This window comes from Podarcis raffonei, chromosome 15 (assembly GCF_027172205.1).
Source record: "Podarcis raffonei isolate rPodRaf1 chromosome 15, rPodRaf1.pri, whole genome shotgun sequence".
Classification (NCBI taxonomy): Eukaryota; Metazoa; Chordata; class Lepidosauria; order Squamata; family Lacertidae; genus Podarcis; species Podarcis raffonei.
The window spans coordinates 36,106,608-36,250,786 of NC_070616.1; the positions used below are offsets into that span (position 1 = coordinate 36,106,608).

Here is a 144,179-nt window from a genome sequence, read left to right on the forward strand (position 1 = left end):
CGCCGCTGCACAATTTCTGTTCTCATCCTGAAGCAACGTTCTTAACCTGAGGTAATATTTCTGGGTTAGCGGAGTCTGTAACCTGAAGTGTATGTAACCTGAAGCGTATGTAACCTGAGGTACTACTGTATTATGGAATGGTCTTCCCATTGCTGTACATGAAGCAGCAACCATCAGTTGTTTCAGATGTCTTGTAAAAGAATCCTCTTTGAGTAGGCTTTCTCTGACCCATAGGATTGGAGCACAGTTTTAATTTGTTTGAATTCTCCAAATTCTTGTTTTTATATGCTTTAATACTATTGTTTTACTGATTTTGAGCTGTAGTTTAGTATTAATGTTATTTACTGGTTTTTGTGTTGTACACTCTTAAAATATTTTTAAAATAAAGAAAGATCCAAGCTTGCACAAAAAGCTTCAGAATTTGAAACTGGTTCTTAAGATTTTGAATGATTTCAAACCCCTCTTCTGAAATTTGACAAATGTCCATATTTCTGTGTTTTATGCTTAAGTCTTGTGACATCCCACAGTGTGGAACGTTCAGCCCCTTGGGCATTCTCTCGGGAAACTTCATAGCAATTTCCCACTTCATCTGGGATAATATTTTGGGTTTTCCAATGGTTGTATCAAATTTGGCACAGATATCAATGCTAAAACACCTTTCTGCATTTCTTATAATGAAAAGAGGAATGTAAAACAGAATCAAGACATAACCCTAAAAAGAAAGGAAAAAGCTGATTTCCCTTTCCCTGCAAGCAGGTGGGTTGTTTGCTGTTGAAAGAAAATTCTAGCACCTTTGAAGAGTTCCCATCACAGGGCGGTTGTAGCTCATGGTATTTCCACAGGAGAGAGACTTCCGTGTAAACAGGGAGACACAACCCCTCCCTAATTACATAATAGCTGTGCCAGATGCAAGCTCCCAGGTGGAGTCTTGCTTGAGACAGGTGAGAAGAGAGTGATGACAGAAATGAGATGTAAAGGTATTTTTGAAGAGGTGCCCAACCATAGCAGATCTCATCCCTCATCAGAGGAAAGGAACCCAAAATCATCTGTCACTCAGGGATTAGAACTTCTTTTGGGGGATTTCCAGTCTTTCATTCTGACAGTGTGGGTGGCTTTGACTGTTCGCTTGTCAAGGTAGGTTTCTCCCCCTCCCTTTTCTTCCCTGGGGAGTGTTTGGCTTGTTATATACAGCAGTTTCAAGGCCTGGAGAGACGTCCTCTTCTAGGCTTGTCATTTCCAATCATAGTGCAAAGAGATGTTGCTGATCCACGGAGGTAGTGTCAGAAAACACATTGCTAATCATCATGAGGTTGCTGTGTACTACAAGCCTAATTGGAGACAATGAAGCTTAATGTTAAGAACAGACCCAAGAGCTCCAGACTATGGGGAGCCCAGAAAAATTAATAATTACAATTTGGTCTTTTTTATTTCTTATTTTTGTTTTTAATCATGATGTGGACATGTTGATTGGCTGTTTTTATTGGAAAATCAATAAAAATGATTTATTTATTTATTTTTTTAAAAAGAGAACAGCCCCCAGAGTTTTACATCGCAGGGATGTTTGAACGACGTGGCCCAGGGAGAGAGGGAAAAATAGTGGAAGTGAACAACTGGCTTCGCAAATGGTGTAAACAGGAATGGTTGGGATTCTTAGATCACGGACTGCAGTTTCTTGAAGATGGACTTCTGGCAAGCGATGGGCTGCACCTCACAACGGTTGGGAGGAATGTTTTTGCAAAAAATCTCAGAAACCTCATCAGGAGGGCTTTAAACTGACTAATGTGGGGGAGGGAGACAGTGCTCCTGAAGGTAGGAGTCTATCAATCGATGAAGATGATCATCCAAATGTCAAAGACCGAATGGAGCAAACAGCACGCAGACCTAGTGGTGGGAGGAAAAAATCCTTAAATAAGAGACACGGGGAATGATTAATGGACTTCAATGTCTGTACACTAATGTGCAAAGCATGGGAAATAAACAAGATGAGCTTGAGCTCTTGGTACAGAAAACTAAATATGACATAATAGGCATCACTGAAACCTGGTGGGATAAGTCCCACGATTGGAAGTAATAATGGAGGGATACAATCTATTTCAGAGAAACAGACCAGACAAAAAAGGAGGAGGAGTGGCGTTATATGTCAGGGATGTGTATACCTGTGAAGAGATCCAAGATTTAGAACCTCAAAGCCAAAGTGAGTGCATTTGGGTTAAAATTAAGGGAGAGAAGAATAACAGTGACCTCATTGTGGGAGTTTACTATAGATCCCCAAGCCAAACGGAGGACATAGATGATGCCTTCCTGGAACAGATGGCCAAGCATGCAAAAGGAAGGGAGATAGTAGTAATGGGGGACTTCAATTACCCGGATATTTGTTGGATGTCAAACTCAGCCAAGAGCATAAGGTCAAACAGATTCCTCACTGGCCTTGCAGACAACTTCATTGTTCAGAAAGTGGGAGAAGCAACAAGAGGAACAGCCATTTTAGATCTGGTCCTAACCAATGTTGATGACCTGGTTAGTGGGGTAGAAGTGGAAGGATCATTAGGCGCGAGTGATCATGCTCTTCTGAAGTTTACTATACAGCGGAAAGGAGCAGCCAAGCATACTAGGACTCAATTTCTTGACTTTAAGAAAGCCGACTTCATAAAACTTAGGGAAGTGCTGGGTGAGATCCCATGGAGAGTAATACTAAAAGGAAAGGGAGTTCATGATGGCTGGGAGTTTGTTAAGAGGGAGATGGTAAAAGCACAACTTCAGGCAATACCAATGAGACGGAAACATGGAAGGTGCCTAAAGAAGCCAGGGTGGCTATCTAAAGAACTTTTAACTGAGTTAAGATTAAAAAAGGATGTGTACAAAAAATGGAAAAGGGGGGAAACCACCAAAGAGGAATTCAAACAAATAGCCAGCACATGTAGACACAAAGTCAGAAAAGCTAAAGCACAGAATGAACTCAGGCTTGCTAGAGAGGTTAAAAGCAACAAAAAAGGCTTTTATGGGTATGTTCGTAGCAAAAGGAAGAACAAAGAAACAGTGGGGTCACTCAGAGGAGAAGATGGTGAAATGCAAACAGGGGACACAGAAAGGGCTGAACTCCTCAATGCCTTCTTTGCCTCAGTCTTCTCTGATAAAGAAAACAATGCCCGACCTGAAGAATTTGGAGCAAATGATTCAGCAGAGGAAACACAGCCCACAATAACTAAGGAGATAGTACAAGAATACTTGGCTAGTTTAGATGTATTCAAGTCTCCAGGGCCAGATGAACTGCATCCAAGAGTATTAAAAGAAGTGGCAGATGTGATCTCAAAACCACTGGCAGTCATCTTTGAGAATTCCTGGAGAACAGGTGAAGTTCCGGCAGACTGGAGGAGGGCAAATGTTGTCCCTATTTTCAAAAAGGGGAAAAGAGAGGACCCAAATAATTACCGCCCAGTCAGTCTGACATCAATACCAGGGAAGATTCTGGAGCAGATCATTAAGCAAACAGTCTGTGAGCACCTAGAAAGGAATGCTGTGATCACCAATAGTCAGCATGGATTTCTGAAAAATAAGTCATGTCAGACTAACCTGATCTCGTTTTTTGACAGAATTACAAGCCTGGTAGATGAAGGGAACGCAGTGGATGTAGCCTACCTTGTTAGCCACTGTTAGCCTATATTGTTAGCCACTGTGGACACCTTCATTTTAGGAGGGGGGGGATTGGGTGACTGTGTGTATTATTAACCCTTTCTCAGCTTGTCAATCTCCAGCAGCTTTTCCTCAGACATACTTGTTCTCACTAACATGTGCATAATTAATTGGGAGAGGAGGCTCATTCACAGAGCACATGGTTTGCATGCAGAAGGTACTATCCCTATAATTTTCATTTAAGAAGATCAGTGAGCAAGTGATTAGAAAGTCATTTGTCGGCTTTGCGGAGGTGTGGAAATGGCGTCTGTTCTTTATGTGATATGGCTCTTGGAGAGTGTAAAATCCACACAGGATATGTTTGTTTTCAACCCGCTTGTGAAGATTTTTAGAGATCACAAAGAAAGGAATATATGATAACAACAAGAAGACGAGGAAAATAACAAGGAGACTATCTGGACAGAATTGGACAGAACTGTGTAATAAATGCAGCAGCAAGAGTGATGTTTGGATCCCTTTCGGAGCTCGATGTATGGGTACCCCCAACAAAATTTTAAAAATTTGGCTGTATAATTTGGAACTAATGTGATTTGGAATTAATGTGATTTGATTGGCCTGTTAATAAAAATTATTAAAAAGAAAGAAAGAAAGTCATTTGTCGGAACCACTACTAGTCAATTGCAAACAATTGCCCTCTTGGATCAAACTCAATACCTAAGTTGCATGAAGCTGCCCAGGTGAAAGTAAGATGAATAATGTGGTTTTTGGTGGAAGACAAACTGCAGGCGAATAGGAACAGTGTTGCATGCAATGAATACAGGGTGTAATGGAAAAGGATACCATCTTGCATCCCTAAAACCAGAGAATATGGTCACTGCTTCACTCCCCTGCATGGCCTAATTCCAGCTGGTCTTGACATTCTGTCCTTCACTCTTTGCTAGCATTAGAAGTTAATAATAAAGTCATATACTGCTTATTCTTCTCTGAGTCTCCTTTATGTGCAAAGGTGTTTCTGCTTTGCAAGAGATAGAAAATGTGGAAACACAGCTTAAGAAAGGTAAAAGCATTATTTGGTCAAGGGCTTTTTTGCATAATACTATTATCACCCAGAGGACTTGGAAATAATCGTGTTATGCGTGTGTGGTGGAGCATCGAAGTGAATGGTCTCATCTTACTTTTTGATGTTGGGAGGATTTAGGTTCTTCGCAGGAACAAGGTACTTCAGACAGCTGATGGAGTCAGAATGTGCTTGATGGAGCAAAGCATAGGCTGAATAAATGAGATAATTAAAAGTTGTGTGCGATCAAAAACATGGAAAAGATGAGAAGGCTGTTTTTGCAGGACCCCAAAAAATAAAAATGGTCTGTGCAGTGAAGGAGAGTTGGAGTGTGGTGGTGCACAGTTTGTTAGTCTTTGTTAGTCCAGCATAATTAAAAGATTAAGGAGCTACATATACATGAACTGCAATGCAGTTTTATTCATTACAAAACTAGTACTCCTTTCTTCCTTGGAATTCAGAGTAGCCTCCATGGGTTCTCCAAGTGATCTCCCATCTTAAACCCGCTGGTTGCATCGTTTGTCTTCACATCATGCCATGTCGACAGTGGAACTGCCCCCAAAGGGATTGTAAGAGCCACGCAACCACTGTCTAAACAAAATTCACAATAGCAACCAAAGTATAGGCTAGGCTAACATGGTGAGGTCTGAGGAATTGTACTTTATCAGCACCTACATAACAAATTTCTGTTTGAACCCTGGGGAAAAGGTGATTTCCTTGCAAAATAAGTGCTGATTTGAGGAAAGAGCTCTCAATCACCTGTAAATGGCGAATGACAGCTGTAAAGTAGCAGTGAGGTTCCTCCGGCCTTCCACTTGTTGGACTGCCATAATCCCTCACCACAGGTCATGGTGGCTGGGACTGATGGGAGTTGTAGTCCATCAACATCTGGGGGGGGGCCAAAGGTTTTTCCAGTCCCGATTTAAAGGATCCCATTGACCAAAACAATAATGATTGTACATTGTTAATGCTAAAAATATTTGGTGAGGCTCTCTATCTACCTTGTTGCCATTTTCAAATGCTTGTGCATACACCATTAAAAAAGAAAAAAAGACTGCAGCACGCAACAGCCGACTAATCCATCAATCATAATCCTGGAGCTGCCAGAAGTCATGTAACTGCTTAAAGAATTTAGCAGCCCTCTGGCACTTATAGGGGGAGGAGGAAAGCCCCATCTAATTAATCACAGGTGAAACAGCTTGGCCTTACTCCAAAAAGCCTTGGAATATCTGCCAAGCTTTGATGGTAATTTTCTTTCTAAATAACCCCCTCAAGAAATTTACGATTAAGTAATTAAAGTGATGAATAAAGAGATACTTAGTAAATGGAAGGTGGTTTTGGGGGGAGAGAATAAAGTTCCAATCCATCTTCTCCCCTCCAGAATGAAATCCATTCCTTCTTTTTACATCTTCATTATGTATAGTATAGTATAGTATAGTATAGTATAGTATAGTAATCAGATCCTAATTCCCATAAATGTGTACACTCTAACACTTCCTGTTTACCTTACCTTACCTTAATTTTTTGTTTTCTGGTGATGCCAAAATTGGTGCTTGAACAAACATTATTGTCAGGATGCTATCAGCGGCTCCCAGCTGGTTGCCCAGGAAAGTATAAAAACAAGGAAATGTTTCTTACTGTCCTCTGTTTATTCAGTATTTACAGAGAGAGGCTACAGAACCCAGCCTCTTGGGTAATGACATTGTCCCTAGTGAATCTCCACCCTCCGTCTCTCCCACTTCCTCATTTGTCACTTATACAGGTGCTGCTACATACCCTCTGAGCTCTTTGCTCTCCTACTTTTAAGGCTCGCTGGGTTCTGGGAGATGGCGGGTCTGGAATGCTTTCTAAAAACACCGTGCCAGCCAGCTGCCATTCCAGTCCTGCCTCCTCCTTTCCCATTATTTCCCAACTTTTCCCCTCATCTGCCTCTGAGCTGTGACCTCCCTCAAACCCCTGTTGTAAATCTATACTGTCTTCCTCTTCCTCCTCCCTTGGAAGGGTCAGGATGGGGAGGCGGTCACCACCATTCCTCCTCTGCCCAGTCGCTGACAATTATCTGTCTTGGAAAGAAAGGCCTTGGAATGTAATGTGAAAATAGCCCTCTTCATGCATCCCTCCACATATATGCTAAATGCATGGAAAAGAGGGGCTGCTCCCTTCGGGCCCCATGCCAGCTCTGCCCCGACACCCACATAGGCTGAGCAAAAAGTTTGTGGGTAAAGTATCAGCATGTGTTGCAAATCACACTTCAAAACGACCTTGACAGATTGGAGAACTGGGCCAAAACAAACAAGATGAATTTTAACAGGGAAAAATGTAAAGTATTGCACTTGGGCAAAAAAAATGAGAGGCACAAATACAAGATGGGTGACACCTGGCTTGAGAGCAGTACATGTGAAAAGGATCTAGGAGTCTTGGTTGACCACAAACTTGACATGAGCCAACAGTGTGACGCGGCAGCTAAAAAAGCCAATGCAATTCTGGGCTGCATCAATAGGAGTATAGCATCTAGATCAAGGGAAGTAATAGTGCCACTGTATTCTGCTCTGGTCAGACCTCACCTGGAGTACTGTGTCCAGTTCTGGGCGCCACAGTTCAAGAAGGACACTGACAAACTGGAACGTGTCCAGAGGAGGGCAACCAAAATGGTCAAAGGCCTGGAAACGATGCCTTATGAGGAACGGCTAAGGGAGCTGGGCATGTTTAGCCTGGAGAAAAGGAGGTTAAGGGGTGATATGATAGCCATGTTCAAATATATAAAAGGATGTCACATAGAGGAGGGAGAAAGGTTGTTTTCTGCTGCTCCAGAGAAGCGGACACAGAGCAATGGATCCAAACTGCAGGAAAGAAGACAGTAAGAGCTGTTCGACAGTGGAATTTGCTGCCAAGGAGTGTGGTGGAGTCTCCTTCTTTGGAGGTCTTTAAGCAGAGGCTTGACAACCATATGTCAGGAGTGCTCTGATGGTGTTTCCTGCTTGGCAGGGGGTTGGACTCGATGGCCCTTGTGGTCTCTTCCAACTCTATGATTCTATGATTCTATGAAACCCTGTATGATCTATAATCTCAGCTCAGGATGAAGGAGAAATTCAATTCAGTTTGCACTTAAATGTGAATCTATCTGATTTGCACTTTGCAAGTTGTCTTCTTGGAGCTATGCAAAGCCCAAGGAGTCCAGACTTACTGTCCAGACTTACTGTACATACGTGTCTTACTAAGGCACCCTCCGTACTGCCCCATGGGCTCCTTTTCATTGTCAGGTCAGGGAAATGAGACCATTTCCTAAAGAGGGGAATTTGTGCTTCGAGCCTCAAAACCCATCCGCCATGGAGATAAAGACACAGTGGAGACAGAATTTAGTTTAAAGGTTAATAGGCAAATTTTGGCCACAACTTTATTAAAGTACACAAATGTGACTGGTATTGGCCTAGGCATTGGTATCAAACTATATCTGGCTCCTGCCCCACCCAGCAGGAAACCTGTAAGGGTAAACAACCAGCAGGGGGATCTCTGTCAGTGTATATTGACTGGTGCTCACCCCTGGGGTTCCCCTGGGGTCCTGGCATGACCCTAGCCCCTCTCTGGGCTTCGGACGAGATCCAGACCCCCAGATTCCTTTAACGGAATACCCTACTCATTGGAGGTGCAGGTGATGGCCACACCTCCCCTCCCCACATTCCCCTAAACCAATGCCTAACCGCCAAACCTTACAAAGTTGTGATGATTGCTAAGAGGTAGGCAAAAACCAAGTGGCCACAGCCAATCTGCCACATTGGAAAAAATTCCTACCTGGCCCCCATTCCAAAACAGGCGACCAACCGAAGTCCAAAGCAAGGCCAAACACAACCTAATTAATGGGTGGGTGGGCGAGTGTTTCATGCTGCCAAATAGATACCCCCAACCCCCAACCTTGCCATGCTACTGATTGGCTAAAGGCCATTGGCATAACTGTGGCACCACTGGCTTGGAGTGGGGCAAGCCCCACCCAGAAGCCAGTTAGGGAAGAGTTTCAGAGTTAGGAGGATCTAAGTTGCCAATCACTGCTGAGCTTTTTTAAACAACAACACCACAAACTATGTCAGTTGCACTAAGTTGCCAATGAAATCAATGGGATAAATTCCAGGAAGGGATTATTTCCTCCAATCATGGGTTGAGTAAGTTCCAGATGCTCAGTCTCCTCCCTTGACTTGGAGGACAACATCAAGGAAGACCAAGATTGAGGGCAGGAAATCCATCTGAATAATCCAGTCACCATCCAGACAATTTTGTTCCTGATACCAGACTTGTATATCATTTTTGCAGCGTGATTTTGTTTTTTTTAAAAAAGAAGAAACTTGCTTTGATAGCTTTTCAGGACTGTAATGTGGAATAAAAAGTATTCTTTTAAAAGAAGTCATGACTTAAGTCTCATTGATTTCACTGGGCACTCAGCATAACTAATTGATGATGGCATGAGGTTTTTATTTTGTCAAGAAGATATGAAGGAGATCTGGTGCATGTGTGTATATTTCTGGCAACAGCAAAATAACCACTCACATCAACTTCACACAAGGCAGTGCACATTTTATTTGTAGGCTTTTTTTGTTTTGTTTTGCTTTTGCTACATGGAAATGATTTTCATGGGGAGAAAAAATGTTGCATGTGAAGCAGACAAAAGGTTGAAAGAGGGAGCGACTCTGGGACCCAATGGGATATTTTTTGAATGACATGGTACAAAGCTGAAATAACTTTGGGGATCATCTAGCCATCGCTTCCCTTCCAAATGAAATGAAGCCTGAGGATACTTTGTTCACCTTCCCTACCCCAACAGAATCCCTGAGGTGAAAAGCTCTCAAAGACATTACGATGACTGTCACTCGTGCTTAATTAGAGATGAGTGATGATCGGGGATGTTTTCCCTTCACATATTCAGAATGGCTGTGGAAAAGATATGGATGATTAGGATCATGGACAAAGGGCATAGCAAAGAGGTGACCTTGATCTCTTGGGCCTGAATTAAACAGGAATCCAGGTAACAAAAACCCAATGGCTGTGTTGGAAAATTTAAAGGCTTAATTATCTTACACAGGAAAAGTGAATTATTTGGAAATGGAAGTTAACAGTAACAGACTTTACCAATCAGGTGTCTTCCAGATGTTTTGGACTAGGGTGCCCTGAGGTCCTTGGAGGAAAACCAGGGGGAGATGCCATTAATAAAGGAGGAAGGCTGTCACAGGAAGGGTTGTGTCCCCTACTCTTGAGATTTTGTTGGCATCCATCTGTCTCGGAAGACTATGGAAAAGTGCACCCATGAAGCTGAAGTCAAACCACTGGAGAGTTACAGGGCCTGCTGTGGCTCGAGAAACTGATATGGGAGAGACATGTTTTGTTGCAGCTGAGGCAGATGAAGGCACCCAGTTTTGCTGCTACAGGTGCACCAGGGCACTTCTGCTCTTTGCATTCCTCCTCTGGTCACTACTGTGGATTCACAACCTGTCTGTCTTGAGATTTAGTCTCAATATTTTCTTTGAAAAGGGGTCCATTTGCAAAGCAGGGGGGGACCTTGGCCTGAAATCCTGGAAAGACGAGGTTATGACCTATTGCTTGTCCATTAGATGTGTGAGTTGGGATGGGGGAGAATTTTGATTCAATCTGTTAATTCACTGTAATTTTCAAAACCATACAAGAACCGAAACACAACTGTGCTTCAAAATTGGCACATGCCTGAATTCTGCAACACAGTTCTCCAGTCAACGGATGAGCAAAAAAATCTGTATACTGGTAGAAAAATGTGCATAAAATGCGTAAATAAATGAAAATAACATAAAAAATGCATTTTTGGATAAATTGCATTGCAAAGCATGCATATTGGACTAAATTGTGTACAGACAGGTGTATCTGGAGAAATTCTCACTAAAATGCTGGTGAATTTATAATGACTCACCCCCATAATTCTCAAACTGATGTGAAAGTGTGGAGAACTAAACTGAAGATTAGAAAAATGAGAAACGGAGAGAAATAGAAATTGACATGTTTAGCCATCCCTGAAAAATAAGGCCTCTTCTTACACTCTCCAGTTTAGTCTCTGCTATGTCCAATATCTCTGTGAAATTCCACAGTGAAAGTCATGCTATTTATTTGAAACAAAGTCTAGTGCTTCCCCTTTTAAAGAGAAAGCAGCGCAGACCTTTGTCTCCAGCCTCAGGGATCACTTAATTGGCTCCCCCGTAAAAATGCAGTGAGCTCAGTTGCCTGATAATGATTATAAATGACAGAGACTATCAGATTTACCTTGGGACATCTCCAGGGAGTTTGCAGTTAGTTTAGTCTGAACTCTGCGTCAGCTGTTCCAGCTTCTTTCTTCTCAGTATGTGGTGGCTGGACTCAAGCTGCAGTCTTTCAAACCTAATTAGTGTTAAGGGAAGGAGGGGAACCCACAAACCCTCCTTTTCCTCTCCCCCCCCCCCAATCGGTTTTGCAGAACAAGGCCAGAGATTTATTCAAGGTACAAGTAACTTACATATTTGGAGGGATCTTGATATTACATAATAAAGGACTTCATCCGCGCTTGCAGATTTGAGACTTTAGAAGGGCAGCTAACATTCTTGGTGGGCCTGAAGACTAAAAACACTCTGCTGGCAACAGGATAAGCAGGGACTGGGAGATGGCATCACTCTTCAGCTTATGGGGATGCAAATCCCCCCTTCCTGACTCATCAGATGATCAACAGGAGAAACAGTGAGGAGGTGATGTGCTTCCAGGCCAGGGGTTAACCAACCCTTCACAGACCTTGTGCACTGGTGCACCAGAAAACACACACAAACTCCTAATGTCCTTGTTGTTCCGTTCTGGCCTTGCAGAGAAGGGAGCATCTGGAGCAAGCAATTTGACCCAACAAAGGCTAGAGGTAGACTGAGGCCCTTTGAACCTCAGTGTCCAGTCCAACTCTCTGGCCTGTAGAGGGGCCTCCTGCCTGGTTCACTCCCTATTGCATGGGACCAGCAAAGTCGAGTGGGGGGTATTTGGTTCCTTCGGTCCATGGAAAGCGTCCCAGCTGTGGCTCTATGGGCTCTGGTGCAGTGATTGACAGAGAGCTCATTGTTCTCTTCAGGAGAAGTGCCTGGGAGCAGCAGAATGTAAGGAGAATGCAAGCAGACTCCAATCACACTCCCTTCATGAAATGTGAGGTCTCCCCAGAAGCCCCTGGAACAATCACATGGGTTTGTCTAAACTATACTTGGTGAGAATTTTGGATTTGGATCCTGGAATGCTTAACCTTAAATCATACCGCAAGGTAAAGGATGGAAGTGGGGAGAAATGGTTGCAGACACTTCATAAAGAACAAAGTATTTATTTGAAGGGAGATGCTGGCATATTTCATGATAAAAACACTTGGTCTGGTGTCAGCAAAGCACCCTTTCGTCTGACTGTTCGAATGGACTTTACCACAGCTGTCAGGTCATTTACTAAAGTGTTGAATGGGACAAGGCAAAAGAACTGATCAGAGGCGTAGATCTCAAAATTGGTAGGTGGCCGAGCAATCACAAATCTGTTTTTAGAAAAAAAGAGTCAGCAATATCACAATTTGAAAAACTACACACTCAAAGGAGCAATTGTTTTTTGGACATATATATTAAGGGGTTTTGAATGTGTTTTTAAAAACTTGCATAATGGTGCAAAAGATCTGCGTAAAATGGGAAGGGGTTAATGGGAAAGAGAAAATTTAATTCTTACTTGTGTAATAATACCCTAAAATGTATCATACATACATGATACAATCTTTTAATGCAGTAGTACAGTATTCTCATTTTGCATTTTTATGTTGTGAACCGCCCTGTGATCTTTGGATGAAGGGCAGTATACAATTAATAATAATAATAATAATAATAATAATAATAATAATAATATTTGGACCAATACTGATCCATGCAAATGTGAACTATTTTCTTATTTGTTTTGAAACTGACACACTCAAACGGAGCTGCATCTGTACGTTTCAATTTGCAATATACTTTCCTATTTTCAATCAGACTGGTCTCATCTTTCTGACGGTATAGGCCAAAGCAAAGGATTCCAAGCAACTCAAGTGCTAGATTGTAGATATCCCCAAAGAAGAGCTGTGAAGAGGGGGAAAGTGACAATATTGTTTTAATGCCATATCAACATTCCTTGATAAGATTAATTTAATTGATAAGTCTGTTTGTACCTTCCTGGGCGGGTGGCTTTGGGGGCGGGCCCTGGGCTTTCCCTGTGAACTGGCCTATTGCAGTCCACTTTGCAGTCCAATGGCAGCAGGAATGGAGAGGGTGTTCCCCCTGGGCACGGTGCCAACTGACCAGTAGTGGCGCTTGGCACTGCGCCCATGGCAAGGATAAATGCCTGGCCTGCAGGGCCTTTCAGCCTCTCCCTTGCTGTGTATGTCCCATAAACTACTGGTTGAAGGCCCTGGTTTAAAATAGTAGTTTCCAAATTTATTACTCTCCTTGGCAGGGTAGGAAGCTAGAGCTAACTCTGAAACTCTCCTCATCCACTCTCCTTCCTCATTTATAAAGCACCCATCTCCCTCACCCCAAAAATGTGGAACACATAGATTAGGAATCATTTGTTATTCTGGTTTAAAATAAAATAAAATTCTTAATTTTGTATGAATTCATATGCATGTGCATTTTTACCACAGGTTCCAGTCAGGATTGTGGTGGCCTCACATATAATGCATTGGTCAATGGGGTCAGGTAGCTGTCGAGTTCACCGGTGCCTCCACTGGCAAAGTTGGATCCAGACGCACACCTGAACTATGCAGCCTTTCTCAACCTGTGGGTCCCCAGATGTTGTTGAACTACAACTCCCATCACCCCTAGCTAGGAAGGCCAGAGCTCAGGGATGATGGGAGTTGTAGTCCAACAACATCTGGGGACCCACAGGTTGAGAACTGCTGCTTTAGAGGGAGTGAACCTTGTAGAGAACAAGTGACCTGCCAAAGTCCTGAATCCAGGAACCACCCACTCTTAGGATGTCAGGATTCAATCCCAGTATATTGGCCCTCTTCCACCCCACAACTGCTTCCAAGCCCTGGCCTAGGTCCTACACAGACTCCCCCTGCTTAAATGATGCACAGAAATAGAGCTGAGTACAGTAGCAGAAAGAGGGACGCGGGTGGCGCTGTGGGTTAAACCACAGAGCCTAGGGCTTGCCGATCAGAAGGTTGGTGGTTCAAATCCCCACGATGGGGTGAGCTCCCATTGCTCGGTCCCTGCTCCTGCCAATCTAGCAGTTCGAAAGCATGAAGTTCAAGTAGATAAATAGGTACCGCTCCAGCAGGAAGGTAAACAGCGTTTCTGTGCTCTGCTCTGGTTCTCCAGAAGAAGCTTAATCATGCTGGACACATGACCCGGAAGCTATACGCTGGCTCCCTCGGCCAATAAAGCGAGATGAGCGTCGCAACCCCAGAGTCATCTGCGACTGGACCTAATGGTCAGGGGTCCCTTTACCTTTACCTTTACAGTAGCAGAGCTGGCTGCATGGGCACACAGGGTGGCGGCCATGCTGTGCACTCGGGGGGGGGGTATCTGCCGTGTGGGGGCGGGGCAATCTGCTGCGCAGGGGCGGGGTGATCCTCTGCGCATGGTGGCGGGGCGATCCTCCGTGCGTGGCGGCGGCACAATCCTTCGCGCTTGGCTGCAGAGGTGAGATCCCTCGGGGGCGATGGGGCAAGTCGGGGGGTGCCTTTTTGTCACCCCATTCAGAGATGGCACCTGGGGTGGGGTGCACCCCCCACATCCCCCTTCTTATGCCCCTGGCTGAGTGTCACATTATCTACAAAGTAGTAATATCTAGCACCAGATCCCCTAATGACCACTTCCCCAGGCTTCATACAGATCACGCCTTTCCAAACTGAGCTTCATTTGGATGAAACAAAATAATAAAAATTCCTTCCAGTAGCACCTTAGAGACCAACTAAGTTTGTCACTGGCATGAGCTTTTGTGTGCATGCACACTTCTTCAGATACCTTCATTTGGGTGGTACACAGCATGTTTTTGAAGAATGGCAGATGTAGTGGCTGCACTTGAAAAGTGAGTCCGGTGGGCACAACAGAAACATCCACTGCATTAAAAATTCATATTGATTTGTAATTGTGCTTTTAATGCTTTTATTTCTTATATAGTACAATAAAATTTGATACTTAAGAAATAAAAGAAGCAATAAAAATACAATTAAGAATCACACAACAACTAGCAGTGCATTACAATTGCTACCACTAGCAGAAAAATCATTAGGGGGTCCACCAGCATTTTTTTTTTAAAAAAAGGAACCAAAGATATAGATGTTAAAAGGCATTGGCACCAACATGGTAAGGATGGATGGATCAGACCAATTCTTATTCCATCCAATTTCACACCTTCTCAGCATGTTCTAAACTGAGGTTCATCTGCCTTTGTCCCATTGTCTTCACTGACTTAAGCACTTCTCAAGTGGACCTTTTTAAATGAGGTTATTGATATGAATGCTGATACAAAGCTCATGCATGTGATTCAAAACAGTCTATGGATTGCAAATCCAAGAAAACAGTAAATACAGCTTCCTATCTTCCTAATTCACTTGCTCATGATGGCTTGAAGCACATCAATGAGATTTAAAAGAGGTACCGTAGCTTGAAGGAAATGAGCTAAATACAACTCACCAGTCGTCCGTCTGCTACACTTGGAGAATCTGTCAGTGCTAAAAGTGCCAGTTTACACCTGTTCCTCGATCCAAAGTGCACCACATTGCTAGTACTGCCACTCAGTGAAGCCTCCTCTGCCAGATATTCTTCCAGTTCTGGACTGGTCCCCCCAGTCACCAGTGACTGCAGTAAAGCCAACACATGGTGATTATGGTAGGTCTGCAATGAAAATGTACAGAAGACAAACATTCATTTCTACCAGATGATACAAAAGACAGCAAATGTCTATCCAATTAGACTTGATAGGGCCTTCTTGTAGGTATTCTAGAACAATGGTTTTCGAATTTCCTATAATCAAGCAATGCTAATTCACATTAATTTGCCTGCCACCAAGAAGCTTGAACATTTTCTGTGGAGTCCATGTGCATTTTCAGAAGGATCCAGCCTGCCTTTTCAAATATTAACATCGTTACGGTACTGCTCAGGGTTCTCAGGCCTCATTTTCACACAACACAATTTGAGTGCACTCACAATGCATTTTCCAGCAGGAATGAATATCAGGGAAGGTTGTGGTGGACAGCCTCTCTGCCAGGTAATATATATGGCAGGATTAGGACTGCAGGATTAGGACCTCTGAACAATTTTGAGGGAATCTTGGAAAATTTCATCAAGCAAAGTTTGATTGCTACTCTAACTGATATCTCTTGAGTGTGCAGGGCATGCTGTATTGGCCATCAGCTTAATGTATATGAGGAATCTGAATCCTCACTGGTCTGACACTGGAAATGTCCATATTATTGTGGAGATGTATGAGCAAGAAAATAGAGGATCAGCATGGAGATCAGTATAGGGCCACAAACTATTAAATTCAGATGACTGGGTGACTATGATTATTTCCGAAAAATAAGGGGACACCAAATCTCTCATGACAGCCTTAAGCAGGGCCTTAAGCCGGCTTCCTCAACCTCAGTCCTCCAGATGTTTTGACACTACAATTCCCATTATCCCTGACCACTGGACCTGCTAGCTAGGGATCATGGGAATTGTAGGCCAAAAACATCTGGAGGACTGAGGTTGAGGAAACCTGGCCTTAAGATTAGAAAATCAAGAACCAGCAAAGTACTCCAACCTCTTAAAGGTATTTAGGGAATCTGAAGGGATGGTTCATATGACATGTAGATGGTAGCATTATTTATGAGTGTTATTTATTTGTTTCAGAGAGGATGTACATGTTGGTGAAGTTCTTTCCTTTCAACCTGGCTTAGGTAAAGGTAAAAATAGAGGACCCCTGGATGGTTAAGTCCAGTCAAAGGCGACTATGGGGTTGCGGCGCTCATCTCGCTTTCAGGCTGAGGGAGCCGGCATTTGTCCACAGACAGCTTTCTGGGTCATGTGGGCAGCAGGACGAAACCACTTCTGGTGCAACGGAACACCGTGATGGAAACTAGAGTGCACAGAAATGCCGTTTGTCTTCCTGCCACAGCGGTACCTATTTATCTACTTGTGCTGATATGCTTTCGAGCTGCTAGGTTCCAGGGTAACAACAACAAAATCAGTCTTGATGTAATTGTATGCATGATTACATCAATATTATTTTGGTGGTGTTTTACCCATGCTCAAGAAGTGCATATGCACAACTGTAAAAACTGTGCACACACCAATGTTCAAGATTAGTTTTGGGCAGTCTTTGGGCCCTGAAATTTGCACATGCTCTAATTCCAGCATGAACTTTAGAAATTCCTCCACTTAACACCACAATTCAGGAGTAGAATGCATGACAGAGGCAAGTTATGAAACAGCAAAGCAATGGAATGGGTGAGATCTACTCAAACCTGGCTTTAAGATTTTTAATAATATGGATAATTGGTTACATATTCACACAACTTTGTTATCTAGTGCTAACTATCATTAGTACAACATTGGCCTATCTCTAAAGTCAAATTAGGGTGGATTTGTATAGTATTCTGAGTGAGTGAATTTGCATTTCTTATTGCGTCCAACTCCGTTCCAAAGTCCATTCCAGGAATCTAGAGATGTCACCAGGTTGTGCTTGCATCCTCTAGGACCTTTCGGGAACCAAAGAAAGCTATCCTACACCATGTGAAAATCTTATAGCCACACAAGTAAAGACATAACATTATACAGAGGCTCCCTGAGCTGCTCTAGACTTCAATGTACACGTCCAGAGGTTTTGTCTACTGCAGAAGAAGCTGTCCATTGCTGAACATGGTAGAGGTCTGGCCTTATATACTTACAGGAATACACTGCACCCTGGGCCCATTCTAGAAATAGTTCTGCCAAAATAAACCCTGCTCCTATAAACCCTAGTTATACATTCCACCAAATTTCAGAAAAGTAATTCCTGGCTTTAATGCGAAATAAATGCATGTTTTAGGTTAGAAGTGCATAATACACTTTGTAAACAAAGCAGACATGGACAGCAAGTCAAACTGCATTTCTGCCCATAGTAGAACTTTTCTGGAAGAGGTTAACAATTCAGTGGAGAATCATGCTTAACCATTTCTACCCAGCAGTCTTCTAGAGATGGGTGATTTAATATGAGACTCAAGTTGGAAGGTCTAGAAGGGACTTACAGTGCACATTACAGCGTCCAAAAAGCTGTCAGAAAATACTGTTCCTCTGGATATCTGTTGCATTCCATAAACAGATTCATTTGTGTTGCTCTGTTCAAAGAATTGTGCATTGGAGGCAATCTCTGAAAGAGGACAAAGCAATAGCAGAAGCTCAACCGCTTGCAAACACCAAGGTTGTATATAATCAATAGAAATTATCATAATTAAACTCAACAATTTCCTGTGCTGTAAAATAATGGAAATAATGTGAGAGAAAGGAAGGAGTGGTTGCTTTAATGGACTTGTATGACCAAATTATTTACTGAGGCCAGGAGTTGAGATCAATCAAGAAATGAGCTCTTGTGACAATAAATAATGGTGGTGATTATCAGTAAGCAAGCAAGCTAGATGCGTTTATAACTTGGTGGCACTTGATTAATTATATTATGATAGATCAGATGTCTTTTAGGCTTTGTGACAAGGCTGAGTACTAAGACTCACCTGGTTTGTGAAAACAAACAAGTCAACATTTAATTACATTTCCCCTACCACTCATGCCCATATTTACCATATTTTTTGCTCTATAAGACTCACTTTTTCTTTCCTAGAAAGTAAGGGGAAATGTGTGTGCATCTTATGGAGCGAATGCAGGCTGCGCAGCTATCCCAGAAGCCAGAACAGCAAGAGGGATCGCTGCTTTCGTGGCGCAGCAATCCCTCTTGCTGTTCTGGCTTCTGGGATTCAGAATATTTTTTTTCTTGTTTTCCTCCTCCAAAAACTAGGTGTGTCTTATGGTCTGGTGCATCTTATAGAGCAAAAAATACGGTATATTAATACAGTGGAAGATGCAGGCCAAAAATATTTGGAAAGCAATATTTGGAAAGTAAGTAAAGTTACTTAAGTAAAATAGTTAAAATAAGAAAGATGTTCTCAGTTGAGATAATCATTACTGTGGCAGAAAAGCCACCATAAAGTGACTTTTTAAACCTGCATTTTTCATATAAGAACATTGTGAATGTTTCTGATATCTCAGGAGACCTTGACTATTCGAAATCCCTCACTGCCAGGCCTCCACTGCCCCCAGCCTTCCCAGAAACCAAATACCTCAATTATTGCATTTCATCCCTTTCTTTTCCCCAAAGGCAATCTTCCTTGAGCAGCAACTGAATGTGGAGAGTGAAGGGCTGCTCCCCAGGTCTTGAATGGACCCCTACACCTTCACAGCCCAAAGGTATCTTGAGGACCCAGTTGCTGCTGGGGAAAGTAACTATTTGGGGAAAGGATGGAGGAATATTTCAACAGGTTGAGCTTCTGTATACGCCCAACCCAAACACAAAGTGGTTTTGGCTTGGAACATAAAAAGTTTGTTATTTCCAAAGTGGAGGTGCTGTTTTCAACCACCTCCAATTCTGAAATCCAGCCACATCAGTAGTTTTAATCATTACAAACTGTCAAAAGATCCAAGAACGGTGACTGAAAGGAATAGATGCTCACCAAAACTTAAAAGCACTTCTAAATCCTCCAGAAACATCCATGTGGATGTTGCAGGGATGAAAAAAAAAGTTTTGCTTTAGTTTCATGCTGAGTCTTTGTAACACTTTGTTACATATATTCTCCTTATAAGCTATTGAGACTTCTTCAAAGCCTGTGAATTAACATTTAAGTCAAATCTTTTTTATGTTCCTTGGACACGGCATGCTGTCATTTTCTGTCTTTGAATTCTAAAGAGGTTTCAGGAGTAAATAAATAATGCATCAGGCATAACACTGGTGAAATTTATTCCCAAAGAAGAACTTACTCAGCTCAGTGATGATGGGAGTCCGTTTGGAAAGGATGGGCACTGATGGACTATCAATTGTTCCCTGACTGATTTCCATTCGAGTAACTTTCAGTAACAATGCAGGAAAAAGAAAGAAGAAGAGAAAGTCAGGGATCAAAGAGCTAAATTTTGAGACTGCCCAAAAGTGCTTATTGTATATTACTGTAACTATAAAAGACACTTCTGTTTTTTGCATGCTGTTCTCCCAAGCTTCATTGTCTTGAAAGATTTGAGATATCTACTTGAAAGCTCTTCCTGGAGCTGTTTATTGCATGGACAGGCGGAGTCCCCAGATCCCGCGCGGTCCCCCCCCCGTCATGTGGAATAACGACTCATGACAACGTGCTATGGGATTAAATTGGCCACAACTTTATTAAATTTCAAATGTGGGTAGACCTTGGCTCAGGCATTGGGCGTTCTCCCTCCCCAGTCCCCAGCCGGGGACCTAGGGAGCATCAGGGTTATCCAATGTGTGTGGGGGGGGATGGGCTGGCTCTGGAGAACATATGTTCAAGCAGAGATAGCCTCCCCTGTTACGCCGCCGCCGCAGGGGAGAGCAATGACGACCTTTCGGCGTACGGTCAAAGCCTCCCTTCAGAAACCCCTTTAACGGGGAACCCTGGTATCGCCGCCGCAAAGAGGAAGATGGATTAAAGGATTCCGCCCAAGGCCTGATACCGCCAAAGTTGTGACGTTTTGCTACGGGAAAGGCGAAACCTGCCAATGCAGGGAAATTCCTTTCTGGCCCTTTAACAGCAACCTTAACGTAGCAGCGCCCACATACCTGTGAAGAAAAGTTAACCTGAAAAATAAGACATTAACTGAGGGTGGGTAAGGTGGGAGAAGCTCTGGAGCCAAGTGAGGATTCCTAGGTAAGATCCTCCCTCTATTGTGTGGGCAGGTAATCCCTCCCCTACCTGGCCTGGTCGCCTTGGCAATGCTTCCCCCAGGTGGGATTGGACAACTGACTGAGGTAGGCGGAGACCTCCAGGTATCCCACCTGAGGGAAGGCAAAACAAGCCTATGCTGTTGGAGCCGCTCCAAATCTAGGGGCTGCGTGCGTCCATGCAAAGGGCGCCCCCCGTTTTAAGCGGGGAGCGGTCATTGTCATCAGATATCAGTCAGTCAAACCAGTGGTCCTGAAGCTGTAAATGAAGTCAATCCTAAATTCTGTAATTCCTCTTCTCTACTAGCCTTCCAGAGAGGGTACAAAGTAATAAGATCCCTGCTGGATCAGACCAAAGCCCATCTAGTCCCACATTGGTTGTATCCAACTATGTTCTACTCACAGTACATCTAGTGAAATTAATGAACCAAAGTTTGTCATATCAATTAGCTTCAATGGAGTAGGACTAGTGTTGGATACAACCAAGAGTGGTCAACTGGATTCCTACAGGAAGCCCCCAAGTAAGACCTGGGTGCAACAACAATTTTCCCATGCATAATTTCCTAGTGACTGCTATGTAGAGGTATAATGACTCCAACAGTGGCGGCATCTTTTTTATATGGGTTGCAGCTCAGCCGATGAGTTGCTTCAGTGCTGCTTAGATCCAGTATGCTTTGCAATTTTTCTCCTAACTGTTTTAGTTATCCCTCCGTGTTGCCTTGAGCATATGGGAAAGCTGCTCAACAAATAGATTTAGCAAGACATCAGTTGAATTTATCTTAGTTATATTAATTGTTCAATGAAGACCAAAGCCAGTCTGCAAGAGACATCTTTCAGTGTGCATGTGTGTGTACGTACGTCAGTATGCTTGTGTGTATTGTCAGCACCCATCTATCTCAAGAGACAATGGAGTGTGCCTCAGTCCAAAGCTGTAGCCATTTAAGGGTTGTGAGTCATCCCAGAGCCATCCCCACCACCCTGCCTGTAAAAAAGTGACTTTTTCTCATGCAGGCCGGCAGTATTCTTCCCAATTGCTCACTTAGACCTCCATCTGCACTTTACATTTTAGGGTGCTAAAAGTTTTAAGAGGAAACCCCTATTCCCCTCACAAAGCTATGATACAAAAAGGGATTTAATATCAATCTCTTTTCCCAGGGAACTCTGGGAATTGTGGCTCTCTGAGCATAACAGGGGTTTCTTAACAACTCTCAGCACTATTAACAAACTACACTTCCCATGATTTTTTGGCATAATATTTATTTATATGCACTGTGAACACAAGACTTTAGACATGAACTTGCTGGCTCCCATTTCCTATGTTTCTGGTCAGTGACTGCAAATTAGAATAACCTGTGGGAACTAGGGGTGTTGGTGTTCATTTCAAATTACATACACACACCTGAAAAAAGACCCCATTTATGATATAAGAACAGTTTCAGTTTAAAGGATTGGTACAATCTGATTGCAGATTGTGACATAAAAAATACACAGTCCTGTTTATTTGCTTGCAGACAAAGTAAAATAAAGCAAGAATTAACCCCCACCATTTCTCGATTTAAACCCAGGAAAGCATTTGGTGTATTTTCTTCTCTCTCCCATATGCTAATGAAGAAAACAAGGTCACACTACCAAGGTGGAAATAAATTGGATTAAAAATGGAATTGGCTGTATAAGCAGGAATTTGGGTGGTATTAAACTTGTTGGTGGGATATTTTTGTCACGAGATAAAGGAATTATAAAATAGATTTCGGAGTGCACATAGACGAATACAATCCTACAAGATTCAAGGGGGGCACACCTTTGTGCAGCAGTTAATCCAATTTCAAAGTCAGTGAGGCCTATAGTAGTCACTCAGCAAGTTGTTAAAAAAAACAGACCGGGAAGATGAAAATGTTTTCAAAGTGCTATAAGAGGCGTCTGTCTAAGACAATGAAATCTTCAGTGTCTTAGAGAGCAGATCCACCCTGTTGAATATTATCAATTAAGTATCATATACCTTATCTGTAGGTACTTTACTGTAGGTATTTTACTGACTTCATTTCAGTTATTTGAGAATATCTAGGTAACAGACCAATGTCACACTCTGGTGCAATGATGGGACGAAACATCACTGCTAATACAAATAGGCCGAACGACTGAAACTGGAAAGTTTTGGGGGCAGTATAATTAATTTGCCATATTGCTAAAGGAAGGTTTGTGCAACTGAGTTGTTCTATATCTTTTTTGAGGTTTCACTCAAAATGGCCACTGCCCTGTATTCCAGCCACAGCCTTCAAACCATCTTCAAGGGCAGACCCCAATGCTAGGTAGCAGCCAGGTTCTGCTGCCTATGAAGGTATGTGAGCTTGGCAGGACGCTCACAGAGTCCTGTAGGCAGATTTGCAAGACCTGGCAGAAGCCATATGCTGCCTTTGCCAACTAAGGGCATGGCGCAAGCTGGACAAGGCAGTCCCACAACAGAGGGCCAGGCGGCAAAATGTAATAAAAGAGTGCATAACATTCATATAACATGTACGTGACCAGAGCATGGATTACTATGTCCAAGCTATCTTTAACTAGGGAATGGCTAACCAAAACTGGAAACAGTCACTCTAGACCAGTACTGGTAGCAGCTCTCCAGGGTCTTGCACTTTCTCTGCCACCGGATTATTTTAACCTGCTGTGCCAGAAATTGAACTTGGGACATTCCGCATGTGAAGCATATGGTAAACCGCAGTTCCTCCCATAGGAGGGGGCAGATAGAAAAGGCCTGAAAGAAGGGGCAAAATGCAGCAAGTGAAAGAAGGATAGAGAAAGAAGTTGTTACATGAGGAAGACAACGTAGTAGGGGCCAAGATGGGGCAAAGTCACCTGGAATCGGGGAAGAGAAGCTGAGGTTCTTGCCCACTTTGTCACCTACAGTCTATCTTCTTGGCTGCTACCATCTCCACTATTTGATGGACAACTCTCTGATTTCTAGATTAATGGTCCATTCTTCTCACACAGCATAAAGGTAATGGAGGGAGAGAGAAAATCACAAGGCATTCTTTTGACTGAATGTGGCTCTGTTGATAAGGAAAACTGTGTATTAAGATTTCAGTTACATGGTTAAAGTGGTTATGGTGGGGGAGGACATGTGACTGTGTGTGTGTGTGTGTGTGTGTGTGTGTGTGTGTGTGTCTGTCTGTGTGTGTGTGTGACACTCCATTGCTCATGCTTTTATGAAAGGTATTTCTAAAAAAATATTTCTAAAATATATACGTTTTAAAGGGGAGGAGGTGAAGGAGGGTTCTGTAATGCCCTATTGAGGTTATTGGAGGGCATCGGTGGAGCTGGATCTGACTTCTGGCCTTGGCCCCTTTTACCCCAAATTTGGGAGAGTGTTTTGCACAAAAGCCAGAGAAGAAGAAGAAGAAGAAGAAGAAGAAGAAGAAGAAGAAGAAGAAGAAGAAGACAACGATGAAGACAGAATGGTGATGCATCACATTTCAGAAACAAGGCCAGGTAACTGAGACAGGTAACTATCCATGGTGGAAAACATGCCTTGAAAACATGCAAAAGGCCTCAGGATTGATCCTTGGCATCCCCAGCTGATTCTCAGGGGATGGAAAAGACCCTTTTCTGTCTGAGACCCTGGAGAGCTTCTGCCAGGTTGATGAGACAATCATCTGACCAGATTTTAGGAAGCTCCACATTACAAAGAAGCTCCTTTAATAAGGAAACTCCATACAACTCCAAAAACTGGTGGAGAAAATCAAATGAGAATTCCAGCAGTGCACCTATTCAGATGAGACAGTTTGATTTTAACATGAAGGTAGCCATGCCCTGGCTACAGTTTCCTTATGTCAATATTTTTGCTCCCCAGGAGTACACAGCCCTATACCTGAAATCTCTCATCTTGGCAGGCTGCTATTACAAAAGATTACTTAATTGCACATTTCTACTGTATGTTTGGATTGTGGCAGCATATTAAGCTGTCAGGCTTAATTATTGTTGTATGTTTAGATTATGCCACAGATTATTTAGTTCAGTACCTAGGTTTGCCAACCTGTTTGTGATGGAACATGACAGGATACTAATTACAGCAATGCTGAGAAATCTATTTTTTTTCCTCCTATGGGAAACAATGTCATGTTTCCACCCCTATTAGGAGAGTTCCATACCCCTGTATTTAGATAACAGAAGGTTATCAGCTAACTGAGCCATATAAGATCTCCCATGAATGAAATGTGTCTGCCTGAGCTCATTGTGAGTTCTGAAAGGTTTTTATGCCAATGAAAAATCTTTAAAGAAAAAGATTTTATAAAGAACTTCAAAACATCAAACAATATTTGCACAACAAGAAAAGATGGTATGAAAGCACAGAACATTTAACAAAAATCTCAGTGTAGCAGCTGAAATAAGTACAAGCACATTTTGAAAGCTTACTATGAATTCCTAAGGAAGTGGAGTTAGTCTTTCATTAGACATCCTAGTCATATGTTCCCTCTGAGCTTTCCCAATGAGGAAGAGAAGAAGCCTCAATGAAGTGAGGGACTAAGGCAGGTTGTGGGGAAGCTGTGGCTCTTCAGATGTTGCTGAACTACAACTCCCATCATCCCTGGCCATTGGAGTTGTAGATCGGTAACACCTGGAGGTTCCCCACCCCCCGCCCCAAAGGTGCCCCACACCTGGGCTAGACTGTCATTGAGTTTCTCTGAACTGGGATCTAATATTTTTCAACTTAGGTATGATTAGCAAAGCTCATGGTTTTGAGCTTTGCTAATCATACCTAAGTTGAAAAATATATTTGACATGCATTTTTTAACAACTGAGTTATTTGTGTTACAAGCTATGACAAGAAGATGAATATAAGCTTCATTTGTATAGGTAAAGGACCCCTGGATGGTTAAGTCCAGTCCAAGGCGACTATGGGGTTGCAGCACTTGTCTCACTTTGAGGCCTAGGGAGCCGGCTTTTGTCCACAGACAGCTTTCTGGGTCATGTGGGCAGCATGATTAAACTGCTTCTGGCACAACAGAACACCGTGACAGAAACCAGAGCACATGGAAACACCGTTTATCTTCCTGCTGCAGCGGTACCTATTTATCTACTCGTGTGCTTTTGAACTGCTAGGTTGGCAGGGACTGGGACAGAGCAATGGGAGCTCACTCTGTCGGTGGGATTCGAACCGCTGACCTTCTGACTGGCAAGCCCAAGAGGCTCAGTGGTTTTGACCACACGTCCCTGATTCTATTACCCTGTTTGTTTGAACTTTCAAAATATCCTTATTCCAATTTTTGTCTTTTGAAGTTACCACTGAACAACAAACTGTGTGAAGCTCAGTTTATCACTAAACAATTTATTGGCTTTAGGTAAGGTCTGTGCCCTACCTGTGATTCTCTCAATATATCTTTTTAAGCTCCAAAGTTATTTCCACTGTACCTTCATTGTATCCTGTAAGCAAGCGACATTAATAATACTAGCTGAGACCTAACTAGTTCAGGACCAGGTTATCTCCAAGACCACATTTCCCTGAATAATCTTCCCAGTCCATTCCTTTCTGTTGGAGGAGAAAACTGTTAAAGATAAAAGTTTAATGTACATAAAATGTTATGATTGTATGCACTGAAGAGGGTAGAGTTTTCAGTTTGAGTATTTAGGCTAACTGATGACTCATCCCTGGAAACCCAATCAGCAATCTCTCTCAGCAGAAGATAAAACCAGAGACAACCAACCACTCAGCTGAGCGTTCTTGAACAAGCAAGTTCCATGCATAGGATATCTTTCTGGCGCCAGAGAGAGGAAAGTTTTTGAACTGTATTAAGAACTTAAAGAAAGCTGGATCATGTTACCAAATAGTTTGTTTAAGAGCAATGTGTTACTTTGTATTTGCAACATTTATTATGTGACTAGTTTATAACAGTTGGCAGTAAAACTTTTTCTTGCGGTGGAGAGCTCATTCATTTCTACTCTGCACAAGGTTCAGATCAGGGATTCCACTTTCAACAACCCTAACAAAAACTGTGTGTGCCACACAACCTGCCCTGCACCTCATAAGCTAGCCTACTGACCCTACTCCAATGCAGAAGAGTCGACTTCCAGTCAGGTTGGCCTCTGCATTGTGAAATGGAGGGAAATAGCATTTTGTCCTTCATCTTAGGCAACAAAATGCCTTTGGCCAGCCCTGGAGACAGAATGCTGGGATAGGTGGGTGGACTTTTGATTTGGACCTATTCCTCTTATTCTCTGTACCGTACTCCCTTTCTGTTCCATTTTCCTCCCAGCCAGCATGGAGCCTAGCAGGTGGGAAAATGTCTTTGACATTTTTAAAAATCACATCTTCTGCTAATGTAGAAATGGTTAAGGCATGCCCTCATTTGAAGGCACAAGTCTAGCACCACCACTGGTTGTTTTTGGCCCCAGAGACATCCAGATTGTAAGTGTGAAGATGTTTCTTGAACATCTGAGCTTCCTCTTCAATGCAACACAGTCTGAACCCCTTAAAAACCCCATTCCTGCTTAGTTATTACCATCTTTTTAAAAAAAATGCAGACCCATCATTTCCTGATTACACACACACACACACACACACACGACTTATTCAAGGGAGTTACATTATGAGTCTACATCACATTCATGACAAAAAAATGCATTTTTGGCAAAGTTTTTGATGTGAAACAAAGAGACTTTATCTACTGTTGCAAAGTTTAAAATAACAACTGAATGGGAACAGCAGGGTGGCAGTATGTCAAAACAACTCAGAAACTGGTCTGTCAGCAGCTGAGAAGAATTGTGTTTAAAAGGCAAGTTTTTAATTGTCTTTATTTTTTATTTTTTATTTTTAAAAAAACAGATGAGAATCTTCTCAGCCTTACTAAAAAGCACATTAACAGTACAATCCTATGCATATTTATTCTTTTGAATGGGGAAATATCCACTGAAGTCTGCAATACCATACCCATTTTTCTTGGAGTAATCCCCATTTAACTAAATAGGATTTACTTCAGAGTAGACATGCATAGGAGTGCACCACTGATCTAATTTCCAGTTCCTGGAACTTTGCGGGATTCAACACTCAAGAATTGAGTCTGCTGCATTTATTCCCCATCATCTATCACAGTTAACCTTCTCTGTGGGAGACTTTATGGAATATTTTTTTGACAGGAAAATGTCACCTCATGACAATTTTTCTCTGTCATTGCACAGTTAAAGCTTTCTTATGAAGGTGCCCGCACACACTGTCAGTCTTATCGCCCGACTTACAGTACAAAGTGACTTCAAAACTGTGGTAAATTATCCACATGATCATGTGACAATGCCTTCAGAAACAAGTTTCTTCCTTTACCTAGGAAAATAACTACTACTTCCAAGTTATTGGGCTCCCTATTAGATAATATTCCTCCAGAAGTGGAGCTGATTTCTGCTTGCGCAATAGAGTGTTCAGTTCTTTGCCTTCACCCATGCACACCCTAAATATATTCCGTGCCAAATTTACGTAAAGCTAAACAAGCTATAATATATAAAGGGACGCGGGTGGTGCTGTGGGTAAAAGCCTCAGCGCCTAGGGCTTGCCGATCAAAAGGTCGGCGGTTTGAATCCCCGCGGCGGGGTGCGCTCCCGTTGCTCGGTCCCAGCACCTGCCAACCTAGCAGTTCGAAAGCACCCCCAGGTGCAAGTAGATAAATAGGGACCGCTTACTAGCGGGAAGGTAAACGGCGTTCCGTGTGCTGCGCTGGCTCGCCAGATGCAGCTTGTCTCGCTGGCCACGTGACCCGGAAGTGTCTGCGGACAGCGCTGGCTCCCGGCCTATAGAGTGAGATGAGCGCACAACCCTAGAGTCTGTCAAGACTGGCCCGTACGGGCAGGGGTACCTTTACCTTTACCTTTAAACAAGCTATAGGGGTGCGGGTGGCGCTGTGTGTTAAACCACAGAGTCTAGGACTTGCAGATCAGAAGGTCGGCGGTTCGAATCCCCGCGATGGGGTGAGCTCCCATTGCTCGGTCCCTGCTCCTTCCAACCTAGCAGTTTGAAAGCACGTCAAAGTGCAAGTAGATAAATAGGTACTGCTCCAGCGGGAAGGTAAACGGCATTTCCATGCGCTGCTCTGGTTCGCCAGAAGCGGCTTAGTCATGCTGGCCACATGACCCGGAAGCTGTATGCCGGCTCCCTCGGCCAATAAAGCGAGATGAGCGCCGCAACCCCAGAGTCGGTCATGACTGGACCTAATGGTCAGGGGTCCCTTTACCTTTAAACAAGCTATAGCTTAGGGCTCCACTCTCTTGGAGGCCCCACAAAAAATTAAAGGGAAAAACACCTGGATGTACATTTCCAAAATATAAGATAAAAACAAATAAAACAAAACCTACATACAGCATCAGTGTTTTGTGTTGTATAGGCTCCTATGATGTAAGTAATGGGCCTCACCTGCTAGCCTGCTCCCTAAAATATCACTGGTTTGCTCATTTCTGTATATAGGGTGCCTACATTCTGCATGTGCAAATGGCTTTAGATATCTATTAGGTCCATAAATTACCATACAGCATATATTCAACACAAAAAACAGCGACAATTCGTTGTTGACAAAGGACAGCTGGACATATAAAGGGCCCCATTACCTTCAGTAGCTTAGGACCTCATGAAACCTAAATCTGCCCCTGAATATATTCTAGGGGGTCTCCCCTAACCCTCTGGAGATGATGCGGAGAGAAGTCCATGTATCCTCTTTCCCTTTCTTACCTAATGATGAATTTGCTTTAAAATGTAAGGAACGGATGTTCAGAGTAGCCAGGATAGATTTTGTATCCACCAGGATTTGATCACCAGGACCTCTCGCATGGGCTGAGAGAATCGCACACATGCTACAAAACTGGATGTTGGCTGCTTTAAGATCAGCACAGGAAAGTGCACTGCCCTGGTAAAGAAAAAAGAAAAGGAGTGGAAGTCATGAGGGTCAAAGGACTGGCAAGACTTAAAAATCCAAGCTTCAGCTGAAACATCATCATCACTTGAATTTATATACCACACCCTATACCAGAGGGTCTCAGGGCAGTTCACATAATAAAATCAAAATATAAAACCACAACATACCTAATAAAGATAAAAACAACAGCCCAATACCCCCCCAAAGAAACACATTTTAAAAGGGCATAGGATATAAATTGGATCAACCAAAGGCCTGGTTAAAAAGGAATGTTTTTGCCTGGCACCTAAAGGTGTATAACGAAGGAGCCAGGCAAACATGTATTCAGAAGCTTTGGTGTTTGTTCAAGAGAAACTTGAATCCCATAAAGGCAGGTAAGTCCCATTTCAGGGACACTGACTAAAATACATCCCTTATTTTCTGTTGAATATATGAAAAAAAAGGTGATGCTCCAGAACAAGGGGCAGATTTCAGATTAAGGAGGCTCTAGTAGGAGGCCATCAGAACCTGAACAGGAAAGCAAAAAGTAGAGAGCGTCTGCACAGAAACAGGACATTAATAGTAAAAAGAATTTCATGAGGTGTGCTCCACTGATACTCTCAAGAGGAAGTCAAATGATGTTTCTCTTGGAGCCAAATGCACTGGATTCGGAATGAAAACCCAAGTTCCAAAGGAATGTTTATATTTTGATGATCCAGTATCATTAGAGTTGCTCTGAGGAAGTTTTGAGCTCCATGATTTTAACATAAATGCATTTTTAAGATGAGAATATTGGGGAGGGGTACGATATGTAAAGAATATGTATACCCTCAGTAAGAATAGTTTGGGGAAATTTTGGATGAATTCCCATTCTCTGTGGAGATAGTCAAGTGATCCAACAAAGACAATATCCTTCAGCTCACTGAGTGTGAAGTTACTGGCTCGCAGAGGCATCACAAAGTTCCGCAGTCCAATCAGCGCAGAGGTAGCATCTCCAAAAACACAGACTACAATGTGCTCACGCATGTCATTGGATTGCCCCTTGCGTCGCTTCTAAACAGGACAAAACAGAACTATATGAAGAAATGAAACATTATTTTAGAAAAATAGTTAAAGGAAAAGGGGGCGGTTCTCATGTTGGGAAAGGGATCCTTGATATAATGTCATATGTGCTGCTTTCAGATTTTGGTGGGCCCTTCAATATTATGCTTGCTCACTTCTGTCACAGCGACACCTACCCATTCATTGTGACTGCAATTAATCCAGAATGCGGCAGCTAGACTGGTGACTGGGAGTGGCCGCCAAGACCATATAACACCGGTCCTGAAAGATCTTCATTGGCTCCCAGTACGTTTCTGAGCACAATTCAAAGTGTTGGTGCTGACCTTTAAAGCCCTAAATACCCTCGGTCCTGTATACCCGAAGGAGCGTCTCCACCCCCATCGTTCAGCCCAGACACTGAGGTCCAGCGCCGAGGGCCTTCTGGCAGTTCCCTCACTCTGAGAAGTGAGGTTACAGGGAACCAGGCAGAGGGCCTTCTTCATAGTGGCGCCTGCCCTGTGGAACGCCCCCCCCCAGCAGATGTCAAGGCAATAAGCAACTACTTTACTTTTAAAAGACAACTGAAGGCGGCCCTGTTTAGTGAAGTTTTTAATGTCTGACACTGTATTGTTTTTAATATTTGGTTGGAAGTCGCCCAGAGTGGCTGGGGAAACCCAGCCAGATGGGCAGGGTATAAATTATAAATAATTATATATTATATTATTATATTATTTACCTTCTCCCCTTGGACTCAGTTCATACCATTATCGAGAGGGAGAGGAGCAAAGGGAGTGACTATCAAGAGTCTTTGGTTCCTTCTCCTTCCACCTAGTCCTACCAGTTTTCTTGGAAAGGGCAGGCAAAAGGATAGTGACAGCAAGGGAAAGCAACAGAGGTCAGGTCAAAGACTGGTGGTTGAAACAAACTGAGAAGGGAGGATACCAATTTAATTTCCCTGCCCAAATCTGAAATTCAGAATGTATCACACTATCTCAAAATGTATTTTTTCGCTTATGGAGGGGAACCTCCTCCCCCTCCCAAGATCAGAATTTCAAGTGTGATATTCTAGGATTTCAACTTCTGTGGTTTGGAAGGTGGATTTCAGTTTAAATTACACACAAATGTTGGCACTTCTCTTCTTTAAAAGACCAGTGATTCATAGGAAATCAAATTCATTCAACTGATCAGACACCCATAAGCAATTATCTGGGCAATGTACATTTAAAAAACCAACAACGAAGAAACAAAAACCTATTCAAAATCAGTGTTATGATAAAACAAGTTAAGAAGCAGCAAATAAGGCAATTTTGAAATCAAAATAAATCACTTTAATGCAGAGATCAAGAAATTAAAACATTGAAGTACCAATTTGAACAGAAAGCTGAAATAATTAAAATATCACAGAGCTAAATAGCCATATGTTGCCTTTTAAAAACTAAATGTTAACATTTTAAAAGTCCTGTGGGCAGTGTGTGTGTGTGTGTGTGTGTGTGTGTGTGTGTCTGTCCTTGGTACTGAAAAGCCATTAAAGTAGGCAACAGTTAAGCCTCTCTGGGAAGGACATTTCACAACTGAGGGGCCACTGCTGGAAAGGCCCTTTCTGTTGTTGCCATTTTCTGTATCTTAGTGGCTGGATATTCTAGAAGAAAGACATCACTTGATGATCTGAAGGCTTGGACAGGCAGTCTTTCAGATACAGGCAGAGCAATCCTATCAAAAGCTGACCAAATTTATGTCAGTTGAAATTAAACTGGAATAATTTACACCTATTCCAGACATTGTTCAGGTGCTGGGCAACTGCCATGTGAACTGGCCTGAGTCTGGCACCCTTTTTGCTGGCATGGCGTCCACCAGATTGCCAGGTCATGTGATTGAACTGAAAGAGGCTGTGAACAGGTGTCAGTCTTTCCTTGTCCCATCACACCCTTCCATACCACTTTCTGGAGACTTACACGAGCATATGTTCTGCCAGCTGAGCCCTGGCTAAACTGGGATGAGAGTTACACTGGCTCAACTGGGACAGTTGGATATCTGCCTATTCTAAATTCACTCATTGTGGTGGATCTTGGGTTTGTGTGGGACTTTTAGGTCCCATACCAAGAAGAACTTCAACGATGGGGGTGGCACTTTGTGTCTGGTGCAGAAATATATGTTATGCCTATCACTGGTCTAGCACACACACGCACTTTCACAATTCCTCCCCTTTTTTCAGTGACAGCTCCGACCTGGTGGAATGCTCTGTCCCACAAGACTAGGGCCCTGCGGGACTTGATCTCCTTCCACAGGGCCTGTAAGACAGAGCTATTCCACCTGGCCTTCAATTTGTATTAGCCTGATCCTCTATTCCATTTCCCCCTTCCTTTTCTATGAAGAAACCCTTTCTGGGACCCCACATTTAAATTCTTCCCTGGTCTCCTTTCTGGCCCTAGTAGGACCAACTTGGCCACTTAGCCCTGGTGATCATTTGATGTCTATGACTGGGTTGTTATTTTTCTTTCCCCAAAATGACTCCTGAATTTTTGAATTTTATTGATATTGATGCTGCATTTTATGTTGTATGTTATGCTGTTTCATGCTAGCAGGCTTCAGGGTACCTTGTGCTTTTCAAAGGGCATTGCCACTGGGATGTTGATGGTATTCAGTTAAGTGAAGTTTTTAATGTCTGACGCTGTATTGTTTTTAATATTCGGTTGGAATATTTTAATCAATGTCTTATATTTGCTATTCGCCACCCTGAGCCCAGTTTTTAAACCAGGAAGGGTGGGGTATTAATAATAATAATAATAATAATAATAATAATAATAATAATAATAATAGGAATTTTCAGTGAGAGATGTCCAGCAACATTTCTCAACAGCCCACGAAGCATGCCAATGAGAATAATGTTATGTCATGCAACTCAGCAGTATTCCTGGGGCAGGTTGCTCCAAAAGGAAGGACGCTATGACATGAGATAGTGTCATTTCTATGGGGCATTCATTCCACGAACAACAACAAACTACTTAGGGAAGCCAAACTGCCACCTCTTATGGTAACAAGGCTTTTTGGGGTAGGTGGGATGCATAGGTCTGATTCAACCTGTGGAATCAGTGCAACCGGAAATCAGCACAGGACGCCTTGTGACTGGCAGCTGCCACTGGGCAAAACTCTTAGGTGAATGAGCATTCAGCCATGGCCATGTTCTTCACTGGTCATGAATGTATTCTGGAGATTAAGGACTTCACTGACACTAAGATCAATGAGTTTCACACTTAACTGAATACCATCAACATCCCAGTGGCAATGCCCTTTGAAAAGCACAAGGTACCCTGAAGCCTGCTAGCATATTTAAGCAATTCATAGGCTAACCAACAAAAATTGGTGTTCCTGCTTTGAGATCTGATGTACTTCTTGATTTCAGTGCATTACTGCATCATACAACACAGCTCATTTTGGGATGTTTTCTGTGTATCAACTGATGGAATCTTTCCATGATTGGTATACATAGTATATGCTAGGGATGTGCATCAGATCTGTGGAAATCTAGCTGGTGAGAGTCTTTTCTTTCTTTCTTTCTTTCTTTCTTTCTTTCTTTCTTTCTTTCTTTCTTTCTTTCTTAAAAAAACAACAACCACGGAGGTTCTTTTTTTAAAAGGTAAAATGCTCTGCTTTAACAAAAAGGAACCAGAACTCTTCTAAACTCTACTGCTACCTCTTGGAGGTCTGCAAGGCCTATATTGAAGGCCACAAGCAACACCAGAAGGGAAAGGTCAGTGCGAAGTAGCAAAGTTTTTATTTTTTAAAAAAACAAAATATGCTGTACATGCAAGGCTACACACCACTTGGCTATCTCTTGGTTATATTATGGTAGAAAGTGAATTACTTTTGCTTCTTGCACAAACACACCCACACACAAACAACATGTTAGTCTGCAATTTGGCAGGCTTCATTCACTTTGGAGGGGTTCCTGTCCCTGTAAATTTCATCCACTTTGGCCAAAAGGGTAAAAGGTTATAGCTTTTTTTATATTCTCTGTCATAGTGAATGGGGGCACATTCATTTTATATGGAGCAGCTCAGAACCCAAAATACAGATCTCAGTGGAGAGAGCACTGGGTGACTCAGAAACAGATTGGTGTTTTTTTAAAAATAAAAATGCACAGATACAGATACAAGCCAAATCACGGAGACTATGCAAACCCCAAGTATATGTGCACATTCCCAGTCAAGAGCTGCTGAACTATTACATTCATAAAACACTGTCTTCACAATGGTTTTTTTCTTTTCTTCAGAGGGCAATAAAAGACTCATGTCATGGGAACTTTGCTGATGAGTGATTAGAATCATAGCCAAATTAAATGATCATCTTAACTAATTGGATTAGTCTAAATTGAATAATGAAACCTCAAGCTGTATTTAGTGGAACGTGCCTTAAATCCAATTATTAGTCTGTCAAGTGGTGCTAAACAATGGAAATGATCCATTCTATAGACCTTTTAATAGGAACTATTGAACAACAACCTAGCCAGACTAGGATATGAGGAGATGGTGAGGGGAAAGGCAGTTGGCGTCCGGGGGAGGGGAAGAGAAGCACACATTGTAAGTGTGGTAGAAATCATTTGAACAGACAGTTTCTGACCTGAACTAAGGATTCCTCTTCTTTTTTTAATTTATTTTTTATTAAAAGATTTTCATGAATAACAAAGGTACCTATAACGTCTCTGTTTTCAATTCATAGACTCGTTTCTACATGTCAGCTACATTCGGTGTGAGACATTGTTATCATAGGCATTGTGAGGTTGGGGTGGGGGGAAAAGATGTGGGGGGAGAGGAGGGACACAGAAGAAGGGCTAAGGATGCTTCTAAAAAACAAAAAAAAAATCCCACTTTAGTTCATTTCCAAAATTGACTAGTTTTGTTTCTGAAATGAAACCAGTGATTTAGGAATTCTCACATGTTCTTCTTTAAATTTCAAAATTTGTACAGAGTACTGTGCATGGGTAGTTTGATGGTGCTTCCACTTCCTTCCTGATCCCTCCCCTTTATTGGATGTCCTCTGTGTTAACAACAGGCATTTGTGCCTTGAGAAAACTGGTTGTACTCAAGATTACCTTTTGTGTTGTATTTCATTAATCTGGAGAAGACTGAAGTATTACCCAAAGCAACACATAAAACAAATCTTCATATACCTCCCATCTCCAGTGGGCCCATGAATATGTGTTAGGAACTGATGCTATCTTTGCAGACATTGCAACATGCTTGGGAAGATGTGCAACTTAGTACAGGGGTACCTTGGTTTACAACCATAATCCATTCAGGAGGTCCGGTTGTAAACCTAAAGCACGCTTTCGCCAATGAGGCCTCCCCCCCAAAATTGGTTGTAATATAGAAAAAATGGGTTGTAATCCAAAAAAAAAGGGACACACACTTCCAGGTTTGACATGGTTGTAATCCAAAGCAGTTGTAATCCAAAGCAGTTGTAAACCAAAGTACCACTGTGCTTGATGATATGACTGCATGGTCTTTCCAATTTCTCTGAGTTTTTTAAATGATAACTATTGTCATGCTGCTGGATTCTGACTGTCAGTTGGTTAAAAAAATTCTCTTGTTTTTAAAATCATGGAGAAGAAATGAATAGGCAGGCACCTTTGCTATGTTGTTTCCAGTACCTGCTAAGCCAGGCATGTAATTTTAACATGCAATCTTATTTTTATTGTGCTTTTAAAAAAACTGACCTTAATTACATTTTGCTAAATTTTAGGTCAGCTTATTGAAGGTTTGATTTTCTCAGTATTCTTTAATAAATATTTTATATTCTTTTATGTAAACCTCTTAGATGTTTTTGGTGATTAAGCGGAATACAAATCCTGATAGTTAATAAATAAATAGGTAGATCCAGCCCAGTGTGCTGAATGATACCTGACAGCTAGGTGTAAGTGCTATTTTAATTTCCAACAATACCCAAGATGTAAAGTCGTTTAGGAGCATTGTTGGAAATTTAAATGTTGGCTTAATCTAGCTCAGCGGTTCTCAACCTGTGGGTCCCCAGATGTTGTTGGACTACAACTCCCATCATCCCTGAGCTCTGGCCTTGCTAGCTAGGGGTGATGGGAGTTGTAGTTCAACAACATCCGGGGACCCACAGGTTGAGAAAGGCTGATCTAGCTCCCCAGCTAGATATTGGAGAAGGGGCCTGGCTCAGTGGTAGAACACCTGCTTTGCATGCAAAAGGTTCAATCCTTTGCATTTCCAGATAGGGTTGGAAGAGAGCATTTTTTAAAAAAATGCTGGAGAGCCACTGCAAATCAGTGTAGACAACACTGAGCTACATGGACCAATGATCTGATGTGGTAATAAGGTAGCTTCCCCTGTTCCTATGCACTCAGAGTATGGCTGAGGGTGCTACCAATGCTTATTGCTGCCTGCCCGCCAGAGTCCAACAAGTCCAACAATGAGGAGGTGTTTTCCCCAGGCAACCCCATCACACTTGGGGCTCAACATGGTGCCTTAGGAACTGCATTAATAACTCTTATTTGGCAAGCAAAGCTTTTCCCCAACATGAGGCTGCCTCCAGCTTCCCTTTCCAAATCTGTGCATGCCATGCAGGTGTTACTGGCACAGGCAGCTGGCTAGAAACAAGTTAATAAGCTAACACCCACCCTACATATCGTGCACCTACCAAGAGGGCCTTGTCAAAAGGAACAGCTTTACACCAATGGAACATTCCTGAAGAGTCTAGAGTGGTTTTTTCGTGTTCATCATCCAAGATTTCTGAAGGTCTGGATGAATAAAAAGGGACAAAATAACAGATGATGTAATAATATTAGCAATAGCAACATCAGCAACATGGCACCATCTACTGTATGTACATGACACTGTGCAAAGAATGTGAAGGCTCCGTTCTTTCCACCCAAAGGGCTTACTATCTGGAAATGGGCAAAAGGGGAGAAAGAGGGAGGAGAAGGTAAAGGAGGAAGGGCTCAACAGGATCCTACTGGCACAATGGGGCTTTCCCCTTTCTCCCCATGTGTTGCCCTGGGCATGCCTCCCCCAAATCTGCTGGAGAACCCCAGAACAGCATCTAGAGAAAGGAAAGCAGGATAATTTCATCTAGAAATGTTTGCTGCAAGAACCATCAGAAGAGCATGTTGTTGCATCCCTCCAACAATTATGGTTAAAGTGTTGACATGCTGTCTGACAGACACGGTGTTGCTTGTCTGTGGTCCCTGATTTATTTTTGAGCCTTCCACTCATCCAAGAAAGCAGCTGCAGGTTTCAAAATGACCAAAAACATGTACACATTATGTGCATATCGGTGTTTACTTTTGCAAGTAGGCAGCAGGGTGCAAGGCAATGGGTCCAGCAAATCATATTGATGCCACTAAGGGTGATGCTCTAGGAAAGAAATGTGATCTGGCTAACATCACATTGACCTCATCCATAAGGACTTCTCCAGAAAAGCAGCTTCATTGATAAATGGGATAATCACAACTCAGAGCTGTTCTAGGGAAATAACATGTTGGATTGTATCTTGTATTTTCCTCCATCTTACTCGCTTCCTTGGAAAACAGATGTAGTGGCTGAACTGGTAAAAAAGGTAAAAGGGTAAAGGACCCCTGGACGGATTAAGTCCAGTCAAAGGTGACTATGGGGTGTGGCGCTCATATCGCTTTCAGGCTGAGGGAGCCAGTGTTTGTCCACAGACAGCTTTCCGGGTCATGTGGGCAGCAGGACTAAACCGCTTCTGGCAGAACGGGACACCATGACGAGTTGCAGAAAGCATGGAAACATTCCGACCACAGTGGTACCTATTTAGAAACTTGCACTGGTGTGCTTTCAAACTGCTAGGTTGGCAGAAGCTGGGACAAAGCAATGGGAGCTCACCCCATCATGTAAATTCGAACCGCTGACCCAAAGATCAGCAAGCCCAAGAGGCTCAGTGGTTTAGACTGGATCCCATTCCAGTATCTCAGTGTTTGACCAAGCTATTGCATGACAAACCAGCATAAGTACAGACTGGTCCAACTATCTTAGTAGCAGCAGCTCTCCAGGGTCTGAGTTCCCCACTAAGTTCTGCTATCTGAGAACCTTCAGAAATAAACCAATGGGATGCCAATTGCTTGGGTGAAACAAAAGGCTTCTCTTTGCTTTGTCAATGAAGTGGCAAACAGGGTGTTGTGCAAAACAAGGGAAATTTTTTCTATACTTCAAATGTCATGCAGGAGAGGGACTGAACATGTGGCAAGCGCCACTTGGGTGGAGTGGCTGAAGCAAATATGAGGCAGAACTGGGAGAAATAATGCCCCTCCAGTAATATTTAGTAATGGACCACTGCCCAAAAGGGCACTGTTTCAATCCCAATCACCTCCAGTTTAAAAGGATCAGGTAGCAGTAGGGATACAGGAGGCATTTAGTTCAGTTCACACTGCAAGGCAAACCTATCTACTTTGCACTTTCTGATGAAATATGGGAACCAAAATGTAGCTTATCTGTTGAAATTTGCAGCTCTCTATATTTCATGATGGAATTTTCTAATCAATTAATGTGTACTGAAATACAGTCCCTAACACCTTGGATCCCTAACACCTTGTGAGTCAAACATTTTGGCTCCTGAACACCGCAAACCCGGAAGTGAGTGCTCTGGTTTGCAAACGTTCTTTGGAACCCAAATGTCTGACGCGGCTTCCAATTGGCTGCAGGAAACTCCACTGTACATATATTTGGAAATCAGAAGCTGCACTTTGGTTTCCAGACGTTTTGGAAGTCGAATGGACTTCCGGAACAGATTCTGTTCGACTTCCAAGATACCACTGTATATATATTATGGGAAAGTGAGCATCAAAATGAATATATCTGTGAAAATAGCATGCAAAAAAATGCATTATGATGGGGGAAACTAAGCGCAAAAAGTGTGTATTGGACAAAACAGCATACCAAAATTTGCACATTACGGGGAATGCACTCTGAAATGTTGATGAATTTTCATGAGGGCTCTTTTAAAAAAATAAATGGGTTGAAACTGATGTGGATATGTGGATAACAGAATTTACAATGGGAAATACAAGAAACTGGGAGAAACTGTAATTGACGGATTTGTCCATCCTTTGGTAGCAGGTTCCTTGAAACCCCTCTGCCAAAGAACTTGAGAACTGCTTTCAGTCCAAGAAGAAAGTGCTGGGCTAGATGGACAAATATCATGACCTAATATTTCCTAAGAGCTATAATTCAAGCATTCAAAAGAACAAACAAAGGGCTTAAACCTGGAAGGAGAAATGGGCCCATGCATGTCAGCCACGCCCCAAATATTCCCGAGCGTGTCCGCTGCACCTTTCCCAGAAGGTCTGATGGGAGTGTGTAAACACATTTGGCTAAACACACTTACAAGTTTCCTTGTGGTCAAGAACCCTGGTTTCCTGATCACAGGAAGGAGTGTAAGCACTTACAAGACCCATTCAGACCTTTCTACTCAAAGTACAAATATTGGAGGGGGGGTTAAACCAGTACACTCAGCACATGTGCCCCCTCTCCCCAGTTTCAGTCCAAATGTGTTTATTTGAAAGCCTGAATGGGGTTATGGTTGCAATCCTATCCATGTTTAGCTGAAAGTAAACATTTCAGGTAATCATTTCATTTATCATTGTGAAGCTCCGTTCTAAATAAATATGCATAGGGCTGAGGCTGCATGTTTCATTTCTAGAAGAGGGCATGCAGATACACAGAGTGCCTTGTTGCCTTAAATGATTTCCAGGGTTTACAAATGCCCTTTCATCGTGAAACCAGCTCAGAGTTATACAAGCTGAGCCCTTAACGGCACCAGAAATTAATGACAGCTCTTTGCCAAATACCCTTCCAGCCATTAATGAATAGCTGGTGCTAGAATGTGTGTCTGGGTTCAAGTTTACAAAGCAAAAAGCAAAACACAGTAGAGGGGCATGTTCTTTGTCATTTCAAATAAGCTTCTTTAAAGGGAAACACATACAAAGCTGCCTTATGTTGAGTCAGACCATTGTTTACACTGATGGGTAGCAGCTCTCCAGGGTTTCAGGCAAGGGACATCCTAGACCTATCTGGAGGTGTGGAGGATTGAAACTGGGAATTTCTACACACAAAGCAGGTGCCCTACAACTGAACGATGGCCCTTGTCCATCGCTCAGTAGTAGATTGTATTGTACCCATAGCTGACAGGATGCTCAGATGGCCACTCCAAATTTCCCAACTCATTTTCAGCTTGAGAAACGTGAGGGCTGCTGCCAACCAGAACAGGAAATGCGAGGCTAGGTGAACAGTCTGCATGTAGAGCAGAGACTCTACAACTGAGCTACAGCCCTTCCCTGAATATCAGATACTAGTGGATAATATGGGAGAATATGTTAGCAGTGTATCTCAGCCCTTCCATGCCAAGAATAGACATTTCTGTCCATTAGTCATATGGCACCTCCCCAGCATTTGAAACCTCCTCCCTCCTGCCTGGATGATGGATCGGTCAGGTGGTGATTAAATTGTGTTTTGGCAAGAGGGAAGATATCTTGTTGCAAGCTCTTTTAACTCAGCCCAGCTCAGCAAATCAATCAGTGCACACTTTTCCATCATCATAAAACCATGATCTATGTACACAAGCTGTCACAGATGATATCTCCCTTCACTCAAAATGTTATAGGAAGCATCTATGCCCCGAAGGAAACACCTGTCAGAGCCCTGGGTAGGGAAATAAAAAGGCAAGACTGCTTGAAGCACACTTCATCAAAAAGGCATCCTTCTCCAGATATCATTGCGGGGGGCGGGGAGGGGGAGAATGCTCATCTATCTCTCTGTGTCTTAACTAATGTTCCCTTCTGCCATATTCTCAGCAAATGATGTGAGATTTTCAGGAATCTACTTTTCTTGGGAGAGCAGTGAATCATTCTGGTGATTCCCCAGTATCTGCACTGAGGATCTCCAGGAAAATGAAGCAGGAAGAAGGTAGGCTTAGCAGAATACAGGGCACAAGGGGATAACTGATGGCCTGGTCTTCCAAGGAAATTTCACAAGCCTGGATCTGGTTTTGTTAAAGCCTAAGATTGTCTTTGAAATCTAGCTCTTAAAATAGGAAGCTGGGAAACTGCCTTCTACCAAGCAGTGCCAGCTCCAGGTTTAAGGGGTCCTTGGGCAAGGCGTGACCATTCACTTTCTTCCTCTCTTGGGACAAAATCCACACAGTTGCCCACAAAGTTATGGCAAAGCTAGTGCAGGAGACTCCTCCATTTCCCTGACTCTTGACTAGGGATTGGCAAATCTGTTGATTTCAGTTTTTCTTATTTTCTCATTATTCTGCTCCTAAGATCAGTTTTTTTTTTGTAGTTTCCCATCAGTTTGTGATTCCCATCCCCCTAAAAAAAAATCCTGTCAGAATTTTAACATGCATTTCTCCTTAAACTGATAGTTTTTCCAGACATTTTCACTAATTTACTCTCTTTCTGCTTGTTATTTTCAAGAATGGATCCATTTTTAGGCACCTCCTCTGGATTTTTATTTACATTAGCTATTTGGAGAACCACATTGCAAAATTCAGAGAAGTGCGAAATTCAAAAGATGGTTATGTTTCAGTTCACATACTGTTTCACTGTGTGAAACATTAGCTTTACATTAAAATACTGAATTTATTGCTCATCCCTGCTCTTAACACTGCTCAGAAGGAGCAAGTGAAAAGGCAGAAACATCAAGGAGCAGCAGCACCGGCAAGCCCAGCTGCACCTCTGGACAGGAATAGCCAAATTTTCGTTGTGTATGTTCTGATAAACTCTAGGTTATACTACTGTCTTATATGTGAGGCTGTTTCTGAAGATGGTTCAGAAACTTCAGCTTGTGCAGAATTCAGCAGCCTGCTTGCTCACCAGGGCAAGATGATTTGAGCATATAATGCCAATGGTGGCCCAACTTCACAGGCTGCCAAATAGTTTCTGAGCCAAATTCAAAGTGCTGGGTTTGACCAGCTCAGGACAGGACCACAATACCTCAAGGACACTAGGCAAAAACTTTCAGGCCTTTGACCTTTAACAATCTGTTTCCTTTCAGAAGCGGGTGAGAAGTTTTTAATGTAGTTCTCTTTCCTCTTGGTTTCAATGTGTCTATGTGGGGATTCTTGTATGTTTGTTTGGTTGTTATTCGCTTTGGATTGCCGTGGGCAAGATAAAGTGACTGGCAAATTGAACAAATAATAAAATAAATAGAAATAACGGAACAACAGAGATCTATAAACATTACTGCATGTTGTACAGAGGATGGTGAACTTTGGGGAGGAGCAGTAGGGTGAAAAACCATCACAAAACCCTCTCTTCTACAATGATGAATGGTTCAGAGGGCCCACTCCTTGTTTGCATTTGGTGGCTCTCTGATGCCCTGTTATTTATCATAAACTTTTGCTTACAGGAGGTCAGGGTTGAATATTACCATCTCTCCTTATTCTATCTATACAAGGATACTGTAGGACAGGTTAGGCTGAGGAAGACTAACTGTTCCACCAATGAACTTCACAACAAAACAGGAGTTTGAACATGGGTATCCCAGTTCTGCCCAACATATATGTTATATGGGCTCTCAATCCCACCTCATCACTACTTTTCAGAACAGCATGTAGGGGAAGTGAATGTGTGGAAATCCTCTTTACCTAAGGCTAAAGAAGTTTCCCTTGTCACTTCAGTACTAGGGTTTGTTTGTGGTTTTTTAAAAAATCCATTGCCTTTGCTGCCGCTTCTCACCATTGCCACAAATTAATGCCACTTGATTTAGAACAACTCAGCAAAGTGTTTTGCTACCCACTGTGCGAAACTTAATAAATTAGCACATATATAAAGGCGCTGTTTGTAATTGAAAAAGGATAATTATTTAGAGCATTCCAACCCCTAATCAGCAAAAAGCCTCTGTGGACAGGTAAAATCAATCACAAAACCAGCTGCAATAATCTACTAGTGATTATAACCACCAAATCAACACTGCCTCTTTGTAGCAAGACTGAATCCTAGTGAAGACCATATGCTTCTATCTGCCTTGGGTGAGCTACAGCAACAGCCCCTTAAGCTTATCATGACTTCCTTTCTCTTTCACACTAAAGACAACCAAGACATTCCCTCTTGCAGTGTTCGTGATGACATGGGAGCTCAAAGGAAGGGATTGATATCAGTAGTCTTGGGGCTATTCTCTACCGTTTATTGGTGGGTTGCGTACCTTCCTTCCTTCTGGATGTTGCAGAATTTCAACCCCATCAGCCCCAACAACTGGAGCCAGGAGCAGCTCACCAGAGCCATGGAGCCACGACAAAGCTCTCTTGCCAGCAGTGTCGCTACCACATACTGGGAGAGGTATGACAAAACAAGTTTGGGGCTGCAAGGGTGCACTTGCAGAACCAATCTAACACTCCTACCAGAACCACCACAGGGCTCCAACCTCCATTACCTTGTCTCCCTCCCTTCTGTTATGTGGCAGCGATGCCACAGATGGGAAGCTCTTGCTGCCCCTCTGACCCACCAGGGAATCCGCTCTTATCTGGTTGGCTATAGGTTCCCCATCCCTGATTTGCAAAAACTAGGTGCAGGTTGTGTATTATTTTTATAGGGGCAAAGACTGTGACACTGTGATGTAGCACAGAAACTATGCAAGCTAATTGGGATTAATACTGAAAAGGAGGAAAAGAAAGAGAGAGAGAGAGGGTGGAGTTGGTAGAAAATTTCTGTTGCTCTAATAAGAGATGAGAAGGGTGCAAGGGATGTGGCAGACTGTGCAATAAACACTATGGGCCTGAATCCATCCTGGCTTGAGTCTTGCAAGACCTGCTCCCTGCCTTGCTGCTCTTTCTCCACCCGGCCTTGACTGACTCCAGCTACAAAATTGAGGCTGCTGAAAAGACTCTTGGGCCAAAGCATTGTTTAGGGGTGTTTCTTGTGTGGGGAAGAGTGTTGCTGTTTTTGACATTATTTCTATAATTATTTTAGTTTGATTTGGTTGTGTACTTTCTATGTTTTATTTATTGTTGATGATTACTTTTGTTATGAGTGTAATTATGTATTTTATTCATGCTGTAAGCTGCTTTGAGCATGATTTTAACTATGGGAAGGTGGAATACAAATAAAATTATGTATGTATTATGTATGTAATTGGAATACAAATGATAGCCAGGGACAATGTGAGTGGGTGGGGAGCCTGGGCACAAGAAGAAAAGGCAGACAATGAAGAGGGAAGCAGCAATGTTGCAGTGTGGATATTTATGGGGCTGACATACATCTGGAATTTCCTGGGCATATCCAGAATACAGCAGTTGGAAACAGTGTCCGGCAAAAAAATCGCTGAAATGTCCGGATTTTCACTTTTTAAAATATGGCAACACTAATAGGGCTACCGTGCATCTAGATTTTCCCAGACATTACCAGGATTTCAAAGGCAGAATTGAGGTCCAAGAGGAATTACCAAAAGGCGGCGCTTTGTCCTGGATTTTAGGGAAGTCAAATTGTGGGGTTTTTGGCGGGTTTGTAAAGAAAAGCTCAACAACTTTGGCGGCTTCCTTAAAAAAGCTCGATGACTTCTGGGGTTGTCTTCGTTTTTACTTTTTGAAATATGGCAACCCTAAACCCTAGATATTTACCTATTTCAGAAAGGAGAGAGGGTGACATCAAGTCATCTCTACTGACAGCATGTCATTTATGAGACATTTCTGACAGCTTCTCTATGTATTTGCACGGCTAGTTAGTAGGTTAATTTAATTAAAAATTTGCTTGTCAACAGGGTGGTGGATAGTGCTCATTACAGGGGTTGGGTGGTTGGGGGGGCAGCTTGGAGAAGCTGTTCTCAGTGGAACCTCCCCCTCCCCCTGTCCTCTCCCTCCTCAGATTTGTTGCAGTTCCCTATTCACTGGCCTCTTCCTCTAGGCTCAGATGGCTCCAGTTCAGAGAGAACGAGAAGGAGAGAGAGAGAGATCCATGTCCACACTTTTCTTCCCAGGCATTGGACAAGCAGACGTGTGGTTGAGCCCAGAGATTGAGAGATAAATAGAGAGGGTGGGGGGAACAAGGGGAACTCATTTATCTTACTGATTTTGCCCCTGGAGAGGTCAAATGACAAAGGAGGGAGGAATGGGGCTCCCGGCACTTGTGGTAGAGTCCCTATTGAAAGGTGCCCAACTATGTCAGTCACATATGTGAGCACCTGAATGCGACAGCAGCCTTTTACCTTTTACCACTTTTCATTGAACTATTAATGTAATAAGGAGGCTAAAGCCCCTTTCTACATGTGGGAGGATAAGACTCTGTGCTTTAAAAGAGGAATAAAATTGAGAGTTGTGCAATTGTCCAGACTAAACTGCTAATCTTGAACTAAAGGGTTCAAAATTTGGTCCTACCTAAAGGCTTTATGTTTTGTTCTCCCAATCTAAATCGAGAATGCAGCCAGCTGCAATCCTTGGAGCCTGGATCTCCTTATTAATCCCCTTCATACCTGTTTAACTCGAGTTCCCAGTCCAGCAATTAAATAAGGATCATTATGATGTGATTTATGGTATATGTGTAAATGTTAGAAATTAGTGTGGGTAATTAAAATATAAAGTGTGCACTGCCAGGAGGTTGAGCCATTCTCCATGTCCTTAGCACAGAATAAGGAGCTGGCCAGATTATAAATAGACAGGTTTGCACAGGTTCACAGGGCAAAACCAATTAGCCAACTCATCTTTATGCACTTGGAGGAGGCAGGGTGGGTTCAGATAACCAGTTTATCCACAGCACGTGATTACTTGTTGGAGAGATCCTACCTAGATATTTAGTTGTTGAGCTCCCCTATATTGCTATATATGGGCTTTGAAGTTACATGTGAGCCTCTTGCATGCCCTACATCACATCACATTCCTTTCCCCACCCCATTGCTTTGTTTTCTAAACTTCTCATTGTATGCTAAGGCAGAACATAGAAATAGAAGGTGTTCCCATGTACATATATAACCCTACAGGCTGAAAGTCATGGAAATCCATACAATTGTCGGAATCAACATGCAATGGATTCTGTGGTCTTAATTTGGGGGGGCGGGGCAGGGGTGTTAAACCACGTTTGCCAAATCCATGGTATAATCCAGAGGCCATCAGTGCAACTTTCAACATAATTTGAACAGGCTTTGGGTTGTATCAAATGCTAGTCTTACTTAGGGTACACCCAGCGAAGTTAAGGGACATGACTATTTAAGGTCCATAAATTCCAGTGTGTCTGCTCTAAGCAGAACTTAGTTGGACACAACCATCCTTTGAAACCAGCACTTCTCTGAATTTTGCAGTGCCGTACGCTAGCCATATAATGTGTACAAAAATGCATTTACCTTGGGTGAAGTGTGCAGGTATCATCCAGGATAACATTAAAAAGGCATTATAAATGCATTAAACATTAAAATGCATTATAAGATTGCTTTGTAAAAATGTGTTTATTAGGCAAAAGTGCACATAAAACCATGTGCCTATTAGGAGAAATGTTGATAAACGCAGGGACTTTAAAAAAAATAAATCCAAACTGATGTTGAAATGTGGATGACTGAATTTAAGATTGGGAGGGGGGGGGGACAAGAACCTGAGAGAAACCAAAATTGACAGATTTTGCCCATTCCTAGTGGCTGCAGAGAGACATATAAATGGCAGAAGAAGCAGAGGTTAAGAGGAAGGAGTCCTGCGGCTCTTTCTGACTGAAGCAAAGCAAGGCAAGGCAAGGCAAACAACAGCAATGGAAAAAGGCTAAGCAAAAAAGCACAGCTAACTGAGCTAAGGCTAAGTCTACTGCATGGCTGAAGGAGCCTGAGGCTTGTGCTACTCCTCTCCTTACACAAAACAAATTATGGAAGAAGGGGCACCATTAGCACCCTTCCTACATGCATCAGAGAAAAGAGCCAGTGGCACATTTGATCATATCGGCTGCACTACAAATGGCAGTCATGATTTGGCAGACAGATTCCGTCCCAGAAAGAAAGAGGGGTGGGGAAGTGGCAAACCCCAGTTTCTGATGTGCCAGGTGTTGCCTTCTGGCCTGTTTTGCTTGCAATGAAGATTTTCCTCCAGCAAAAAAAGCAGGCAGCTTGGATTTCCCAAGAAGCTCTGCTGTGGAGGAAAAGCCAGGTGAGGTCAGAAGTTAAAACCACCCTGTCCCAGCTGACGGGGGGGGGGGAGAGGCGGAGGGGAAGCTTTCTTTAATGTAACAACACATTCACCCACCCCTGCCTGTCTCCCTTTCCTGGAGAACAGAGTTTTACACTTGTCCTTCACACAAATAACCCGAGGGTGGGAATTATTCAGAAAGCTCATGTTTGACACCCCATCTGTTCATTTCTGACAGCGATATATAATGTAAAGCTATAAAAACTTGAAAAATAATGCAACATAAAAAGGGATTGACTCGGCTCCAAGAGGCCATAAACGGTAACAAATACCACTGTGTGATTTATTTTGTGCTGTAATCTTTACAGTAAGTCATCTTTCAGACATTTCCTTGTGACAGGTTTTAATAATATTAATGCCCAGAGCAATCCAAATCATCGCCAATAGACATATTTATCAAGCTGCCAATCCAAGTAAATGAAATTCTATAAGCAATAATGTAACATGTTAAAAGGGAGCTAATAAAACAAGTCAGCGGAGAAATATTACTTCAAAGAATTCTCCCTTCTCTCTCTCTAATCCGTCCCTGAATGTTATACAGCCAAAATGCAAATCTTTCCCCCCCTTTCGTGATTTATCGCTCCAAAAATATCAGTGACCTTTCTGCAGACTCCTGCACAGCCTCTCCTACGCATTCATAAAGAGTGCAATGCATTCTCCCAGATTAAGTGAATGCAGGAGTGCGTAGTATTATTACTTTCTCTCTCTCTCCCCACCCTTCCACCGACACCCCCTGCCTTGCCTTTGGACCAGGATTTGATGGGTAGCATCAAAGGGTGAGATCTGAGGTCCTGGAAATTTATTAGAGACTGACATGCTATAACTGTACCTTGGCAACTCAACAGGTATTTATGAGCAATTATCCAGGTGTTAGATAAGTTTCAATTAAGATGGAACACAAGTGTACTTTTTCTAACCTAGGTGTGGTTTTTTCCCATTTAAAAACAAAACAGTTTGGTTTGGTTAAAAGATTTTGGGTTTTTAAAAACTCAAGATAGAAATCAGTGTGTGCGGCTGTAGCCAGCTTTGTATGATTACTATTTTATGCAGCCTCCCCCAATCTGGTGGCTTCTGGAAGTTTTGGGCTATGGCTCTCATCAGCCTTACCAGCATGGTCATAGTCCAAGACATCTGTAGGGCACCAGGTTGGCAAAAGCTGATCTTAATTAGCAAATGACCCCTCCTCTGCCCAGATTGTAAATGTAACCAAAATGAAATTTGAGACTTGATGGCTTCACCAAAAGGAGAGTAACCAAACATCTGGGGGGAAAAGGTGCCAGCACAGCGGACCCTGGAGTACCCCCCCCCGGGGGGGGGAGGAACAGTGGTTAAAAGTGTGGCACTTACTGGAACAACTTCATGGCAAGTACTGGCACCTTTTTCCTAGAAGAAAAACTTCCTATAACCAAATAAGATTTTGTCCTAGCAGTGCAAGAAACAGCTTGAAGATACACAAGGGGTAATAGTCAACTAAGTTTTACTCAACATAGACCTGTTGAAATTAATGGACCCAACTTTGTCGTGCTGGTGCGTATACTCTGAATAAGGCTTAGTTAAATGCCACCTGTGGAATTTGAGTGGAGGAATTCATCCCAGGGTTAAGTTTCCTGAAAGCCATTAAAAGATTATCCCACAACATTATAATTATCCCTGGAACAAAGAGAAAGTGTTTAATGGTTCAGAGATCAAAAACATATTAGCATTTAATGAATGCTTGTGGTGGGGGATAATTAGAGGTAGTTTGGTAGGCACTGGTAGGGGGGATGTCACATGACATGACATGATTTTGTCCATTGTATTTTCGGAAAGGATTTGTAATTATTAATTGGTGGTAATCCTTTGGGTTGTTTTTGTTTTATTGCTTTCTGATATTTTCTAGATATTACCTGTATATAAATGAATTCCTGAATTTTATTAATTCTTTAGGGTGTTTTAAAAATTGTTATAGAATGGCAATGTGATTTTTGTTGTATGTTTAGGCACTTCTATGGGCTGTAAACCGCCTTGAGTATAGTCCTGTAGAAAGTGAGGTATGGGAAATGAAATCACCCTATTACTATTTCCGCTCCTTTTTCCAAGTAGCAGCCAACGAATGGAGGTGATGGCGGAGGGTGGTGTAGAGATACACTTACACAAAGGCGTTGTTTTTTATTACATGTTATGGGTTGGAGTGGGGAAGAGAGACTCTGGCTGCAGTGCTGAAACATCTCCCAATAGCATGTCCAAAATGTAATCTCATGTGCAGGGCAATTCTATATAAATTAACTCTGAATCAAATCCTAGTGAGGTCAGTAGAGCAGGGATGGAGGAACCTGAGAATGTGCAGTTGTTGCGGAACTACAACTCCCATTATCCCTGATCATTGGTCATGCTGGTTGAGGCTAATGGGAGTCAGAATCCAAAAGAACCAGGTGGGTCACAGGTTCCCCAGCCCTACAGCCGAGCTTATGACAGCACAGGCAGAGTTAATGGTAGAAGCTTCTCTTCCAACTTATAGGAGAAGCAGAGAAAATTGTGCAGAAACAAGCAAATAATAATAATCTTTATAATTGCTGAAGATCTCAACAAGAAAGAGATGTTGTTAGTAAGCAACAGTCATTCTCACAAGATGTTAATGGAAACAAACTATAAATCATGAGATACGAAACAACTCAGGTGTTGGACATCAACTCCCATCATCTTGGACCATTGACCATGTTGGCTGGGCTGATGGGCACTGAACTCCAAGAACATCTGGCATGTGCTTGGCTGGCTACCCTTGAACAAAGATTTCTCTCATTCTATTTACATTCTTATTTCCAACTGACTCTGTCCAGTAGACTCCCTAACTCTCCCTAACTCTTTTGGAATACCGTCAAATGCAGTAACACGCAGTTTCTCACTAACATTCCAGTGGGTGAAGGCATTACACCCAGGGAAGTAATTGTGTATAGAATTGCAGCCTAAGGGAGGTTTCAAAAAGGAGAAGCTGGAAGTTGACCATATCTGGATTTAATGGAAGAGAGGTGTAGCCTTTGATGATTGCTACGGGATCATAATCAGGTTGAAATTATAACTTTTAAGATTGATGACACTGACCTAAGAGAGAAAGGCTTCTCCTGTATGCACACACCTGTACCTAACGAGTGGGGGACCTCAGGCCTGGGGGGCCAAATGCATCCCTCTAGTCCCAACTATTGGGCTCTCTGGACGTGCAACAAGACATGGTTCCGTCTCAGGCAACACTCCTCACAGCTCTTGGTCAGCACCTTTCTCAAGTGCTTCTGCATGGCAGGAATGTGTTCTTGAACTGGGATCTTGCCTGTTGCTTGCCTAGATGAAGGCTAGAGCCATGTGTGCATGTCAGAAACACTTGATTTTTGTATGTTGTTGTTTTCATCCATCTATCTTGGGAGACAACGGAAGAGTTCGCCTTCGGAGGTAAAGTCACAGCGCCTGCTGTGTCTGTAGAGACAGATATGGCAGAGACCTGTTTTGTTGCAGCTGGGGGCAGATGGTGTCCAGTTGTGCTGGGGCAGATGCTCTGCATCCCTCCCTGCATTCCTCCTTCCTCTGTTCACTGCTGTAGATAGAAGACCTGTCTGTCTGCAAGCATTGCAATCGTCTGCAAGGGATTCCCATATGACGGGGTTAAAGTCAGCCTTCATGTCACATTTGCAGACATCTTCATAACACAGAGTTGGTCTGCCAACAGTCCTAGAGCCTGAAACCTGCTTCCCATTGAGTATGTCCTTGGGGATCTTGCCATCTTCCATTCTGTGTACATGACCAAGCCAGCATAGACATTGCTGAGACAGGAGTGTGAACATGCTGGGAATGTGGCTTGGGAGAGCACATATTTGCTTGAGACTTTGTCCTGCCATGTGATGCCCAAAATCTTCCTGGTGGCATATGGAAGGCATTGAGGTGTCACTCCTGGAGTCTGTAAGTTGCCCACGACTCACTTCCCATAACGCAGCTTGCTCAACATGCAAGACTGGTAGACCTTCATCTTGGTATTGGTCATTAGCATCACGTCCTCCCGTACCCTTTTGGAGAGGCCAGCCATTGCTGTAACTGTCTTGCCAATGTGCTTGTCCAGCTCAGTGTCAATGAAAAGCTTGCTGGATATGGTGGAGCCCAGGTAGACAAAAGTGTCTACCTTCCGGATAAAAATAAGAGTAACATCTTTTGCACTTGTATGACTCTGATCCCCAGCAATCCCTGATATGTTGTCCTCTGTGGAACAGGGCCTTGGGGCTGAAAAGGCTCCCCATCCTCTCTGTTCCTTGTGGTTATCTGCTGATGTCTTTTTCTCAGAGCCCCCGATTCTGAAATTCAGAGACTAGCTATGAAAGAGGGTTCCTGTTCGGTGCCCAAACAAGCCATGGAATTATCTCTCCAGTGAAGTTCACGAGGGATCCACACTGTTGTCCTTTCAGTGCCACGCTAAGACTTCCTTGTTTTCCCCAGGCATTTTAGAATCTAATTATTTCAGTTCTTCTGGTATGGCTTGTAGATTCAGCTCCTATATTTCCTGTTTGTCTTTTAGCTGCTGTGATTCAAGTTGTTTTATTGCATCAGTCTTTCTGTATTTCAGTTTTAAGTGAGGTTACATCACTTAGAGTAATGGGTTTTCTGTTGTATTATTTTGATTGATTTTGGACAACGCCTTGTTTTATGAGCAGGTTTCACATATATTAAATAGTAAACAAATACCTTTGCATAGCTACTGGGTCATTGAGTTTTGCTCCAGGAATTTAGCAAACTAAATAATAATAATAATAATAATAATAGTGACATTTCAGCTGAAACCCTGAAGCAAAATGAAAGGCCAAACAATTTGGGGGGAAATCTGAGGACATACAGTTTTGACCTGGAGGGACCTTTATGGGAGTTGTAGTTCAACAACCTCTCGGGAGCCAAATGTTCACCACACCAGCTCTGATTTCGTCTTTACACAATAACATAAAAAGGTAAAGGACCCCTGACAGTTAAGTCCAGTTGCGAACGACTCTAGGGTTGCAGCACTCATCTCGCTTTATAGGCCGAGGGAGCCGACGTTTGTCCGCAGACAGTTTTTCCGGGTCATGTGGCCAGCATGACTAAGCCGCTTCTGGCGAAACCAAAGCAGCGCACGGAAATGCCGTTTACCTTCCCGCCGGAGCGGTACCTATTTATCTACTTGCACTTTGATGTGCTTTTGAACTGCTAGGTTGGCAGGAGCTGGAACTGAACAACGGGAGCTCACCCCTTCGCAGGGATTCGAACTGTCGACCTTCCGATTGGCAAGCCCAGAGGCTCAGTGGTTTACACCACAGTGCCACCCACATCCTCAATTATAACATAGGAAGCTGCTTTTTACTCACTACTGTCAACATGAAGTGGCAGAGGCTTCCCAGGGTTTCAGGCAGGAATTGTTGTCCTAGTCCACCATCTACAAAATCTTGATTGTCAGCGCACATAAGCACACTATGTAAAGCTGGATGTTATCCAGTGTCCAAAAATGAGCCAGATTAAATGATACCTGTCCCTTAATTTCAGTGCTGCTGCAGTGCTTCTGGAACATCTTATTAGGTTCCTTCTTTGATTTCTTTTAGACAGAGGTTTAAACTCCCCCCCCCCGTGCCGGGTGGGTTTGATATATACTTTTGGTGCTGTTTTAGCCCATCTTTCCACTGCTGCTTTTAAACTGGTGCTGTGCTTTTCATTGATTAGTTTAATGTTCAAATCTTCTTGTGTATTTTTGTGCTGTAAGACTACAGCACTCTAGGTACTGTATGAGCAAAAGAGCAGGCACAACAGCAGTACTGCAAATACTAATACTACTGCAATTAATAGTACTGCAATTAATACTACTGCAATTTTTAGTAGTAATAGGGAAAGGAAATGCTCTTCATCACTAGTCAATCCTAGATTTAGGCTGTAATCTAAACCCATTTTGCACTGAGCTGGAATCAGGGTTTGGATAGGGCGGGTGCGTCCCTCTTCCTAGCCCTAGTCACCTCTGACAGCTTCCACCCATGGAGTGATGCTTGCACCACTCCTCCAGTATGGCGCACTGGCTTCTTCACTCCAGATCCACAGGTGGAAGTACCACTAGTGGAATCTCTGCTGATAGCAGCCCACAAAAATTCTTTGGAAGAAGCCACATGCTTTCAATGTATGGTCTAGATGTGACCACATCCTCTGAATGAACAGTGCCAGTGTGCAAATGCACCCACTGCATTCTGTCCAAAACAAAATAGCTAGCTATATATAAATATTTATTGAACTCTAGTACTAAGGAAACCAGTTCCCTATGTTTGGGACAGGCACTCACTGTACAGAACTCTGGCTATGGGATATATGATATCACAAGCCTCTTCTTCTTCAGATAAACTTGCAAGTGCTGTTTTCAGATATTTTAAAAGAGCAAGTTGCATGCCTGAACCATGGTGAGAGGGAGAGGTGCACATATAAAGAAGGCAAGTCAGTCAACAAACACTATCTTAATTAATGAATAAAGCTGCCAAGGGCATTGCAATGGTGCTGGTGGGGAGAAAACACCAGACTCATTCTGCAAAGTAAAATAAAAAATCCAGCGAATTACCTTCTAAAGCGATTGAGAGGCATTGCAGTGTACAGGCTACAGTGGTGAACTTGGACTGAAAGGACTCCATTTGAGCCACAAAGCTCACTGAGGGACCTTCAACTGCTCACCATCTCTCAACTGATCCTACTTCACAAGGTTATTGTAAAGATAAAATGTGGGGGAGGGACCATATACACAGCTTGCCACCTTAAATAAGGCTTACAGCCAGCTAAACAGCCCACAGAACTTAACCCTAAATATAGTAAATGAATATTGGCATGTTCTGTAATATATGATGCATAAAATATGGTTGCTTAGTGCTGATCTTTTGATGTTAATTGCAATGCTGTCCATATATTTCCAAACGTCTCTGCCTATGATCACAAGGACTACCAACTTGATGTTTTTCAAAAACTGAAACTATGGAGATTCTCTGGATTGTGGGGGAAATCAGAATTTAGTTAGACTTCCTTGCCCTCCACTACACACTACTATTCCCCCATTTTTCTGTTCTTTTAAAATTGCTTATTTCTATAGCAGCCTACTGACACAGATCGAAATAACACAAGGAAATCAGATCTTGTTACGTGTTGCAATCAATCTATGTTTTATTGCTGATATGTTTTTTCTGTACTTGATTTGATTTTCTTTCATGCATATAGTATACATTGTGCAATTTGTGGGTTGTTGTTTTTCTTCTTAAGATAACCGAGATCAGAGCTGGGATGAAACATAACCAGCTGAGTGGAGCACTTTATAGAATCATAGAAATGCAGAGCTGGAATGCACCCAAATAGTCATCTAGCTAAAGAATCCCTGACACATGGTCTTCCAACCTCTGTTTAGCAAAGAATTGAAAGAAACAAGATTTACCAACTATCGAAGAATGGCTGATGAAGATGATGGACTATATGGAACTTGCCGAACTGACTGGGAGACTCTGAGACCAGAGAGAAGAGACAGTGGAAGAAGACTGGAAGAAGTTTAAAGAATATTTGAAAAAATATATTAATATTATATCTTAGAATAGCTTTGGAAGTGGATATAGGCTGTAGGGTTTTGTTGTTGTTGCTGTTTAGTTGTTTAGTCATGTCCGACTCTTCGTGACCCCATGGACCAGAGCATGCCAGGCACTCCTGTCTTCCACTGCCTCCCACAGCTTGGTCAAACTTATGTTCGTAGCTTTGAGAACACTGTCCAACCATCTCGTCCTTTGTCGTTCCCTTCTCCTTGTGCCCTCAATCTTTCCCAACATCAGGGTCTTTTCCAGGGAGTCTTCTCTTCTCATTAGATGGCCAAAGTATTGGAGCCTCAGCTTCATGATCTGTCCTTCCAGTGAGCACTCAGGGCTGATTTCCTTAAGAATGGATGCGTTTGATCTTCTTGCAGTCCATGGGACTCTCAAAAGTCTCCTCAAGCACCATAATTCAAAAGCATCAATTCTTCGGTGATCAGCCTTCTTTATGGTCCAGCTCTCACTTCCATACATCACTACTGGGAAAACCATAGTTTTAACTATACGGACCTTTGTTGGCAAGGTGATGTCTCTGCTTTTTAAGATGCTGTGTAGGGTAGGGTTAGAAGTAGAATATAGTGTATTTTAAAATATTATTTGTAAGGAATAAAATGTGAAGATTTTTATGGTAAAAGTAAGTGTGATAAAAAATGGTTAAAAATTATGATATATGTAAACTGCTAAAGAGGAGCTAAAATGAAAATCAGATAGTGAGGACTTGGGGAATCTCACCTAACAATGTTTAGAAAAATACGACAAGAATTTGTTTGTATTGTTTGCTTTTCTGTTTATGTTGTTCATTTGTGTTATAAAATGAATATTTTTTTTGGAAAAAATAAAATAAAAACCTCCCGTGAAGGAGAATCCACCACCTTCCATGGGAGTCCATTCCACTGTTGAACAGCTCTGTCAGAAAGTTGTTCCTGGTGAATCTCCTTGCTTGTAACTTGAAGCCATTGGTTTGGGTCCTACCCTCTGGAGCAGCAGAAAACAAGCTTGCTCCATGTGACAGCCCTTCAGATATTTGAAGATGGCTACCATATCACCTCTCAGTCTCCTCTTTAGTAATGTTTGTATTTTGAGTTACATACCAGTGGGGGCAGGGGAGAACTGTGATCTTTTTGGTGTTTAGGGCCTCTAAAGGTCTTAATCTGGCCCTGTACGGGGCAAACCTTTGCTGCGGTAATCTCCTCCTCTGCTGTTTGATGGCAGGAGTTAGTTTCAAGGGCCGCGGGAACAATGGCTTTCCTTCAGTGCTTGCCCTCCTCTTGCGAGGGCTATAGAAAACATCTGACAGTGAAAATCCTCTCCTCTTTTAAGTTAAACAGCTGCAAAGATTTCAGCAATCTCTGTAATCCCCAAGGTGTAATCCCACAGTAAGGAAACTCGCTTCTCTTAAATACCTCCCTCTGGCATAATTGACTTTTCATGCACATTTTAATAATGATATTTCAGCAGGTTGAGAGAGTCTCTCTCTCCCCACCTTCTTCAAATTATGCTGTGGACACAGGGGGCGGAGAGAGACTGTATTGTAAACTTAATGACGAATTCCTCTCCTCCTGAACAAATTGGTAGAACGCCCTTGTGCATGTCTGTCTGTGTACACACATACATATAGGAGGGGGCATTTAAGGTGCTCCCCTCCAATATTTTACCACTTACTTAACTCATTAAAGGAAGATACTAAAACAGTGTCTAAATCAATAAATGAAAATGTCTTTTTTGCCATTCACTGGGGGAAACGAAACCCTCCTGTGAAATCAGGTAGACAGTGTGGTGTAGTGGTTAGAGTGTTGGACTAGAAGCTGGGAAACCAGGATTCAAAGCCCCACTCACTTATTAAACTCACTGGGGGACCTTAGACCAGTGACTGCCTCTCAGCCCAACCTACCTTACATCTGTGAGAATTAAATGAGGGGGCTAACATTGAGCTCCTTGCGGTATAAATGAAAGCAACCACTTGGTCATGAAGGTAGGGAAGAATAGTCTCCAATTTTTTCAGGAGTGGGTTGCTTCCTTTACTTACCTTTTGATGTGGCCAAGGGCTTTTCTTCTTCTTTATATGGCTTTATAATAACTATTTTAAAAAGTAACATCTACATCATTGTGATAAAGGTTCTCCCAGTAGCTCGCCACTGTTTTTACTTCTGGAAATGCCTTTGGATAGATATCCTGCTATAGTCCATTGTGTCCTATCCAAGGCATTTGAGGAACGGTTGCTTGTGGAAAGGGACAAAAGGTTCTTCCCACAGGAACTTAAGTGGGACCTAGTAAGACGGGTGTTTGGGAATACTGAACTACAGCTCCCATTAACCCAAGAAAGAATGGGCAATGGCCACCAGGGGTGGAGGTTGAAGTTCAGCAGCATTTGAAATATCAAAGGTTCCTCACACCTACAGGCATAGCTGTCAAGTGTCCCTTATTTGAAGGGACAGTCCCTTATTCCAGCGCCATGTCCCACTGCTGTCCTTTATTGATGGATGTCCCTTAAATGTCCCTTAAATGATGTCCCTTAAATTTCAAAGGAAGCAGCTCCTCTCCCTCCCTCCCTGCCGGCCAGGGAGGAGGGAGGCTCCAACTGTGTTGCTTGGCTGTGTTGCTCACCCAATAAGAACTAAGAACGACTGGGGGGTGGAGCTTGCATGTCCTGTGTGTGGCTAGTTAATGCAAGCTGAGGGGTTTTTTGAATGCTGGACGCCATTTTGTTGCACATGCTGCTGCAAACTTTGCAGTACAAAGCCAGACCGGGGAGCCATCTTAAGTTGAGGCTGCATAGGCCTTGTGGTGCATGTGATTCAGATTCTATTCAGTTGAACCTCTGGTTACAAAGTTGGTTGGACAGTGTTCTCGAAGCTACCAGCATGAGTTTGACCAGATTGCAGGAGGACAGGAAGACTGGAGTGCCTGGAACAGGTGAGGCTGCAGGTCCCTTATTTTGGCTGCTGGTCCCTTATTTGCAAGGCTGCTGGTCCCTTATTTTCAAATCTGTAAGTTGACAGCTATGCCTACAGGATGTGCCAAATCCCTTCTGGATTTTTTTTGAGAATTCTCCCCCTAAAAAGCAATAAGAAAATATCCCCATGGGGGGGGGGGTCAGCCTATCATTAGTGAGCCTGACCTTTGCTTCAGAAAGAGGTAGACCTGGCAGAGAGATGTAACCAATGGCAGTTGGGTGAGAACCCCACTTCAAACCAGGCCTGAATTCAGATTGATCTGGGTTCAGCTCATAATGCAGCACAGAATCCCCAAATTTCAAAATGCCCACCATAAATAGTGACAAACTTCAGCCAGTCAGATCCAGCTGCCCCCCGCATTAGATGTAAAGTGCAAAGAAGGCTTAGACATCATAACTTTAAAAGAAGCATAACCTCCTTTCTCCCATCTCATGCTCACACAAATTCACAAGGAATTCAGACCGGGAAATGGTGCACACATGGTGCACACATAGATCTCCCCAATGTCTTACCTGTCCTCACTGTCAGTCTGAAAGGGGAAATTCAAGAAAGGGAAAAATCCAAGGGAGCGTGAAACTACTAGACTGCTCGAATCCTGCGCTGGTTTCAACTTATCTGAAATAAAAAGCATTAAGAGGCCATTTCTTCTCTGGCTAGTCTTAATTGTTTTTCAATAGCCTAGGTTCAATCAAAGTCATTTTGATAGTGGCAAATAAGTGCATGTAGAAGCATCTCATTACCATTTTCAGGTTCATGGTAGCCCCTAAGCCAGGCTTACTCAACCTCGGCCCTCCAGATGTTTTGGCCTACAACCCCCATGATCCCTATCTAGCAGGACCAGTGGTCAGGGATGATGGGAATTGTAATCTCAAAACATCTGGAGGGCCGAGGTTGAGGAAGCCTGCTGTAAGCCAAGTGAAATGGTAATGTTCAACCAATTAGATCATCCCAAGTTGGTGTCAACATCAACATGGTTGGGCACTTGCTAAGACCCATGTTCCAGGAAGTGGACGTACTGGCAAGAGCTCCCTGTACCTTCTCACAGTTCCCCCCACCTGCTTGTTCACCTTGTCCTTTCTGGACCAGAGCTGGTGAGCATGCCATTTATGGTACTATGAAGACAAGGAACAGTAGCTACCAATGTCCAGCGGCAAAGGAAGCAGCTCGGGGGCCTGGGGCGATGAGCCCAGGGGCGGGACGAGCTACCCATAGGGGCAGGGTGAGGGTGGGGTGAGCTGAACATAGGGGCGGGGTGCACTGGGGGGCCTCCAGACTCTGCCTCCTCCCACTCAGCCGCCCTACAGCTGGGGGGAGGCAGCAGATGGACCGTTTGGGCAGCGCAGAGCCTGTGCGCGCCCCAGCCACCATGTCTCTCCCAGGAGGGACATGTGGCTCGGGCGCACTGCAGGCCCTGTGGCGAGTGCCACCTGGCATTTTGTCACCCCCTCAGTGGTGAGACCCGGGGCAGCCCACCCCCACCCACCCCCGTTCCTCCGTCCCTGTCAATGTCTGGTGCCTTGATGGTTCTCTGTCTGGCAAGCAGGGGCACCAGCTATAGAGGGCAGAAGGGGCTTCAGCCCCCTCAATATTTCTAGGCAGGGAGCTGTGCCCCCCCCCCAGTATTGAGGGGACTGCCATCTTCTGCCGCCTCCAACAAGCACTGGGTGGGGGCAGGAGGCATGGAGGGTGATTTTCACCCTCCCTGCTCCCCGCCATGATCTCCAGAGCATCTTCTGGGAAGACCCCCGCCCCATGTTGGCTCCCAATTTGTAAGCCTGCTGGCAGGCAAGGAGGTGATAGCAGTGCTGAGCTTTAGCAGGAACAGCTAGTGATACTGGCCTTTAGAAAGAGGTAGACACTCTTTGAGAGGGGGCTTCATGGAGATATTCACACTGTTATCACACACCAGATAACAGTGTTGGGTGAAACTTTAGTGATTATAAAGCAGGTAAGAGGGGTTGGCATGGTAGTAGGGCAAGGATCAATTATTATTATTATTATTATTATTATTATTATTATTATTAATCTTTATTCGTTTCAACTAAAAAAAGAGAAGTTTATATATACAACAATATTCAATACCAAAGCTGGAACAAAGAAAAAAGAAGGAAGAAGAAGAAGATAAGGAAAAACAAGTACATAATTTTATACAATTCTTCTGTACGAATATAATAACAAATTGTCCTTTATGTTCATACAAATAAAATTTCGTAAAAAGAAGGGGAAAAGGGGGGAAAAGAAAAAAGATTTCTATAGATAAACTTTTAAAAGACTTCCAAAAATTTTAATTTACTGTGTCTATTCTTTCCTTTATAACGCACAGCCTCATATTACATTCAGTTATCTTCATATATCCCGACATAATATTATTTACAGTTTTTGTTTTGCAAGAATCAGTCTAGTTCTGTTAAGAGAATTTCATTCTTATAATGATTTTTAAAGTATTCTTTAAATATAAAAGTTATCAGGAAGAGTAAGAAACGGCATGAAACAGAGAGTCAATAAGGAATGGAGAATATTTAAAGGATCAATTATTGATTCCCATCAGCACTTGCTGTTGGAATGGCATTCTGTTCAATGGTTGGGATTGCACAGTCCAGTCCTGCCTTCCATGGAAGTTGACTAGTGTTAGACCCTGGCTACCATACAGGACAGGCCAGCATCCAGGATCCCACTGGGCAATCAGGGGAGACATTCTGGCCTGGCAGGACTCCACCTCAGCTAGGAGCATACCCTGAACCTATCTTTTCTCCAAGCCCCTTATGGCCCCCTTACTATTCTGATACTACCCAATACCATAACCACACAGAGTTGTCACAGAATATTGAGAATGCTTAACATGATGAAGCACTCATTAAGAGCCAACTGATGTTGAGAGAAAAATCCCTTTCTGCTCCTGTTAATCAATGACCCAAGGAGCTCAGTGAGGCCACTAATATCACAGGTGGGCAGGTGTGATAGCTCATCGGGCAAAAAGTGCCCAATCTACTTGGGGGTGAAGCTTTTAAGCACTTGGCCTTTCCCACGCCATGTGAGCTCCCATGGGATAATACAACTTCTTGTAGACTCTTGCAAGGGCACTGTGGGAAACTTATGCCCCACCTGCCCACTGTCCCAGGGAAACTGAGTCATTGGCCAAAGATGCTCCATTTGCTTGGTGTGTGGAAGAGAACTTACTAGACCTTCAGTGGAAATTGAATGCTGTGGAATTACAAGAAACCATACTGGGCTGAGCAGTAGCTTTTTTATTTTATGTAGCCATGGAACTGACACCAAATGTGAACACTATAGAGAGATCACATTCGTCTGAAGATAGGCAAATGCTTACATTGGGTTTTCTACATTTGCATGTCAGTTTGCTAGACCTCGTGAGACTTCTTCAGCATTTTAGTGCAGATTTCTCCTCATAAACATGCACATTTATTTTGTAAGATATTTATCCAACCCTAAATATTATTACAGCCAATTTCCTCTAATGTAATGTGTTCTATTTTCACTAATATATGATTTTTTAAATGCACACTTTCCCCTAATATATACATTTGCATAGACATTATGTGGTTGGGGAAATACAGCACAAAATTCAGAGAAAGTGAGAATTTCAAAGGATAGCTGTCTTTCGTTTCACAGAATGGTTTGGGGAAGTGTGAATTCAGTAGGTTCATGTTAAAAGTGAACTGAACTGAATTCCCCCGCCCACCCCTATCTCTCATGAATGTAATGTGTGAACAAGCCCACAGGTGTGCACTTCTGAGATCTCACTGAGGATGTGTGTTCCTGCGAAATCTACCAAGGCAACAAAACAGTCGAGTTAGCAATGGGGCTTGCCTGCCATCTGCTGTTCAAATAAAAGATAGAATGTTTAAGAATAAATCCTTGAACAGACCATGGCCAGTTCAAACACTCTGTGGGAGTAACAGTTCTCAAAGCAGCAAAGCTGGCATTAACTACAGCTTCACATACTCTGGGAGATAAATGTTCCTGTTTGGTGAGCCTCTGTGCTCATCTTCATTAACCTAGTAGCCTCCAGATGTTTTGGACTACAACTTCCATCAGCCCCAGCCAGCAAGGATGGGCTTGATGGGAGCTGTGGTTCAAACACAGCTTCAAACAAGCTGTGTAGAGCACCAGGTTGCTGAGGGCTGCCCTGTGCTGTTTTAGCAACTTAGCACAAGCATGGCTCCCAGTAACAAAGACCCAAGTGGCTACAATTGTGCTCAGCAGTAGCTGGTAAAGCAGTCCAAACAATGAAGCAGCCATCTCCCTTTGCAGTAACCATCAGGAGGAATTCCCATCACTAAACACCAGAAGGTAGTGATTGTGGAAGCAGAGGGTGCTTCAGTCAGGGCCATGCAAGCATGTGGTCCTAAAATTGGCTAGCCAATTGGCTCACTGACAGCAGCCTGGTAAAGGATGGCTAGCCAATTGGCAATCTCATGCCCCTACAACCACTTTCTGATGCCCCTGCACACACTGGACTACAGTGGCAGCTCATGCTTGCCACTAAACAAAAACCCTACTTCAGCGAGGGCACCAAATAGATCTTAGACTTGGAGCCAGGTTCACTTCCCTAGGAAGAACATTCCAAAAATGGAGAGCCACTGCTGAAAAGGTCTTTTCTTGTGCTGTCTCCCTCTGTACCTTCCCCCGAATGGAGTCCTCTGAGAAGGGCTTCTGAAGATGGCAAGAGGGCCCAGGCAGGTTCATATGGGAAAGGGTAGTGGGGTCCTGAGCTATATAAGACTTGACAGGTTAAAATCAGCCCTTTGAATTTGGTATGGAAACCAAGCACAAGCTAGTGTAGATGGACCAGTGTTGTAAGCTTGGTCCTCCTTGTCATAGTTATAAGTCTGGCCACCAAATTAAGCTTCAGCTTCTGAACTATCTTCAAAGTCAGCCCCACATAGAATGCATTGCAGTAGTCTAGTCTAGTACTGCGATAAACTGCCTTTTCCCATACATGTGGTGTTACTAAGCCACACAGCTACGAGCACAAGAGTCTCCTTTCCCCCGTATCTTTGGAGATATACATTTTATATCAAAATAAAATTGATAGATGACGGACTAGAAGGCTAGCTATGCAATCCACCTCTGACTTATACATGGTTAGTCCAGTCTGAAATGTAGGGAGAATTTACCAGAAAGGGAGATTGAGGGTTTTCTTGGGACTTTCATTTTGCAACGACACTTTACAATTAGCTCTGGATTCAGAATGTCATTGTGGCATTGTCTACAGTAATACCGCGCCCTAGACAACAAAGGAAAAGAAAAATCATCTGGATTAAATTTAACAGGACAGAAAATAGTCAGAACAGTTATTTGTATGTATGCATTTCCTTGTTTATTTGTGCATTGCATTGCATTTATATCCTACCCTTTTCTCCAAGGAGCTCAAGGTGTTGTACATGGTCCACCCACCCCACCCCACCCCACCCCACATTTAGTCTCCAAAGCAAGCCTGTGAAGTAGGTTAGGCTTACAGGCAGTGCTTACAGGTCACCCAGTGAGCTCCCAGCCAAGTGGAGATTGCAACTGGTAATTTGAACCACTCTAAGAATTGATGCTTTTGAATTATGGTGCTGGAGGAGACTCTTGAGAGTCCCATGGACTGCAAGAAGATCAAACGCATCCATTCTTAAGGAAATTAGCCCTGAGTGGTCAATGGAAGGACAGATCGTGAAGCTAAGGCTCCAATACTTTGGCCACCTCATGAGAAGAGAAGACTCCCTGGAAAAGACCCTGATGTTGGGAAAGATGGAGGGCACAAGGAGAAGGGGACGACAGAGGACGAGATGGTTGGATGGTGTTCTCAAAGCCACAAACATGAGTCTGACCAAACTGTGGGAGGCAGTGGAAGACAGGTGTGCCTGGCGTGCTCTGGTCCATGGGGTCAAGAAGAGTTGGACACGACTAAACGACTAAACAACAACAACCCCGCACCGCATCGGATGAGGGGAGATTGGAATCAAAGTCCTGGGGGAGACTATGGTGGACAAAGATGGAAAGCTAGGGGGACAGAATGCTTTGTAAGGTACAGAGAGATCTGGTAGAAATGACTACAATGTTGATTCATTTTATGGGAAAAGATACAGGCCTGTAAGAATGTTATATGGTGGAGAAAATTACTACATTTCACCTCTCCCAATTCTGGGAATAGCAGTGAAATGTGTGTGGGGGGGGAGAGAAATGGCGGTCAGGCATGTCATTCAGAAATGTATATCCTTATATGGCTGGTGTGGGAAATCTTTGACCCTCAATATATTGCTGAATTCCTATTCCCATCATCTCTGGCCATTGACCATGCATGCTGGGCTGAGAAGAGTTATAGTTCAGCAACATCTGGAAGACCAAAAGTTCCCCACACCTATTATATGTGTTGTGCATGAGTCAAGGCTGGTGTTGGGGGAGGATATGTGCATTTTGTTGCATGCTTTCCCTGACAATATGCCTTTTGTAGCATTTTTTAAAAAAAATTACAAAATTTGTTCAAATTTGTTCAAATTTTTACTATCACAAAATTTGTGCAAATTTCAAAGGGCAGTACTGTGTGGGTTTGTATATTGTTTGGAAACTGCAAATTAGGTAGGTTCACATTTAAATGTGAGATTCATCCGCATCTGTTTTCACCTGTATATATAAACGATGAGAATTTCCCTTCTTTGGTTGTGAAACACAGCACAAAATAACACTGTTACAAAAACACCTGCCCAATGTTTGACATCCACTCTAATGTTTAACAACTTAGAATACAGTTCAAATATGGATGCAAGTAATTAAAGAAATTACCTTCTGAGTTGCACTGCAGATTTGGCGATGAAAAAGCCCATTGTGTCGAAATGGAGTTTAATAATGGAAGGTGGATTGATCAGGATGCTATTGCAAAACAGTTTGAGAACAACAAGAAATGTCATTTAAACCTCCCTTAGTTTACTGTTTAAACATTTGCATTAAATCTGTACAGCTGCTACATGCAGAATCAGAGACTAGGAGGTGATGGGGAAAGATGATCTTTAGGGCAAACGGAGGGTGCAAATGCAGATTTGTCCAGGATAACTTGAAGAGCTCCCCCAATTTACTGAATTCAGTGTCTCCAACAAAATAACTCCAATATTCTATCCTGGTGACCTACTTCTTCTATGGAAGGCAAATATTTACATGAGCGAAAAAAGTAGAGAAGCCTTGGATGTAGTGCCAAGACCTTAGCAACTAATCTGATTGTTCCATCTGCCGAGTGGGGTGACTAGTCAATGAGCCAAACAAAGCAGGCAGAGACTGAATTGGGTTTAAATCATGGGCAGAAAACCTGTTTCCTCCAAATGTAGTTGGGCTCCAACTCTCACCAGGCCCCTGCCAACACCAGGGAAAGATAGGATCTGTAGTCCAGCAAGGGGCGTAAGTACCCCATCTCTACTCAAAGTAAGTGAATCTGCTATCACATCCAGAGTTTCACCACTTGAATTCCCTACATAGGCATTAAACATAGAATCATAGAATTATAGACTTGGAAGATACCCTAAGAATCACCTAATCCAACCCCTGAAATGCAGGAACATGCAGCCATCCCATACAGGGATTGAACCTGAAACCTTGGTGCTATCAGCACCATGCTCTAACCAATGAGCTATCCAGGCTGACATAATGGAGTGGTGTTTTGCCTTTTCAAAAGCTCGCCCACACTTCCATTTGTGTCACCCCTGAAAAGACCCACTCTTTAGCGATAGATCAGAACAAACGGCAATCCAGGGCAAGTCCCAATTGCAATTTGCTCCAATTAAACTCTAAAAAGCAGTTTTCCCTGGAGGAAAGCAGTGGGACAAGTATGGATAAGCCCCATGGGCTTCTGTTGGAGATAAGAAGAAAAAAGTGTTTGGGAGGGGTTATGTTGGAAGAACAAAGATGCTTTAGATCTGATGCTAGCAGGGTTGGGGCAATTTTGTAATGTACAGCCTCCCCTTGGCATGGCTACTCTGAGGCCCAATGTGGTTCCCTTGTCCTAGTTTATCTATACATAAGAAGAAGAAGAAGAAGAGTTTGGATTTGATATCCCGCTTTATCACTACCTGAAGGAGTCTCAAAGCGGCTAACATTCTCCTTTCCCTTCCTCCCCCACAACAAACACTCTGTGAGGTGAGTGGGGCTGAGAGACTTCAGAGAAGTGTGACTAGCCCAAGGTCACCCAGCAGCTGCATGTGGAGGAGCGGAGACGCGAACCTGGTTCACCAGATTACGAGACTACCGCTCTTAACCACTACACCACACTGGCTCTCATATTTCTTCCTCTGCTTTTCTGTAGTCTCACAGCAATCTGTCCTGCTCAGGTCCTAGGCAGGTTGCTCTGGCCATGGTGACATTCCAACCCAAAGATTTTACGATATCATAGTTAATCCTGCTAAATGCAAGAAGTTCAGAAGGATAGTTGCCCACCTATTTCCTTGCATGCCAGATCGAAACTCAATAGCAAGCAGCATGAGATCCAGCTTCAAAAAGCACAATCTAAGAAAGAGATTAGTTTGTGTTATTGACAAAGGAGCAAGCAAGTGAAAAAAGGAGGGGAATCTGGGGGATTCAGAGTAGCAACCATTGCTGAAAACTGTATCAGTTCTTAAAACCTGCTGGAGACATTTGCGCAACAGGTAAAACACAATGTGAGTGAGCTGTCCCATGAACTCTACTTGGGAAAAAGGATTATTATGCATGAGTGAAGATCAAGACCATGTCATCAGACACTAGACCCATCCATTGGCTTCCTTTGCTTACAACACAAACCCCTGGATGGAATGAGGCCCATAAGCAACAAGACTTCTGAATACCAGTGGCTGTGAAGCATGAGCAGGGCAGTGTTGCTGTGCTCATGTCATGTTTGTGGGCTTCCCATAGATATCTGATTTGTCACTGTGGGAACAGAATGCTGGACAAGAGGAGTCTGGTGTGACCCAGTAAAGATTTCATGTTCTTACTAATCAACTAAGGCAGTGGTAGTGGGAAATCCTGGACTTACTTGGCCACGTCTTTGAAGGACATGTCAATAAAATCGTTGGATAGAAGCTGAGTCATCACTTTATAATCCTGGCCTTCTATTTCATGTAGGTGCTTATTCAAAGTGATCAGTTTCTGTAACAAATATCATCATTGTCATCATCATCTGGCCAACTAACAACATCTAACAACTAAGTTAGATGAAATGCACTCTGCTTTTATAAGTTTGTTGATTGCTTGCTGTTTTAACACTTTGATTTCACTGTCAATTTTTGTTGTTGTTTAACCGCTTCAAGAACATTACTGTACCATTGATATAAATAGATATAACAAACATTTATTTTATTAAACCTTGTTCTAGCCTTGTTGCATTCAAATATATATGACCATACACCCACACACCCACACACCACATTTTTCAGTGTATAAGACTATTTTTTCCTAAATTTTCGAAGTTTAAAATAAGGGGTCGTCTTATATACAGATAGTGCATAGTGTATTTTCTTAATTTTTGGATTAAAAAAAATAGGGGTCGTCTTATACATGAGGGCATCTTATACACAGAAAAATATGGTGTATGTGTGTACACACACACACACACAAAGTGTGTGTGTATATATATATATATATATATATATATATATATATATATGAAGCATATATATATATATATATATATATATATATATATATATATACACACACACACACACACACACACACACACACACACACACACATATACACAGTGGTACCTCGGGTTAAGAACTTAATTCGTTCTAGAGGTCCGTTCTTAACCTGAGGTAACATTTTAGCTAATGGGGTCTCCCGCTGCCGTTGCGCTGCTGGCACACAATTTGTGTTCTCATCCTGAAACAAAGTTCTTAACCCGAGGTACTATTTCTGGGTTAGCGGCGTCTGTAACCTGAAGCGTCTGTAACCTGAAGCATATGTAACCCGAGGTACCACTGTATAGTAATATATATTTGACCATATCTAACTATTGCCATATATATTTGATGGTATCTATCACCATCTGTTTTGCCATTTGAAGTACTGAGGGGAAGATTGGCTGGTGTCTCATACCAAGATAGGCTGTGCCCATGTTCCCGGGATGTTGAATGTATGAAGCATATTTTATTATAATGTAGTCTGTATAAACAGGTCAGACAGCACCTAATCAATCCAATATTAACAGAACAACCTGGAATTGCTGGATCTTTTCATGTCAATGTTCTTCTCGAGAATAAGATTGATGCTATTACACTGGCTGTAGCAAAATTCCTCTCAGAGGCAGTAAAAATCAGAAATCAGTATGTATAGGCTAAAGCTCCTCTGTTGCCTAGCAAGGCCAAACTTACACCTTATTAACTGTTGATATATATACTATTGTTGCACTGTGTACGTTGAGTCTACGGACAGCAAAAAAGCTGTGTGTGTCTATAGTGATACAGAGATAAAAGGGGGAAAGTGAGGGAGGACAGCAAAGATGTGAGGTGTGTGTGTGTGTGTGTGTGTGCGCACGCACACAGGCACATGTGTGTGCAATGTAATATACTGCCATGTATTATTATATAATCTGGGAGTTGCATTCTGATCTACAGTGGTACCTCAGGTTACATACACTTTAGGTTACAGACGCTTCAGGTTACAGACTCCGCTAACCCAAAAATAGTACCTCGGGTTAAGAACTTTGCTTCAGGATGAGAACAGAAATCGTGCTCCAGTGGCGTGCTGGCAGCAGGAGGCCCCATTGGCTAAAGTGGTGCTTCAGGTTAAGAACAGTTTCAGGTTAAGAACGGACCTCCGGAATGAATTAAGTACTTAACCCGAGGTACAACTGTACAAGTAAGTTTGGGAGTGTCAGGTATGGAGAGTCCACTGCAAAAAGCAGACCAAAGAAATTCCTTCTGCATCCCTAGCTGCTATCCAGGTATCTAGAGGGCTGCAGGTTCTATGGAGAATCACCCTAGCCCATAGTGATATCCAAACCTGTAAAATATATATCTGTTATTTATTTAACTGTAAACAGTGGAACAGCTGTACTGATAAATCTGCAGTAAGGAAGGCTCTGTTTAACTCAACACCCATTAAAGAATTGGAAAATGAATTACCTTGGAGTCTTCCCTAATGAACAGACTGGTCAAGAGTGTAGTCAAGCCGGGCACCACACAACTCTGTGCTATTAACGCAAGTTTGAGCTCAGCAAAGCAGATTATACTATCCCCTCTCCTCCAGTCCCAGTTGGGGATCTTTGGAAGGTAGACCTGTTTCAGGTGAAAAAGGGGGGAATTGTGGAAGGATGAGAAACAGCAGAATATTAAGTTTCCAGTTAAAACAGACAAGCAGGAGGACTATGTGGCCACTAAGGAAGTGACACCCACCCTGGAAGGATGTCAAGAAAGGAAGGTGGCCCTCAGGCTGGAAACATTTTCCCACCACTGGTTTCTAAGCACATAGTTTTACATTCATTTGCAGCATTTTGTTGGTGTCTGAGTCACTAAGGCATCACATGACACTTTGGAACAACCTCACTTCAACTTGGGGTGGTGCCTGAGACATTCCAAGAATATCTCTGAGTTACCACACTTTGGTTTAGGATTTGGGATTCGTCTGCAGCTGATATACACCACAGATAAATAGACAGCCCCACCTTGTTAGACGACTGGATGATCTGTATTATGACTTTGGTGTTTGGGAAGTGATTCTTGATGAACAGTACCCTGAATGAAAAAGAAAATAGTTGTAGTTCCAGAACCATGAATCCCACCCACCCACAGAATCAGAAGAAATGAATCATGTTCACTAACACATTCTATTTCGAATGTTCTGCTTCTGAGATCCATGCTGAGGGTATTTTAAAAAAAAAAAAATCATAAGCCAATGTGAAAACTAAACTTATCATTGGAAAAATAAAAAATTGAGAGAAACTAGGATTGACAGACTTCTCCATGCTTAATCTTGATACAGTATGTATTATACAGATGACTGAGACCCAGTTTTCACTAATGTATTAAGTCTAAATCTCATTTCAGCCACTCCAGATTGCAGGTAGTGACTTACATAAAGGAATAGCCCTCCATTAAAAATATTCTTCTCAGAGAGTAAGGTTTTAGCAAAGAAAATTGGTAGATCAAGAAGATGGCTATGTTCAGAGTTTTCCTTACAAACAAATAAATAGATAGATGCATTCACAACTGTGTAATTCTCCACAAGCAATCTAATGTGATTCACTCCACACACAGGTGTACTAGAACTAGGCCTGTATCTGCTCTACATAACAACATGAAAAATGAATCTGAAAAGCAGAGTTTAGCTCTAGAACCTGGTCTTTCCTGGCTTATTCCTATTCAAAAAATGAAAGAATAAGCAACCTACAAGACAATTTTTTAAGATGGTTTGGGTTTATGGTTTCAAAGCTTTACTAACAGAACTTGTTCCAAAACAGACACAAAACAATCAATGTTACATCCAGAAAGTTGTATAAAATCACATGTTTGTCTAAGTATAGGTTCAGCTTCTTACAAATATAAAATAACTATGATCAGAGTTAAAAACAAAGCTCTGTCCTTCTCGTAGCCTGCATTCCGGCCTAAGGCAATGTTCTCCTGAAGAGAAATCATTATCCCATCTTTTGTCCTCTGTGGCTTTCAGAAAAAGAACAACTCTCCTCAAAATGGCTGTTTGCAACTGAATAAGTTTTTCGTGTGATCTAAAGTTAAACACCACATGAGAGAGCAGAGCAGAGATACTTTAACAGTTAAACACTAACCCATCAGAGAGCTTTTCTTTAACTCCTATGGCAATTCCCATACCTCTTTAGCAATACGTAGAGAATCATTTTCTATTTCAATGTACAATTAAACTATTATACAGTGGTGCCTCGCAAGACGAAATTACCGTATTTTTCGCTCTATAACACGCACCTGACCATAACACGCACATCGTTTTTAGAGGAGTAAAACAAGGGGGGAAATTCTGAATGAAACAGTGGATGTATCATTTTTGTGCCTCATGCTGTGGCCACAGACATGTGATCTGATGGTGAGCTTGGGGTAGCCCAATGCAAAAATCCTGAGAATCCCTGTGGATCTGTGCTTTGTAACCACGTTTTTGCACCATTGCAGCCCCAGGCAACAGTGGGTGCATGATTTTTTTTGGTGCAGGCTGTAGCCATGGACATGCTATGTGATCTGATGGTGAATTTGGGGTGACCCAATGCAAAGATCCTGAGGATCCATGTGGATCCATGCTTTGTAACCACGTTTTTGCACCACTGCAGCCCCAGGCAACAGTGGGTGTGTGATTTGTTTGGTGCAGGCTGCAGCCATGGACATGCTATGTGATCTGATGGTGAATTTGGGGTGACCCAATGCAAAGATCCTGAGGATCCATGTGAATCCATGCTTTGTAACCACGTTTTTGCACCATTGCAGCCCCAGGCAACAGTGGGTGTGTGATTTGTTTGGTGCAGGCTGCAGCCATGGACATGCTATGTGATCTGATGGTGAATTTGGGGTGACCCAATGCAAAGATCCTGAGGATCCATGTGGATCCATGCTTTGTAACCACGTTTTTGCACCACTGCAGCCCCAGGCAACAGTGGGTGTGTGATTTGTTTGGTGCAGGCTGCAGCCATGGACATGTAATGTGATCTGATGGTGAATTTGGGGTGACCCAATGCAAAGATCCTGAGGATCCATGTGGATCCATGCTTTGTAACCACGTTTTAGGTGGGGAGGGAAGGAAAAACACAGAAGGGACAAGGAGCACAAGAGGGGTGTGTGGAAAAGCAGCTGGCTAAGAATGCAGGGGAGGGATTTAACGGGAGGGAGGAAAGGAAGGCAAAAGTTCCCCCCCCCCACACACACCCAAGCCAGCCCTCTCTCTCTCCCACCTCCATGTTTTCCCTAAAATGCTTCCCTGGACGCAGCACCACCGGAGGACGGAGATCCTTTCCTTTCCCCTCTGCTTGCCTGGAGGGAAGGGGATTTGCCTGCTCTTTGTTCCGTTTGAGCAAACAGCAACCGAAACAGAAGAGAGTGGGCAGTAAGACCCTGAGGCAGAATGCAGGAAAGCAACAGCTTCCTCTCTCACGGAGCTCCCTCCTCCCTTCTCCCTGACGCGTGCGATTGGATTTTTGTCTGATTTTTCCTCTGCGCTTGGGAGGGTCGGCTCCAGGGACCCCACATTCGCTCAATAACACGCACAGACATTTCCCCTTACTTTTTAGGAGAAAAAATCAGCGTGTTATAGAGAGAAAAGTACGGTAATTCGTTCCGCGAGTTTTGTCGTCTTGCAATTTTTTTCGTCTTGCGAAGCACGGTGTCGGGCAAGTTTTGGGAAAGCTTCAAAAATCACCGAAGTCTTTAAAAACCTCAAAAAAGGCTACCACACCGCATTCTATGAGTTGCTCCTTGAAGTCAAGTCGCAACTGTATTAACGGTGTTAAGAAAAAGGAAACAAACTTGCAAGATGTTTCCGTCTTGCGAAGCAAGCCCATAGGGAAAATCGTCTTGCGAAGCAGCTCAAAAAACCCTTTCGTCTAGCGAGTTTTTTTGTCTTGTGAGGCATTCGTCTTGCGAGGTACCACTGTACTTAACACTATCCCCCCCCCAACAAAACAAAAAACCCTGTCTTACCTCATGATGTTAGTAGTATCCTCAATATAGGGGTTGGCAGAACATGTGTCAGCCAAGACGAGACAAGCTTCAGCTTTCCCCATCTATTTCCCAACAAGAGAAGAGAGGGGAGGCTAGAAGTAAGCTGGCAGCCTAATCTTATTCATATTTACTTTAAAGTAAATCTGTGTTCAGCTGGGCTTCGTCCACCCTTACATCTGAACAGGACTGCAGCCTCACCTTTGTACAAGCACTGCTGTTAATAAAAGTCTGGCTCTAATTTGAGCTGAGCCTGACTCGCAAATAGGAGTTGCTCTCTGCCTTTATCAACCCTCCCACCATTAACTAAGAAAAGGGATTGGGGGAAATGTAATCCTCTCCAATTTGATACTCCATTCACAGGCAGCAGCAAATTGGAAAAGCACATTTTGGTGGTTTTCTTTTCTTTTTCAGGGGAGGACAAAAATATTGAAATTATTTCTCAGGAGTGAAGCCTGAGGTCTTCTCTGCTTTTCTAAAATTCCTCCTTGATTTTAAGCTTCACTGCTGCATCAGAGCTCCTCTCAGTAGCCTCAGGCTGACAACCCCTACAACCTAATGGGAGGGTGTGGTAGCACTTGGGTGTGTGTGTGTGAATGTTTGCTTTCCGACCCTCCCTCCATCAGTTCACATGATCCAAATTCAGCTCAATTGTGCAATACATTAAAGAAACAAACACTCATATAAAGAGAATGGTAAGTTGCAAGGGCAAATATCTGTAGTGGGCAATTGTGAATGTTTCCCAACAGAATAGGGTAGGAATGGGGAATGTGTGGCATTCTGGAGGTTGCTGGAATCCAACTTCCATTCTTGTTGGTCACCGGCCTACTAACTGGGGCTGATGGGAGTTTGAGTGTAACAACATCTGGTGGGCCAAAGATTACTCATCCTTGGACTAGAAGAAGCTGCCAAATAATGGATGAAACCATTGACCCACCAAGCTAAGCATCTACACTGAATCAGCAGCCACTGCTGCTACAATATAGCTATAATAACTATATACTGTACTGTATATATTGCCCCTTAGGAACAAATCACATGCTTTGCTTTAGTTTCAGTTTCCACTCTGGTTGTTGACAGTGGGTTTTTTTATGCCTAGGCAGGAATCAGAACAAAAGTTATTCTGTGGTTCTGATAAAGTTTTCAACTCTTAGTTACTGGCTGTTCATATAGTTACTACTCAAGCTTTGCAGGATAAATATTGGGGGAAAGTTCTGCTCCTTCTGCATTCCTTTTCAACTCTGCCCCAGACTCACAGGGACTTGGGATCAACTCAAAATGGAGTGTTACTTTCCTAGTGCAGGAAGATTATTTCCAACTCAAACTCAGTAAACACCTGCAAATTACAAGCAGGGCTGTCGCTCAGTAGTATAAAATCTGCTTGGCACACAGAAAGTCCCACACTCATCTCTGGCATTTCAAAGTTAAGATTGGGAACCTCAACTGCTGCAGGATGGACAACGCTGAACTAGATGAGCTGACTTGGTATAATGCAGCTTCCCATATTTCTATCATTCCTTTGGTTCTGCAAAAGAGAATTCACAGCTAAGGCACTTTCCCATTAGACTCTGTTTGTGAAGAAGAGGAGGAAGTCCTACCTGAACTCTCTGCAGATCTTCAGTCTTCATCACAGAACCTTGGAAGAAAGTGGAATATGCAGCATAACATCTGAATATAGTTTCCAGTTCCAGACCTGGATCACTTCTAGATAGGAGAAATGTATGCAGAGAGAATGAAGGTGTCCATCAATTCCTGAGAATGAATATATATATATATATATATATATATATATATATATATATATGGTAAAGGTAAAGGTACCCCTGCCCGTACGGGCCAGTCTTGACAGACTCTAGGGTTGTGCACCCATCTCACTCAAGAGGCTGTGGGCCAGCGCTGTCCGGAGATACTTCCGGGTCACGTGGCCAGCGTGACATCGCTGCTCTGGCGAGCCAGAGCCGCACACAGAAACGCCGTTTACCTTCCCGCCAGTAAGCGGTCCCTATTTATCTACTTGCACCCGGGGGTGCTTTCGAACTGCTAGGTTGGCAGGCGCTGGGACCGAGCGACGGGAGCGCACCCCGCCGCGGGGATTCAAACCGCCGACCTTTCGATCGGCACGCCCTAGGCGCTGAGGCTTTTACCCACAGCGCCACTCGCGTCCCCTTGTATTCATATATATGTAGGCCTGTGATTCTGTGTCAATGCTTAGAATTTACTAGTGAACTGGTTAAACCAATTCATTTGTGAAGGTGATGGTCTTGGCTGGCCTCATCAGCATCTTAAAGAGATGTCTTGCCAAAGTGACAACTGATTATGCTTTCAGGAGGGAAGCCTGCCCCGCCACCCCCACTTGGCTGGATGCCAGGTCATCTGATGAAGGAAGACAATAGGACAGAGGAATTTGTTTTTGGTGTTTGAGTTTTGACTGGGTTGGAAGCTGGTGAGAAAGGCTTGACTTTCTAGGCTGTGCTGAATCCAAGTGTATGCCTGGGGGGCTAGGAACCAAATGGGGAGGCAAGGTCTGTTGGAATGTTAATGCTGTGAGGCCTTCTATCCTATGCTCAGGTTGTACACGTGTATAAATAAAACCATAAATGCTACAAACATCATAGTCTCAGTTGACCTCCATCCCAAGGAAACTGAACCCTGAGTAAGCACTGGGGCACCCCTGGAGTCTCTCACCACTCAGATACTGGGGTATGTGCAACAATATATGCTTGCTTTTTCAGTACCGTTCTAAACATCTGCAGTAACACCCTTGGAAGAAAGTGTGTGTGTGTGTGTGTGTGTGTGTGTGTGTGTGGCTGGAGCAACAAGAGTGAAACAAGTACTAAATCAAGTAATAATTTTGCCCATCCTAAAAAGTTCAAACCCATCATTCCCTTTCAGCAAGACAAGGTCCCATTGAAAATTAACCAAGAGTATTTTGTTTGTATTTCTCAAGTACTTCCAACCCTACCTCCTTCTGTCAGTCACCCAGAAAAGGGATCCTTGCTAAAATAAGTGGAGGGAGTGTCCCCCTATGGTTGGGCCTTTGACCTGTGGCAAAACAACTAAGGATGTCTCAGGAATTGTGCAGTTGTGTCTTCTTATGAAATGTTACTCAGGTACCAGCTCAGATACTTTATGCATCCATAGGTAAGAGAGTGGTTTTGGCTGTTTCTGTGTTGCTTGCTCAATAAAGTAGTAAGAGATAGGTTTTTTCCCTGCAATTTCATTGTGACAGTCAGCCACACTTGCTGAGTGCTTTGCTTTGCTTGCACCCGAAACATTTGGTGCAGCACTAAAGAAGGTTAGCATTATATGTTCACACAATGCAAGGTACTTAAGAATGGTGGTTGTGTTGCTAGTAGATGCAAGAATTAATGCAATTTCCACTCCAGGAATCTGGATGGTATGTATTTTTCCCCCATTGAAATCAATGTGATATACTTACTCTCCCAAAAAGACAATCTCAGTGGCAACCTGCCCAGAGCCTGGGGCTAAAAAGTCCCTTAGGAAAGTAGTTACGCTGTGCAGAGTGATATAACCACAGACCACAATATATCTGCAGGAAGAAGAAATGTCCACAGATCATTTTCTTGTCTGGAAAATGTAGCACAACACTACAAATTAGGAAACTGCAGACCAACGTAGCTGCCACCAAGACAATCCAAATCTATATTGAAGTCTGCTTAGAAGCTTTTGTTAATTAAGCAGTATATAATTCTTAAGAAAATAATAATACAATAAATATTGCAAATTGAGATGTATGCATGTTCACACACAAATATACCCCACTGAATAAATGAGTCTTACTCCCAAGTAGGCATATAGAAGCTCCTTGTCTAAATTTGATTGATTTTGCTATTTATCTATTTTAAAAGTAATTGTGTTTTATCAACCAATATCTAAGGTACTTTTTTATTTAATGAAGAGACAAAAGTAGGTTGAAATCTAAAGTTCTGTACTTCACAGTGCTCCACCCGCAAACATCTGCATGTAGAGCTGTCAGGCTGGGACTCAACTATGCTTCAGTGCTTTGTGATTTATATGCTGCACCAGAGCATAGAAAACATTATTTGAAAGCAAGATTCTACTGCCCTAATCTACATTCATTTAGAGAAAACAGCATTTCTTGTTCAAATAGCAGGGGTAAAAAGATTTCCCTTGCTCCATTCCTTTAGTGTTCTGTTGGTTTGATCCACCCTGTTTTGCATTCCTCATGAATCCCACTCTATTTCTGCTTGCTGTGATATTTACTCAGATTTTGATTTTTCAAAATGTGCACTTGCAGATTGGTAAAACACTATACAAAAATAATCTTGATGAAATTATATGTTTTCATTCATATAATGTATGGCTTTTTACTCATATGATGTTGTGTCTAATGATATAATCATTATATGACATATTTAGAGAGCAATCCTATAGTCCTTGGAAAGATGTCACAGAACTCAAGAGATACTGCAGATCTGTCAATGTGCCCTGCAGAGAAGGAGGTCCATCCTTGCAGACTACTCCATCATGGGGGTGAAAACCTCCTCCATATTTGTCAATCCATGCAGGGGCAGAGGAAGGCGGGCGGTGGGGGTGGGTTGCCCCGGGTGTCACCACTGAGGGAGGTGACAAAATGCTGGGTGGCACTCACCGCGGGGCCTGCAGCACGCCCGAGCCACGCGTCTCTCCTGGGAGTGACGTGGTGGCTTGGGCGCCTGCAGGCTCCGTGCTGCCCAAACAGTCTGCCAACTGCCTCCCCCTCAGCTGTAGGGAGGCTGAGGCGGAGGAGGCAGGCAGACTCCTCAGAGGGCCCGCGGAGCGTCCTGCCCCGGCTCGCTCCACCCCGCAGGTGGCTGGCCCCGCCCCTGGGTGCAGGGCATGTACGTCACCCTAGACGCCCGATCGGCTTGCTTTGCCGCTGAATCCACTGTCAGTTCCAAGGATGATAAGAACAAAAACGGATCATTTCATTCCAGGGTGGATTGGGAAAGGCTTTAGAGCCACTGGATCCACAGCTCTCCCACTCTCCTTACGTGGTTCCATCACAAGTTGGAAATGCAGCAACCCTGGAATTGGCATACTGATTTCCTTTCTGTTTGGGAGCAATGGGAGGAAAAATTGGTGGGGAGAGGCACTAAAAGATAAAAATATGGAAAAATGCGCACACACACCCTTTTGCTTCTGCCCCATTGGTTTGAGCTCAGCATGGCTTTGGATTTCACCATTCATGTCCCTAGGATTGTATCCCAGCAGTGCAGCTCAAGAGGATTCCTCTTCCTAGCAACATTTTGTTTATACATCTCTATTTTGCCTCAGTTTGACTTTATTTATTTATTTATAAAATCTCTTTTAAAAATTTTTTAAAAACCCACGTGTGGTTAGGAAAGGGCATTGGGAAGGCAAAACGATGCTCAAGGGAAACCTAAAATTCTCTAAGGAAGAGATGGATGGGCTGGAGGGAGAGAACAACTAAACTTAAATGTGGACTAAGTGCTTTTGGAATACAAGTTGTTTTATTGCACTCTTACATTTCAGATAATAAATGTATAATAAAACTGTATACAAAGAAAAAAGATTATGGTTCCCCCCCCTCCATTTACAACAGACACCTATGCTGTGTGGAAGAAGAGTAGAGTGGGACGCTTAAGAAGACACAAGTGTGCAAAGACATCCCACTGTCTATGTGCCCTAAATTGCTATTCTTTTGACATCTACCCTTCACCAGCAGGTTCCAGAGTGAATTATAACCATTTAACATTCAATATTAAAACATCTAGAGTAGGTTACAGTCACAGGAAGAGGGTAGGTCCTGAAGACTCCTATGTCACGTGTGAAAGTCCAGGGAAGGGAGATGTACCTTCAGCATATGTACAGTATAAAGAGGGTACCAGACACCACCTCTGTGGGGAGGGAATTCCACAACCTAGGAGCTGCCGCAGAAAATGCCCAATCCCTGGCCACAACTCCCCAAACTTATGAGGGTGGTGGAACAACCTAGAAGCACCCACAGAGAAGGAAGAGTTCTTTCAGATATTTGGGGTCTGAGTCATTTAGGGCTTTATAATTAAGGGGAGTACCAGGAATTGGGCTCAGAAATGAACCGGCAACCAATACTCACAATCTCTTACTCAACAGCAGCCAGTATGATCAGGCAATACCAATCACAATAAACTTTCACATTCTGAGCTGTTGTTGTTTTAGTAATTACAATAAAGGAGAACTTGAATCTACTCACTTTCTGCCTTTCACAGCCACGTAGGAACCCTTGTGTAGTTTAGTGCTTCCAACAATGTCTACCATTTCAGGCACCAAATTTGCAAAAAGCATCTAGGACAATGGAAATATACAAGCTCAGTTAAATGAAATGCCGGGATGAAAATTCTTAAGTAAATAAATAGGAAACCCAAGGACGTTTGAGGAAGAAAAAATAAATGTTAGCACTGAGGCTATTATTCACCATACATTTAGAAGTCTTGGGAAGAGCTGTAGCTTGGTGGTAGAACATCTGCTTTGTATGCAGGAAGCTCTGGGTTCAACCTTCAGGTATCACGGACTGGCTGGATGCTGAGAAGTGGTGGGAGGCACCAGTTGGGGGACCCCCAAGGGAACCCCATGGGGAAGAAGGCTCAGAGCCAGGGGATTGGTGGCGGGACGACGATGCGTGCTCAGAGGGAGAAGAAGGAGCAGATTGGGAGGTGGAAGCATCAGAAGTAGAAGTGGTAACAGGATTTAGTGAGGAGGAAGAGACTTTGGCAGAGAGCAGTTCAAACTCCAAGGCTGAAGCAGAAACTGGGGAGAAGGTTGGCCAAGAGGCAGCATTGAGATAGGCTGTGGAAGAAACCAGGGAATTTCCCCTCCTGCTGCAACCAGCTCTCCTCCCCCTTGGTCTCCTAGAACATGCAGAGAAATGAAAAGAGCAGAGCAGAGATTGGTTGTGTATAGATGGAGTTTGCAACTCTTGGGAAAGACCCTGGAGAGGAGGAACCTTAGGGCAGGCTTCCTCAACCTCAGCCCTCCAGATGTTTTGAGACTACAATTCCCATCATCCCTGACTATTGGTCCTGCTAGCTAGGGATCATGGGAGTTGTAGGCCAAAAACATCTGGAGGGCTGAGGTTGAGAGTGGTGGGAAGGTGGGGAGCTTCAGCTACCTCGTTGGAGTAAGGCCTATTGGGAAGAGTTGCTGGGATCACAAGGTCTGTACTGTTTTGGTTTCTTTGAAATTAAAGGGACAGACACTGTTTCAACCTATGCTTGACTCTGACTCCTGGCACCAGGTAGGGTGGGAAGAGACTCCTGCCTGAAATTCTGGAGGGTCACTGCCAGTCAGTGAAGACAATGCTAAGTTGGTCTGATTCAAAAGAAGACTGTTTCCTGCACTTCCTAGTACACATAAGATGTCATTGACCTGACACACTTAATGAACTGAAATTTCTCAGACAGAAATTCTGACCAAGGTTTTGCGGAAATGGGGGGAGGGAACTTTCCTCTTGAACTCTTTGAGAATCTCAATCCTCCCCTTGAGATTATTCAGCAATGTGGCCTCCTCCATCATGTCATCTGTCAGTTTGGCAAATGAGTTACTATAGTGGTTTATGCACTTGGGAATTGCTACTTAAAGGTGCCAATGAAAAAAGGCTGTTCTGTAATGCATCAAATTAGGTAGAACTAAAGACCTCAGATACAGGATTCTGAAGAAGACTGTAGAGCAGATCTGAAAGGGCTAAGAAATTTCTTACCAAGCCAGCAATGATGAAAATAATGATGAATGAACGCCCTAAGGAGGTTTTTACCACCACATCGCCATATCCAACTGTAGACATGGTTACCATGATCATGTATAAGCAATCAAAGTAAGTCAGGCTTTGGGAATTTTTAGTATATGCCCAGGGATCACCAGAATTTTCAATCTGTGCAAGAAACAAAAATAATAATGAATAAATTAATTAAAATAGAAGAAAAAAATGTTGTGTAAAAAAATAATTTCACCTGAAAGCCTGAGCCATTGCAGCCATTGCTTTACGTACCCAATGAAGAAATCCTGCAGCTGTGAGACAAGTGCTGACAGATACAGCTAGGAGTTTGGACAGCTTGACTGCAGTGCTAAAGCGGCAAGGGAAGACATGACCTGAGTGCCAAAGTGCCAAAGTTATCTCTACTTATTCCTCCTAACATTACTCAGATGGGTAGAATCCCACTTGGGCACCTTACCACTATCATAAGTAATTCAATTGGATATAAATATAGATCCATTCATGAATTATGCTTTACATTCTGCCATTTGGTCTGTGGTTCACACAAAGTGACTAACCACCAATAATCACAACACACTGTATGTATTAATTTTCCCCAAACATACCATTTTTCTCTTTATCTTAATTTCTCTCCAGATTTCAGAGTTCCAGGTTTTCTGCTATTGCATCCGAAATGGCACTAACGCATTAGATTTTTTTTTTAGTGCTCTGTTTCAATTTTCATATGTTGTACACAGCACATTTTGCCATAGCTTTCAGTTCCTGCAGTTCATTTTTTATCTCCCCATCCACTGCATTTTAACCAACCTGCAGTTGTGTTTTGATGAAAAACTACAAAAAAACAATTAATACAACTGCGTGTGCTCTTGAATAAAGACACTTTTTGTGTGTGGTGTTTTACCAATGCACAGTAGGACTCCCAAAGGACATGCAGGACATGTAACAAAATGTTGCAGTGCAGCGTATGCAGGGTTCTAGCAAGCCAGCCATACCCACTTCCAGGATATACCATTCCATCCTTACCCCAGGTTATGCATCCATTCCCCAGTCAGCTGGGATTCTGTGATCACTGAGCATGTTCAATCCTCAATGGGCCGTTTAGGGTTCCCCCCTAAAGTTGTTGTTGTTTCCCAAATCATAAAACTTTCCCTGACCCTCTGATTCATGGATGATGCCCTTTTGACTACATAAGAAACCACACTCAGTTAGAAAGCCAGTGTAGTGATTAGAGTGTTGGGATAAAGCCTGAGAGACCGGGGGTCAAATCCCCACTCATCCAGAAAATTTGCTGGCTGGTCTTGGACCAGTCTCAGGCTTGTGCCAGTCCCAGGAACCATCCATGCTCATCTTCAACATGCTGCTTTTAATCTAATTTGATTCTAGATTCTTGCTATCCAGGTGAACCAAGAAGGAAATGGGGATTGTGATATTGGCATACACCTATGTGCAATGCCATTGGGCAAATGTGTGTTTAAACACACACCTGTAGCCAGGACAAACTGCAGTGTAATGCAGAAGTCACCTGCAATGAGCTTTGAGCTTTTATTTTTGGAATGAGACCAGTTTCCCAAGAAGCACTTTTGAGGGGCAAAATACACATTAGATCTGGACTGTGTGCGGACTACATAGAAAGTAGTCTCCATTGATATTGAGAATAAAATGTGCGGATACAGCCTCAGATAACGAGTTCTCTATACAGGATTCATGGTGATGTCAGGAGGACATTCCACAAGCACAGTGTGGAATTTAATGGGATTCACAGAACTCCAGGGATGAAACACTCTAAGTGGCCCCTGACTGCTGGAGAAGTTAGAATCATAGAATTGTAGAATTGTAGAGTTGGAAGGGACACCAAGGGCCATCTAGCCCAACCCCCTACATGATGCGAGTCTGACTTACGCAGTCGTCGTAATCTGGAGAAACTGTAAAATTTTGGGAAGTTCCATCAGTCTGAGTGCTCGCAAGAAACGTAAACCTACAGGAAAGGATGCAGAATGAGGCTTTGTGAGTGGGGGTGGGTGGGTGTCCTTGTATTGGTGAGCATTTGTGCACAACCCCTGTTATTATCTGGTCTGCTACGCTTAGGTTGAAAGCCTAAGCTTCCTTACCTAGGTGTAAGTCCCACTGAACTCAGTGAGGTGGACTACTAGAGTATAGCAATGGTTCCTGAGGGAAACAGGGTTTTGAGGAGAAGAGTTGGTAGTATTTGATGGTCAGCATGCATGTACTGAGTATTTGGTAGTATTTCATAGCTAATTACAGTGTCATTTAGCAGTATATGCATCAGTTCCTTTCGTGTCCTGAAATACAAGGTCAATTGGGCTGATTTTCAGAAAGTTCACATATTTCTGTGTTGGGCTGCACTATTAAAAAGGCATCCAAAGTTGGAGCTTAAGCTTTTGAGTAACCGTGGGGCTTCAGTTGTCCCTCACACAGGTGGGGGCAGGTGTGTGTGCTCCAGGTGCCATTCCAAAGGGGGGTATCACCCCGGGGTGACAAAATGCCATGCACCCCCTTGAATGTGCACCACACCCCCCAGGACGTGCGCCACACCCCCACAGGTGGCATGCCACGCCCCCTGGGATGCATGCCACACACCCTGGGACGTGCGCTACTCTGGGTACCGGAGCAGGTTGCTTCGCCTCCTCCCTCAAATCCTGTGGTTTTTCCCTACTGAAAAACAAAACCAAACAGATTGAGGAAATGCTCAGAGCTTGACAGGGAAGGGGGGTTCTTTAGGTTTGATGGGCAGATCTAACTTTTAACCACAACAATTATGTTCTCAGAGCACTCCAGTTACAGCAATTTGTGGAAAGGAGAAGCCTACCATATCCCTCATGGGGGCAGAAGCTTGCTCCAGTCAACCATCCTTGGGGTAAGAGAGTCCTTGGTGTGTGAGTGAGGGAGACTGAGTGGTATTTTCCCTACCTCAGTCTTTCTTGGGAATTTATGCTGTTTTCTATGCAAGTTAATGGAAATATTGGTGTACTCACCAAGCCAGTTTCTTCCTAAATAGAAAGAGATACAGACCGGAGTAATGGTGAAGAAGTCCACAATGGAATTGAGTTCAACCCAGAAGGTCAACTTGTCACTTGCTGCAAAGAACTAGAAAAACTGCACAAAATCAGATGACACAAGGACCATATCTGTCTAGCTGTCTTTCCGCCCACCCACTCATCCAATATCCATCCTCCCAAACTAGCTATGTACACCATTTCAGGGAGGGTGACTGGGTGAAGTTGCTGTTCAATGCCTGCTTGCCAGCTTGCCAGCTTGCCAGCTGATGATCACCCCCATTTCGCTTCAGATATTAGCCCTTCATATGAAAAGCTAGTACAGAGAAGGTTATTATACTGAATCCTGCATCCTTGACCTATCCTCTATTTTTTGTACAGTGGTACCTCAGGTTAAGAACTTAATTCGTTCTCAAGGTCCGTTCTTAACCTGAAACTGTTCTTAACCTGAAGCACCACTTTAGCTAATGGGGCCTCCTGCTGCCGCTGCGCAATTTCTGTTCTCATTCTGAAGCAAAGTTTTTAAGCCGAGGCACTATTTCTGGGTTAGTGGTGTAACCTGAAGCATCTGTAACCTGAAGTGTATGTAACCCAAGGTACCACTGTATATGCTGGAAGCTGCCCAGAGTGGCGGGGACAACCTAGTCAGATGGGCAGTGTCAGAGAGCAGACTGAGGATTACAACTCTGAAGAGGAATGGTGAGAACCTCCCCCTCTTCCTGCTCTTGACCAAGATCCTGAAGCTGCTCAGGAACAGTGGAGCAGTATAGATTTAGAGAATTGGTTTGCAGAGGGACACGGTTCGGAAAACAGCAGCTGGGCAGAGCTGAGTGTGAAACAGTTAGAAGAAGCAGAATAGGAAGAGAGAGAGATAACTGACTCCCCTTCTCTAGAGAGTGCCCAGCCTATCTCTCCAAAGGAAAGGAGAGCTGATAAGGTTGCTATGCAGAAGGCTCAATGGTTGCAAGATCAGGTTGCAAGAAGGGGAAGTGACGGTGACTTGGGGGGAAGGAGGAGGAAAACTTAATTGGGAGCACCTTAGCTCTGAGAATGGCTGCTGTGTTCTTTTGCTGTGATCATTAAACACTCTTAAACTGGTAAGGGTCTCTAAATGCTTTGTTCTGCTGCTGCTCGTCTAAAGGGGGAGGAAGCCATTTTCCGAAGCCTGACAGGTGGGGTACAAATAATAAAATTCTTATGATGATTATTATTTCCGGCTAGGAATGGGGGAGAAATTGAATCCATTTTCATTTTTCCACCATTTATTTATTTATTTCCATAAAGCTTTTTCCTGATTCAACAAGATAAAGGGGCAGAGGGAGAGAGGGAGAAGAAAGAAAGAAAGAAAGAAAGAGAAAAAAAGAAAGAAAGAAAGAGAAAGAAAAGAAAAGAAAAGAAAAGAAAAAGGGTTTCCAATTCTCCCCCTGTTATTTATATAAAAAGAATTATTCCAACAGATTTTTATTGTTTATGGTTAATGGCCATCACAATACAATATAAGCACAAATCACATAGCTTCAGAATGAAAGACATTGCATGCACTGGACCAAGACAAATCTACAATTTCCAGATTATTTTATTTTATTTTTTTAAAAAAACATTCCTTCTGGTCAGCATCCTTAGGGTTTGACAGTTGGACTATCCATAAAGGTTGCCCTTTCTTGCTGCTTGAGCAAAAAGTGCCACCCTACAACTGATGCATTTATCAACATCTGCCACCAGCCATTTAATCTAAAAACATCTGGTTGACCTAAGGTGGTCTGAAAGGGGGGGATAAATTTGGGGAAAGAAAAGAAAAAGGGTTTCTGATTCTCCCCCTGTAAGTTATATAAAAAGAATTATTCAAAGCATTTGCCCCACAATAACATCAAACTATTATACTTTCTACAAACCAGTATTATCAGTATTTTTCACACAAAAAGTCCAGAAGGGGTTCCCCACCTATGGAAAGTTAATTGGAAATTTACGGCATGTTTTATGTTAAGGGAGAACCTCCAAAAGATGCTATATTGATTGTATTTAACCCCCTGTAAGCTTTCCAATATGTACAAAATGTTCCAAATACATCTTGGAGATGTGGAGAACCAGGTGGAACTCTCCTCCACATGTGGTGGGTGTGTAAAAAGATTAAGACCTTTTGGAATGATATATGTAGAGAGAGCTCAAAACAATGTTAAATGCATATTTTCTGAAGAAACCAGAATCATTTTTATTGGACATTCCAGGTCCAGACATTGTTAGGAAGATAAGAAAAGTCTTTCTGTGTGCCACCACTGCCACAAGGATACTTATAGCAAAACATTGGAAGAATGACAAAATTCCCACTAAATCTGAAAGCTAGTAGATCTAAATCTAGTAGCTTTCTAAATTAGTAGCTTTAGTAAATCTAAAGCTAGTAGACTATGCTGAATTAGACAGTCTCTCAGAAAAGATCAAAGATAAATCAAAACAGGAGTTCATTTCAAACTGGGAATCTTTAAGGAGATATTTAAAGGATAATTGTTGCAATCTGAAATTGGTAGCAGCCTTTGAGTAACCTCTGCAAGTAATATAGGTTAAAAGGGAGAAAACAGATTTATATATGTATGAAAATTATTATTTCATGACTAATATATTGAGGCAATAGGTTTATTAGAGTGGAAAAATTGGGAAAGGATGGGAAGTCAAAATATGTACTAAATATAGTGCAAAGGTAAAGGTAAAGGGACCCCTGACAGTTAGGTCCAGTCGTGGAAGACTCTGGGGTTGCGGCGCTCATCTCGCTTTACTGGCAGAGAGAGCTGGCGTACAACTTCTGGGTCATGTGGCCAGCATGACTAAGCTGCTTCTGGCGAACCAGAGCAGTGCACGGAAACACCGTTTACCTTCCCGCTGGAGTGGTACCTATTTATCTACTTGCACTGCGTGCTTTCAAACTGTCCATTCTTTTGTTGGATTTTCGTTTTGACAAAACTGACATTTGCAAAACAAGGAAGATATGTCTTTGATAGGGGACGCGGGTGGCCCTGTGGGTTAAACCACAGAGCCTAGGACTTGGCGATCTGAAGGTCAGTGGTTCAAATCCCCACGATGGGGTGAGCTCCCGTTGCTCGGTCCCTGTTCTTCCAACCTAGCAGTTCGAAAGCACGTCAAAGTGCAAGTAGATAAATAGGTACCACTCTGGCGGGAAGGTAAACGGCGTTTCCGTGCGCTGCTCTGGTTCGCCAGAAGTGGCTTAGTCATGCTGGCCACATGACCTGGAAGCTGTATGCTGGCTTCCTCCACCAATAAAGCGAGATGAGCGCCGCAACCCCAGAGTTGGCCATGACTGGACCTAATGGTCAGGGGTCCCTTTACCTTTACCTTTACCTTTATGTCTTTGATGTACAGATGCAAGTTTGAACAATAAAGCATACACACACACACACACACACACACACACACACACACACACACACATATATGAATGAAGCCAAAGGGGGTTCCCAATTATACAGAGGCTGGCTTCATTTGCACAGGTTCTTTCACATGAGCTGTGGATGAACTGGGCTCCTGATCACATTGATGAGGTTCTAGGTCAGCTGTCCCTTTGCAGGGCAGCCTCTGTTATTTCTTTCCTCTGGATGGGATGAGACCAGCAGCACCTCCTGGTCACTGAGAGGCTGCAGCAGAGGCAGCTTGGGTGGGCGACTGCTGAGGAGGCAGAATACCTGGCCTCCAAGGAGCAGGCTGCAGATGTCACTGCCACCAGAGTGGCAGAAGCAGAATCTGTTGCCCCTGTGGATCTGACCACCTGAGGCAGTCACTTCACCCTGCTTCATGGGTGGGCCAGCCCTGCTGACAGATGTCTCCATCATGCATTTCATGATCTGAAAAGTTTAGTACTTCACCTGCTACTGAGAGTGTTGGGGCAGTGTTGGGGGAGATACATCTACTCAGTTCTGCCATATGTCATTCTAACATCTGCACATTCCTTTATGCATGGCCATGACTTTCCCTATTAATTTATAAAAGAAAAATATTTCTTACCCGCAATCCAAAGTAAAAGAGGAAGAATAAATTGAAGAAGAGGTCAACAAAAACTGTCTGGTCTTCAAATGAGAGACAGAACTGTTTAACACTGGAGAAGAGAGGGAAAGTGATTCATTATTGTTTACAGGCCGATATGAATTCCCATGTCAGTGTGGTTTAATGCTTAGATTCTTGGACTGAGACCAGGGAGACCAGAGTTCTATGTAAATAATAATAATAATAATAATAATAATAATAATAATAATAATAATAATAATAATAAAAAATTATTTATACCCCGCCACTATGGGCGGCTTCCAACAAAATATTAAAAGGTTAAAATACATAACCCTGAGATCATTGGATGAAATTTGGGGTAGAAATAAATATTGTGGGACGTGGTTTGTTTGTCTGTTTGTTCCTCTGCTCTCTTTGGATTTGGATGCCACTTCATATACTATCGCCAAACTCAGCATGAGGGTTCCTGAGGTGAAGAGGTGGTAGTATTTGCCAATGTTTGGATTTAGGGCACCATTTTGAATCAAGATGATGGACTGAAACCTGATTTTAGCATGACTTCACCAGCCTTCTGGCATAGATTCGACCACATCTCAAGATACTGTCACCACAACCAATGCAAGCATTCCAGAGGTGGAGGTGGCAATCTTTGTCAATGATAGGATGCCAGGCAACATTTTGATTCAAGTTGGCAGACCAAAATATGACTTTGGCATGATTTCACCCATTTTTTTGGTCATAGGTTCATCACCATCTGGAGCCAGAACCAGCACTAACACTTATTCTAGGAGTGAAGCTAGCAAAAAAACATGGAAGACTCCTGTTTCTGGGCAAAGGCCGTTCAGTGGGAAGCCAGAAACTGAGAAGGGGCACCTCAGAAAGTGCTGTACTCTCCTTCATTGGGAGTTTTTAAACAGAGGCTAGATGGCCAACTGGCAGGGATCCCTTAGCTCTGATTTCTACATTGCAGGGGTTGAAATAGATGACCCTTGATATCACTTCCAACTATAATTCCATGATTCTATGATATATATTGTAGGGCAATGGAGGGGGAGTGCTGTTTTGCTTTAAGTCAATCCATCTGAAACTGTTAAGTTACTAGGAGACGGGGCAGGTGTCTGAGATGAGCTGAAGTTCCTGGCTCTGTATAAAGAGTAAGAAGCTTTCTGTAATTTAGATTAGGAAAGGAGAGAGGTGGATTTTGGGGGTTCATCACAGGAGGAGCTGGAGTTGTTGTTGTTGCTGCTGCTGCTGCTACTGCACAAATTTTAACCAAAGAGGAGGCCAACATGCCCTAGTTCCTTTTCAAATTAATATAAGCCAGGCTATTGAATAGGGCACCACACAGCAGCCAGTGTAGAGTCATGAGTGATTGGAGACATGGGCAATGAATGGTCCTTGTTTTGATAATGGAAGTCTGAGTGGAATGCTATGCTGTGGTTAATCTGGCCCATTTCATGACACTCATCACAACATTGACCTTTTTTGATGGGAACAATGGAACTATAATATGCTGTATCTAGTCTCTAGGATTTGAGGAAGGGTTAGGGAAATACTCATCTGGAGATGACAGAGATCAAACCAGGGACCTTTTGTTTGCAAAGCATATGCTTGTAAAGCATATTAAGGTGTGACATATGCCTGACTCTCTTCCTTCAACCAGTATAGACTGGTGCAAGATTTGTCATTAAAAGCAAATTTGGGTTTAATGAGATATTCAGAACTGGCAGCAACTGAGCAAAACCACCCTAATGCTGTATCACCATGCTATGTCCCCTCCAAAATATCAACAAGTTGAATTTCACATTCCATTTGGCACCTTTGACAGTTTCCACATTTTGTGTTTTTGACAAGTGCAGAATGACAGAACGAAATTGCCAAAGCCATTTTGATTTGTGCTTTTCAATATGATGTTGCTGTTTCCAACCCAGAAAAAAAAAATCCCACTTTTCAATATGTAGCCTGTACCCTATATCTTTTAGTGGGACCATATGCTTCAGTTGCAAGTATCTAACAGATACAGTAGCTGTTTTCTCACCATTTATTCCCCAGCTGCTCATGTGGGTCCTCAATTTGGAGTATTTGCGACTTTGATAGAATACCTTGTATTTTAAATTTCTGAATAAAGTATGGAATATAGTACTTTAATCTGAATCTGAAAGCCGAAACATATACACTGTGCAAACACACCACACAGTGCCACTACTGTCTCCTCTGTGTTTGTTACCAGTAGGTTCCAAAGATCAATTCAAAGTACTGAGGTTGTTGCTTTAATTAAAACCCTACAGGGCCTAGAACAAGAGTATCACTGTCTACTCACATATGAGCCTGTCTGAGCAAGAGTAACCACCAGCTCAGTGGTTAAACACATGTAAGGTGATTGCTGTTGCAATTAAGTTCTGCTTGCAGGTTCCTCATGGGCACCTGGTTGGCCAAGTGAGAACAGGGTCCTAGACTGGATGAGACTGAGCCAGAAGAGCTCTTCTTCGGTTGTTATGCTTCACATGCAAAAGGCCCAATCTCTGGCATTGGGAAGGGCCATAACTTTGTGGCAGAGCATAATAATAATAATAATAATAATAATAATAATAATAATAATAATAATTAATACCCCGCCCTCCCCAGCCAAGACCGGGCTCAAGGCGGCTAACAACCAATAAAAAACAAGTTGATTGAAATGCAACTTAAAAAACAAGATTAAAATACAACATTAAAACATTAAAATGCAGCCTCATCACAGGAGGAGAAAGGAAAAAGAAAGAGGGGGAGGGAATCAAATTGGCTCCAAGCCAAAGGCCAGGTAGAACAACTCTGTCTTAGAGGCCCTGCGGAAAGAAATCAGATCCTGCAGGGCCCTGGTCTCATGAGGCAGAGCGTTCCACCAGGCCGGAGCCAGAGCTGAAAAGGCCCTGGCTCTGGTTGAGGCTACTCTAACTTCCTTAGGGCCTGGGACCACTAGGGTGTTGCTATTTATGGACCTTGAGGCTCTCCATGGGGCATACCGGGAGAGATGGTCCTGTAGCTACGAGGGTCCTAGGCCGTGATGGGCTTTAAAGGTCAAAACCATTCATGCAGAAGACCCTTGGTTCAGTCCCTGGCATCTCCAGGTAGGACCAGGAGAGACTCCTGCCTGAAGCTCTGGAGAGCTGAGGCCAGCCATTGTGGACAAGACTTAGTTAGATGGTCTAATGGTCTGGCTCAGAAACATAGGGAGCTGCCTTGTACCATTTCTGGGCAGGGCTAGGAAAGACTCTTGTCTGAAACACTGGAAAACTGCTGCCAACCATTGTCTGAACTATAGCAATCCAGGTGTGCCAATGGTTCTGACTGGTATGGGGAGCTTCCTATGAGGGCTGAGGTCAGCCTGAATCCTGCTACAGGTTCCTCTTGATGAGGACCAGGTCCATGATCAGGGTCAGGAACAGGGTTCACAGATGGGTCAAGTCAGAGGGGGAGTTGTCTGATGAAGAAGACACACTTGCTGGCCCCAGTGGGTCAGAAGAAGCACCCCGGTTTGCGCCCAGGCGATCATCTCGGGCAACAAAGGGAATTCCACCTGAGAGGTTTCAGGTCACCAATGCGTGGGTTGGTTTCGCACAGTGCGAACCTGAGATTTGTGAGGAGGTTCAACAGTTGCCTGACAATGATGCCAGGAAGGAGCGAAAGGCAGTGGGGAAGGTGTTGAACTCTCAGAGGTCTGTAAATGTGTGTTCACAACTCCTCTCAGAATGCAATACGAGAGGGGGTGTGGAGAGAATCAGAACTTACAGGGTTAAGAAGTTCTGAGTGACGTCTCACATTCTGAGGCGTGGTTTAGTATACTGAGGGGAGTGTTTTCCTGTGTCTCAGTGGTGTTGTTCCGTTACTGGAGGAGAGACGGGCAAAATGAGTGCTCTGTCACCAGGAGAGTTCTGAGTTGTTTTTCTACACGAATAAAGACTTTTGGAAGATAAGGAAGGTACCGTGCGTGAAGCCTGATTTATTACACGCACACACACAGCAACAGTTTCTACGCTGCGTACACTCTGCTACAAGTAGCTGTGGGAAGTCCTGGGAGCAGAGTGCTGAGGCGGAAGCGTGTGGGCTCCAGAAAGAAAAGCTACAAATCAAACATTCCATACCTCTAACATCAGAAATATGACAAATAGTTGGGGGGAGAAGGCATTTTCTGTGTCCCCAAGGGAAGACCACCTGGTTCCATTTTTTGCTCACCTTTCAACCTTTGCTCACCGCAAAGATAGATATTTGGGGGCATTTTGCCTCCAAATATAATTCTAGTGAGCATTTCTTGGAGTGCTCCTTCCCAATATAATTTGTGCATTTGATTTTTAATGTGATTGATGGATTACTGAGAGTTTCAATATGAATTTTAACATTGTCTTTTTATTAGTATTTTATATTTTATATTTATTATTTTATTATTATTATCCTTCCCTGTTGCTTGTATTGTTTGCCATCTTGGTGATTTCAAGAGAAAAGAGGATACAAATATTTTGAATACCTATATCACTTGTTTTTTTAAAAAAGCAACAAATTAAAAATACACTTTAGGATAGATATCTGAATTATAATTACCTTTGACAGTTGATGAAGTAAATGATGAGTGATCCAATGCTAAACAGGAACACCAGTATGACCTAAAACAGTGATAACTGATATGAAAATCCAGCCGATTCTAAATCATGCCATTCAAATATCAAGATGCGAAACCATTTTATTCTCTTTTTAAAACAAGGATGGGGACTCTGTAGCCCTTCAGATCCACTTGGACTCTAACTCCCATTATCCCTGGGTGTTGCCTATGCTAGCTGTGGCTGGTGAAAAATGAATCCAACAATAACGTTAGGGCCACAAGTTCCCCATCCTTTCCTTTAAACTTCACTAAAATGTTGGGTAGATGTACACTGTATGGCTTTCATGTGCAGATTACTGGACACTCTATTTTGTGATGATACACCATCTCTTTCCAAGCATATGTTCACCACACAGTTCGTACTATGCAGGAATGGGACAAATGGATTAATCTGTATCAAGCACTTGTTTGTTTTTATGTATTTTTTCCAGCACATGAAATTAAACATGTCCAGGAATGTACACAGATGTCACAACATAAATTATTATTATTTGCAACCATCATCAGATAAAATCTTAGGGTAACATAAAGCAACCCTCAATTTTACACAGTGCATTCAATTTTACACAGTGCACATAGAATAATAGAATTGTAGGAATCTCAACACATGGTCCCCCATCCGGTTTGAAACCATAGCAGACCCTGCTTAGCTTGGAAAATGTGCTAGCAGTTTCATTGCCACACTTTATATGAATTTCCCCTGGTTCCATTTTTTTTAAAAACTGTTTCTGTTTCACTTTGTCCTGCTCTCCACTCCTCCTGAATCTTGGTCTTAAATTATAATTTATAAAACTAATTCAGGAATTGTAGCATGTCCAGGTTGCACATGTTTGCATTCATAAAACTCTGGGGAGGGGAAGGTTGATGTGATTGACAGCATGACTGCAATTGAAGTTGGAAGTGGCGCACTAATCACTGACTCTGTCCAGAATATGAGGCATCTACTAGGAGGGAAAAACTGGTGTGAATGCTCTGGTACACTCTGATCTTAAAATGCTATTACTCAGAATACAAGCCAATTCCACTGAAATCAATGGAGCTTACCTCCAAGCAAATGCTATTTAAGATCAGAAGTGGTCGGCTTCAATCCAAAGAATATTTAGTTGGAAGTAAAATCTATGAGGCTTAGGACTGGAATGTAAGTTTGTGATTTTTTGGGAGGGCGCAATCTGTCCATATATTGCAGTACATTGTCGTTATAGGCCTTGAACTCTTGACAGCAGAGATTTTGGTGGAACATGCTGGCTTAGGGCCTGCATTTCAGCTTCCATATCATGTAATGCTGTCCTCAAAGCAGAGGAAGTCAAATATTGCTTGGCTTGGAAATAAGCTGAGCTATTTTTTAGGGTTTGGTGGCAAAGTAAAGGTAAAGGTAAAGGGACCCCTGACCATTAGGTCCAGTCACGGATGACTCTGGGGCTGTGGTGCTCATCTCGCTTTATTGGCCGAGGGAAACGCCGTTTACCTTCCTGCTGGAGTGGTACCTATTTATCTACTTGCATTTTGATGTGCTTTCGAACTGCTAGGTTGGCAGGAACAGGACCAAGCAACGGGAGCTCACCCAGTCATGGGGATTCAAACCGCCGACCTTCTGATCGGCAAGCCCTAGGCTCAGTGGGTTAACCCACAGTGCCACCTGCGTCCCAGGTGGGAAAGTAGTCTAGCTTATATCTGAGCCAATCCCCAATGTAAGCCACAATGAACCTCACACATCAGTAACTGAAATAACAAACTGAACCTGCAACATAAAGTTACAGTGTGAAGTGCCATAGCCAGGCTTGATGTTTTTGAGCTATTTTATGGGAAATCGGCAAAAACAACACAGCCGACATGGTTTGCCATATGTCTGGATTTCCCCAGACATTTTGATGAATTCTGCCCGGACACTGCTTCCGACTGCAGTATTCTGGATAGGGTTTTTTCTCCTAACGTTCTTTTTCTTTTTGTACTTTGGAAAACCTTGAGATTTTATTGAATCTGCCTGTACCTTCTGATTTTGCATGAGTGGTGTTGTTTTGTGGTGCCTGAACGCAAGGAATGTGTATGGGGGTGGTTATCATCTTGCAGCCCTGCCTCCTCTCCTACTGCAGTATCATGTATGATTATTTGTAGTACTTCTTCATGTCCCTCCTCCTCAAGAGGTCCGGAGGGTGGCAACACGAGAACAGGGCCTTCTCTGCAGTGGCTCCCCATCTGTGGAATGCTCTTCAGAGGGAAGCTCACCTGGTGCCTTCATTATACACCTTTAGGCACCAGGCAAAAACATTCCTTTTTAACCAGGCCTTTGGTTGATTTGATTGACATCCTATGCCGTTTTAAAATATGTTTTTTTGTGGGGGGGGGAGCTACTGGGTTGTTTTTCCTATTTTTATTATGTAGTTTGTGGTTTTATAGCTTGATTTTATTATGTGAACCGCCTTGAGACCCCCATGTATAGGTTGTATATTATTATTATTATTATTAATAATAATAATAATAATTTTACTTCCCTCTCCAATGTGTACATATTAATTAAAGAACTCACCAGTATACGTCCCACAACAGTCTGAGCAGAGATCATCCTGACCACCCAAACCTGAAAGTATCTCTTCCATAGATTTAACCTAGGCATCCTTCGAGTCTGTTAAGGGGAAAAGAAAGGAGCTGAGTCCTTGAAAAGGGCCACAATCCACATTGCTTTGCTACAGGCAAGCAGGGTGCTCTCATCTGTCAGATTATTGGTGTATCCCCCTGCTACTTCTCCACATCCCCACTTCTCCACACAAGTGAAATCTGCACACCTGTCTCTGTAAAAGGATGAGAACACTGACCAGGTGTTTAAATAGGGGCAGAATCTTTTGGAGAAACTGGGAGGGGAAAAATGGCTTTAAAACCAAGCCCACACCTGCTCATTTTGCTCCTGCTGGTGAGCAAGGCAGATCTCCATTTGGAGTACCAAGCCCGAATATTAAATAACGGACACAAGTGTAAAAGGGGGTGAGAGAAGTGTGGTTTCTGGAAATATTGGAAACCCCTCAGTGTGTTGGTGTGTTAACAATAAAAACAAATAGAGAAAATTACGCAAATTCCACTAACACTCCCCAATTCTTTAAAAACATACAACGAACAACTGGATAGCAATCATGAGCAGCAGAACTAGATCATTCACAGCCAGTCCCAGCTTTCAGTTTCTTCAATTTGTTTACATTTTTCTTAGCCTTTTCGGTTATATTTCCCAAGGCCATGCTCATGAGCTGTTTACTGTACTGTTGCACATGTATGTTGTTGTATGTTGTCAGAGCATCACACAAGATAAATTGAAATGTATATTTGAGTACAACCGCACCAATATTTTATCCCTGATGTGTGGTTGGGGGGCGAGAAAGCAGCCCCCACCCCGAAGAACCAATATGCCTCCCCAAGGATGGCTCTTAGTAACCAGCTGTAACTAGTTCCATCTGCTGTATATTGTCCAGGCATGCAAACCCTCCTTGCTCAGCATCCAATTGTGTGTTTACCTTCAATCCAGCAAATTTAAACAAGGACTTCAATGTGTATTCAATTACTCTGAACATCAAGATGAGGAGGATGCCGCCCACAAATATGGAGAGACAGGCGGACATAAAGGCCAGCTGAACATATTCAGTGCAGTGGCTCCCAATTTCCTCATCCCAGCTTCCACCCACTTCATGATAATACATATCTCATTCCTGTGCTGTCTCTTCTGCTTTTTTCCTACTGTTCACTTGGGATGTTCTAAGAAATACCCTTCCTTTCTAGAATCTTTGTGATGTCACTGCCAACATATGATGTCATTCATAGAGCGAGCTGTAGACATCAGCTATGTTTATGGAAAACCAGCTGAACAAGGAACAATGTGGATTACACAAAGAAAGTTGCCTCAGCTGCTGCTTCCTACGTAGCCCCGAAAGGGTGACTGGGTAAACCCACACTGTCCCAGGGTGGGTGGATGAAACACCACAGCAATCAAGGTGCAGTGGTGTCACTTGGCTGGAATGAGCCTTTATGGGCCAGACCCATCCCCTTTCTGATTGACCCACTAAGGTACAAACATCTCCTCTTCTCCTTCTTTAGCAGGAAGTCTGTCAAGGCTTCCTCCTCCATTCGAGTGAGCCCAACTTATCTCCATGTGATACTCAGGGGAGTGGCATGTTCTCCTCAAGAGGGACCCATAGTAACTTTGGTAAACAACACCAATTGGCAAATGGAATATGGGAAGAATTAACCCCAGCACTCCTTTCACAATCCTACAGCAACTCTCAGATCCATTGGAAGTAAATAAAAAGAGTTGGCAGATCTCCTATGTCACCAGGGCCATAGTGTGGGTTGCCTGTGCCCAGCATGGGGAAGTGTTGTGGCCCCTAGTGGACTGGGAAACTGTGGTGGTGGTGCATACCGGGCAATCACATTGGTGTTGACAGTTGTGCTGCTGCTCCCTCCTCCCTTGTCCCACCCCAACCCAGAGGCTCCTCGCAGCCAATGAATGATGCTGCCACCTGGACAATGAGGCAGCTGGAACCCCTCAAAGGAGAGGCGAAGAAGCGAGCAGGGAGGTGTGACTTATGGGGTCCCTCAACCCTGCATTAAGGTATGTCTACACAGGTAGGACTTGGATGCACTCATTCAATGGATTCAGTCTCTGTCAGAGTGTAAGAAGGTTAAGGGAACAGGTGGTGAGTGGGCTGCACAGATTGCAGAAGCTCCTTCTCAATGCTTCCTCCCTGCCAGTCCCTCTGACCACCACCTGCCTCCCCCCTGCTCCCGCAACTGGCTCCTTCACAAGTGTAGAGAAACTACAGCGGCCTCCACAGCAGTGGCTGCTCTTCCTCCTCCTTCCTCTGTGCCTCTTTCTCACTGCTAGCTCCCTCCCCACCCACCACCCTGCCATGGTCCTCCTTTGGTCCAGGCAACCCTCCACCATCCTCCACCCCCACTTGCAGTTGCCTTGAGACCACTGGGCAAACTCACCAGCAGCAAAATAAAACACAGTTGCTCTTGCAAAGTGGCACATGGCTAGGGTGCAGGGCCAGCGTGAGGAGGCAACAGGCATTCCTTCCAAAACTGTGCCCCCCCCAAATGTGCCCGGGCCCACCACCCCGGTAGCTCCCACCATGCCACAACAAGCCCCCTGTGTGTCACAACAAGTTTGAGTCTCAGGCTAGGCCTTGGACAGAGGGAACAGACAATGGAGACATAAAGGATGATGCACTATATTCTACATATCGCTTGATATAACTGAACATCCCTCTTTCCTCCTTCCCCTGCTTCAAGCCTCACTTCTGCAGCTGCTGGAATCAGATGGAGCTAGTTATCTCAGCCGTTCACTCCCCATTGCAATATAATTTCATCAAAATCTCTAGGGTTCATAGAGAGGTTTTTAAAAAATCTTTTATGAAACCAATGGATGAATAATAACGCAATCAGGTTTCTCTTCATGCAATCAGAACAGTTGAGTGGGGAAATGGTGATTTTTGTCTGAAAAGGGGACACATGCCCAGGAAAACCAAGTAGCAAAACAGTTCCCTAGCATGAGGGCTGATGGGCAAAGAATGCAATATTTTGTGGCCTTTAAATATAGCTATTACTGAATGCATCTCCTCCCCACTGCGAAAGCCAAAGGGGGCCAGTTCAAGTCAGTGTTACCGTGTGAATAAAGCAATGTGCCGACAGTAGCCATTTTGTAACTTTGGCAATGCGACTCTTCTTCTTTATATTTCCACATGTGTGTCCTTTCCAGCTGACCCAGCACAATTATCATCAACTCTCCATTGTGGAATACCCTCATGCTCAAGCCAACATCTGCTGATAAGCAAGTTTCTAGAATTAGTTTGTATGCATGCAAACACAAGGGTTGTCCCCACCCCTAGAAGTAAGACGTGACTGGGATTAAACGTCACAACTTTATTAACTATCAAGGCACTGAGAGAAAATGAATCTAGGAAACTGTAGGAAGCCTAACATGATGAAGGTGCTTTGAGAACTCCCCAGCCCTTCATCTGGGCAACCCAATCCTGGCTCAGGGTCCCAGATTTAGATAGTTAATGGATTAGTACCCCTCTATGTCTGCTCACTTGGAATCAAGCTGAGGTGGGCACCCAAGAGTTGTATCCCAGCATTTCGAAGGAAGCCTGTTCTAGTGCTCAAGGTATTTTTCTTCTGTTCCTGGTGAGGAGTCGGGGTAGATTGAATGAACATCCCTTCACTGAGATGGTGCCCTTGGGCGCTCATCAGGGGTGCTAAGCTAAACTCCTTCCCTGCTCATACTATGTGCCACAAGAGCTTAAGCTGGGCTACCCTCTACCCACCTGCAGAGCACAAGGTCAGACAGGCGCTATGTGGATCCTTGATAAATAAATCACATCCTTCAGTAGAAAGGTGGACACCACCATCTCTATAAAGATGAGTCACTGAATGGTGGATCTGCTCATATGCAATGTATGCACGCCTGTGTAACCTCCTGATTCTCTATGGGGCACTGCAGTGAAAACTGTCATCCTAGGGTTCTAGATTCAGATAGATAGCCGTGTTGGTCTGACACAGTCGATACACACACACACACACACACACACACACACACACCTGGTTACATACTTTATTCATTCCGGAGGACCGTTCTTAACCTGAAACTGTTCTTAACCTGAAGCACCACTTTAGCTAATGGGGCATCCTGCTGCTGCCGCGCCACTGCTGTGCGATTTCTGTTCTCATCCTGAAGCAAAGTTCTGAACCAGAGGTACTATTTCTGGGTTAGCGGAGTCTGTAACCTGAAGCGTAAGTAACCTGAAGCTTATGTAACCCGAGGTACCACTGTATATATAATCCAGTAGCACCTTAGAGACCAACTAAGTTTGTTCTTGGGACGCAGGTGGCGCTGTGGTCTAAACTCCTGAGCCTCTTGGGCTTGCTGATCAGGAGGTCAGCGGTTCAAATTCCTGCGACGGGGTGAGCTCCCATTGCTCGGTCCCAGCTCCTGCCAACCCAGCAGTTTGAAAGCATGCCAGTGCAAGTAGATAAATAGGTATCGCTCTGGCGGGAAGGTAAATGGCGTTTCCATGCTCTGCTCTGGTTTCGGTGTTCTGTTGCACCAGAAGCAGCTTAGTCATGCTGGCCACATGACCCAGAAAAACTGTCTGTGGAGCGGACAAACGCCGGCTCCCTCAGCCTGTAAAGCAAGATGAGTACTGCAACCCCCGAGTCATTCGTGACTGGACTTAACTGTCAGGGGTCCTTTACTTTTTTAAGTTTGTTCTTGCTATAAGCTTTTGTGTGCATGCACATGAAAGCTTATACCACGAACAAACTTAGTTGGTCTCTAAGGTGCTACTGGACACTTGTTATTTTTTTTAATATTTTGTCATCCTAGGGGATGTTATTGATAACATGGACAGTAAACTGATTATTGTTGTTGTTTGATTTATATACCACCCTTTATCAAAAGATCCCAAGGAGGTGTACAATATTAAGAACATATTTTATGGAATATTAAAAAGCATAATACAGAGCATAATGATAAACAGCATACTAATAATAATAACAATGGCCTCCCTCACACAAATATAACAGGGCATGGATTATTTACCATATTTTTCATTCTATAAGACACATCAGACCACAAGACGCACCTAGTTTTTGGAGGAGGAAAACAAAACAAAACAAAATATTCTGAATCTCAGAAGCCAGAACAGCAAGAGGGATCGCTGCGTAGTGAAAGCAGCAATCCCTCTTGCTGTTCTGGCTTCTGTGATAGCTGCACAGCCTGCATTCGCTCCATAAGACGCACACACATTTCCCCTTACTTTTTAGGAGGGGAAAAGTGAGTCTTATAGAGCAAAAAATACAGTAATAGCCAAAGGCCTGGGTAAAGAGGAATGTTTTTGCCTGGTGCCTAAAAGACATATCATGGCACCAGCTGATCATTATCACAGCAGAACCTCGCCACTGAATCCTTGAAGGCAGTAGATCAGATGTTAAGTGACTGCAACAATTGGGAGGGGGCGAAGAATCATGGAATGTTAACCTCCTCAATACCTTAGACAAGGTGTAGGAAAATATTGTGCAAATCTTTATCCTCCTTTTAGACAGCATAGAAGTGGCCAAACACACCCAAATGATGAGACACAGAACATGGTCTCAGAAAGCATTCCTAAGGCTCGGGCAACTTCATGCAGATGATGGCGTTTCTTACAGAAAGAGGTGAGGCAGGGAGATATTGCTCAGGATGAAAGGAGGAATATTCCCCCACCTTGTTTACAGACAGATTCCACCTGCCTGTACTTTTTAAGTTTGGATTGTTGACTGTAGATCCTAATGTTATATAAATAAATATAACCTTGAACCAAATGTCCTGTCTCTCAAGTCACCTTTCAGGTGGGCAGGTGATAAGACATTAATCCGAAAGAAAGAAAGAAAGAAAGAAAGAAAGAAAGAAAGAAAGAAAGAAAGAAAGAAAGAAAGAATTTTATTATTTCGGTCAGAAGACCAGTTCCAGCCCACATACAATATCAAGGAAGTCATAAAACACGATAGGGATACATTTGAATTTGCAATTAGGTATAACAGGGACAATACAGATATAGCAACAGTTAAAAAATGTAGTCTTTGTTATATTTGCATAGTCTTTGTTTTTAGGTAACACTCATTACAGCAAGCGTAATCCTCCAAATCTTGCAGCTGTATCTCCCCCACGATCAGGCCACACTTCCTCCTATCTATTAATGCTGCAGTGGTCTGCTTATTCAACCACCGGTATCCATAGCTTTCCTGATAACTTGCATTTTAATGCCAATGCAAGCACATAAATGGGCACCATTCTTGGTTTATAGTCACAGCCATCATCTGCAGCTTGTTTTGGTGAAGGCAGGCTGTTATATAGGGCTCACCATTGGATGGCAGCATTCTCCTGCCTTTAAAATGAAGTGCCACCAGCATTCACTTCTTAGTGCAAACAAGTCAGTCACAAATCACAAATTTGTACAGCAAAAACACAAACAGGAAGGGTGTAGAGAGAAATGTGCGTGATTTATTAGAGACAGTGCTACTCCTACTCTGATTTCAAGCTGCAAGGTTGTATTTACTGCAGAGTTGGTGATGCGCGGAGGGATGTGTCGCAGTTGACTTTGCATTTACTTCAGTATATAAAAGACAATCAGTAGTTAGCAATCTTCCAGAAATGAATTGCTGCTTGTATAATCATTGATTTCAGTACATGCAAATGGAAATTGTCCATTAAGTAACAAGGACAGTTTTTTTAAAAAAAGTTAACTCACAAATGAACTGTATTTGGCAGCCACACATTTAAAGCACCCCACCTCTGCCCCAAGGAATTCTGGTAACTGTAGTTTAACCCTCCCAGAGCTGCAATTCACTGCACCCTTAAAAAATATTGTATCCAGGATTCTGGGAAGGGAGATGAGTGATTCAATTGCAGTTTAAATCTATGGTGTGTATGTAGCATTTGTTTTGTTCCTATTAGACTCAAACTCTATCTCACAAATGTGATTGAAGGTAGGTTGTGAGAAATACGGAACTAAGGCTGGAAAGGGCTTTTTCGTGTTTTCATTATTCTTAAGCTGAATCCAGGAAGCGTTTTATTCCATTTTCCTGGCATTCCCTTACCTGATATTTTCCATTTTTTGTGTGAACTTCCACACAAGGAAAATGCCACTTCTGGAAACCTAGTGGAATCTACTGGAGGTTTAGCACTCATTTCCATGTTAATTGTTTACAGAGGTGAGGGATCTATTTGCAACCCAGTTCACTTTGAGTTTTGTGTTGCCATTTCATGTGTTGAAATTTGGGGCAGTATCATGGCATACAATTCCCCCCTACCCCCCCACCCCGCTGCTTAAAGTTTAGTGTGACTTGGTGGTATATCAATGAAAAAGTCACAGATCCATAATGCAACAGTTACTGCAGTGTAAAGGGAACATTAGAAAATGGTGCTAGCATTATAATATAGAAAACTAAACCAATAAACCCCACATCCACTAGTGACAACCATATGGGGGGGGGGTCCCCGGACGTGACTTCTGAGCTCCCCAGGTGCAACTGCGGCAAGCACAACCTGACATCATGTCATGGTGTGGTGTGACATCATAATGTCATGTTATGTTGCGCACCACTGGGCATCCATAATCTGGGGCCCAAGTTGGAGCCTCTGCCCACATCTGAAGGTAACCTTATTCAAAATAGAAGCACAGAACCTCAGGCAAGGACAAATATTGTCCTCTAGACCTCCGTAGTATTTGGGACTTTCCCCAGGCCTCTCCTTTCCCCAGCCATTATTCCCAGGCCTGTGGCAGAATGTGTGTTTGTGTACCTGGTGGCTAAATGGGGGTGAAGCCAAGGAGGCTGCAGTGATGGAGACAAGGAGTTCTTCAACTTCGTAATGATAATGATTAATGTTGATAACACTGCAGAAATGGGACGCGAGTGGGGCTGTGGTCTAACCACAGAGCCTAGGGCTTGCCGATCAGAAGGTCGGCAGTTCGAATCCCTGCGACAGGGTGAGCTCCCATTGCTCAGTCTCTGCTCCTGCCAACCTAGCAGTTTGAAAGCACGTCAAGTGCAAGTAGTTAAATAGGTACCACTCTGGCAGGAAGGTAAACAATGTTTCTGTGCGCTGCTCTGGTTCGCCAGAAGCGGCTTAGTCATGCTGGCCACATGACCCGGAAGTTATCTGTATACAAACGCTGGCTCCTCAGCCTATAGAGCGAGATAAGTGCCACAACCCCAGAGTTGTCCATGACTGGACCCAATGGTCAGGGGTCCCTTTACCTTTACTTTAACATTGCAGAAATGGTGTTACAAATATGTTGTGATGTGTTTGAATGGTATAGGTGTAACCCTAGGTTGCATGCGCACAGCAGTTTATTTTGTTTTCCCCCCATGTCTCCCTAATTGTTACTTTCTACATTATCTCTGAGCTTTCACACGTAAGAGCCACTTCTGAAAATCTAGCAGAATATGGTGGAAGTTTAGTGCTCATTTCCATGTTAATTGGTTCCAGAAATAATCCGTTTTCCAACCACATTAACCCACAAAATTGGAGAAGTAAAGTGACGAAATTTGGGGCAGTACGTCGGCACACAATTCTTTTCTGCCATTTTCATGGGGGCAGAGAAGCATGCATGTGCGAAAAGGGTGGGGGAGTAGTGACGTTGTCCAATCCCGCTGTGGCGCACTGCATCTACTGGTGCGAATGTAGTTTACCACGACATGCTGGTATATTGGTCAAAAAGCCACAGGTCCGCAAAGCAACAGGTACTGCAGTGTGAAAGGATTGTTAGAAAAGGGGACCAAAGGTTACCATCACAACCAGGAAAACCAACACAATATTTCCCATGTTTGAATGCACCCCTGTTGAGACATTCTTAAGTTCTGTTTGCGGAAGCAGGTGTGCGCACTCATTCTCACCCCTCCTCCCCCTTGTTGTCCCCAATTGCAGTGGTGTTCCATCCTTTGTTAGCATCTGGAGTGTCTGCATGCATGTGTACAGAAAGCAAGACTGCAGTAGTCCTGTGCTGCCAGCCATGGCAGAGCTCAGTGGAGGGAGAAGCCAGCCAGCCGAGTCTCAGAGGGTACCTGCCTGGAGACAGAGGCCAGATACAAGGTCCAGTCCAGTCCTAAGGTCAGGAGTATCTCAGTTCACGTAGTCAGACAATCCAGGGGTCAAGAAAGACAAGGGTCCTAGACAGGCCCAGACGGGGTGGGTGGGGGGTGGACCATGTGGGCCACTTGGCCCAGGCCTCCGATTCCAAAGGGGGCCTCGGTCAGCGTATTCACAATCGCAGGGGATGCACTGTCTTTATATGCAGATACGGTTCAAGCCTTGAAATAAAATTATTTGTCAGCATAACTTTTGTGAAAATTATTTATATACTTACTTATTTATAAGACTTCAGTTATCCCCAGGGTAAAAAGAAGGGGGGGGCACATTATCTACCTGGCCCCGGCCTCTGCCTGGCTCTGCAAGGCCTTGATCCTAGACACTGGCAGAGGAAGGTGGGTGCGGGGGGTGCGGTGCGCACCGGCTGTCAGCCCTGAATGTGGGTGACATCACCGCATCACACACACACCCACGCTTGCTGCACAGGCGGTGGGCTGCTAGGGACGATGCTGCCGTGGGCAGCTAGCGGTGCCCACCGACACTCGCCGCATGGGCAGCAGGCGGCTAGGGACACTCACCTCGCAGGCAGGGACACTCACCTCACGGGCAGCAGGTGGGGCACTCCCCCACACTTGCTGTGCAGGCAGCTAGGGACGCTTGCCGTGAGGGCCAGCTAGCCCCACCCCCACACCGCTCCAGGTGCCAGGGCAGGTATCTCCGCCCCTAGTCCTAGATCACAAGAAGCAAGAAGCAGCAAGATCTGGTCAGGAACAACAAATGTTGTTTCCAGCAACTGATTGAGGCTGGAAATCCTGCTTAAGAAAGCTGGAGCCAACAGGGTCTCATCAGGAGCAAGAAGGCTGATCAGCAGCAGGTGGAGTCACTTCACCCTCTGCTCCTTTAGGCTGCTGCTCAGCAGGTGAAGCTGACTCCTGTCTCATGACAAAGAGCAGGAGCTGGGTGTGGAGGGTGAACAAAACCCACCAGGCCAGCCCAACCCTTGCTGCCGCCGGGCAGATATGGGGCACAGAGGATCCATAGGGCCGCACTGTGCTGCCTGCCCACCCACACAGGGAGGAGCCCAGCCGGCTAGCATGGCTCTTGGCAGACACATCCCCCCCCCAACACTGGCTGGGTGGCCAGTCTGTGAGGCGGGCAGAGACACAATGGCCAGACCAGGTTTTGTGGCCCATAGACCCCGAGAGGAAGGTAGGGATCTCTGCATTGGGACACCTGGCTTGTGCCCCCGCAACATAATGTGCTTGGGGCTATGGCCCCACTTGCTCTCCCCATGCTATGCCCCCAATTGTGGGCAGGAGTCTAGAGTCAAATGTGCTGGCAACCCTCCCTTCAAATTCTTTCTGCTCTATGGTTAGGATGGAAGGCCCTGTGCCTCTACTACAGTTAGAATGCCTAGGTAGGGCTACAGGGAAGACAACAGATGAGTAAAAGGTCTCTCACTCAAACACACACACACACACACACAATTCCACAAAGATGTTCTTCAGTTTTTAGGCACAGTATTTATTTTAGCCATTACCTGGATTCATAGGGAAAGCAATGTCAGCTGTTATATAATGTAGTATAGCCAATGTGGTGCCTTCCAGTTGTCGTTGGACAACCATTCCCACCATCCCTGGCCGGCCATGGGCCATGCTGATTTGGGCAGATGGGAGTGGTAGTCCAACAGGAGCTAGAGGATACCACATTGGCCACCCCAGTGTAGCCCAATGCTCTGTGTTATCTCCACTGCTACTGAATTATTTCTGATCCAGTCTTTCAAAGGCTGGTCTTACTCTGCTAAATAGAGATTTGGGGTAATCTTTGTGCAGGCATAAATGCTATTTGAGTATCCTAGTGTGGTGTGCATGCTCTTCATCCTTCCTTGGCTGTATTTAACCTACATTTCTGCAGCTTACAGCAAAGCAGGAAATTTTCCTTTCCAGATACACGTTATAAGAAAATGAAAGACCCCAAGGCCCGAGTTTCTCCTGTATAGTAAGCAAAAGGCTCACAGCACAAACCCCAGAGAAACTTATGTATTACTAGTTCAAAGTGAATTGGGTTTAACAGCAGGGGATGGAAAGGTTATTTCAGTTACCATGCTTCACAATGCCCCAGGCTGTCAGCGACAGTGGCAAGGGTTGCACCAGAAGATGGAAGGGTGAAGTGAGACTGGAGAGCTCCTTTTCCATCCATTCCCAGATCTCCGAATCACCCATAGGCACCGACTCCTGGGGGCCAAGGCAGTTTTGGGCACCCCAATTGTTTTCCAGGGGGCTGGAACCCCTCAGTGTTCAGAGGGCATTTGGCTCCTCCCCCTGACTCCTCGTGACATGACATCGGGCCCAGGGGTGAACGAAGGCGTCGTGACACCCGGGGCGGGGCGTTGCTGCGTAGGGCACATGTGCGGCGTCTCTACGTACAATGCATGCGCTGTATGTAGCGATGCCGCACATGAGCTGTACATAGTGGTTTGCTGGCAGCGCAGCTCCAGCACCATATGGACAGTGCTGGGATCCTCTGCTTGCAGCTGCAGCGGTGCAACGGCTGCTTGTGCTGCCGCCGTGGGGCGAGCCCCCATCGGGTGCCTTCTTGTCACCCCCCCAGGCATGGCACCCAGGGAGACCCACCCGACCCCGCACCCCCGTTGCAACGCCACTGGGAACATGGTTCTACAGGTATCAGTAGAGGAGGACACATGTACAGATACTGCTGCCATAAGAGCTGTGTGCACTATCCAAACCTTCAGAGCCCTTAACCCAAAGTACAGAACAAGAAAAATGATGTCTTGAGAGAATGCTGTGGTTTAAAGTAGAATAAGGGCAATCCTGACTGAAAATGTTAGTTAATTATTTTTTCTTCCCCCTCCCATGTTTTGGAGGTGCCAGTTTGCCCCCTCTTGCCCACTCATCCATCAAATGGCAAAAAAATAATAAAAATGACTGAAATTTTCAGCTCAGCTCAGCTGAAAATTTTACTACTACTACTACACAATAATAACATCATTCCCAGTTTCTGTTAGAACCTTCTTATTATTCTCCATCCTCTTTGGCACTCAGATTAAAATAAACACTTACCCTTAGCATCCTTCCATATATTCATAAAAGTCGTGTGGCTAAGCACTTTCCTTTCAAGTCACTTAAGAAAGAAAAAAGACACCTGAACTTTCTAGATTAGAAAATAAAGAGGTTAGCCCGAAGTTTGGAAGCAAATAACCCAGTCGGCTCTGTTCCTTCCCAGTTTCCAGTTTAATAAACATGCATCTATATCTAATGGGCAGTCTGTCAGTTCTCTTTAATAGAAATCACCTACTTCTCTAATAATCATTAAACAAATTGACAGCATAATAGCCAGGGCATCTCATCTTAATGCCACCAGCTCCAAGAGGAAAATTTCTTGTTAATATCTTTTCCAAGAGGCCATTACTCTGGTTAATGCAGGCAAGGCTCCTGATATGACACAGCATCAAAGGCATTGGTGTGGGGAATTTATAGTGTGTTATATATATATATATATATATATATATATATATATATATATATATTTTCTCATTCATGTTTCATATTCTCCTTGTGAAGATGATGATATTTTCTGCCAAAGAAGGACAAACAGGCGCTCTTATAACTCTCCACCAGGCTGTAACAATGATACCAATCAAAGAATGCCATCCCAGAAATCTCATTACATTAACAGTTGTCACGTATTATGTTTGGTGAGTGTACAAACCATTTTCCTGTGTACACAAATAGTCAAGTTGTGCAGTCGTTGTACACATGAATTGCTATATGGGTATACACTGTAGTTGCCATGTACAAATCAACCAGTGTACGCATTTTCACACAAACACTTGGTAGAAACAAAACAAAAAAGGACTCAGTTGACACACAGCCTGAATTTGGGACAAAAGCTGCCATTATTGAACTCACTGAATGGGGACAAATGCATCTTGTCTTTAGTGCATGCATAAGTAAGCACATGTGCATGAATGCAAAGTCACATATTATTGGACAATCCGTTCTCCCCTCCATATATGTTTAACCAAGGAGCAAAACCACATTAAAAAACAACAACGACCAATGGAAGCCAGTCTATTGCAGAGTAGAAATATACAACAGAAACTAAAGACGTTGGTATTGATCTCAGACAAGAGCATGGACATTTATATTAACATGTGCATGAGGAGCAGAGGCATGTTCACCAGCTATGTTCTCTGATATTGAAACTTTCCCTTCAGAGGTAGCCTGTCCCATTTATCCACCTGAGGCTAAACCCTCGCTTACCAGGGTGATGTGGGTTTGTGGTGGCAGCTTCTGGGTTCCACAACCACTTCTCCTCACTTCTCTGCCTCATGGACAGGACAGCCCCGAGTCCCTTGGTCATGCTTCAACATCCACACATACAATGGAATGCCTAAAAGAGGCCCCTTTGCATGTTCAGCTTTCATGCAATCAAGAACCTCCATCGTATACAACGGTACACATGTATCAAAGTTGATAGGTATGCCACCACTTTTTACATGTTCAACTGTACACATGAATGGCTGGGAGAACCCAGCCAGATGGGTGGGGTATAAATGATGATGATGATGATGATGATGAATGTTGGCCAAAGGGGGATGTTATACCATGACCCAAGATATCACCATTTCTTGTTGCTTCGGCAGTGTCTGTTTTGGTTTAACATAGCCATTATATTGCAGAAGAGTTGACTATTAGAATGAAAGGATTTTTTTAAGGTTTTCCTGTTGATGTTTTGATTCCCCCCCCCCAACAATTTTAATGGACTAATAGGGCTGCAAACATTTATAAATAAACCAGTGGACATCAAAGCTTTGTTTTTCTGCATTTTTTCATTGCAAAATCATGAATTATTTCCCAAAGTCAATTTCACTTGCAAGGTCACACTCAATAAAGAAAACAGCTAGGTGGCTCTGCTGTCCTTAGCCCCATTGAAGAACACCTGCAGTTTTTGTTGAGTGCTATCAAACTTAAACTTTCTTTCTACCGTCACTGGCAGCATGCAGAAAATAGGCACATCTCTACACACAGTGGCAGGTTTTTTTTCATTTTTTTGAAGAACTCATTTAATAAGGTAGGTCTGTGTATTTTACATTTCCCCCCAAAAGTAGGCTTGAATATTTGTTTGCGCCTTGATATAAGAAAACACCCAACAGTCTTTCTGTTATTTATTTCTTGCTGATAACTTGTTAATATTTGTTTTTGATTCTCACTGTCCATGTCCACTCAGCAGTGATTTTATGTACAATGCTCTTTTAATATTCAAGAGGTTTAGTACCACGAAACATGGATTCAAGATGCTATTTATTTTTTTTTGTAATTGTTGGGGTGGGGGAGAGAAGACCCACTTTTATCACAATGGGTGAACCCCTTGTTCACAACAGGTGAACAAACAACAAAAAACTCAACCAAATATAGCATTATAGTGTCAGGCTTCGGGGAATTGGCTTCCTCCCCTGTGGCCATGAATGATAAGATCAAATGAAAGGAATGTCTTACCAGTTAGATTATTTAATAATCACAGTGAGAGAGAAAAGAACATTTCTCCTAGAAATGGCGGTACTCCAAATTAAGGTTTACTCCCCCGCATACCTATTAATCTACGTCACTCCTACGTTTTGTAATCTGAGCTTGTGCCCTCTCTGCTTTCTATTCTAACACTATCTGAGCTCTCCGTGTCTTTGGGGATGGGGGCTGAATGCTGTCCAGAGACTGAATCAGTTAACCCTTTCTCTTCTAGTGTTTCTTCTGCTAGATGCTCCCCATCCAGTATTTCCCAGCTTCTGCCTTCTGAACTATGCTTCTCTGCAAACCACTGTTCCGGATGCTACATTGCTTAAACCTGTATTCAGGAAGAGGTTTATATGGAAAACAGTACAGCATTGACTTGGTAGTATTGCAGATATTAATATTGCACAGCTTGGAGCAACTGGATGCATAAAAAACTGGCTCTGTTTGGAATAAACTATGTCCAGACCCATAAATGTTATTCAAAACTTTACTTGCAGAACTTTTCCCCCCAAAACAGAACAAAAACAATAGTGATACATCCAAAATTGTTGTTGTTCTTTAGTCGTTTAGTCGTGTCCGACTCTTTGTGACCCCATGGACCAGAGCACGCCAGGCACTCCTGTCTTCCACTGCCTCCCGCAGTTTGGTCAAACTCATGTTGGTAGCTTCAAGAACACCATCCAACCATCTCGTCCTCTGTCGTCCTCTTCTCATTGTGCCCTCAATCTTTCCCAACATCAGGGTCTTTTCCAGGGAGTCTTCTCTTCTCATGAAGTGGCCAAAGTATTGGAGCCTCAGCTTCACGATCTGTCCTTCCAGTGAGCACATCCAAAATAGTTGCATACAATACCTTGTGCATGTCCAGCACAGGCTCAGTGTCTTATAAGAAATAACTGTACTTCTTCCAGAAATCAAAACTGTGTCTCTTTCCCATTCCTGCCTGCATTGGTTTGAATGCAGCCTAAGGAGCTCCTAGAGAGCCATTATCACATTCTTTGTTGTCTTTGTGGCATCCAGAGAAAGACTAACTGGCAACTCCCTTTGAGATGGAGAATTTGCAGTTGTGATCCTTATGTGACCCAAAGCTAAATGCTCAGGTGTTTAATATTCTCAGTTAAGCGCTGACTCGGTTAGAGCTCAGAAATATCTCAGTATGATGCCACAGGAAATCCCCATCATTAGAAATACACAGGCATTCTCCATTTCAGTGTGAATTAAACAATTATACTTAAAAGGTAGTGCCCCTAAAATGCCAATCTCTTGGTATCTTTTCTTTCCTCTTATATGCAAAATTTGGAAATAATGGCTACTAATTCCCCTTTTTGGACGTGGGTGGCGCTGTGGGTTAAACCACAGACCCTAGGACTAGCGGATCAGAAGGTCGGCAGTTCGAATCCCCGCGACGGGGTGAGCTCCTGTTGCTCGGTCCCTGCTCCTGCCAACCTAGCAGTTCAAAAGCACGTCAAAGTGCAAGTAGATAAATAGGTACCACTCTGGTGGGAAGGTAAACGGCGTTTTTGTACGGTGCTCTGGTTCGCCAGAAGCGGCTTAGTCATGCTGGCCACATGACCTGGAAGCTGTACGCCGGCTCCCTCAGCCAATAAAGCGAGATGAGCACCGCAACCCCAGAGTCGGTCACGACTGGACCTAATGGTCAGGGGTCCCTTTACCTTTAATGCCCCTTTTGGCATTGATTTTTGCAGCATCTGCATAGCCTTGTTAGACCCAGGGTTAGCTGTACTATTGATATTTCCTAATGCAATGCAGGATTTGCTTTATAAAGATTTGATTGTCTTTCTGATAATGGTACTGTGCTCACCTGGAAATTACCCATCACTGGGCATATACGTCTCCGTTCAACATTCACATTATTAGATTGTCACATTGAGAAGGTCAACAGTGTGGTGCATAGTCTTAGCTGAGAAGGCAACACAGCAAAACTGAGTTCTCAGGCGATAAATCAGAGGGTCCTTTTATAGAGCCATGGGAGCCCTTCATTAGGCAGGAAGGGGCTTCTAGTACCATCAAGTCCTCAGAACTCCTTCTGGGAAGACATATTGCCAAGACATCTGTGGTCTTGCATTTCAGCGCTGACAGTGTCCCCACCCCCCGATCTTTATGTAATCAGACTCTCTTGAAATATCTGACTCTATGCACAATTGAATTTTGCCACGTTAGATTGTTTTTGTTTTCTGTGCATCTGGTCTATGCATGCCATATTGAATTTGAAAAAATAAGTAAAGAAATAAAAAATCTGTTTTAAAGTATGCATCTATTCTAAGTTATATTACAGTTGGTAAGCAGGGAGGTTTGATCTTGCATACTGTCACTTGCTGCGTGCCCCCACCCCCAGGATAAAATCTTCCTGCTCTTGGTTGGAGGGGTGGAGAAGGAGATGGCTATGTCTCCTTTTTCCTATCCCTGCCTTATACCATGTGTTGAAAATGGAGTTTTAAAAGCCCTTAGCCTTGCCCCTGAATTATTTTGGGGATGGATCCATCATCATCATCAAACCTTTACTGGCATCACATACAAACATTCAGAATAAATAGGCCAGTGCGATCTCATCACCATTTCAATAGTACAGTCATTTGCCAAAGGGAAGACGGGGCGAGCAATCTATTTCATCTCTGTGGGTCTCCAGCAAGGGCAGGATCTTGTAGCGTCCTTCGGGGACAAAACATCAAATAGAGGAACTTAGCTACTGTCTTGGTGAGCTCCTGGTCTCTCCCCTGTAATAAGAAGTTCTCAGTTTCTGGTTTCCATGTTGGAATACATAGATGGTCTAGAAATTGTTGGCGGAGATCATCATACATTTTACATTTAAGGGCCATGTGAGCTAGAGTTTCCACCAGGTGGGCACCACATGTGCAGATCCTATCTCCTTCTGCCATACCTGCAAACCTACCCCAAAGGAGGTTAGAAGGATTTGAACTGGACCTAGCCAGTGAAAAAGCCCTTCTTTCTTGCGGGTTAAACAAAAATTGTAAATAATTCAGGTTAAATTATTGCGCTCAAGAGAGTCAAAAATAAAGAGGGGAACATGTTTTTTCTGCAGCTGAGATTAGTTCCTGGCAATCTCTGTCCCACAGCCTAGTTTTTAACATGGTCTTGGCGATTGGGAAAGCCACAGCACCCAGGAGATCCTCTGAAAGCCCAAGTTGCTGTGAATGGATCCATCATGGGCCAGGTAGTCTCTGGGTTGGCCCTGGGTGGGCTGACTTTATTGAAGGGCCTGGGCCTGGGCACAGTCTCAGTGATGACTATTCCTCATCACCCTGGTACTTAAGCAATGGGATTTCTCTACGCTTTTCCTGCCCCCTACTTTGGCACTGCTAGCTGATGCAACCCCAGTCATGTTCTGGAAGATCAATAAGCTGTAACATCTTAAGAGCATTGCAAATGCACCCCTATTTTCATCTGTGAAATGTTGGAGGCTGTGTAAACCCAGAAGTTTTAGATCAAGAAATGGATATGCAGATCTAAAGGAAGTGTATTCTGATGAAAACATTCAAAACAATTCCAGTGGTTTGACTGGCATAGTTTCCAGTCTGCATAACCATCTCTGAACCCTTTCAGCCCATAATTTTGGCTCTTTAGGGTCGATGTGAGTTGGTCAATGAGTTTCCTTGGCTGCAGCATTCATATAAAAAGGGATCCTTGAGGCTAATGAAGGATTTTAAAAAGCCTTGTGCAAGCAGCTTGATTGCCTCAATCAGGCTGATTTGGAAATAGTATTTTTATCTGATGGGGCCTCTTAAGCCTAATGAGGGTACAAAAAAAAACTATATGCCAGGAATAATAAGGGGCCAAATGCCTAAGGCATCACAGGCACCACAGAGAAGGGTTCACAGTGGCTCAGAAGTGGTGCTTCAAATGCTGATGCCCAGCATCTTTGCAAGTAGAAAGCAAAACCCCCACCCACACAGCAAATCCCGTGAGAGTCTTGCTACTGCACAAAATCCAATCTTCCATGACCTTATGGCATCCAATGCAGCTTTCTGATCATTAGCTTCTAGTCATCTTGATGGGTGGAGAAGTCATAACAGGCAATAGTTCTAGCCTTAATAAACACCTGATGGGTTTTATGTTTGTCTGTCAATACGTGAATAAAGCATGGGGATATGGTTTGAGTATTCAAAAATTAAGGATAGTTTAAATCAGAAAATAATCCCCCACTCCTTCTGTTTCCCCTTAATGCTACCTAAACATTCAATATACCCTGGAAAATCACAGGCACCTGTCAAGCTGCTTATTTGCTGATGTTGTTTTCCTTTTGATTTGCAAACTTATATACTGCATACTTAGAGGGTTCCCCATACAGGCTATGTAGAAAGAAACCCCGGCTTTATTTTTGAGTGGCACCATTTTGCTCCCGTTGGCAGATGCTCCACTGCATACAGGTAGGTTTGCAATTAGGGGAAATGGCTTTGCCTTGTGGTTTTAATGCTAGGAGATTTCTTCTTACATACAGACTTAGCATCAGGCCCCATCCCTGCTTGCCTCATTACTGTATTAATGTGGCATTCATTGTGAAGGGTGATGTACTCTAAGAATGGTGGTTATATTCCAAACATCCACAGAGACTAACTTTTGAGATGTTGAAGCCCACAAATTGCAGCCTATGAGTCCTCAGGACTCTCTCTCTCTCTCTCTCTCTCTCTCTCTCTCTCTCTCTGCCCCACTCTTTGCTTGCCTACCCCTCATTGCAACCCTGCCATATTTTCAGGCCTCTGCAAAGATCTTGTGCATGGATAAGGCCAGGAGTTATGAGGAAAAATAATAGTGGGAAGGATGCATTTATCATGATTACTCTTTTTCTTGCAAGGAAATCTCACATTTAAATGGTCCCTTTAGAATAAAGACCTCAAAACATGCAATTAAAAAAGTTTGGCTGGAGCAAATGGTATAGTTTCTTATTTCTTTTTGCAGATGGAGAGAGAGAATTGGGACTATTATCTCCCTGCCCTCCCCTACATCCTGCACTCTGTGAACCTTCCATTCTCCCCAAATTATTGGGAGATGCTGCTTTTAATGGTATTCACAGCCACAAAACCGGTGGGATCTTTTCTGTATGTGCCCCAAACAGCCACTTTCTTGCTCTAACAGTGGCTATACAATCTTATTTTTGCATGACTTGTTTTGCACCTGATAATTCCAAAATGAGATTAAGTGTTTCCTCTACATGTTTGTTTAATCAATGTGTATAGTGTCCTCCATCACAGGATTCCAAGGTGGCTTGAAACAATGTAAAACAAATAGCATAAAATCTAGTAAAAAGAATATTAAGTCTGGAGTTATTAAAAGTAACAGGAAATTGAAACAGCTAATCAGAATGATTAAACTCCTGAAGGAAACATGACAATTGAGCTGAAAAAGGTTCCTGCCCCAGTTTAAGTCCTTATTGGTAAGCCTCAGAAACACAGAACTCAGAACTAGACTAAAAGACAGTCAAATCAATCTGATATGTTCCCAGTGACCAGTCTGAGCAGAGTGAGCCCAAGACATTTTTGCCATCTGAGGTGGACATGGTAGTGCCTCATATCTATCCATTCCATGAAGAGAAACTATCAGACAGGCAATGGAATATTATTTCAGTGTTACGGACAGGTCAGAGTCTTTCACTGCATGCACAGTGGGTCAGTTTGTCTGGCTGTTAACCAGAAAGTTGGTGGTTCAAGCCCAACCAGGGATGGCTGTGGACAGGATTCATGTGATGCAAACAGTTGGACTAGACGACCCGTGGGGTCCTTTCTGTGGGAATGTTCAGAGGGGCAGGAGAGGGTATATTGTTTAATGATATCCCTCCTAACTTGCATTAGCAAGTTCTACATCTAAACATTCCCTTTTTAAACACACAGCGGTTTGCTTGTTGCAGGCTAGTTTTTGTCTCTAAATAAGGATTCCTGGTAAGATCCCTTCTTGTCCCTCTTAAAAAGGAATAAACACAACAATCTTATTAAAGTCAATATAAAAGTAGTTTACTCACATTCATTCAGTTCACAGTTAGATCCCTGAAGGCAGACTTATGTTACAAAAGTATATACACATGTGGAACTATCCCATAAGAAAAACATAGAAAAATAAAATGGAGAAGAACTGAAAGAGAAAGAGGTGTGCTCCCTGCCTTGCTCTTGCTCCCAGGCAGAGAGAGTCAGATTAGACCACACCCGCCTCTAGTCACATGCAGAGAGAAGTCTGTCTCAGTTCAGGAGGAAACAGGAAGTTTTCTCCTGGCTGGTACAGAGCATCTCCTAGCATATCTGTCAGAGGCTCAGGAGCAGAAGCACAGGGGAGAGAGCAAATAGAGAGCGGAGGAGAGGAATCCGAGGGGAGCGTAGGGGAGTATGACAGTGACCCGAGAGATTCCATGAGCTTCTCCAGCGAATCAGAAGATTCCCAGAAGGGGGCGCCTATGGTAAGGGCAAGGGGGGTCCCAGGGGGGACGCACCAGAAGCAAGGGGCCAGCGGGGACTCCCAAGGGAGCAGCGGAGGATCAGGACCAGCTCCCCCACCAGAGCGCAGTGGGGGGGAAGAGTCACATGAGTCAGGACCAGCCTCTCCTCCAGCGGGGAGAGAAGATGAGTCAGGGCTGACCACGCCCCCATCGGAAAGTGGGGAAACGGAGGGGAGGTCAGGTCCCGCTAGCCTCCCCCAAGGAGGGAGCAGTGACACAAGTGTAACGGTCAGAAGGAAAGTGGGAGGCTGCGCGCGCGCGCCAAGTTCAAATGTGCGGGAGCGTGGGACAGCAGAAAACCCGGATTGGGAGCCAGGTCCTAAAGCCCGAAGGAGGGAGGGGGAAGAGTCAGGGGACTCAGCGTCAGAAGAGTCTAGGAAGGGTGAGACCCCGACGAGCAGGCGGACCCAGAGGAGGACGGAACAGAGGAAGAGGTGGAGTAAGGCTAGAGTCTTAAACTGGTGTCAGGGGGGAGGAGATTCAGACAGAGCTTCGGCGGTCTAAGGTTAGAGACGTAGCGTTGCACGCTGCGCGTGTGGAAGTGAAACTGAACTTCAATAAAGACTTTTATACTAAAGAACGAAGCAGCGTTGGTCTTCTGTGAGCTGGGACCTCGGGCAGCGCTGACAATATCCATTCTAGGAATTTGTTTTTTTATATAGATATTTATTAAGATTTTTAAAGTGTTACAAAATGAAAAAAGAAATAAGAAAAATACAAAATAAAAATAGTTAAAAACAATAGTTAAAGCCCACCCAGGTCCGCAGATCCCTCCATCTCTGGCGCCCAAGATTCAGCAACATCCTCTTCTCTCATCTGTTCTGTCAGGGCACACTCCTGATTTAATTCCTGGGTGGGCTCCATATATTTTCCCACTGCCTGTTCAAAATTTCCCACTGCCTATTTAAAATTTCCCACTGCCCGTTTAAAATTTCTGATCGAGTCAGTCATCAAATTCGTCTTCTCATGTAACTGTTCCAGTAGGGCATTTGTTTTATAAAAAGCACACAACAGAGCTTCTGAATACATTGCCCTACAAGGTCGCAAGTCTATTCCCATGATTGTAATCTGTGACAGCTGTAAGCTCCCTGGAATTAGTTACAGTTTCACAGTTTCCCTCTAGGGGGAAAACTTCTATTTGTTCTTGCTTTTGAGGACAAATCTAACAACAAAGTTTCTATTTTTGAGATATTTTGTCGATATTTGTTCCTTTAAAATGCGAAAGGAAACAGTGGAATCACTATGTTTCTCTTCTTTTGGCTATCTGTCAAAAAACTTTTGTCTCTGGTCAATGAGCTTCAAACATCAGTCCTGACACCCCGCTCCAGGATCAGGACGGTGGAAAGTTACTTTACTTTAAACTCACTTCTGCAGGTTTAAACAGTCCAAAAAAAAAAGATCCCCCTTCTTCTCCTGCTACCGAAGGGGGGTTCAATAATTTTAGATGATGAAAGCCAATCCTTTAGAAGTGGTTTTCTGAGCTCTAGTTTACGTTGTCTTTGCTTTATTCAGTCTACAAAGAAACGGAAGGCTGACTTCCTGTTTAGACCTTCCCGTCTCAGTACCAAATTGAGGTAAATTTTTAAGACCGATTCCTTTCTGCTCGCAAGTCCTTATTTAAAGTCCAATTGTTCAAAGTTTAAGTACTCACGGGTGATTATTTTAGAAGCCAAATTGTCCCAGGAAGAAGGCAGCGCTCTCCGGCAATGGCTATGCGGCTTCGCTCCACGGAAAAAGCAGTTGACTCACAGCACCGCGCCACTTCCCCCTCTTCACTTCGGAGCCTGTTAATGGGTTCCTTTGCGGGTTGGGGGGGCGCTAAGGGTGCCCGCCGAGTCCCATGGTCACAGGCTTCATCCGCCTGTGATTTTTAAAGGGTCCCCGCTTCGCCGTAGCGGGAAAGACCCGTTTCGCATGGAGCTAGTCCCTCCAGTTCAGAGGGAGTCCGCCATTGCCAATGGCGCCACCCCGGAAGTCTTCCAGTCTAGGAATTTGTACTTGACTGCTATGTGTTTCACATCCCACACTTTCCAACTCTGCAATTCTATGTAGCAGGCCAGCTTAGAGGATGCTGGGCAGACACACCACTCTGTCCTCAAAAGCTTTGCCACGTTTCCTGCCAACCAGTGCCTGCCACCTGGGGAAACCACTTCACTCTGTCTCATGGTAGAGACAGCCCTGAATCCCAGTTAGAAAGTTCTCAGGTATTAGTGGGCAGATCCATTGGCAGTGAGAGAGAAGTTGGCAGTAGCCGTATGTCCTGTAAATGGAGGAAGCCAAACTCTTCCATGAGCAAATTCAGATCCTGAAGAATGCTACATTCAGACATAGGGTTTATTTCATTAGGTGTTGTTGTTTTACTGGTTATAATGCTAGCATTTCTGCCCTGATCTTTAACTTGCCTTTTCCACTGCAGTACCTGCTGAGCTTTGGAACTGTGGCTTTTTGATCAATATACCATCAAACTGTGCTGAATTTCATTCACATCAGTGGGAGTTGCCCAACACAGCAACAAATGTCATCAGATGTCTCGCCACTCCCCCACCGTTTCCACACACACTCACTTCCATCCCCCCCCCCCCGATTCACCAGGAAATATTTAAAAAATACCATCCACATACCATATACGAGTGGTGGGGGCTTGATTCATGAAAATTGTGGGAAACTTACAGCACACAAATCATGTGATATTCCAGGCTTCCAGGGGTGCAAATGGATTTTTTTTCTGGAAACAACACAGAAATGAGTGTTACACTTCCACTAGATTCTGCTAAATTTCCAGAAGTGCCATTTACATCATGCGAAAGATCATATAAAACACAAAAATTAACAGGTAACAAAATGTCAGGAAGATAGAATGAAGCCTTAGAGAAACACTCCAATTTTCTGTGCTATTTTAAGCAGGAGTTGGAATTGCAATGCAGCACTCAGTTATGTTTCTCTCTCTCACTTTCCCCCCTATATATAATGACAAAAATCTCTTCAGTGCATGAAGATCAGCCCTTGGAACCAACAGGTGGGGGCACTGACTGCAGAGGCCTCAAGAGATCTTGTATCCTGGTGTTGCAAAGTAGCCAAGCAGCTCAAAGCATTTAAGGGTTTGAAAGTGAGCCAAAGAGTCAATCAGATTCTACTTAAACAGCTATAAAAGGAAACGAACAAGGCTAGTGAGGGTAAGTGAGGAAGTGAACAGTACTGAATCAGTGCTGTTCTGCATCCCATGCATTCTGCTGGTGTTCCCAAAGAGTGTCATGGAGTCCTTGACATGCAGTAAATGTTGTTAGCATGATCTCCCTTACTCTTTCCTGAGCTGATCTCTGATCTCACCAGACCCACCAAGGCGAGCTGTTTGTAAAGAGCACAGCTTTGCAGCGATGGGGATTGTGAAAACAATCAAGCACTGGGCTTTTTCTGATGAAGTGGTTCAGCACAAGGCTTGACCAATGCATTATCTAATTCCATAATGCCACCAGCTGCTCAGAGTGGGAGGAAAATGTGTCAGCATGTTTTTTTTACGCACTCGAAGCTGTGATATTAAATCTCTCGAGCTCAAAGGGATCACACTTCCAGGGCACCTCTTGAAACATTCTTGGCATATGTGTCTTATTGTACTGCAGTGCTGGGGGGGGGGGGCATGTGGCCTCAGGGGCGGAGGAAGGGGGTGCAGTAGGGGCAGTCCACCCCTCGTGTCATCACTGAGGGGGGTCACAAAATGCCGGGCAGCACTCACTGCGAGGGCTGCAGCGCGCCCAAACCACGCATCTCTCCTGGGAGTGATGCGGTGGGCTTTGGGCACATGCAGGTTCCACGCTGCCTGCCCCAAATGGTCTGCCCGCTGCTTCCCCCTTAGCTGGGGGGGGGCTGAGTGGGAGGAGGCAGGCAGACTCCTTGGAGGCCCTGCAGAGCGTCCTGTCCCAGCTGGCCCCACCCCCTTGGGCAGCTGGCCCCACCCCTTGGCACAGGGCACGCACGCCTCCCCAGGCACCTGATCAGCTTGCTCTGCTGCTGTGGCCATCCCACCTCTCCTGAAAACCTCCAAGGAAAGAAAGTCTACCGCCTTCCGAGAGATTTCTTCCCACTGTTAAGCAGCTCTTAGTATCAGAAAGTTCTTGTAACTTGAAGCCATGGCTTCAGGTCCTGAGGGGCTCTGGAGCAGGAGAAAACAAACTCCCTTACGCGTCCGTCTGATGGCCCTGAGATATTGACAGGGCTGCATGGTGTGGCTCTCGGATCAATGTCCCGAGACAGAGAGAGCAAACTGTTTCTCTCTCCCCTATCTCCACTCCATGCAGAACTGCAAGGGGTCTGTGCATCTGGCTGGTAAGAAGATGGTCAGAGTTTGGAGCCCAGCCAGGGCTGGCTGTGGGCAGGATCCTGGCATTGCTGGGGGTTTGACTAGATGACCCTTTTGATCCCTTCCAACTCTGCCATGCTATGATTCTATCAAACAGCTAAAGGAACAGGTGGAGGAGCAAGATGCAGAACAAGGGTGTCAGCGGCACTTAAAACGCACAAGTGTGGCTAATTAAAAAGGATGATTTATTGCAAAGAACAAAGAGAAAGTCTGGCAGCTCGCTCCTGAGCAGCCTCCATAACAGCCTAAGATGGCTCAACTGGGCTCTGGTTTCCCTTTCTCTTACTACGGAAGAAGCAAAGGAAGTACGTCTTCTTCTTGTGCTGCTTCTCTCTCTGTCTCTCTTGTAGGCCTCCCCTCCAGCGAAGTCTGTGCCTGATTGGTTCAGATTCCCTTTCTGACAAGCTGTCACTTTCTGCAGGTTCCCTCGCTCTATCACCCGACCCTACTACACCTAGTTCCTGTCTGCTTGTTTCCCTGGCAACCTGCATTCCATTCTCTCCCTCCTCCCTCTCTTCAGCCTCTGCTAGAATGTGCTCTTCAGACAGCGGCAGATTCTTATATGAAGGTTCTTCAATCCTGACATCAGGGAGGCAAACTACACACCCCAACAGCACACCCTGGCCTGACCCACCTTGGCTTCATCCCAGCACCCTTTGACTCTGTTGGTTTTATTTTTCTTAATTCAGCTCCCTGACAACCCAGCAGCCACCCACCAGTTGTTTGTCAGATGATGTCACAAAGTGCCACTTTGCAAGCAAGCCTTATAGTGCCCTGCAAGAGTGATGCCTGTCAGATGATGGTGAGATTCTTGCCAGGATACTTGCCCATTACTCAGCATGAATAGGAACTGTGAAGGCAGGAGGATCCTGAGGCCCAGAGGAGGGGAGTGGCATAGAAATATTATTATTATTATTATTATTATTATTATTATTATTATTATTATTATTATTTATTAGCATCATCCTTCACTGGTGCATGTGACTTGGCTAACTGGCTTGACTTGTCCACAGCTGTTGATAGCTTGGCAGATCCTCAGCTGCGGTCCCCAGATTATATTTACTGTTGTGAGTATCTGGTTGGTTACTAGGTTGAACAATATGGCCTTTCCATGCCTTTATTCTCTTAACTCTAAGGCTGTGTACACATCACACCTTGAAGTCACGGGCTCATTCCGTTAAATGTCAACCTACAGCCTCATTGTTCCTAAACATGTTCTAGTTCATTTTCAAGAGAATTTCCCAAAGTTTCAAGATCTTGCCACTGTGTGAATTGGTTTTAACAGGTAGAAGAGTATACGTTAATGGAAATTTATCCCTCCAGATACCCACAAATGTGAGATTAACAGAGGTTTAAAATCCCCTCCTTGACAGCAAAACTGAAAGCTTAAGAATTTGGCTGCAAAATCTTGTTTGGAGGAAGTCCAGCTATGAGGTCTTCAGAAAGAATCAGACCACAAGCTGAGAAGTTTAAAAATAAGCATTCCTTACTTTGTTATCATACACTGGTTCATAGCAACAGTAGCAGTAAAAGCTATGCAGCAAAATACTGTTATGGATTTGCAGAGGACACCCCTAAACCCCAGAGATTAATAAATGGTAGGATTTTGATGATCTGGAGTATTGAAGGAAAGATTGGAAGTCAGTGGGAAAGTACAGGCTCAGATTTATTTCCAAGTCAGGGGCTCACCTGATATAGAGACAGAAACATGCCAAAAGGGGTTGATGGCCCATCGGATAGCCTGGGAGAGATGCCTGGGACTCCAGGGCTTCCCTGCTGTGGGGGACAAGCCCCTCCTGACAGGACCATGCTGTCAGATGCGGGCTCCCTCCATGCAGACGGAAAGTACAAATGGGTGAACAAAACGTCTTTCTTAGAGCTATGACATTCTCTGCCGTGTCTCCGCTCTCCAAAGGAACACAGATCTTGGGTGACTGCCTGGACCCCCCTGCCATCTTGCAGAGTGTAGGGGTGGCACCCAACTTTTGTAACAATTCTGATATTTACGTGATAACCAACCCCAGGCACCTGTGGAAGAGGCATGTCTGCATCCTAAAAGGGTCCTACAAGGGTCCAAGGGTCCAAGGAAATGAGAGGGGAACACAATATGCTTCTTTCTCTCAAGGAGAACAGGGGAAAGGACCTCACACAGAGGCCTCTCTGCCAATTGCATTTCTAAGGTCCAATTCCCTGTCTATCAGTAATGCAGCCCTGCAGACTTAGCCCCTTTTCATGCTGCAGGAGCCCTAAATCAGGGGTCAGCAACCTTTTTCAGCCGTGGGCCGGTCCATCATCCCTCAGACCATGTATTGGACTAGACTATATTTTGAGGGAGGAATGAACAAATTCCTGTGCCCCACAAATAACCCAGAGATGCATTTTAAATAAAAGGACACATTCTACTCATGTAAAAACACACTGATTCCCGGACTGTCCGCGGGCTGGATTGAGAAGGCAGTTGGGCCGCATCCGGCCCACGGCCCTTAGGTTGCCGACCCCTGCCCTAAATGGATGGTGTGTACACAGCCTTTGTTTTTAAGGTAAAGGCATCTAGCGGGCTTCAGCTTGCACAGGGCAGGAGCCTAGTGAGATTTCTTTTGTATTCTTTGCACCATCACTGCATGTGACCCCTGAGAAACAGGTCCCTGCCCCAAGGGGCTTACAATCTTTAATCTGACACAGGGAGGGAACCAGGAAAGGTTGAGGTCCAGGGTGGATCCTGAGTCCTGCTGCAAGACATAAACCAGGGTCTCTGCCTTTAGACTTTGGGATTCCCAGACATTTCTCATCTGTAACCTCTTCCTCTGTTTTTTCAATATGGCAATTGAGGTGATGCTATTAGAATTCCCAAGGGAATGTCAAACAGGGAGGGAGTGAGAGGGGAGTTCTGGTGGAGACGGAAGATTGGAGGAGGCTTGGAAAGGGAAGTGTGAATGTTGGGGGGGGAGGCAGGTGAGAGTCGGTTAAGAGCAGTGGGTTCTAGAAGGGGGCACTTGGTGGGGGACCAGAAGCTGGGCTGGGCTTAGGCTCAGTAGTCCAGTTGACATCACCAGGGGCATGTGGCCAAGAGGGGTTCTGTCAGCTACCCAGGAACAGAATTCCCTCCATTTGGATGAGCCACAGAGCCAGGGCTTGGCTTCTACTGCGAATACCCAGATGCCTCGCAACACGCCCTCCAAGCACCTGGGAAACAGCTTAACAAACAGTTTCCCCAGACATTGCCCACCTGTAACCTCTTCCTCTGTTTTTATTTTCCTTTCTGTCTCCCAGGTCCTAGGACAAGTGGGCCACATAGGCAGCTGTGGATATCAAAAGAAGGCGAGGCCACAGTCAAAGTCATGGTATGTTAATTCCATGGGGAATCCATTCCCCACATGTGCCAGGAGGTTGTGGCACCAACCTGAGTGAAACGGGGGGGGGGGCGGCCCGCCTCGCCTCACCCCAGCCCCTCACCCCCTCCTTCCGAGCCAGAGATCGGGCCATTGTGTCGGTAGCCAGTGGTGACCTGGGCATGGACATGTGCTTGTTCTGCCTCCCTCCTTCCCTGGGTCAGCTGGCCAGGCACTCACCAGTGCTCAGGCTGTCCCCACAGTAATAATAATAATAATATTTTATTTGTACCCTGCCCATCTGGCTGGGTTTCCCCAGCCACTCTGGGCGGCTTCCACAAATACCAAAAATACACTAATATGTCATACATTAAAAATTTCCCTGAACAGGGCTGCCTTAAGATGTCTTCTGAATGTCAGGTACTTGTTTTTCTCTTTGACATCTGATAGGAGGGTGTTCCACAGTAGCTTTGCTTCTCGCAATGAGGGAACCACCAGAAGGGCCTCGGTGCTGGACCTCAGCGTCCGCGCAGAACGATGGGGGTGGAGATGCTCCTTCAGGTCTACTGGGCTGGGCCAAGTAGTTTTGGGACTGGCCCCACAAGGGCCCTATGTCCCCACCCCAGTAGGGCCCTGCCTCCACTGTCTCGCCTTCCCCTGCTCTGCTGCTGAGCTTCTCTGTGCCATGCAGGAGAAGGAGGAATGAGGCTGGGGGGAGGCAGCAGACCTCCGTAGGGAGGTAGCTGGAAAGGCAGACAGGAGTGTGGGGGGGAGAGAAAATATTGAGGGGGCTGTGCCCCAGAAGAAAATCATTGGGGAGGGCCCACGGGACCCCGCTACCCTAGAGTGGATGCTTATGCCAGGAGAATACAATGTCCTTCCATTGCAGTGCCATGGTTTAGGAAAGTCTCTGGCCAAGAAGCAGCCCGCCCATGTCCTTCCCTTAGACAGAAACGGACATGGTGTATGAAACTGAACCATAGGAAGAAGTGGTCCTCCCATTGCTGGAGATGGGGACAGAGGCGTAGGAAGGGGGTGCAGACCGTGGGGTGCGGGGTACCGACCGCCCAGGTGTCATCAGTGAGGGGGGGTGACATTTGGCATGCTGCCCGCCTGCGACTCCCAAGCCTACCCCAAGCCTTCAACAAAAAAATTCTGCACCGGGTACCACCTGACCTTGCTATGCCTCTGTGTGGCCCCCCACATATTGCTGGACTAAGAATATAAGAACAGCCTGCTGGATCATGCCAATGGACCATCTAGTCTAGCATCCTGTTCTCAGATGCTTGTGGGAAACCAGCACACAGGATTCGAGCACAATAGCACTGTCCTCTTCTGAAGCTTCTGGTGACTGGCATTACTGCCTCCTTCTTTGAAGGCAGAGCATAGCAGTTATGTAATAGCTGCCAATGGCCTTTGCCTTCATGAAGTTGCCTCACCCTCTTTTAAAGCCAACAAGGTTGATGGTCATCACTACCTTCTGTACTGTAGGAGTGACTTCCATAGCTTAACTATGCATTTCAAGAAGAAGTACTTTCTTTTTTCTTGAAGATTTCCTGCATCTTCCAGCTTTCAGCTTCACTGGATGTCCATGAGTTCTGTTATTATGAGACAGGGAGAAAACAACTCCCCAAATTCTTGACGATTGGCCATACTAGCTGGGAAGAGGGATTGACTGTTAAACCACTCTGCAAATTGTAGCTCTGGAATAGGGGTCTGCAAACAACTCTGAGCCAAACCACAGCTCTAATAATTCTTTTGGGGAAGCCATGACCATTTAAAGTTGTATCATAGCGTAGTGTGAATGAAGTCCCACAGGGCTGCATTTGGACCCTGGACATGAAGTTTCACACTTCATGTTTAGAGAGGTGGTTGGTGCTGTTCTTTTCCTTTTCTTTTTGGGAGTTGACTCTGCCTTCTGCCTATCGGCTATATTTAAAAACTGCCAGAGCTTCTACTAGTTGAGGACGACCCAAATGACGTCAAAGGCAGAACAAGATTACCACGCCTAAATGGGACATGTGTTCTTCTAATTAGAAAATGTAATCACCTCAGGCACACTCATTATTGCAGTCTTTATGTTTGTCATTTTGGCAGCCTTAAGGTCCATGCTAATTCCTTTATCTGACTTGTACTCAAGGACATCAAGTTTTTAATCATTAAATACCTTAAACTCCCTCTTTCAAGGAACTTTGAAGAATAATTACTTTTTTGTCATGTAAAGGCTTTTGTGTCTCCCAAAAAATCTCTGCGGAAGGTCTTTCATCTGTGACTGCTTGCATCAAGAGATTTCTCCTGCAATCAGGATTTCATCAAATTGGCCAAAAAATAGAAAGTGGGGTTGAACCGCATGTAGCGTCCAGGATCTGTGCCCCAGTTTCTTGAAAGTTTTCTTCTTCAGCTAACGAAGCTTCTATTTTTCTGCCAAATTCTCCAGCCTCTTTACAATGTCATTAGAATTTTGGTGGGTGGTTTGGGATGTCAGGTCTACCAATAGGAAAATGTGGGGTGGTCGACTTGGGCATCCAAAGGCAAAGGAGCCAGGTCTCCCCCTTTAAGTTTCAGTTTTGAGCTTGCCTTTCTCATTGTGTGTTTCACTTTCCAGTAAACATTTCACCAGCCCTGAGCAGCCTCCCCAGCTGCCTGAACTTTGTGATATACAAAAATGTATTATCTCATGATATATTCCCCTGGGATTTAATTCATGTGCAGGCACCTGGGAAAGCTGCAGTAGCAGCCAGCCAGAGAGATGTTTTGTGGAAGGAAAGAAAATACACTTGTAAACACCTGTTGGCCACCTTCAAAATAAGATAAGCGCAAGAAAAATCCTGTACCCATCCATAACAATTCACCCAAATTTTCTTTCTGCTCTGATATTTTTTGAATGCAATTTCCTTTCACATTAATTAGTGGCAGATGCTAGGGAGAAATACAGGAAATTTAATAATGCAATAATGCACTACTGCAACTGTTTGGGCACACATCAGAGCTAGGATCAAGCTGCATGCTAAGTTGCTACAGTCAGGGGCATAGGATGGGGAGGGCTAGGGGTGGGGTGTCACCCTGATGGGGGTGACAAAATGGCAGGCAGCACTCAACGCGGGGCCTGTTGCAGCGCACCCGAGCCACGCGTCTCAAGCGCCTGCAGGCTCCGTGCTGTCCGCCTGTTGCCTCCCCCCAGCTGTAGGGTAGCTGAGGCCCCGTGGCATGCCCCGTCCCTATGGGCACCACACGTCTCACCCGGCACTCCCTATAGGTGCCCCATGCCCTGCCCCATCCCTATGGGCGTTCCACACCTTGCCCCAGCCCTCCCTATGGGCACTGTGTGCCCTGGCCCAGCCCTCCCTATGGGTGCTGTGTCCCGCCCCTGTGGGTGGTTTGCCCCACCCCTGGGCGTGCCACCCCAGGTGCCCAAGATGCTTCCTCCACCGCTGGCTAGAGTAGCTATGGAGCTGTGTTTTTAAGGGAACCGATGTTTTTAAAAATAAATTACAAGTAAAGAGGGTGCTCCTATAAGGATTGGAAGGGAATTCTGATAGGGAGCTTAAATCCTTTGCCCCATGCTGTGGTCCCAATCTAAATCATAGCCCACGTGCTTGCAAACTGAACTAGGAAACTTCCCATCTGCTTAAGTGGTTGGGTTGAGAGTCTTACCCATACTGGGACCAGCCCAGGGACTAAATGATGGAACCCCCTATTCTCCATGTTAGGTAATTTGTTTGTTTTAAAAACTCGTCAATTAAAGATACAGCTACGCCATGAACATAATGTGTACTTTAGCCCTTATGTGACTCTTTCGTCAACTGATATAGATCAGAGCTTCTCAAAATGGGAAAAGCTGTTTGGAGTGCCTCCGGTAAGCTCATGGAAATACAGGATAGCAGCTGCCCCTCTATGGTGGAAAACAATGTTGGGCCCATCCACAGCTGCCACCTTGTTATGGTGCTAGCCAAGATCAGGGAAAAAACTACAATGATTTGTTCATTTATTCCCCCCTCCCTTCAAATAAACAACCCTAGTATGGCTTTAGAATAAGGATAAAAATGAAAAAGTAATGCAAATATAGAACAAAATCAATCTCTTCCTCTGTTCCCCCCTCTCTCACACACATATCCCAAAATGTCAGTAATATCTAACATAGACACCTGCTGACAGAACAGATTATACTGAGCTAGATGGCCAGATAGTCTCACCTGGCATGAGGCAGCCTATGACTTCACCCAGCCTTTGGCAAGCTCAGCTGCTCCTGGAGCTTCAAGCCCATCTCCCTCCATTCCCCCTGCAGATGAAGGCTTGAGACTCTTTAATGCATAACTCCGGCCCCTCTCATTCTACACTAATTTCAGTTGTGGTGGGGCAGGGGTAGGCGAGAATTGGCCTGGAACAAGAAATGTGTCATAAGCAATATGTTACAAGTTGGACTTGAGACCTATTTCCTGTTTGGGAGAGAGACTTCTTAAACTCTTGATTTCCCTTGGAATTTGCCTGGTCCTTGCAAACTGTAGATTAAATCTTGCACATTAATCCAAGTTTCATATACATGGCTCAGGATCCTCTATTATTCAGAATTTCCAGACAAAGCGGAAGGCTTTGAAGCATACAAAGTGTGTGTAGAACAGCGACTGCCTTATGCCGTCTGTATTCTTGCAGAGGGCTGGAGGTATTAAGAGTGATTTATATTCTGTCAGTTTTATTCAAGAGAAATGATATTCTATATTTCAGCCTTTTCTGATTAACACTGTTGGGAGAAAGGGAAACTTTTCTTTTTCTACATTGTTGAGCTTAATTTATTCTTTTCCCTACCCCCACTTTGCTGCCTTTGGAACTAATGCCATACACAGAAAACTGACAGTATTTTAACACGCTTGTGAAAAGGACACCATTTGTTAAATTCAGATACCCTGCCAAATAATGTGTGCTTTGTGGACAAAGACCTAAAAGTTGGCCATAAAATTTCATTTAAAAAACAAACAAACACAAAACCTAGAAAGTGGATTGTTCTTACTGTTGATTTCACATAGAAGCAGAACTGAATATTTTATGCATTTCCAAATGAACCATTAAATAAATAACATCCAGCACGTCTTCCAGAGAAAACCTAGTTGCGCTTTCAGAATAAATCATGCAGATTATATACAAACTTGAAAATTGCTGTTGTCTGCGGGCACCTGGCAAGCAGATGAGCTGTGTCAAGGCACACTTACTGTTAGGGATCCTGGTGAACTTCTCCATATTACAGGTTGAAGAAGAACTATCAGGATTTGTAAAGTCCACCTCAAAGGAGAAGCAGGCTTTTCAAACCCTGAAATTCTTCTCTGGCTCAGACTGAATTATGAGCCAGAGAAGAATTGTTTCCCCTGTGCCCTTCTTTGACTTTGGCAACAAGTATGAGACAATTTATCAGGGAGTATCCTTATTTTCTGCTACCTGTCCTGCTAAATCACCATCCCTGTATTGCTTATAAAAATGCTAGAATGTTCTGCTCCCTTCCCAAGGTCTCAAAGGGAAATTGGGTGAGTGGGTTCAGTTTATCACTAGTACATATGTAGGCAGATCCACACATGAACATTAAGTCACCATGCAGTATTTTTTTATGGAATTGTATGTATCAAGGCCTCAGGGCAGGCTTCACTATCAGAAGTTGGCTGTTCGGAGGCTATCTGGGTGGCTGTAGCATAGCCTTTGTGAGCAGCGAAAAAGGTGCAAGACGTGCTTGTTAAAGGCAGGGATGATAAAAGTAAAAATTCCACAAGCAGAAGGGATGTTAAAATATGGGAAACATGGCAACCAGAGAGAAGTTTTAGCACTTCACTTTGTTGTGTGCATCTGTGTGTTTTAGTATTCATTCCTTCAGGTAGGGGAAAATAACTGCAGAAGGAAGATAGGAGGCCAATCAGTGGGGTGCTTATGCTGCTTTCCCCGCAGGGCAGCTGGATAATTCCCTCCCAAGGCTTTGCAGGTCCAGCAAAGCCTGAATAGATCCTTGTCCTTTGTCTTTGTAATTGTAACTAAGTCAGCAAAGTCAGTGGCAGGGAACATTCCCTTGTGGGTAACCTTATGGGTGCCAGAGGCAAAAAAAGGCAGGGCTCTGAATATAAATGTTACCTTTGTACAGCAGGTTGGTTTCTACATCCATGGGAACAAAAGACATTGCCACATGCCAATAAAAGTTTGAGTCTCTGAATCTGAGTTCAAGGACCCATTCCAGCCAGATCAGCTTCTCAGTAACAATGACCCCATTCCAGAATTATAGGTGAAGAAGGAAGGGGGAGATCTCTATCACACCATGACTATTTTTTTTTTTATAAACCTCCATCTTCTCCACTTTTCATAGAGGTTTACAAAAGTATGTGCAATGGGTAGAAAGCAGAGAGAGAGAATTCACTCCAATGCCACCGTGCTAGACCACAGGGCCGTCCAGTGAAATTGATTGACTGCTTTTCAGAACTGCTAATCAGAGGCTGGTTGGAGAGGAAAGGCTCATGGGGCTTTTCTGCAATACCCAACTGAGAATCTTGGGAAATTGACTCATGAATATGCCAGCGCATCTTTCTTGCAAGGAAAGCTCTTCTCCCTTCCTCCCTTCACTTTCAGCAGCATGTCTGTTCCAAAAAGTGGACAACGTTAATCGTCTCTACACATATTCTGCTCTTGTTAGCCGTGTCTCTGTGACAGCTGCCTCTCATGTTAAACCTTAATTCCAATACTATTGATTTACGTTAAGACATGTGAATAGTTTCCAGCCTTTCTGCTCTAACTCTCATATCACGGTTGCTCATTTCCATTTTACTTAAAGGAAAACAGTCCCTTGGCAACTTCCTGTCTGTTTCTCAGAAGGAATATTTTGACTTCAGGCACAGAGTTCTGAATGCAACCGAGCCAGCAAAATTATATCCTTTCATCCAAGCCAATATTTCAGAGGTGAAAACAGGTCTGCTTGTCATACACCAACTCTAACATGAAGAACCAGTGCCTGAACCAGCCTCTCAATATTACACATCTCAGAAAGCTTCTATGTGCTGTTTTCATTTGCTCTATAATAAACCTCACCCACACAGGTTTTAAAAGAGGGTGTCTGGAGCTCTTTGCTTTGTTTTCGAAGATACTCTGGTCCAATCTCCTGGGTCACCAAGAGATGGCTGTCCAGCCTCTCTGCTTGAAGACCTCTAGATAATTGGTTCAGTTATGAAACTGATCTTACCATTAAAAAGTTCCTCTTATCAGAAAAGTTAACCCCAAACATACACTTCTATAAAGGCACAGCATAAAAATATAAATTTAATAAAAGCACACCGTGTCAAATAATGAAACTCCAGTAACCCCAGTTAGGTATGCAGGGTAGATGGAATTTTTATAGCCGTTACAGACCTTCCACACCCTAATTATTTCCAACTGCATTTCCTGAACTCTCAAAAAAGTGAAACTGTTAAGAAGGACTCTGGGGTTTGATGTGTGTGTGCAAATACAGTGGTACCTCGGGTTACAGATGCTTCAGGTTACAGACTCTGCTAATCCAGAAATAGTACCTCTGGTTAAGAACTTTGCTTCAGGATGAGAACAGAAATCGTGCTCCAGCAGAGCAGGAGGCCCCATTAGCTAAAGTGGTGCTTCAGGTTAAGAACAGTTTCAGGTTAAGAACGGACCTCCGGAACAAATTAAGTTCTTAACCCGAGGTACCACTGTACAGGCAACTCCATTTACGTGCATTCAGTATGTGCAAACCCAGAAGTGACCTGAAAATGTCACCTGGATGGAGGATACAGAAGGATGCCTGTGTGTGTGTAGAAGCTAGCCTCACATTCAGAGGCTACATTTACATACGTTGTTCCACCCACTTTTGCCTCTGACTCCACCCACTGCAGGCATATAACCCTCATAACTTTTTCCAGAAGGGAATGTGGTGCTCAGGCTGAAAAATGGCCTGTACTGCCCAAGTTATAGGTAGGTTCTCCCTGAATCATGACAGTACTGGGAATGTAGTGCCAGCCCTCCCAAGTCCTCTTGTCTATCAGATTGCAAGGACTCACAGTGAGGGGGTCTGTGAAGAAGACCCAAACGATGTCCTCCCTAATAGCGGCTGAGATTTTCCACCACCCTCACTAGTCTCCTTGTCAACAACCAGTGGAATTTGCAAGGCAGAGAGGATAGAACCAATAAGTCCTTCTGTCTCACCACTGCAAGCTCCTCACAGGTACCCTAGTGCCAAATATTTTGCACTTCATATTTCCATGGTGTTGGGTCTGTGTGTCTTGGGCTATTAAATTACCTTAGTGGCTTGGAGACCCTTTATGTTTCATATCCTTCCAGATTCCAGCAACAAATAAGCCTACAAACCATTTGCCATAAAGCACTTGAATGGCTCTATATAGTGTGGATTACAGAACCCAGACATGGTCTAAAGCTGCAATATTATGCTTCCAAAGGAGAATTCTCTCTATTATTAGAAAATCAATTACACCTTCCATTGTCGCAGGAAATATTGGAGACAAGAAAGTGCCTTGTACTCCTGTTCACTCATAAACTTCCTCTCTCTGCACTAGGATCACCACAGAGATGCTAATAATAATAAAAAAAATGTCTGGTGATTCACACACATTTCAGTATTATTCTCCTGCAATCCAGCCTGGTGAATGAAAAACAAATTTAAATCATGATAAAAGCTTGGGCAGATGCTATCCATAATGTTAACTGCTTGTCATTGGAAGAGATGTATTCAGGGTCCCTTGGGAATGGCAGTTCTCATTTCTCTTCACTGTAAACCTATAACATTTATTGTCTGTAAGCAGCAGCTACAAGGTATTCGACCAGATTTTTGTGTGTGCATGTGTACAAATGTACATAAATGGTTTATCATTCACTTTTCCTAGTCTCTTCTCATATTCTCTTTCTGCATTTCTCCTAAATATTGCAATAATTACCTACTCTTACAAAAACACAAACACCTGGCTTAATAGTAAAAATGGTAAGCCATTCATGTTTGTCTTTGTCTTGATTAAACAACCCATTGAAATCAAAGATTTTTTTCTATCCTTGATCTTGCTTCCTTATCCCTTCAAACTTCATTTTCTTAAAAAAAAAATAGAGGAAAAGATATGAAAACATTTGAGCAAAAGGTCATGATGGACTTAATGCTTGAACCTGATTGCAATAATAGGCTCAACCTCTGAACCCTGGAATACCTAAAAGTTTCCTTTGGAAAGGAGTACAGTGTCTTTCATTTCTGAGTAATGACAAACAGCTCCTGTTCATTATATTTATGGGAGTGGGAGGCCACAGCATATAAGCCTTAAATAGGCAAACAGCCATAATGGAAAAGCTGTAGCAAAAACTGAAGGCGGCAAGGGGAGGGGCGAGGAACAAGTTAATTTTTCCACCGTATGGTGTGATTTTATTAAATACACAAATGAAACAACACACGGACAAGAAATACCTACAACTTATATTTCAATATGACACAGATAGGCAGGCACAACTCTGTACTTACTCCAATTACTCTGTGTTTTCCAAGTACATTCACCAAAGAACTGATTTTTCTGTAATCATTTCATTATTACGTACTGTAAAATAATGTTTAATATTCCCCCAAGTGACCTATTTTTGTTTGTCATGTCGTGTTTTATGATTTATCTGTGTACAATTTTGTATCGAGAAAATAAAAAAATAAGCCCTCAAACAGCTTAGAAACCATTTACCTCAAACAATGTCTTCCTCAGTATCTACTATCTCAGGCCCTATGATTAGCCGAGGAGGCCTTGTTGGTGCTGCCATTGCATTTTTTGACAGGGCCTTCTCTGCGGTGATTCCCGCCCCCTTTTTAATGTCCTCCCTGGTGAGGTGCACCCAACTCCATTGTGTTTTCTTTTTTAAGATAATTTTTTCTGCTTTGCTCTTTGCTGCCCCGAGTTCCTTTGGGTGGAAAGGCAGGACAGAAATACAAACAAGAACTGCCTTTTACCAGCCCAGAACACTGGTTCATTTAACCAGACCTGACACCAGCACTTGGCACCCTTAGGTGGCTGCCAGGACCTCAGGGCTCTGTTGCTAACACTTGCGCTCCATCTGCACTATGTATTTAAAGCAGTATCCTGACTCTTCAAACAGTCATGGCTTCCACCACAGAACCCGGGGAATAGTCATTTGTTAAGGGTGGTGAGAGTTCTTTGGGAGCTACCCTGGGAATAAGGATCGATTGTGAAACTACTCTTGGAATTGTAGCTTTGTGAGCAGAAGGGGCAATTCTGCTGGGGTCTGCATTGCGTGTGAAGACCCCCAATACCTCCCAAGAAAGACACAGTTGACACCAATATTAGTTTAAGGTTATTGGTATACCCCAAAATGCTCTCAGGTTCTCTGGTGTGGCCCTAACCCCTGGAAGGGGATCGGACAAAAGCATGGTGAGCCACTGGATTCCTTTAACGGAATACCCTATCATACATTGGGAGGAGCAGGTGTGACAACCTCCCCTCACCACACCTTGAACCAATACCTAACTGCCTAACCTTACAAAGTTGTGATGATTTGCTATGCTGCAGGTGAAACCCAAGTGGCACCAGCCAATCAGCCAAATGGGAAAATTCCTAACAGGCTCCTTTCCCAAGAACAGACAACCCACGACGGCATAGCAAGGTCATGGCAAGACCCTAAATATAGGGGGGTGGGCGGGTGATCCAATGCACGAGGTGCTAAGAAGAAGCTCGACACGACGTGCAGCTCTTTAAATAGGTCCCCCGGCTGCAAATTATCTCAACCCCATTGGCCAGAATTACCCCAGCAACCGAGGGACCCAATCGGGTTGTTGTGGCTATCCAAACGATCCTACCCACACAGACAGTGAGCTCAGTCTTGTGAAGAGGACACGATTTACCAGAATGTTATCTCCAGGGATTGCACTGGGCAAGCAGTCCCTAGCAGGACTGAAAACGGAGTGGCTGAGACCACAGAGGGCCCAACGGAGGAAGAGGAAACCTAAGTACAAGGGTGAGGAATGGGGTAGTGGAGGAGGCGTGGAGAACAGGACTGCCCCGATGCCAGGAGTCTGTCTTTCACTGTTGGTTATGGTCTTCACGGTGATGCTGATGCAGGGGTCAGTCTGGGTGGGAGTGAGGTGGGTCCAGCTCAGGCACCCGCGTCTCACAATTCAGCAGTGGCGGCGGCAGCAACAGTAGCTGGATGGGTGGTGGCCCTGGAATGAGAAGCAATGGAGTCATCTGTGGTGGTGGGAACAGCTGGGCCATGAACTGCTCCAAGCATGGGGGTAAGTGACTTGGAATCAGGGGGTGGCAAGAAGGCAGGCACATCAGCCAAGCACATGAAGCAGCAGTGCGGGAGCTATCCACTTAAGGTGAAATTCCAGGAGTGAACTTGCTAGTGAAAAAGCACCTAGCAGGACTGAAGCCTTCTGCTCTCTGTAGGTGGTTGGGAGGGTGAGAAAGGAGACAAAACATTACCTGGATTTTTTTTTTGGGGGGGGGGAGGGATGCACAGACCCAGGAATGAACAAATTACATTATCCATTTATAAATCTTGGTATCCTTTGATTTCTAAGGAAGGGTGCTGGGTACTTTCTACTAGTTTGTCGTAATAAGCACTCAAATTCAGTAGTCATTTTTGGTGTATGCTCAGCAGTTGATTACTTTAACCCTTTGCATTAGATGAAATGGTGGGTGATCAATTAGAACCTTTCAAGACAGGAATAATAATACTTTGGCTCCGGTTCTGAGCAAACAACTGGCCTGGGCATTTCCAAGTTTGAAAGAATCATTAACTCACCTTATCATTTGTCTAATTCAAAACCCTTGGCACCCTAAGGAACTCTTTCAACTGACTTTTACTTTCCAGATGAGCTCTTTTACAATATATGACTGCATGGAATGAGAATAGAATTTTCCTCCCATTATATTTCTTGATCGCTTTTCGTTTACAAAGTGCCACGAACAGGAGCCATTAACGTGCCGCCAACGCAATTAAGATCATGCAATTAATTTCACTAATGAAAGAATCTCCAAATGTGCATTTTTAAAGATAATTATTTTTTCGTATGGTTGTCTAATTTTCTAAGGTAAATACCAAGCTATTGACATTTTGCAAAGCTCGCTTTTATAAATAGCACATTTCCATTGCGCTTAGTGTAATAGAATCCTCTTATAAAACCTATTAGATCCTTTAATGTAATGTAAAGTTTTATTACTTTTAGTAATTACTGTGTTTGTTTTGTTGAATTAATTACCAACTGTCTCTAGTTTGAATGACTCATCCTACCAATCTATTCTTTCTCTCTCCCACCCCATGCTAAACCCCTTGTGTCTGGACCATTGCAATAATTCTTTATTTTAAAACGGGATAGGTAAGTTGGTTCCTAGAATGTGCTGAATGCTTGGCAAACAGTGTATTGCCTTATTTGTCTTGGATTTGATCCTTGAACAAGAAGATTAATTCAGTGTGATTTGAGAATAGGGATGGAGGGGAAATTCAATTCAGTTCACATTGAAAGCCAAATAATCTATCAAATTTGCAGATTCTTGAAACAATATGAGAATGGAAACAGGGCTGTTCTTCAAAATTCACACTTCACCAAATTTTGCAATGCAATCAATGTTTACAAAAATGAGCGCATGCATGCACACACACATATATACAGTGGAACCTTGGTTCTTGAATGCCTTGGTACTCAAACATTTCAGCTCCTAAATGCCAAAACCCCAGAAGTAAGTGTTCCAGTTTTCGAATGCTTTTTGGAAGCCAAATGTCTGATGCGGTTGTTGGCTATTGTTTCCGGGGTGCCTGAGCCAATTGGAAGGCGCACCTTGGTTTTTGAACGTTTCGGAAGTCAAACAGACTTCTGGAGCGGATTACGTTCCAGAACCAAGGTGCCACTGTATGTTGTTTTCTGCCCTTTAGCAGGGGGTACACTACGTCAGTTGCTTGTGCATCGATGAAGCTATAATCCCCAATACCAGGTGTTCCCCTGTCATCTGTAATATGGTCTCCCTCCCCTCAGAATATTTTTAAAGCTGTCCTGATCAGGTTTGCTTGACTCTTCCTTGTTTAGCCTTATGCTGCTTTCAACCTGTTGTAACACTATGAACATTTGTCCATTGATGTCTGGATTTGCTCTTCTGGAGCTGGAGCCGGAACCTTAATCCTGCCTTTCACTGGAAAGGAGGCCAGGGCAGATTTTTATATAAGGGACTTTCCCACATAAAGGCAAGTTCATCAACCTGGTTCTGCAGTGCCATGAACTCTCATCTACTTGCCAGCAGGTTCTCATGCTGGCTCTCACACTGTTTCAGCATCTGCAAATTTGATAGATTTAACTTCAAACGTGAACTGAATTAAAACAGCCTCCCACCCCAGCTATAAAACACAGATACATAACAACGGAAGATACAGACACCAGAACAACAGTTGTAGTGCAAATGCTGTCTGAAAATAAAAGAGTTTCAACATCTTAAATTTAGCTGGGATTGATGCCTGACTGATTTCTAATAGGAGTGAGCTCCATAGAATTGGACCTTCTACATTGAAGGTCTGACTCCTGATTGACATGAGTTGTGCTTCTGGCCTATGGGGAGGGGGACTAATGGTGCTTCTCCAGTTTACTACAAAGGCAAATTTGGGGCATACGGGATAAAGTGGTTCTTAATGTATACTGAACCTACGTCGTTCTGGGATTTGTATACTAACACAAGAACCTTGAACCTCACCCTAAAAGGGCTGGGTCTGTGCTTATTCTTGCCAATTAATCCATGCTTGCAGAGCAAGGAATTGCTTTTGGTCTCCAAGGAAGGAGGTGAGCTGTCTGGCAGTACATCTGAACCAGGTTTCAACTTCTCTGCTCCTGCTGAGATCCAAGATCATTAGCATTGCTAATGTTCTCAAAAAAAATCTGTTTGGAGAATGTGACAAGTCTAATTTGTTACTGACAAGCCAGTTGGGAGTGCATTTAAAATGCATCACTCTTCTTATTGTATGCTTTTGAATGGATGTGTGCTTCCTGTCATTTTTAGGCTTGCTAATCTCTTTAAAGACTGCTTGTTATTTCAATAAGCTTTTCAGCTGCAATCTAGACTGCTGAGTAGGGTGGGAACCCCTAGACCTACTGGGTGAAGCTCTCCCTGTTCTTTTTAATGCCATTTCTTTATGATGATAAAAAAGAGTGCAAACCAGAGGGAGGAGGAAGAGAGAAAGGTAACTCAAGGATAACTTTAGAAAGCAAGGAGAGCTTGCATGATTTCAAGCACGGCTATTTTTTAATTAAGTTGCACCACTAATTACCATAAAGATACTTAGATACCATATCTGCTTTCCCACCTTAATTTTATAGAAAGATATTATGATGCACACATGATAAAGGGTTGAGCCTCTTGAGCTGTGCAGAATACAGATTCATGCCGGCAGCAGGATAAACAGAGCCATGAATATAAAGTTTAGCTTTGCACAGTAGGCTAGTTTCTATAACACCCTCATGCCCTTCTCTATCCTCTATCCAGAGAAACAAGAGGCATTGTCAGAATTCAAGGACACATTCCAGCTAGGCAATAATATTTGGGATATGAAGCAGGACCACTAAGGGGTGTGTGGCCTGGGGAGAGTGTGGCCTGGGGAGAGGGCCAAACAGGGAGGTCTGGAGGGCCACATTTGGTCCCTGGGCCTGAGGTTCTCCACTGATGAAATAAGACCTTCAAGAGGTCATAAGCTACCCAGATATACTGTAGCAGGAGGAAGACATGTGTTATACTACATGCAATGGCTCAGGTAATAGAGGCAAATGGTTTGAAATAGTGCAGGAACAATTGGGAGACAGCTCAGAAGAAGCTCCAGTCCTTCTATAAATGGTGTTCTATCTGATCGTACCAAGTGCTGAATTCACCCTGATCCCCATGCTACTTTGATCTTCAGTTCCATTAGAAGCAGAATTGGAACTTCCCTCTTCATTTGTAGGGTAAATGCAAAATCCACCCACTACCTCTTTGTGCTTCTCTTTTGTCTTCAGAGCTCCCAGGAATGTGCTTTGCTCATGCTGTGAGTTGACAGTGAAGATAAAATACCAGGATGTGTTCCACCTGTAATTTGCATGGAGCAGAGGGAGCCATGCATAGACATTTTTCTTCCCAGCAAAATTACAATGGCCCCTTAAATGCAAATTCAGAAACAGTTGTCACTTTTGAGCAATAAAGCTAACTCCTCTAGCATGAGCAGTATTTAAAAGAGATGCTAAATCAACCTGCTTCAACGGTTTAGGGCTTCCTGAATTTGAAATCTCTCCAGCATATTAAAGATATTAGTTGTTTCATCAGGAGAGGACAACATCGTCTCTGTACCATGATATCATTGCTCTAATAATTACTGGGCCACAGATCCTGGTTGACTGAAATAACTAGCATCTTTCACAGGAGGTGAAGAAAGAATACAAAGCACAGAGTCCTCCACTCTCTGTGTGTCTCATGATTCCTAGACAATGTGTTTTCTTGCAAATACTAAGCCCTCCTTCTCAGCTTTCCAAGATTGCATCCAGCAGACGTCACTCGAGTAGACCCAGGTCCAGATTACTGCATGGAAGTTGCACTTCTCATTTCATGTAGCTGTGAAAGGCGGCAGCCCCATCAGAGATTTAAGGTGGGCTCAAAGCTCATTTGGAATGAAAAGCCTTGTGAGAAATCTATAATGAGAAAGATCTGATGGTTTAATGTGCTTCTGCAAAGCACTGTAATTTGCTGGAAAATTGATGGGATAATATCATTCTTGAAATCAGCTAGAGGGCAGGGTGTTGCATTCCACTCTTAATGGATACTACAGAGGGGTACAATTAGAAATGGTTGGAGCTGGAAAGTGATGATCAAATTCAATGAGGAGCTTCTGGAAGACAGCTGTGCAGGTCGGAATCCAAATTTATCATTGTCCCCCCCCCAAAAAAGAACAAAAGAACCACCACAACATTTACTGCCGCTTTGTTTCTTTTAGTAAAATTGGCTTTATTGAAAGGCATCTGATCTTCTGACTTATGTATGCCATGCAGCTCCAAATGAATTGTGGCACATTGCTGAGATACATCATATTGTTACACACAGGGACCTTCACCAGCCAGACAACACCTTCATGTGCATAAAATCTCCACATTGACCCAGAGTAAGGTAAGGTAAGGTACCCCTGCCCGTACGGGCCAGTCTTGACAGACTCTAGGGTTGTGCGCCCATCTCACTTAAGAGGCCAGGGGCCAGCGCTGTCCGGAGACACTTCCGGGTCACGTGGCCAGCGTGACAAAGCTGCATCTGGCAAGCCAGCGCAGCACACGGAAACGCCGTTTACCTTCCCGCCAGAGCGGTCCCTATTTATCTACTTGCACCCGGGGGTGCTTTCGAACTGCTAGGTTGGCAGGCGCTGGGACGGAGCAATGGGAGCGCACCCCGCCGCGGGGATTCGAACCACCAACCTTTCGATCGGCAAGCCCTAGGCGCTGAGGCTTTTACCCACAGCGCCACCCGCGTCCCTTGACCCAGAGTAGAGGACATTAAAAAAAACAAACCCAGAAACAAGAGCAAAGCACAGAAAGGTAGGGGAAAGAAATTGGAAGATAGAAATGGAAAAAGAAGAAAATAAAAAGAGCTTCTGATTCTCTGTCTGTCAGTTATATCTATAAAGATTCAAAATATTCAATATTCAAAATATTCAATCCAGGATGGTATCCATATGTTCTTTCTCCTCCTAGGTGATATTTTCCTAGTCTTCAGATCCAGACATCTCAAGGTCATTAATTTTTCCTTCCACACAAGAAGTCCAAAAGAGGTTCTCCAAATATTATTATCAATAAATGTCAACAATAATCTTCCTCCAGTCCAGCATAACAACTTTACCTCCTGTGCTGAGAAGCAATAATTCCTTTATCTTTATTCACACATGCGTCTCTTCGCTGTGGTAATATATTAAAACATCAATCCATAGTTCACGTATTTGTTGTATATTCATTAATCCACACCCAGTTCCATATCTTCCATTCCCATTTCCTATTGGCTATGGTTTTCCATCTTAATTTGAAAAAAATGAAACAAAACAGGTCCTTCCTTCTTTGTCCAGGAGTGTTGCCAGAGGCTTGGTAGCTTTCCCCTCTAAATTCACTCCGAATTGTAAACAGAATCCTTATTTTCTCAGCTCTATCTTTGCCAGCTCAGAATATTTCTTAATCTCTCCATCCACGGTTTTATCCCACTCCTCCAACATCGTAGCTCCACCATTTGACTGTTTCACTCCTCCAGGCACTTGGGGGGAGGTCCTTTCTATTTCACCATCTACTGTCTCCAGCTGTATCATTCCACTCTCCTGTTCTGGCAGTCCTCCATCAATATTATTCTCCAAATGTTCTGTGTCTTCTTTAGCGTTATTTTCCTCTGTTCCATTTTTATTCATTTCAAGAGTCTTGCGTCTCCCCTAGCTACAGCCTTGGAGTCAAGTAGATATCCAGAATGGCATGCTCTCTCTCTGCTTTCTGGCCTGACACTTTTGCATCCAGCTTCTAGCTCACATAACCGCTAACTCCCCACTCTAAACTCTGGCTTTATCCCTTCTCAGTATCTGTGAGTTGAGGGTGGGCCACACCCATTTACATCTCCCACAAAGCCCCTTCCTTTTGTCTCCTTACACATCACCATGAGACTATCCTGGCTTGATTAGCTTTTAAGACTTGCTGGATCCAAAGATTAGAAGTCTGGCACTCAGTTTAACACTTGATTAAATTCTAACACTTACTGGATCCAGGGATTTAGTGGTCTGGCACCCACAAACACATAACAATATTTATTACACACATACCCCCACAAGATTCCAGCCTTGTCATTCCATTCCCCTTCTTCCATCCCATGACTGCTGAGCATTCTCAATCCACGTCAGTCTGCATCTTTCTTTCTCTTTAGGTTTTCTCCTCTGAGAGGCCCCCAACCAACAACAAACAGCTTGCTCCTGCAAAGCTTGCAATTCCTGAAAGCCTGCGGATGCCTCCCTCTTGTGGGGTGTTGGTGTTTTTCTGGCTATATAAGCCGCACTCACAACCTGAACATCAAAAATAGATGGAAGGAATGAAAACTATATAAGAAAGGTTTTTGTTTTGCAATGGATGCCACCTAGAACTTCCTAAAGCCTCCTGAAGAACCAACCAATATAAGCATTAAAGGGAGATTAATTGAGGATTGTTATTTTCCAAGAATGGTTACAACAAGATGCATGACAAAGCAAACACGAACAAGAGAAAACTAAAACTGGGTATAAAGTGATAATCTTGGAACTAATAGGAAGATAGGAAGCAGAAGACACCAAACAGCAGGGGGAGAATCCTAGAATCCTAGAATCATAGAGTTGGAAGAGACCACAAGGGCCATCGAGTCCAACCCCCTGCCAAGCAGGAAACACCATCAGAGCACTCCTGACATGTGGTTGTCAAGCCTCTGCTTAAAGACCTCCAAAGAAGGAGACTCCACCACACTCCTTGGCAGCAAATTCCACTGTCGAACAGCTCTTACTGTCAGGAAGTTCTTCCTAATGTTTAGGTGGAATCTTCTTTCTTGTAGTTTGGATCCATTGCTCCGTGTCCGCTTCTCTGGAGCAGCAGAAAACAACCTTTCTCCCTCCTCTATATGACATCCTTTTATATATTTGAACATGGCTATCATATCACCCCTTAACCTCCTCTTCTCCAGGCTAAACATGCCCAGCTCCCTTAGCCATTCCTCATAGGGCATCATTTCCAGGCCTTTGACCATTTTGGTTGCCCTCCTCTGGACACGTTCCAGTTTGTCAGTGTCCTTCTTGATCTGTGGTGCCCAGAACTGGACACAGTACTCCAGGTGAGGTCTGACCAGAGCAGAATACAGTGGCACTATTACTTCCCTTGATCTAGATGCTATACTCCTATTGAGGCAGCCCAGAATTGCATTGGCTTGTTTAACTGCCGCGTCACACTGTTGGCTCATGTCTAGTTTGTGGTCAACTAGAGGAGGAGAGGAGGGAGGGAGGGAAAGTAGCACCTGGGGGGGGGAGCAGGAAAGCCAGAGGTGAGGTTAATGCATCTTTACAATTAATGTGACCGTAATGTGATGCTATGAAGCAAGAGCTGGCCATAAATTGCCTCAGGGGAGAGGGATGACAATGGGAGTCTGGATGAAGTTCCTGAATTAATAGTATTGGAGCATCTGCCGTGCAATATGGTTTGAACTTTAAAGAGCTCTGCTGTATAATTCACTTGTCAGGCAGGTTGAGGAAGAGATGACACATCTGTAGAGTAACGGGAGGGCAGGGGAAGACTTTTAAAATGTATCATGTTGGGTTTTTTTTAAAGGAAAAGATGGGAGTTAAGAAACCAGCTTGCTGTGGTGTTTTGTTCATCACTTAGCAAACATAGCAATTTGAATATGCTAAGCCAAGCCTGACGCAGATGTATTCTTACCCTCTGCAAGGGAAAATCACAAAATATGTAAAGGGAATAGATAGGGATGGAGAAATATGCCAGCTTCGGCTTCTCATTTTTTTCAACCTTAATTTGTGAGGTTTGCTTTTTTAAAAATCTGCATCAAAACTAATATGCATCTCTCTTTTTTTGCTCAATTTTCTCCAAATATATGTAGTTTTGTACGCAATTCAGTCTAAAATACACATTTTTTGCAAGTAACTTCCCCCTACATAATACCATTTTTTAATGCTATTTTCAACATTATATGTTTTTTGGTGGCATACTTCTTATTGGTTCCTAAAGTGTGAATTACATGGGTTAAAATGCACGCTGGATGAATTTGACCCCAATCTCCATAAGGGAGGGATGTTCCACATGTGATGTTGTGAGTCTGGGGGAAAGGATATCTTCATAAGAACATCAGGCTAATAATAATAATAATAATAATAATAATAATAATAATAATAATAATAAATTTATTTATATCCCGCCCTCCCCAGCCAAAGCCGGGCTCAGGACGGCTAACAACAATAAAACAGTACAACAGTACAACACAACACTCTAAAATCATTCATTATAAAATTAATTCAAAACAAACCACTGGCAACCATTGGGCCAGAGCTCCGCGAAGATTGCCGAAGGAGGGAGTAAGGCTGTGCCCTGGCCAAAGGCCTGGCGGAACAGCTCTGTCTTGCAGGCCCTGCGGAAAGATGTCAAGTCCCTCAGGGCCCTAGCCTCTTGTGACAGAGTGTTCCACCAGATCGGAGCCACAGCCGAAAAAGCCCTGGCTCTAGTTGAGGCCAGCCTAACCTCTCTGTGGCCTGGGACCTTCAAGATGTTTTTTTTTAATTTGAAGACCGTAAGTTTCTCTGTGGGGCATACCAGGAGAGGCGGTCCCGTAGGCCCATCTAGGCCAGCATCCTGTTATTGCAGTGATAAATCAGATGCCAGTAGGAAACCCTCAGTAGGGACTGGAGCTCAAGAGCACTCCTGCCCTTGTGGTTTCTGCCAAGGGTGACATTTGGCCTTGAGGTTCCCCATCCCTGTGTTGGTGGAAGAGGCACCTCACTGATCTGCTAGCTTTCTGTATTTTAACCATGGAGTCCTACGCATGCTTATTCAGAAGCTCCACAGAATATGTAATGCTTTCTACTTATTGTCTTTAAGAATGCAGCTTAAGGGAATTATCAGCACATATATGACAAAGTGTATTTTACCAGCTCCAGAGTTCCCTGGGAAGAAGATTGACTGTTAAACCACTGCAAAATTTGTTAGTGACAGAAGGAATA

General features: G+C 43.7%; 1 protein-coding gene across 1 annotated transcript; it reads right to left on the reverse strand.

Annotated features, from left to right (window-relative positions):
- Positions 1–12,001: 12,001 nt before the first annotated feature.
- Positions 12,002–95,898, reverse strand: KCNU1 (potassium calcium-activated channel subfamily U member 1). The gene is made up of 27 exons (XM_053366841.1): positions 95,677–95,898; positions 94,704–94,799; positions 92,122–92,183; positions 87,547–87,637; positions 83,518–83,629; positions 82,424–82,499; positions 80,798–80,873; positions 80,510–80,680; positions 79,007–79,098; positions 76,229–76,339; positions 74,388–74,493; positions 72,772–72,854; positions 69,783–69,852; positions 69,244–69,396; positions 67,152–67,264; positions 66,578–66,646; positions 64,940–65,026; positions 63,292–63,401; positions 58,666–58,768; positions 37,165–37,264; positions 30,295–30,519; positions 29,304–29,478; positions 19,699–19,785; positions 17,922–18,043; positions 15,346–15,546; positions 12,683–12,783; positions 12,002–12,215 (listed from the first exon to the last, which is right to left on the reverse strand). The coding sequence occupies exons 1-27, from the start codon at positions 95,857–95,859 to the stop codon at positions 12,044–12,046; spliced, it is 3,147 nt and encodes a 1,048-aa protein (XP_053222816.1). The 5' UTR covers positions 95,860–95,898; the 3' UTR covers positions 12,002–12,043.
- Between the last annotated feature and the right edge of the window lie 48,281 nt (positions 95,899–144,179).

Coding starts and splice junctions, on each gene's coding strand:
- KCNU1 (XM_053366841.1), bottom strand. CDS start 95,859: ATGTATTATCATGAAGTGGGTGGAAGCTGGGATGAGGAAATTGGGAGC. Junction 66,647..67,151: donor TCCTTCAAAGACGTGGCCAA/GTAAGTCCAGGA, acceptor TCTCTTTCTTAG/ATTGTGCTTTTTGAAGCTGG. Junction 30,520..37,164: donor CTTTTGACAAGGCCCTCTTG/GTAGGTGCACGA, acceptor TGTCCTGTTTAG/AAGCGACGCAAGGGGCAATC.